This window comes from Cygnus atratus, chromosome 10 (genome assembly GCF_013377495.2).
Source record: "Cygnus atratus isolate AKBS03 ecotype Queensland, Australia chromosome 10, CAtr_DNAZoo_HiC_assembly, whole genome shotgun sequence".
NCBI lineage: Eukaryota > Metazoa > Chordata > Aves > Anseriformes > Anatidae > Cygnus > Cygnus atratus.
The window spans coordinates 60,804-182,699 of NC_066371.1; the positions used below are offsets into that span (position 1 = coordinate 60,804).

The 121,896-nt window shown below is 41.0% G+C and overlaps 1 protein-coding gene across 6 annotated transcripts; it reads left to right on the forward strand.

Moving 5' to 3' along the window:
- Positions 1 to 19,998: 19,998 nt before the first annotated feature.
- On the forward strand, positions 19,999 to 120,483 carry FGD5 (FYVE, RhoGEF and PH domain containing 5). 6 transcript variants are annotated; one of them, XM_050712673.1, is made up of 22 exons: positions 20,005 to 20,193; positions 28,694 to 31,610; positions 56,047 to 56,176; positions 65,827 to 65,885; positions 65,994 to 66,024; positions 79,001 to 79,143; positions 80,523 to 80,679; positions 83,255 to 83,342; positions 86,219 to 86,269; positions 87,804 to 87,862; positions 95,762 to 95,833; positions 97,499 to 97,567; positions 103,846 to 103,929; positions 105,519 to 105,598; positions 108,431 to 108,530; positions 110,197 to 110,334; positions 111,437 to 111,539; positions 112,959 to 113,086; positions 115,681 to 115,763; positions 115,871 to 115,961; positions 117,677 to 117,825; positions 118,432 to 120,483. In XM_050712673.1, the coding sequence occupies exons 1-22, from the start codon at positions 20,181 to 20,183 to the stop codon at positions 118,466 to 118,468; spliced, it is 4,782 nt and encodes a 1,593-aa protein (XP_050568630.1). In that variant the 5' UTR covers positions 20,005 to 20,180; the 3' UTR covers positions 118,469 to 120,483. The 6 variants fall into 6 exon arrangements, with proteins under 6 accessions (XP_035402517.1, XP_050568633.1, XP_050568630.1 ...); XM_035546624.2 differs by lacking the exon at positions 115,871 to 115,961 and having other exon boundaries at positions 19,999 to 20,193; positions 115,681 to 115,809; XM_050712674.1 differs by lacking the exon at positions 115,871 to 115,961 and having other exon boundaries at positions 65,830 to 65,885; positions 115,681 to 115,809.
- The last annotated feature ends 1,413 nt before the right edge of the window (positions 120,484 to 121,896 follow it).

Below are 121,896 nucleotides of genomic sequence, written 5' to 3' on the forward strand. Positions count from 1 at the left end.
ATTCATCTTCATTTAGCTTTTAGAAAATAATAAATTAAACAAAAAGTGAAACTTAATGTGTACTAGATTTACTCAGGTCTGACAAGTTAGATCAATTTTTAACTAAATCTAAGAGAAGACCTTTCTGAAAAAAAAAAAAGAAAAAAAAACCTTCAATGCTTCTTAAAGTTGCTTTTAAAAATGCTTTTTAAAAATGCTTTTTTAAATCAACCATTTCATTTGGGAAATACAAAAACATTTAATCTCAGTGTTCACCCAGCCAAATATTTCCAACTCCTCATTTTGAAGTAGTGTTTTCATTTAAAAATCTTTCCTCAAGGTGCAAGAAATAATTTTGAAATATAGATAATCACAAAAATAGAAAAAAAAAGCTAAGCATTCTATTCTAGTTAAGGCACTTTGAATGGATTTTGAGATGACGTTTTCTCAGCTGGATTTCTGTCCTCACCCTAAATGTTCAGTTTTAGTTTAGCTTGAAATAACCTAATTGAACTGGGGTTGGCTGGGTGGAGTTAGCTTTCCCTGCGGCGGCCCATACAGCATTGTGCTATTGTGCACTTGTAGCTAGACGAGCACTGGTATCACACCAATGTTTTGTCTATGGCTGAGCAGTGCTGGCACAGCATTAAAGCTCCCACCAAACCCCTTCCCAGAACCAATAGGATGGGGTGGGCAAAAGGTGGGGAGGGGACATCACCAGGACAGCAGACCTAAATCAATCAAAGGGATATTCCATACCGTATAATGTCACACTCAGCAATAAAAGGTGGGAAAGGGGAAGGAAAAAGGCGGGGGGGGGGGGCTCTTTTTATGAAGACATCTGTTCTCCCAAACAACTGCTATGCATATTGAGGCCCTGCTTCCCAGCACATGGAGGAACATTGCTTGTTGATGGGAAGTAGAGATTTTTTTTCTCTCTCTCTATGCTTCTGCACAGTCTGCTTGTATTTTTTCTCTCTTCCCTTTTTTTTAATGAAATTATCCTTATCTCAACCTGGAAGCCTTTTTTTTTTTTTTTCTTTCCAACGTACTTTCTTTTTTCCCTTTTCTTCTGAGGAAGGGGAGTGAGAGAGCAGTTGTGGTGCAGTTTAGCTGCCCAGTGAGGTAAAAACACCACACCAATCTTCCTCACATCCTCTTCCCAGGTTTTTGGACTAGACACTGAAATGAAAAATGAACGTTGGCTCAACTGGACCAACAATATCACTAAAGCTTTAAAGTCATTAATTACATGAATTTGTTTACTACAGTCAGACCAAGGTTAATATTTCACCAGAACTGGGGTGTTAAAAATGAGAAATTCAATCTTGTCCATCCATTGGAGACAGCGAAGCTGACATTTTGAAAGCAATTTACAACCTTCCACTACTGAGCTGGAAACATACAGTTGAGTTTTCAGTCTTTAGAACATTTTTATAGCTTGATTGTTAACTCTTAGAAAACCAGGTTTTATAACGAAAACAGTGACAAGCCCTGTATATTTAGTGAATACAAGTTAGTCACAATGGTCACTGGTAAAGGCATCCACCTTCTGGCATACAAGGATTCCAAGAGAAGTACTGTTTTAAACAGAGGCAACAGCAAAATTGTGTAGCTGGGCTGAACCTGGAAGAACTCCAGATGGTGAAGGGGTAGGTTGGTGAGGGACCAGTAACTGGAAGAAACTGGGCTTGTCTTCAAGTGCCTTACAGAAGACAGGGGCTAGAATAGCTCCTAGGCTAAGATGTTCAGTGTTACACACTTCTGTTTGGCTCATTCCACATGCCTGTGTAGACAAAGAAACTCCTTCCATTAAGAAGACTACAATTAGCCCTGGACATGGAAATGCAGAGCCAGCAAGGTTCACACCCTCTTTAATCACTTACTGGTGGTGGTGGTGGTGTGGTAACTATAATCCAACCCTTCCTGTATGGACAGGTTTAGTCTTTTTAGAGAAAGTATACCCGAGGTGTCTTTGTCTTTTTTCTTTTTTCTTTCTTTTCTCTTTTCTCTTTTCTCTTTTCTCTTTTCTTTTCTTTTCTTTTCTTTTCTTTTCTTTTCTTTTCTTTTCTTTTCTTTTCTTTTTTTTCTTTACTTTTTTCTTTTCTTTTTTCTTTTCTTTCTCTTCTCTTCTCTTCTCTTCTCTTCTCTTCTCTTCTCTTCTCTTCTCTTCTCTTCTCTTCTCTTCTCTTCTCTTCTCTTCTCTTCTCTTCTCTTCTCTTCTCTTCTTCCTTTCCTTTCCTTTCCTTTCCTTTCCTTTCCTTTCCTTTCCTTTCCTTTCCTTTCCTTTCCTTTCCTTTCCTTTCCTTTCCTTTCCTTTCCTTTCCTTTCCTTTCCTTTCCTTTCCTTTCCTTTCCTTTCCTTTCCTTTCCTTTCCTTTCCTTTCCTTTTCCTTTTCCTTTTCCTTTTCCTTTTCCTTTTCCTTTTCCTTTTCCTTTTCCTTTTCCTTTTCCTTTTCCTTTTCCTTTTCCTTTCCTTTCCTTTCCTATGATCTTACATGATAAAATACATGATCTTACATGATAAGATATACACATCCTCTGACTTCAGATCAACAGTAGACATGTGTGTTGGAATACTATAAGCGCTCTGACTCCAGCATATGTCTGGGTAGACAAAAGCATTTCTGATACCCAGCAGACATCAAAGCCTAGAGTGCATTTCAGGTGGTATAGATTTCTCTCATAAACTGTTATTTTTATTATGTCTGTTGACTTCAACAGACATGAGAAAAACAAACAAACAAACAAACAACAACAACAAAACAGTTTTGTTTAGATCCTGGCTTCCTTTAAGGAACAAACAGTGCTACAGAAGTCCTGCAGGAGCTGACTACATGAGTATGGCTGCTCTGCCACCCTTCCCCATTCACCAATGAATATATAGCTCACAAATTTGCTGATATATTTAGATGCCTAACAGTCCAGTCAAACATGATGAAAACCTCAAATCTGCAAAACTAGTCTGTAACCTAACAGAACACAGCCAGTGTGAGGTAGTTAGGTGGTCAGATTATACCAATATGTTAAGATACCATACGTATCAGCTATCAGCTGCAATTATTAGTCACTTGAAAAGACTTGGCCAATTAGTTGTTTAACTGAGGTCAATTACATAACGCCTAAAGTCCTGTAATTACAGGAGCATATTCCTGGGAGGTGGCTTGAAGACAAGTGTAGGGCCAACTGCCTCTAGTGTAATGCTGGTGAAACCACTGGAAACCTGCTGAGAATGAACATGTCCCAGTGCACAGAGCTGTGTTCTTGTCTGCTGCACACCAGCATCAGGCAGTCAGCCCTACAGCAGGCAGCAACAGTTTGGTCTCCTTATCTTTGCAGTGCATCCTAGTAGTGCATCCACGGCTTCATTACTGTGGTAGCAATCCTTGCAGGACTACATAGCACTGCAAAGGACAGCTTTGGTAGGCAGGCTGCTAAAATGAAAAAGCTGTGTAATACTTTCTAGGATGTGTCTTTTTGTTATTCTGCCTTTTAGGCACAGAGTCCACCCTAGGATATATCACATTGCATCCTCTTACAGGTATTCTGCTCACAGAGTGCTTACAACTGAGACAAAAGAAACACAAATAATAAAAGTATCAGCTTCTTGAAGATGTACCAGTCTATTAAGAAGTCATGTCTAGGGGCAGGAAATGCGTATTTTTCCCTGGCATGCTTATCTGATAACAACAGTGAGTTGACTGAGGATATATACTGCATCTGTACATGTGCTGATACTTTGTTCCCCAGTAGATTCTTGTCATAGGTTTTAAAATATCACAAATAATTCATTTTTGCCCACATATGGACAATATAGACGCATGCTGTATAGACTCCATTTCAACTGGTTATTTTAACACTGTTTGCTCTATACCTAAAAAAAAAAAAAAAAAAAAAAAAAAAAAAAAAGTTCTGTGCTTGATTAGCTCAGATTAACCAGGTTAGGGTCTAGATGTGTTTGGGCAGTGTGTATGATACAAGCATGTGTATGCATAAGCATACCTATCCTGGGCTGCATCAAAAGCAGTGTGGCCAGCAGGGCAAGGGAGGTGATTCTCACCCTCCACTCCACTCTTGTGAGACCCCACCTGCAGCACTGCATTCAGCTATGGGGCCCCCAGCCCCAGGACAGTGACCTGTTGGAGTGCGTCCAGAGGAGGCCACGAGGATGCTCAGGGGCTAGCTGGGGCTTTGAGCAACCCGGTCTGGTGGGAGGTATCCCTGCCTATGGCAGGAGTTGGAACTGGATGAGCTTTAAGGCCCCTTCCAAATGCAACCCATTCTATTGTTCTATGATAAACATGCACGTCTTTTTCCTTGAAATTGGTTTCTTTGCAAATCACTTTCCTAAATTGTCCTTCCTGTTATTAAAGAAAATTATTAATTGATTAATCTATACCTGGCCTACAAGAAAGAAGGAGGTGGTTGAACAATTTCAGGAGTTTACTCCTGGTGTAAGAAAGAATGGAATGTCCAAATTGTCAAGAAACTCAACTAGGCAAGGGAGTTTGCTGGCAGATCATATAAATCAGGGCACTTGCATGCAGGAGAAACCTACACTTCGAAAAACTGTAGAGACAGACATATGAGTGCTGAATCAATGATGTGAAGCGGCAGACAGTGAAAAATGCACTAAAAATGAGGAGGCTACAGTAACCTAGACAGAAATTACTAAGATTTGGGGAAGTTTTCTGTCTGGAAAGAAAAAAACAGTTAACAAAAATTCCTAGAGATAAAAACTGTTCCACAAAATCAAGTCACAATTCCCTCTTAGCATTCATAAATAGCCTAAGATCTTGTTTACAGTTGTAATTTCTATTTGATGGCGTTATCGTCAAAGAGATTAGCAACTTCTTTCAGTTCAGAGCCATTTAAATTTAGCAGCAGGAAAAAGAAGTTTGTTGAGTGTGGAATCCACCCCTGCTGCTCCAAAACAATCAGAAACAGGAAAAAGTAATCAAAAGGGAGTTTTAATGAATTATAGGGCCATTGTTTATTGGAGAGGGCTGAAAGCCTAAAGCCCAAGCCTGGAGGACCTCTGTGACCCTGCACTGCCTCTTGGTGGCAAAATATTTGCTTGAAATTACGTCAAAACAACACAATGTGTGTGTCTGAAGGCCAAGGGAGGGGGAAGTGTTGAGAAAAATAGTGGAAATTCCCTGTGTTTCTGAATGTACCGAAGGCTTTCCTTGAAAAACAAGGCGATAAACAGCAGCTGTATTTATATGCCCAAGCTACTGCCGACAGCATCTCCCTCGACAGTGTGAAGGGGAAGGCTGCATCTGCCAGACAGCCTGAGAAGGAGTTGCAGTCCCTTGCTCCACGGCAGCCTAGGGCAGGGGCTGCAGAGCTGAGGGGCAGTGCCTGGGGCAAGGGACACGGGCAGAGTCAGCTGCCAGGGCCTCGGCCAGCCCCATGGCAACCGCAGCTGGCAGCCCCAGGCAAGGAGCCGCCAACACTGTCTGATGTGCCCGTCAAAGTGAAAGCTTCACAGGGGGGTGAGGAAGCTCTTCTGACAGGCTGAAAACAGGAAATTTGCTCTTCCAAGGAAATAATTACACAGCAGTGCTGGGTTTTTGATTAAGGAGACTTCTGTTGCTTTCCCAGAACTCTGAGGTAAATAGGTACAACATTAACTCATAATTTCCCTGTGGTGCTCACCAGCAGTTACTTGATCAGAAACATGTGTCGGAAGGTAGTCTGCTGCACCTGCCGGGTCAGGGAAAGAGAGTGTTCATCTCTGTGTACCACTGGTGACTTTTTTGCTGGAGAAATCTCTGCCAAAATGCTCATGACTTGAATGTAAGGCTGCTCTAGGGAATGGGTCTAGACCCCACCAGCCTGTCCAAAAGCATCTCAACAGGAGGAAGTCAACAGGTATTAAGAATAAGAAGAAAGCAGAATGTTTCTCAGGGAAAATGGGCACACTGAAATCAACAGCAGATTGAATGGCTCAGAGAGCAGAGCCAGCAGTGACAGAAGTACAACAGGTGGGCTTAAGCCAACTGACCTGCTCAGCCACACTCTGCATGACCTGGAGAATTTGTCCGCCTGTCAAAGTTATATCCCCAATGTGCCTCCCAGATCCTTGGGAAAGGTACAGTAAATGTGATGGTCATGAGCTGAATGACCTGTCCAGGCATTCATCCCCTATCTTTCAGAAATTGCACTCAATCAGTCAGATGCACCATGCACAGCTTTACAGCACCCAAACAGCTGGGAAGGGACATGTCCTGCACACTGTGGAACTACATAGGAAGCAACTCACAACAGCATCCACATTAACAGTCTCTATGCATTTTTTTTTTTCAATACCCAGCTAAAAAGCAAGCTTTCACCTTGCGTATTACACCTGGGCCAGCGTGTCGCTGACAACACTTACATTTTGTTATTACTGCTATTACTGTTATTAACTAATAACACATCAGCACAATATATCACATAAACGACCAACTGAAGGAGATGGAACTTCATGCCGTTCATTAAGACTGGAAGGATAAGTGCCAGCAGCCCCAAAAATAACAGGGAATGCTATTTGTCACAATACTTCAGTTCTAAGATGCATTAAAACCACTGTTGCTTTGTATTTCAGTTTCACTAGACAGACTGTCAAGCCAGACCAAGTATTTTTATTTCACCAAGACCTACTACACTAAGAACAGGTTTGCTAAGGCCCTAGATTTTATTTCACTTTTACCTTTTTAAAAATTCCAAATACCCATGTTTTATCTGAACAAGATCACTTATCTAGGCATATGGCTTTTTGGTCAAATTCAAAACAATAGCTCTGTCCAAATTCATATAATTTGCTATTCATTCTTATTACTCCACCAAGAAGTCAAAATATTTTAATTAGATAGAATGTGTAGATTTAGGTTGCGAATAAAAATTGTAAAGCGGAAAACACCCATAAAGAGACTTACAAAGTGGCTACTAAAATTCAGATTCTTCAGATTTTTGCAAGCCCAGCTAAATATTTTTGACCCATTAACATCCACAGCACCTACAGCTGCCGCTAGAGCTGCAGACAGCATTTCTGCAGGCCAAGTTCAAATGAGCTCAGGCTGGACTCCACAGAATTAAAGAACAGATTAGAATATTCTAAAGCATTCAGGCCCACTGACTGCATCTGAAAAATTCACACACACTCAACTAAAACATGTTTGTACAGTTACATACATGTAAAGTGATTTTATAGAACAAGCACAGTACTGTCATTCTGACCTGAGGTCTTGCACCGCTATAATTAGCAACTGTAAACACAGTTCCATTTGGTTTATCTATATCATATATATTAAGAAAAGCCCACCTTGATGTCATGTATTTGTCTAAATAAGACCCAAGATGTTTGTTACAAGTTACGCTGTTAGAAGTGTAATCCACAAAAAATGCAATATACATAAGCTAATACTATCCAGTTCCTCTGCTTTCACTAAGCTGGTAACTTCAGAGCCTGAATTCTTCTGAATTTAGAATTAGATTATGGATTTGCACAGACAAACCAATACTTATAAGAACATCATAGAACCATAGCATGGTTTGGGTTGGAAGGGACCCTAAAGCTCATCCAGTTCCAACTCCTGCCATAGGCAGGGACACCTTCCACCAGATCGGGTTGCTCAAAGCCCCAGTCAGCCTGGCCTTGGACACCCCTCCAGGGATGGGGCATCCAGGGACAGGCCATTCAGGCCGCTCCTCAGGGCAGCCTGTCCTAGTGCCTCACCACTCTCTGAGTAAAGAATTTCTTCCTAATATCTAATCTAAATCTCCCCTCTCTTAGTTTAAAACCATTGTTGTAACAAAACCCTAATTACAACTTTTCTTCATCTTTTTGTACTTATTCTCCAAAGCCAGAAGGTCTCACAAACACTCATTCAGATGTCAATCTGGAAAATACTTGCATGTTTAAAACATTATTTACAAATGAAATGCAGGTCATCAGCTTGACTGTTGGAGCAGAAGTGTGTGTATATATATATATATATATTTTAATTTTTTTTTTAAGCTGGCAGAAAAAGTATCAGTGGTTTCCTTTCTTAATGAAGGAAAATGTATTTTACCTTGTCTTACGTCTGTAAACAAAAGCAGATCTAGGAAAAAAAAAAAAAAGAACTATGGTAAAAGGCACAACTACCCCCTCCTTCCTCACTGCTCACTCTCTCTTGTGATTGTGTAAAGCAAGGAAGTTAAAGGCTGGTAGAGACTGAAAAACATGTTTTTCTTTGAAAGTTCATCCACAAGAATATTTATCAGCTGCTGGCAAAACACACAAAAAATAATATCTTTTTAAAAAGCCATAAACAAGTGGGTCACTTTTTCACTGAAAAACAGAGGGTGTTTGAAGTCTCTGCTGTGAAAAACGTTTTTTATTTGATTTTTTTTTTTTTTCCCCTGCTCACTGGAAGTCACTCAGGTCTTGTGCTACTCAGATCTTTAGTACTATACAGTGTATTTTTGTCTCGTGGTCAGACAGTTTTCCTTCCTCATGGATGAATGTCATCAAAGCTATCCATGGAGAGCAGAATCTAAAAACCCACTTGTTTATCTGGTTTCTGTAAATAACTGGCTAGTAGAATGGTCAGACAAAGATGGGTACATGGGCAGAGACAGGCTGTGTCCACGCCATTCAGAGTAGTCAGAGCAATATTGCTGGAGGGCTCCTGGCAGACTGCCCTCCACAAAGTTCCTGGTTTGGAGGATGAAGGAGCTACTTCTCTGTAGCCAATATTTTAATGTGTATTCTCTGTAGCCACTATTCTCTGTAGACTACATCAGGTCCATAGTCCAGCCAAAGCCAAAACCCAAACCTTTCTCTGGTTTAATGCAAGACCTCTCACTTGTTTTCTGAGTCCTTCTATAACAGTGCTCAAAAGGCTCTTCCAAAAATGGATTAAAAATCTTCTCTCACAAACCAGTGCCCAAAGAAGAGAACAAGTTAGAACAAAGTCGTTAGTTTTTCTTTGCCCAGTTCATTTCCTAAGTGTTCAGTATGCTGAAATCACAGCACTTCACAAGACTTTGAAGAGTGCTTCATTATGGTAGGAAGGACATTTAGAAAATATGGAGTGATGAAAAATGTCCCAGAACTAGCCTGACTTAAACCGTAATGGCTTCAGTAAAGAGGTGTGCAGAGCACTGCAAGAAGCAAAGAGGCCACTCTATCTGTGTTGTAATGATCTAGAAGTAATGGGCTAAAACCACACTGACACACAACTGGTTCCATCACTATTGCTTAAACTAAGGCATATAAAAGATGTTGTCAGAGTGATTGTGAAAATGGTCTGGTTCAGACATAGCAAAAGGTGCCCTGAAGTGATAGAAACACAGGTAAAATATTGTCTAGCTTCCTGAAAAAAAAAAAAAGAAAAAAAAAGTGCAAATATCCTAACTTCAGGAATGCAGAGTACTTTTAACCACATTGAAAATATATGAGCTAGTGGGTGCTCCATAGCTCTGAAAAAACAGCCAAGTAAAAGAGAAAAAAAACAAACTATAAAACGGTTCAGGGCAGGAATATTTGGGAATACAGTGGAGACTCCTGATTAAAGCACTGTGAAGAGATAGAGACGATGAAGCTGTCTCCATTATTAGAATCAATTACATTAATGGATATGAGAACAGGGTGCAGGTAAAGACCAACTGCTTCATAGGCATATCAATAATGAGGTGTTAGTGTTTCATATCTCTCCTTATAAATCAAAACACTTAAGCAAATTAAAGGCTTCTTATAATGTCACTTGAATAAATTGTGTCCCTCTTTTTCTCTGCTTGGATCAAAAGTGGGGTCTCCGATCTCTGACCCAGCTTTAGAGGTATCATAAGTACTACCATCCACCATATACATTTATCGTGTCTTGTCACTTGAGTCCTCCATATTAAAATTCCTTCAGCTGGACTTTTATCCTCTTCTTTTGATAGCGTGTCACTGAAGACATGGATCTGGGACTGGCATATAGAAGAAAATAAATTATGGGAGAAGTTGCAGTGTGTCAAACTGTGTTGTTTATCAAACAACAAGGAATTCAGAATGTTTTTATATTTAACAGCTCAGCCCAGGTGCAAAGAAAAGTTCTAAATCAAACTTCATATTACCTCTGACTTGAAAGGCAACTGTGATACAAATTTATGAGAAGCCAAGTTTCATTAATTCCAGGGCTCAATGCTTCTGACAAAAAAGTACTACCAGAAGTGAGAAAGAAGATGTTTTTACTCTACTTTGACAAAACTGGTGTACCTCCACTTCCATGTTTTGTGTATTTTTCCTTCAGTGATGCTAAAAATGTTCACAATATATGACTGGGGGCTCATTCATTCAGCAGTAGCATTTATATGGTAATTGTGCCTACAGAACAACAAAGAAGTGCTCCTAAGAAGCAAACTGCTCAGATACTTTGCACAGAGAAGTCCTTGTGAAGTCTGGACCAGATGTTGAAATTAGGAATGATAAAGGAAATATGATTTTGCCTGCTGTGTTTGCTCTTCCCATCTGCTGCCTTTGGTAAAACCTCTGGGTCCCACCCAGGAGCTGAATTGACCCAAGATGCATTATGTGTCACCAGTCCCCTGTGGACATCCCAGGCTAATCTTGGGCAGCCTCTTCTAATTCACCCTTTGGTTCACTGTGCAAGATACCACCTACATGGAACACTTGTAAACTAAACCACAGACAAAAGTGTGTGACCAGTCAAAAACAATTTAGGTAAACCTTCGACAGATGACTGAGCACAGGGGGATGACTGAACTGAGTCCTTGGTGATCCTTCCAAGCCTTATATGTTCGTGATCCTATTATTACTGAGAACAGCTCCTGAACTGCAATGAGATCATATGGGATATTTTCATCCTTGAATAGCTGAAATGCTTTAGATATGCTTGCTTATAGGCAAAGCCATGCCAGGCAGAAGGGAGAGATTTGGGTGCTAATGATCCAGACAAAGAATATATCTGAGTGCATTGGCTTCAAAAGGCTTTCATGCATCCTGTGTTGCTTACCCAGCAAACTGTGCCCAGTGTTGGTGGGGCTTCCCACATACATGCCAATGGCCAAGAGCAAGCTGAAAAAGTTAATTGTCTGGTTCAATGATAAGTGAGTTAGCATTGCAGGAATGCCTCACACCCTTCCTCACATGTGCTTCCACTTGAAGCACTTTGACTGCAGCCAGGCCAAGCAATAACACCCTGGGAGCTGGGAGCTACTTGGCCTGCTCTAGACATGGACGCATACCAAAAAAAAAAAAAAGTCTTGGCTGCCTACAAGAGAGACTGAAGATGGAGAGCAATGCTCAGGATAAGACCAAAATGAAATTTTTGGCATTACAGAACTTCTTCATGTCAGTTTCGGCTCCCAGCAGAGCTGCCTCCAGGTGGTAGATATATCACAAGCAGTCCTGTAATTTGGGCCACTGTGAAAAATTATTCCATAATCTGATCACATAACTTTACATTACCTTTCCTTGTGCAGTACCTCATAACCTCAACTTTTAAGAGCTAGGTTTAGGCTTTCTCCCCTAAGAACAAGTCACAGAAACAGTGTTGAACTGGAAACACTTTAATAGCTGTCTTGTGTCTAACTAGTTCTCCTTACATTTATAACTTGTATTTGGCTTAAAACATACTTCACTGTATCTGGTGAGGGCACTGAAGGTGAGCTTGTCTGTTTATGACCCAGGTCAGTCAATATAGCAAAACAAATTGGTTGTCTCAGCAAACTTTTCTTCTCCCCTTAAAATAAAAATAACTTCTAGTTAAAGGATACACTTGCTTCTGTGTGTATGAAAATCAGAGGAAATTTCATGAGAAACCCTTCTGCTGTAAGGCTTCTCTACCCACTAGTGGCAAGGGCATTCAGGCAGCCTGGATTACAGCATACATAACCCGGTACATAACAGCTTCCCCTGTGGTCAGTAACACAGCATATCACTGTAGGTACAAACATATATGAAATAATTAGGGTAAGTTTTGAAGGCAGCCATTCTAGTATCAACAGCATAGCTTGCTGGAAGGAAATTGGATAGTCTGAGGAATCCTCCCCTGTAGCACTCTGCTTTCAGTATTTGGTGAGAAAGGACCTGAATGCAAAGGAAGGGATAACTTTTGGATGTTGAATGTTTTGAATGTTTGAATGCTTTTGAATCAATACTACTGTTGTTTGTTTGGTTTGTTTGTTTGTTTGTTTGTTTGTTTTTCTTAAGCCTGAGCATTGGAAAAACTACTTGAATATCCAAATGGCTCAGTTTTATGGGTAGAGCAGATTGGGACAACTCTGTTGCATTGCATTTGCTGTGAAAAGGTGGGCAGGCAGAATTTGTGTTCAAAACCAAAAAATAGGAACAAAGACTTCTCACTGTTTACCATTCTCATCTATTGCACTTGCTTTTATTCTGTGAACTACGCTTTAACTCCCTATCAGATACAGCTGACCTGTGTGCTCTTTTGTAAGAACCCACCAAATCTGAACTTTAACGCAAATTTGTGACTGTCTGTACAAATACAGAATTGCAGAAGTTAACACTCATTTCAGCTAGGCTCAACTGTCTCTGCTAGCAATGGTCCTTCCCTGATGTAAAATCACAAATATAAGTATAGGTGTAGTTTTCTCGCTGCATTCAAACTACAAATGATTTTCTGAAAGCTCAACTTCGGACTTCTCTAAGTCTGATCATAATAGGGAAAATACTCAATGAGCAAAGCACAAGATGACAATACTTTTTAGCCATAAAATGCTCATGGGATACAAGAATTTGTCACTTTAAAAAATGGACTGCATAATGTTAAGATACATCCTGCAAAACACCTGAGAGGGTGACAATGTTGTAAGATTCAGTTGCCTCTCCAATAAGATGGAGAGAGCGTATTGTAAAATTGTTCCAGGAGCTGCCAACACAGGATCAATATTTAGTCATGAAGATGAAAAGCGTTTACAAATGCTTCTGATGGAAAGGATTATCATCTGCTAATTAACCTCCAGACCATTTAACAAGGCAGCAGTGTGGGTGCAGAGGTGGTGGGAGCAGTGGTGAACAGAGAGGCAGATTCCAGCCTTTGGGGTAGGATTATGGCTTGAATTACAGCCTCCCGCTGTATCTGTTATGGCACCCTGGTGGTTAATATGAGCCCTCTTTGTCCAGGAGTTGCTGTGGAGACGGTTCCTGTACCGCAGGAAGCAGGGAGAAGAGAAGTTTCCTGTTTTGAAGAAGGTTTAAGAATGATTTTCCTCCAATCAGGCAGCAGATGCCTGGGCAGGAAATGGAGAACGCAGCTGCCAGCCCGCTCTGGGTCAGTGGCTGCGCTAATCAATGCAGGCTGGGTTTCATAGCCAAAAAGGCCCCAGCGATAAGTGGGTTGCAGAGGTAAGGGAGTGACTGGAGGTAGAAGGGGCCTAGAGGGAGACTGACCCTGGAGTGAGACCAAAACAAACCCAAATACTAAGAGGAAATGGGCGTTTGGCTTCCTCCCTATATGTACCTTTCACATGGCACATTGCACCCAGAATATGGCCCTGATAAAAATGAGGCATGTCATTAATTGTTGTGGTTCAAAACAATGCTCTGAAGTAGCAACAATCATTGTTGCTGTAGCTTTTTCTCTTGGTGATTCACTGCTGAGGGAGACTTGCATATGTTGGGGGTGTCAAACGCATGGTCCCATCAAACACAGGAAACCAGTTATAATTTATCCATCATCTTGATATTTATTTATTTTTTTTTTCCTTTTTCAGATGAAATTTAGTGTGTGTGTTTGCTGACCTCCAGGAGTGAAATTCAACTCTGGTCCCAATGAAGCTAGAACTCCTGTTGACATTGTTTGTGCCAAGACAGTCTTTTTGATTCAGTGCCCAATTTTCTTTCATTGACACCAGTTTTACACCCGCATGTTTGACCCTCAGTGGCATTGCTCCTGATTTAACCTTCAGGTTTACTTCGACTGATGCCTGAAGCAGCCATCTGCAAACCTTCCTCTCCCAGTCCATGGTTTGGTTCTCTGCGAAGTTATTTCCTCCAGTGGTTTATGTAACAGCATTTGAGAGGAGGTGAAAGGCTGGAGGAAAACAAGGCCGACTGCAGTAGGTAAATCCACACAAGTGTATTTTTAGCTTCTGTTCTGCTTGTTGTCTGCAGAGCTCATGAGCTCTACTGACACAGAATCATAGAATATCCCAAGTTGGAAGGGACCCATAAGGATCATCAAGTCCAACTCCTGGCACCACACAGGTCTGCCCAAAATTTTAGACCATGTGACTAAGTGCACAGTCCAATTGCTTCTTAAATTCAGACAGGCTTGGTGCAGTGACTACTTCACTGGGGAGCCTGTTCCAGTGCGCGACCACCCTCTCAGTGAAGAACCTCTTCCTGATGTCCAGCCTAAACTTCCCCTGCCTCAGCTTAACACCGTTCCCGCGGGTCTTATCACTGGTGATAACGGAGAATAGGTCACCTTCCTCTCCACTCCCCCTTGCGAGGAAGTTGTAGACTGCGATGAGGTCCCCCCTCAGCCTCCTCTTCTCCAGGCTGAACAGGCCCAGTGACCTCAGCTGCATATTGCAAATACGGGCACTGCATGCTTTTGGAGTGCAAAATAATCATGTCCCACTGAGTAAGGATAAATGTGTTTCTGGACATGTCAAGACATGAGTTGCTCAAGCTAAGTTAAGTCAAAGAAAGCTTTGCTTGGGTAAGACATGAATCAAAACTGAGCAAGGATTTGAGAACTAGGCATCTGGGCAGTTGAGAAGGAAAGAAAATCTCCATGACATCGAGGAATGGATGGACCCAGCTGTGGCATTTTGTAAGCTCTCAGATTTTGTACCATTGCCTACAAATATTCCTTTTTTTACCAAAATACTAAGCAACAGAAATTTTAGAAACTTAGTATATAACAGGAACCTTGATGACACCATGAACCTTAGTGGAAGCACATAAACCTTCCTGAGAGGACTGGTGTTCTTGCTAGGGGCAAAGAAAAAGAAAGAAAGAAAGAAAGAAAGAAAGAAAGAAAGAAAGAAAGAAAGAAAGAGAGAAAGAAAGAAAGAAAAGAAAAGAAAAGAAAAGAAAGAGAAAGAAAGAAAGAAAGAAAGAAAGAAAGAAAGAAAGAAAGAAAGAAAGAAAAAAGAAAGAAAGAAAGAAAGAAAAAGAAAAGAAAGAAAGAAAGAGAAAGGAAGGAAGGAAGGAAGGAAGGAAGGAAGGAAGGAAGAAAAAAACAGTGAAAGAATCAGATGCTCATTTGCTTACGCTAGAGTCAAAGACATATTTAGATAATTTCACGGCTTTATTCCTCTCTCTCATTCCTGGGAGACTTCTCTATCCACAGTCCTTCCATCCTCCCCTAAAGTGTTATGGGGTCTGTGTACATCAACCATTCTTCAAAATATATTATCTCCAGCAGTTTGTCATGAGCTCTCTTACTCAGATAATGGACAGCATGTTTTCAATGCTATTCATAAATAACTGGATATTGTTATCCCCTTTTTCTTTTTGCAAAAATATGTACTGCAAAGAGATATGCTACAAAACCAAGTAGCAATCTGCCTAGATGCAGGAAAGAATATTCCTCAACTTCTACCTATAACTCTCCCATTCTTCTCTTCCTCTTCCTGCCTTTGTGCTTGCCTTCATTTGCCTTCTCTTGCTTTTGTTTAGGATTTAAATTCTTCAGGACCAAGACTGTGACACATCTGACAGGCTCTTGGTTTGGTGTACAGCACACCCTACTATTCTGGTTCTAAGCCTCCTGGTGTCAGTCAGGCTTTTGAGCAGAGAGGAGAAAGAAACCAAGGGAGTGGAGGAAACATTACACGCTAGTCTCTGCAGAGCATACAAAATACCGCAGCCATGGGAATTTGTCATCAGGCAGCAATGACATCACTCTGCAACAGCCCCCTAGTGCTATTCCATTCCAAAGATAAATATCCAATAAGTCTTTACTTACCAGTATTTACCTTGGGTGGCTATTAAAATATTCAGCTCATCACAGCTGCCACATTTTACATTTCATTTTATGCAAGGAATGCATCTGGTTATTGGCCTGTATTTACTATTCCATCTTGCTTTAGTGAGTGATCTCACTTTATGTAACACACAGCACCATTTTTCCCTTGAGTAACTGCTCACGTACATATATTTTTTATATTGTATATATAATGTATATTGTATATATTGTGCTTACGTACAATAATGCTAAAGCAGACCTGACCAGCATTAATCCATGCCCATATAAGAGACTTTCCCCCATATAGTAAGCTTTTCAGGTAGTCTAGACACACAAAAACAAACACAAGCAATTAACTGTCCTATATATTCTGTCCTTTGAATCTACACACTTGGGCTTTGCCAGACCACCAACAGTAATGAGTGCTGTTGGACTGATTCTCCCTGTCCCATGGTTTCCCAGGTGGTGTACTACCTGATAGAATGCACCAGGAAATATCAAAATAACATGAAAGCGTGATTTCTTGGGCAACTAATAACAGATTAATGTAAAGATTTATAAGGTAATGTCAGTTTCTGAAATTGTTCCTAGGAGGAAGTAACAGGTTAAGTTCTGTGTGATTTGGGGGTCAACCTCCAGTGAAAGATGATGAAAAATGTTCTGAAATACAGCTTATGATGAAGCAGACCTCATCTTGAAGAAAATCTCTACGTAGAGAGGCAGAAAAATAACAATTAGGATGCATAAGTAGTGCAGTCTGATAGAAAGAGTCTCTAGACCTTCATTAAAATGGCAAGTAGAGTGCTAGCTTATGTTTCAATGATAAAAAATAAGATTCCAACACGCTAGACAACTCTAATCTACCAGGGCATGTAGGTATCTAGAGTAGACCTGCTTTAAATGGATTATCCACTTGTGCAGATTTAAGCACATACTTAAATAACCTACTGGATAGGGACCTACAAGCCTAGAAAGAGTTTAAAAATTCATCAAACTTTAAATGGATAGTTTGATTATATTTTGAAGGAAATCCTTTGCTAAAAGTCATCTTAGGAAAAAATAGTTGGAATTATTCAAAAAACATATTTCATTATCATTTCAGTAACTGAGTAATGAAAATAGACGTGTCAATTTCACTTCTAGTCAATTAAGCCATGGATTCTCCCTGAGGAAGAGGATTCCTCTGTGCTGGACTCTACCTGCTGCAAGGAGCATTTTCCATGGTGTGGCCTCCAGTCCTTCAGTACTATTCCTTGCTTGCAAAACACAAGCAAAAATATATGTGCTTGCAAAAGTTGTGCTTCCTCCTCTGGTTGCAGAAGTTAAATCTGACCATTCAGCATCTTCTGAATATATTCACATTTGTTCACCTTCCAATTGTAATACAGATCATTTCCCATTATTTTTGAAGAGGGATAGAGGATAAAGTGACAAATTTCAAGCAGATCTTTTATGGCTATGACTTGCATTTAGATATAGAAATACTAAAGCTTTTCATTCTGTTAGTACAAAAAATTACACCCTGGATTGTCTTTTAGACTGACAATGAAGAGAATATAAGCCTTTTGCTTAGTAAATATACTTTAGATTTTTTAAAGGTAATGATCACTACCTTTGTTTCTTTTTCCCTATTGCACCCAAATTGTAGCTTAACTGCCCATCAATAGTCCTTAGGACTGCACATTACTCAGAACTGCTGAAGGATACATTCCTCGATGTACAGTGCAGTATCTTAGCAGTGTATATGTTGCATTTTTAACCAACACAAACCAATTCAAAGTACAAACCAATCAGATCTGATTGAGAGAGAGGAGTCAGTGACTCCTGGAGGTACCCAGGAACCCTGCCCTTTGTGGCAGAAGGCAGACTTGAGAACAGACAGCCAGCAACTCGTGAGAAGTGCTTGGCCCTTTCAAGATCTGGGTCATGGAACTAAGGACAGGTAATATGTGCCCTCAGCCAGGCTCCGAGCTACTGACATAACACCAGAAGTGGGAGTTGTCTCGTTGTCATGAAGTCTAGGGTTCAGCTCCTTTCACAGAAAACATGAGAGAGAGAAAATTAATTCTTTGCTCCAACAAGTTGTCTGCAGATTGGGGGTTTTGATCTAAACCTATGAAACATCATTGTTCTTTGCCCTATAGCAGACCAAAAAGGATTTGGAGTGAAGTATAGATTAGAAATAACACAGCAACTATAAGACCACCTGGTTTATCTGCAGATATATATATATTTTTTTTCAAATGTTTTGTTTTGCTACCAACATTTTCCATTATGTATCTAGCTCTAGGTATGAGAAAACTTTGCTACTTAGACTATGTTTTTTCAGGTTCTTAGGAAAATCCCCCAATTCTACAGCTCTCATTCTTAGTTCTATGAAAACATGTTTCTTTCCTTCCTAATGCCCCCTCCTGCAGTGCATTATTTTTCAGATGTATAACAGAAAAGCTATTCTCCTGGGAAATAGACAATTTTTCCAAATCATCTGTACTGTGCTTGTTTTTTTTGTTTGTTTGTTTGTTTTCTACTTGTCGTTTCTTTTCCATTGTTTCATATAAAGTTTTTCTCATACATCGCAACACCATAAATCTGTGCTCCTGAAGCTGCTTCACCGTATGCAATTGTCATTCATTACTTGTGTTGACTGGCACAGGCATCAAGGCTGCATGCAGGTGGGAGGAATCAATGAGGAACCAGTACATGAAGACAGCAGAAATCCATATGACTACTAGTGTTAAGTGGGCCAGGGAAACCCACTTCATTCCATGCAGCTGGGCACATGCCAGGCATGCTGTGCCACAAGGATGTAAAGACCCCGGCCTTTCTATCTCCTCATCTAACTCAGAGAAGTAATGAAAGAGTTTCTACTGTGAATTTATGCATCTCCAGTACCATACAGGATTTCAAATGCTTAGAGGTGTAGCGATACAACCATGATCTCCTATAGATCAAAACCAGTCATCCCCAAATACCAGCCTCAGCGGGAGAGACTCAAGCCCACCAGAACTTTGGCTATACTATAGAGCACCTGCCAGCAGGATGATTAGTTAGTTTTTAGGTACTTGCCAAAGCAAAGCTAACAGCACCTAAAACCAAGTTGCTCTGGGTGGTGTCAGCAACGGTCCTGATTTATATGGGATGCAGGATGCCTAGGCATGACCTGACAGCTTCATGCACGCACCAGCCTGGACTCTCCAGGCACTGCAGCACGCTGCTGCCCAGCTGCTGGCCTGAGGGGTTCTGGGGTGGCCCCAAGCGTCCGTCCTGCCCGGAGGGAACGGCCTTTCCCTCGCCTTCCCTTGGGGCAGCTCAGCCCTACAGGGGTTCCTCTGCCGGGGTAGGGGTTTTGCAAAGCTTTGCTTTATTGTGCCAGCAATGCCACCTTCGTTGGGAAAGGAAGAAGGGCTGTATCACGCCTCTAGTCCGAGGAAGGGGGCGATCCAACCTTGTCTGGGGGCTAGCGCCGCTGCTAGCCCGACAACAGGGAAAAACGCCCAGACACAGGATGCCCGCGTTAACGTCAGCGAGCCGAGAGCTGTTTTACAGGAGAGGGGAAAAAGACGGCAGCCTGGTGCTGCCTGCAGCCGCTCCGAGCTAGCACGGTTCGTGCGCCAAGGCCCGTCCGTGGCTCCACCGCTCCCAGGCACCGCTGCGGCGGCTCCAGCGGCAGGTGCTGGGGGCGGCTGCGTGCGCCGCGGCCCCGGTCCGGTCCCGGGAACGGAGAGAGGGATGGGGGCGAAGGGGAGGAAGGGCTAATGGGAGAAAGCAGCTGGAGACGGGGGAAAGAGCGAGGAGGGAGGGAAGGCGGGCGAAGAGACGGAGGGAAGGGAGGGGGAAGGAGAAGGAAGGGGTTGGAGGGGCAAGGGGGGGTGCGAAGAGGCGCGGAGGGGACGGAAAGGGAGGTGGGGAACACGAGGCAGGAGGAAGACGGGCAGGGCGAGGGCAACCGCCGCGCCGTTAAAGTGCCGCGCCCTCAGGCACCCGCGGGCGTCCCGTGCCCCACCGCTGGGGCCGGGGGGTGGTCCCCGCCCCGCCCGGGCCCGCCCCGCGCGCAGCCGGCCGTACGGGGCCCCGCCGCCCCCGCCCCCGCCGGGCCGCGCGCGGGGCAGGGCGGAGGCGCGGCGCTGACCGCCACGAGCCGGCTCCGCTGCCGCCCGCCCCGCCGGCTCCGTGCCCGTGGCCCCAGAGGGGCTCCAGCGCCGGCGCGTCCGCCAGGGGCGAAGGCGGCGGCCCACGGGACCATGCTGTGAGCAGGCGGCAAGCGAAGTTGCGGTGGAAGATGAACAACGCCGGTAAGTGCGCGGCTCTGCGGGCACGGCTCTCCGCAGCCGGGCATCTTTTCCCCGGTGCTGACAGCCGCCGGGCGGTCGCCCTCCCTCCGGTACCGGCATCCTTCCTCCTGCGGCTGGGCGCCGCTCCCCGCCGCCGGCACCCCTCGGCCCGGCAGCCGGCGCCCAGGGCCGGTCCTGCCCGGCCCCCGCCTCGGGTGCTGTCCGGTTCCCGCGGGCTTCGGAGGGGCCCCTCGGCCGGGCCGGCGGCCAGCCGCGGGCTCCGGGAAGACCCAGGCTGGCAAACCGGGAGGGCCGCGTGTGTTGCGGGACGTGGCTCTGCCTCGGACATGCTCGCGCCTTCACAAAGCCGCTGGGAAATTTGTTGTGACTTCCTTTGGGAAGTCTGGAGTTTTGGGGTAGTGTTTTTTTGCAATGGACAAGAAGTTCTGCAAGCCCAAACCTTTCCTTCTCTCTTCTGTTAATTTCCCAGAAATTTTCCCTGGTGGAAACCGGGGAGGTGAGAGAGACTGGATGAGAAGGGAAGAGCTACTAAAGAGAAGGCATTCAACAGTTAGACATTAAAATAAGTGACTGAAAATTTGGGGCAAACTTCAAATTCTCCACCGACTTTCTGATTTTAGGGATGAGGCCTGTGTGTAAAAACTGTGACTAGACAGGAAATAATTACTACTGACTCCTGAGTTAATTAGAAAAATCTAATGCTGCACAGAGGTAGAGAGGAAAAGAAACAGCCCCTTGGTGTCAGCCCTGAAATTTTCCTCCACAATTGCTTCTTGCAGAGAGTGAATGTCACCCGGCACCTCACTCGCATGGATATGTCCTGAAGCCTAGAGATCTAACGGCTAGATGGCTGGCCCTGCCATTGTCATATGTTGGGAAACTGTGAATCACTGTTTGCCCAAGCACAGGAAGACTGTATTGGAAAGGATCACTTAGGTCCAACCCAGCCCCCTGCTGTTGTATCAGGTTGTCATACCACTCCTCTGAGCTTATAGCTGTCCTTGGAGTGGGGAATAGGACACTCTCCTACCCAAAAGTGGTGACATTTCCATGCTGTGTCCTTCTTCTTTTCGGACTGGACTCTGGCCCTCCCAGGAGACAAACTCATTTGAAGGTTAAGCAAGCCAGCCAAAAATTGCTTTAGTTGTGTTGCTCCAACCTCTTTTTCTTCATCTTTCTGTTATTTAAAAATGAGCAGCTCTAATTTGGCGTGATCTTGGTGGATGCGCAGTGTAAGAAATGTCAGATTATTCAGCTCTAAACTCTGAAATTTTGTTAGTAGTTTTCTTTGTTCAGGAGCATGGGGCTGAATGGGACTACCTTCATTACTGAAAGCAGTAACCTATTGTTACAAATCACAAAGTCATATTACTCCTTTTATCAATTCATCAGGTTATACAAAACATTTTAGGCAGCTCTCCTGCTACTTCTCTCAGGAAGCTGAGAACTGCTTACTCTTGTCACTACTCCTAGTTTCCAAACCAGTTTCATGGCCATTTATTCTTGGGATTACATTGTCCTTTTGCTTAAAAATAGTTCTTTTCCTCCTCTGGTGTTTACCTCCAGGTTGTATTTATAGAGAGTGTTCATATCCCTTCTCAGCCTTTGTTTTGTGCATTCACACAATGCAAGGAATGTCTCTCCCATCAGTGCAAAGCAGAACTTCCTATTGAATCTGAAGGAGAGGGGTGTTTATTAACTGGCACAGCTCAGGGACCCGCATCAGTGGTCTTTGTATTACAGTAACACATAGCACCAGTAAGCAGTCATACGTGCAGACACATAAGGCAGCTTTGATCCCACAGAAGTTAAAATAAGGGTGGACAGAAAACAGGAAGGGAGATATGGATTATCCTCAGAGATGCAGAACTGATATGAAAAGAAAAATGAAGCAATCCAGCAGGGTCACAGGAAATCTGTGGTAAGTGACAAGAGAGAGCCCTATCTCCCAGCCTCACGCACAGGACCTGCCAGGCTCTCCGTACGTGTTTGTTTGCTGGGTGCTGAAATGATGCTGCCCAAAGGATGAAGGTACAGATGTTAGAATCCAAATTGTTCATAGGCATAAGCAGATTAGAAATTCTTTCAGCTGCTACTGAAATTGGTAGAGGAAAAGCTGCCATATGTACCTGTAAAAAAAAAAAAAAAAAAAAAATCTAATCCCTGTCTTCTTTGGCTCCCAGGAAGCAATATATGAAACAGCAGGTGAATATAAGCTGTCTGCTGCTGTGTGAGCTTCCTATGGTGAAGTCACAGACAAATTGGAAACATCACAAACATTTAAAGTTATATTGAAAAGAAATATATGCTAGTAACTTAGAACCAAGATTATTTGTTATCATACATATGGGGTTTTTCACAGACAGCTTCCATGGCCATACCAAGACATGTATGTACAGCCTGTTTAGAGACAGTGAAAATGCTGGAGAATTTGTGAAGGATCAAGATATTTGGTGTTGAAACTTATCCTTTTCTCATTATACTGTCTTTATATTTTTCCATTTCCCCAGCGGTGCTTCTCTGTGGGATATTATGCTGTTATATTATATTTCCGGATGGCTGCAATGAAGTTAGATAGTAAGACAAATTTGTAAACTGTCGATCAGACATCCCAGAGTCATAATGCATTGAGGATGAATTCCAATAATTGTACAGTACAGCATTTTATTTCTGCAGGGTGGGATGTGCTCTGACAGCCCAGATGATAATATTTCAATTAAGATTTGTAAGGAGACAAAATTCCCTTGGGATAGTTACTACTGTCTATGGGTCTGTCTCCACACTAGTGAAACCTTCATGCTGTGTGGACTTGCAGAAGGCTTTTGATCAGTTGCTTGAAGGATATACATTGTTAAGAGAACACAGATTCTTTGCAAAAATACCAGAATTATGGAGAAGCTGAAATCCCATTTTCGTAAATGACTGAGGCATTTAGGAGCCCTTGCTGGCTTTGAATAAGACCTAAGACCTGAAGTGCCTGAAGTCCCAACTCTCAAAAGACTCTTAAGTAGCTAGTTCCTGTTAAAGTCAAAGTGGAAGGTGGTGCCTAAATCTGGACTCAGGTCCCATTTGAAAAGAAGACTTGCAGTCCTGTACCATTAGAAAATCCAAGCCTAAACACCTTTTCCATTTCAAGTGACTCCCCTGCAACTGTTTGCATTTCTTAGGTAACTGCTGTTATTTTAAAGCTATTATTTTTCTCTGACTGTGTGAAATAAGTGATGAATTCACATGCTATAAACCGGAGATTTTTGCAGTGAATAGTACAAAAATTATGACATCTCAGTTATTTACAGTATATCCTGGGGTCCTACCAGTGACAGCACTAGTGTTTTATGAGTTGAGCCCCCTCAAAGGGATTACACTTTCGTTGTAAATCATGCTACCTCATCTATTTTATCTCCAATGTATTGAGGCAGGTTACACAGCTTATGCTGAGTACTTACCTCAATTCAGAATGACATTAAAATGGCTTATCTGCATAAGCAGCTTAAACACACCCTCACTGGCTGATTTGGACAGCTGGCAGAATTGTAATTACAGCTTGGAACATATAGCTTCTTATACTGCAAATGAAATAAATGAGTTTTAGGAGTCACTTTTCTTGTCTCACTTTACATTTCTGGCAGAATTACTGCAGTGGTTGGTGTCCATGTCCTGCCCAGGTCCAAAGCCAGCTCTTCATCCACAAAGAAGAGCTGTCTGTTTCATTTACCATGAAACTCCATGTGTTATTTTGATAGGAAGTTTTGTCTACCATTGAATCGTAGAACTTCTCTAAGGAGTAGGGACCATGGTGAAAGCATAAAACCTTGTGTTAGACAAACTGAAATAGACACAGGTAGAGAATTTCTTCTCTGTCCTGCTTTGTAAGAACTTGGTGTTGTTTTGGTAGCTGATGTATGGAAACTTCTGCATGTGACTGTACGGAGCAGCTGCACTGTTTCCATTAGCTCCTGGATTTGTGCAGCACTTGGTGCATGTGGCTTTTGTTCGTAGTATGAGCTCTTAGACAGCACAGTTATTCTCTGATGTGAGAGAGAGTGGGAATATGATGGCTGCTGGTATAGGCAAGGTTTTTTGTTGTTTCATGTTGTTGTCTGGTTGATAAGATAGAAGAAATTCTACCATGAAATAACTTGTATCCTTTTGGGTCCAAACCATTTTTGTGTCTATAATAGTGTTTGGGCAAGTGACATTCTGTGATTCTGTGACATGTAAATGAATTCCTGTATTTACTACTACTCTTAGGGTTGCATGTTCTTATTTCCTCAAAAGTGGGACTTCACTTGCTTGAAGTGGGGAATCTGATCCTCATCTTTGGAAGAAGTTACAGATTTGAATCGAGGCGACTGTATAGATGCAAAAACATACATTAATGTCTGTGTATTATTTTAGCAGTGCACTGATTTTAGAGAGAAGCATTTATATAACAGGAATACACTCTCGGTTAATTAGGCTGAAGACTGGCTAACGGGCAGTAGAGAATCTGTTTAGCAGTTATCTCTGTATCTTTATCCAATGGTAGCATGTATAATGCAGGGATAAGGAATAGGTTGATACTGTTCAATATTTTCATGGTTGGAAAGCAAATAGAAAAGTATCAGATGACAAAGTTCACTTTATGATGCAAAAATTGGTGACATTGTAATTAACAGCGTAGGCAGGGCAGTTATAGAAACAGATCAGGATCATTAAGTTGGATCCAGTCAAACTAATTACACTTAATGTATATTATAAAGCTATCAGTTAGAGACAACAAACAGGGGAAAACATAGCCTTGGGAACAATTGAGAAGTCATAATTTACAAGCGAGTCAACCTGATATATTAACAAGCTAATAAAGAATAGTGAGAACCAGGTCTAAGAAAGTACAGAGCTGTGTAGATAGCATCATCAGTACCCGCTCTGGAACTCCTCTTACAGGTCTGCACTATATATCTTATAGGGGCTCCTGGAAAATTGGAAAAGTTCAGGAAAAAAAAAAATCTAAAAGAAAAGACTTCAGGAAAGGAGAAATTGTCCAACTGCAAAGATTTAATGAGTTCATCTGATCAATTTACCAAAAACCAGGATTGTACAGAGATGTGGCTGTAGGGAAGTATATGTGTTCTCCAGAGAAATACTGAAGAATAAGAGTCTTTAACCTAGCAGAAAAAACAATAATAAATGCTGGGGATAGAAGCCAGACAGTGCTGACTGGAAATAAAGGCTTTGTTTCAAAAATCTGCAATTCATTATGGAAATAAGATAAGGAATATACTAAGGTATATACCCACCTCTTACTCTCTTCAGACCAAAGCTTTCTAGAAGACAAGTTTTGCCTTTATTCTGATATAACTGAGTGAAATTACACAGCTTCTGATTAGAGCTGAATAATAATTTCTGATGCCATTTCCCAGACATTTTCCCTCTACCTCCTGTTCCTCATCCACTTGATGTGGATTTGAAGCCTTTGTTCCTGGGCAGGAACATTGAGAATCAGGACTTGGGTGCGTTGGTTCCCACTGAAATTCTAGGTTTGGTGTGGTCTCATCCCACTATTGCAGTGTGGTCTTTCTATCTGCACGGTCACTTCCATTTAAAAGCATTTCTGCCCTCTTTTCTTTATGTCTCTCTCATTTTAACTTGTATCTGAATTGAATTAATGACAAAGGAATGAGGAAACCACAGGCCACACCAAGTTTGTTGGTCAGAAAAAGCTACTTTAAGCATCATAAGAGATGCTTGAACTTGGCTATGGCACCAAAGATAGAACTAGTATCTACACTGTGGAGCTAACTCATTTCTTGGGCCACTGTCAAAAGACCATGGGCCTGGGACAAGTCTACAGAAGTCCTTGTAAATGTGAAACCTCAGTATTTAATTAAGTATTCACCCCAAACCAGTTGTTTGATGGGGTAGAGATGTTGGTAGTTATGGTCCCTTATTAGCCTTAATTAAATTCTAGGCTAATTCCTAAATTAAATCTGGAGAACATCTGAAAATGGGTAGTTGTAGTGTTTCAGGCAATACCCCACTTTTCAAAGAAATGTGAACAGTGAGGGCTATGTGGGTTGACTGGTATTGCAGGAGAGCTGCTAGGCTTACTGTCCACCACTTAGAAACTTAGATGTGGAGAGACAAGGGTGGAGAGCAGAGTAGTTCTGTGTGGGCCATGGCAGGAACAAAACCATGCTGAAATGCAGGTTTGCCTGAAGGAAGGTGGGTAAGGAAAGGAAGCCGTCCTTGTCAGTACAAGGAAGCGTCGAACAATAAGGGGAGGAGCAGGCTAAAGAAATTCCTATTCCCCATGAGTTTCCTTTTAAGCACAAGGTGGGTGTGTCTCCCTCCAACATAAAATGCATCCTAAAATAAACATGAGCCATTATTTGTGAACATACACGTTTCTTATGGTGCAGTGTTGTTTTTTATCCATTTAGAAGTTACAGCCAGATTCTTTTAAATGGTTCAGACACCAAAGGAAGCAGAAATTGGAGCAGTGAAGTTGTTGTGATAAAAGGCAAGTGGTGGTCCATTGTGCTTGACAGATTTGCTCTCTTTTCAGTAATTGTTAGGATTTATTTTAAACACTTGTGTATGCACACAGCACCAAAAGGGGAAAATTGTTAAAGGAGCCTGATGGAAGGTAAGATCAACACACTGAGTAGGTAGAAAAAAAAAAGTATGGAAGAAATTCGAAGTGGCCAATAGTTGGCCCAGGTGGGAAAGAGTAGGACACCACGATGCCTATTGTCAACATACTTTGACCAGGGCCAGTTATCATAAATTCTCTTCTCCAGCAATGTCACTGAAGGCAGCAGGAGGAGAAATTCAAGATTACTTAATTCTTGCTACAGAAAATTTACCACTGAAGGGAAATCGGGTCACTGTTTTTAAGCTATATCTTTCTTTTTTTTTTTTTTTGTGGATGCCTGCATGGCTATTTTGTGTAGAGAAAATGAGTTAATTTAATTATTTTATATCAAGTTTGTTTATAAGCCAAAGCTTAGAAGATCCAGGCGTTCTGCATGCTCCAGTCTTTTTCTCGCTGCTCGTTGTTTCAGTACAGACAGTCTCTGACAAGAGCAAGGATAAGAATACGCAGACTGCTCCAGCCTTGTCACGTCCCAGGAATGAAGCAGGACATAGTATATTTGTGTCCTACTCCTAGAGTGACATTCCTAGGAAAAGCCAGGCAATGCAGAAGGTGTTATAACGCCTCCAAAGCCATGTTTCTCTCTTGGAGTTAGTCCTAAAAATGCCTTACTATGACGTTAAGGGGTCCATTGCTGATTTCTGGTGGGAAAGATCTATAGACTCAGTTGCAGCTAGTAAAATCTCATGCTACTATCCCTTTACTGCCAAAAAGTTAGGGTAGGATGTTCAGTTGTTGCAGTAACTGACTTAAAAATGCCAAGAGCAAATCTGTCTGTGGAGCCAGGCTTACGAGATACTCAAGCCACTCCTATTCCCTCCCTGTTTGTAATTGGTAACAGTTTTCAGCACTCTGCAGATTTGAACTACTGAAGATTTGGTGCTGGCTGCAAGAGCAGTTAATGGTACTTAAGTGTTTGGCACATCACAGTTCTGAAGTGATCTGGAGGGCAAGGTTAGCTACCCATTCTGTGATTTCAATAATTAGGGAGATGCCCTGCAGCTCAAAGAGCAGTGGATACTGTGAAACAAGAGTAGTCACTACAGTACTGGAGGCTGGTGAATATGCAGTTATCTATCCCTCCTTCTCCACAAGTAGCTTCAAACCTATTCCCTCTTCTGAACATGAATGATTTTATTCAAAGCCAGTAAGGGCACGTACCTCCTACAATGTGCTATTTCTGCAGGTCAAATCAAATTGTGACATTTCCTAGTGACTTCCAGCTTTGAGTAGCAGGGACACAAAATAAAGCAAGGAGCTAAAAATGTCGAGATTACAGGATCATGGGTCATCTGTTTCATTCTTTATCCTACATCATAATCTCCAGGTTGACTATTGCTGTAGAAGCAAAGGAGGAACAGCAGGATATTCTCTGCCTGCTGAGGGCCTGCAGAGCACAAGGGCTCTTTAGGGAGAGCCTGCATCACTGAAGGGATCTTGTGCTACAGAGGATGTTTTCTGAAAGTCCCTACAGAGCTACTGGTATAATCACAACCTGGAATCAGAAAAAATGTCTGGGCTGTTCCCAGAAGTTAATTTATATTTTGAGGTTATTCCTTTTCAGGTTAAAACTATGGTGACATTCATTTCTAGAATCTGAGGTGACTGATAAGCACACAGATCACAGATGTTCACTTCCAAGCTGAATAAGGTGTTGAAGATGAAGATGGAAATAACATATATGCAGCTAGCTCCCTTTATCTGCAAAGCAACCTTGCAGATAAAGCAACAGTGCTACATGGAAGCTGGACTCCTTCTGCATTAGAAGTCACTGGTATAAGATAAAGTGTAGTGTAGAATATATTCTGGTGTATTTAATAAGAAATCAAGATGACTAACATGTCTTCTCTCTCTTCTCTCTAGAAATCACAAAGCCACCACTAGCACCGAAACCAAAAATTATCGGTCATCTTTCTCCAGTAACTGTCTCCAAATTTTCTCCTTCGCTGCCAAGGGCTGACATTCTTCATAACCCAAACTCTATGTCTAGAGGTCCCAAACCACCTATTGCTCCCAAGCCAAAACTCTCTGCTGACACTGAGGGCAAATCCAGTGTTTATACCAACAATAACTTAAATAAATGCTCAAATGGTAAATTGATCTTTCTTGATGGAGAGCTGTATGAAGGAAATCAATGCCATGCCCATTGCCCGGAACCTGAAGCAGATAATGAATACATTGTAGTTCCTGAAGCTCAGTTGACCAGGAAAGACTGCAATGACTTGCAACACGAGCTTGATCAGAGCTTAGATTCCTCTGCAGAGAATGAAGTTTTGGAAACTCCAGAAGAGGCAGAGAAGGAAGAGGATAACGTTGCTAATGATGAGGACACAAGCAATCAGGAAGTTGAGCACCATAACTCTTTGGATAGTGCTGAACCAATAGAACCAGACTCTGAAGCCTCAACTGTAGACTGTAGCCAGTCTGAAGCACTTTGTGAGGAGACCTTGGATGCCCCTGATGAGAATTATTGTTCTTCCAAGAATGTAGATGAAGATGTTGTAGGTGATTGCAGTGAAACCAAAAACAAGGAGGAAACTTCTAGCAGTCTTGAACTGGTTGAAGACTATAGTGAGATTGACAGTGATAACATTTTGAATAGAGGTAAGGACCTAATGGGTGATATCTGTGAAGATATCATTCCAACACCACTTCCCACAGATGAATCAATCCCAGGTTGTGAAAAGGCAGGGGAGGATGAGGAGGAACTGCCTGAGATTTTAGAAAATGGAGATGGATGTCCAGCACATGATGGTGATCACAGTGTGTATGCACAGCTTGATTTGAATATGGAGGAGGAATTAAAAAATGATGACAGTGCAAGTCTTGACATGCTGCCCAATGAGACCAGTGAGGAAACAGCTCTTGGCTTAGAACTGCTTGAAGGTGAACCCAGTGCTGAGAATGGTTTGGGAGATTCTACCCATCAAGCAGCAGCTGAAGAGGAGAAAGCAGACACAGATGAGTACAATAATACAAACACAGAAAATGCCAGTGATGGCTGCCAGATCACTAAGAGAAGAGATGAGGAGACATCAGAGGTAGCCTGTGAAGCAAGCCAAGACTCTGTGAAAGAGGAGGAAGAAGCTGTGAATGCAGAAAATGTGGATGACGGCTGTCAAATTGCTCCTTTTGAGAATTACTGTGGTGAGGAAGTACCCACAGAACATTCAGATGAGAATCCCCAAACAGAAGGGACCTCTCTGAATGGAAATGGTCAGATTTCTGATACTCTACCTAGTGGTCCAGGGATGGAACCAGAGCTGGAAGATGTGCCTGTTGAAGAGCATAGTGAAAGGGTTGTCGAAACCTCTAAGTCAGATGAGCTGCAACTTGAAGACAATGAAGTGGAAGCAAAAAGCCTCAGCAAAAGTGTCCCAAGTCCAACTCAACAAGTCCCATGTGAGGAAGAGTTAGAAGTCTGTAAGCATGGTAGAATGAATGTAAAACATGGGACCAAAAATGTCTTGCATGAAAATCTAGCACTCCCTGAAGTAGTCATTGTGCCTGAAGAATCAGAGGAAAGAGCAACTAGTAGTGATTCCCTAGATGACCCATATGTGCTTCCCGCAGAAAATGAAATCACTCGTGATGGGCAGACTGATTCAGGAGCTGATCACAGTAAGAGGGATGAATTAGGTATGGATGGTGAAAACAACTTGCTGACCATTGATCGTAAAAGCATTGTCACTAGAACACGGTCACTCTCTGGGAAAATGCCAGGCTACGTGCCAGAAACAGTTCCAGAAGAAACTGGACCTGAAACTGATTTACTGCCTACCTGCAATGGCTCTGGGACTGAAGATGTAAGCAATAATTTATTTTCAGTGGAAGGAAAAACAATGGAAGCCAACAGGGCATTACCAACCAAGTCAAGACGTTTTATTTTATATCCTCGGTCTTATTCTGTTGAAGGGAGAGAAATACCTGTCTCCATTTACAAAGAAAGTGATGGCTATGTACTTGATGATGGTAGAATAAAAAGGACAGAAGACAACTTGTCTTTGCCTTGTGTTAATGGTTCCTCAGGTAGTTTTTCCCAGGGAAATCTTTCATCAGGTGTATCTACTCCATCCTCAGTTGTTGATATACCACCTCCTTTTGAACTTGCCTACATCACCAAAAAGCCAATCACTAAAAGTTCCCCTTCACTTTTGATAGAGAATGAGTCACCTGATAAGTATTCCAAGAAAAAGAAGTCTTCCTTTAAGAGGTTCCTCACTCTAAAATTCAAGAAGAAGACGGAAAATAAAGTCCATGTAGATGTTAATGTTTCCTCTTCGAGGTCCTCATCAGAATCCAGCTATCATGGGCCTCTGAGGCTGCTGGAGCTGGACAGGAGAAGCCTAAGTAGCTCACCTCAACTAAAATCACATGTGGGGAAGCTCCGTGCATCTGAGTCTCCCTCAGCTGTTCTTTTCTATAAGGATGGTAAGAGAAAAGGAACACCCAAGTCCTTCAGCAGGAGTGTGTCAAGGGTGGAGTCCTTTGAGGACCGGTCCAGACCTCCTTTCATGCCACTCCCGTTAACAAAACCTAGATCCATTTCTTTTCCCAATGCTGACACTTCTGACTATGAGAACATTCCAGCTATGAGCTCTGATTATGAAAATATACAAATTCCTCCTCGAAGATCCACAAGAGCAGGAACTTTTACTGAGTTTTTTGAAGATCCCAGCAGGGCATTATCTGCTGCTAATGAGAATGACGGCTATGTGGATATGAGCAGCTTCACTGGCTTTGAGAACAAGCAGCAAACCACAGACCAGGAAACAGAAAGGTATTGTAATATGTTATTATGTAAGACCTGCTAGCCTTGGCCAGAAAGGCAAGGCCTCCCTTGCTAGGTACCGTAGGCAGATCTTCCATGTTGCTTGGCTTATGTCCCTCTCAGGAAATGCTCACAAAGCAAAACTAGAAGAATATATATTAAGCCTTTATCAGTGAAGAAAAAAAAAAAGACAACAAGTTAACTCTTAACTTTGTAAATGCGTGCCAGCAACAGTGGTGGATCTGGATCCTATGGTTTGCAAATACAAGCCAAAAGATCTTTCACTCAGACAGTGGTGAGGCACTGGAACAGGTTGCCCAGAGAGGTGTTGGATGCCCCATCCCTGGAGGTGTGTTCAAGACCAGGTTAGATGAGGCCCTGAGCAACCTGGTCTAGTGGGTGTTATTTATATACGTGTAATTCAACTTTCAAACTACAGCAGTTAAGTATAGACCATAAAATCCCAAACCATGAGCTAATCAGACTAAACAATTAATTTTAAAAGTTGCTTTAAAGCCTGTCGTTAAGGATCTTTGACAGAGTTGCTGATTTCTGAATGAATTAAATAGCTCTGTCTGAAATCATACGCATTGCTAGGATTAATAATAATCTTTCATCCCCTTTCCATTAGGTTATTTGCAAATACAAAAATGTTTCAGAGATATTCCTTTTGATAGTTACATAGGAGCAATGCACTCAAGATGTTTGAATTAATATTCCATTATTACATTCCTATTGTCAGATTATAGCATATAATCAGTGGAGTGCAGAGATACAAATAAGAAGGGTATTTTTAATTAAGATCATGGTAACAGGTAGAAAACAAGGTGCAAAACAAATGAAAAGGAATATTTTTAATGCAGTCACATTTTGTTAGGGCTATGTGAAAATATAAAAGTCTTCAAAGGTATTTCAGACTTGGGGAATGAAAAACTGTTTTTAACACCTCTGAGTCTTGCACACTCATTCTAATACAGCACTTTGTCTATTTGAGAGAGGCAAGAGTTGGTGGTGGGGCAGCATGAGGAAAGACATTTCATCAGTGTTTAAGATGTGGATCAAACGTGCCTGAAGCTGAGGGTTTTGGGATGCAGGCCTGCGACTTAGCTCTTTGGAGATATGGTCTACCTGCGGTGTTGGGATCCCCATTGGTGCTGACACTGGGACGTACATGGTGGAGTACAGTGCAACTTCACAACACACAGCCACATCCCCATGGTAGAGCTTAGCAGAAGTTGCCCTGGCAGGGCCTGACAGCCCATTAGTCACGTTCCTTTCAGCGGTTTGCATTGCACCCAGCACACTGACGTTTGCTCTTGGAAGAGCTGGCCAGTTCTTTGTTTCCATGAAACACCGCCCATTTTGGGTAGTTCTCGAAGAACCAAGTTAAAAATATTAGAAGTACGTAAATTGCTGTGACTTGAGTCCATTTATGAACTTCCTGTGGAAGCCTGTTGTTTCAAGGGGAGAGCCAATCCAAACTGGTTCAGGAAGTCTCAAGGTCAAGGCGTGAACATAGTTTTTCAGGCTGCTGCTTGTTGTGCATGCACTTTTTGCTGTCAGGGAAGAAATGAAGGCTAGGTTCTCCTGAACGAGCCCTTTATCAAGATAACTGGGGTGGAGGGGAAGAGCAGCAGGCAGACAGCAATATACTTATATTGCTGCTGAGAGAGCTATGATTTGATGTATTTGTCAGGATGTTTTGGACAAAGACATGACTGAAAAGCTTTGCTGAAAAGTAAATGGATAGCACATCCAAAAGCATAATGTACTTGGAGACAGTGTATGGTCTAATCTTTTAAGAGCAAACCAAATTGTACAAAGCATGTACATGAACCCATTTACACAATCATACGTGATGTGTAGGTATGCATGTTTTATTTCTTGTAAAAGCAGTTCTCCATAGAATCTCTCTCAATGGAGTTAGGCTTTCTAATACAAATAGCTATCAAGCACAGCTCTACCACAGCCACACAGGGATAACATTGACTTTGAACTCCAGTCTTCTCATATCCTGAGGCTTATTTCAACTGTTTGAGAGTACAAGTGTGTTGGACTAAACCCATGTAATACATGAGGCTTGAGCCCATTAACTTCTCTTTGGTGCATTCACCTGTGGAATGCTGGTGTTTAGCATCTACTCGTACCTTATGGTATTGTGACATTTTTTGGATGAATGGTGCAGTACAAGTCTTTTATTACATTTTAGAGAACAGAATGTGAGAATGCTGTAAAAGATTGTAATTATCCAAGAACCTTCACTGGTGTGTGTGACAGGGGAAAAGAAATGCAGGGGGCTCACAGAAAATGTCAGATGAGAAGATTCACTGTTTAATTTTCTTGTTTAAAAGGAAAAATCATGTGGAGTAGATTTAAACCAATAATTTCTAATTAGAACCAATCAAATTTATAGAAAAAGTCCAATAATGGCACTGCTGGAAATATATCTTAACTTACAGTTACCATTGCCAGGATAGAATGGGGAATATTGTCCTCTGAAGAGCAGTTACTGTGTATCCCCAAAATTTAGCAATCTGGTGTAAACAAACTGATTCAGGTGTATGACAATATAGAACATCATTAGCCTTCTGTACAGTGTAGAAATAATGGGACATAAGTCAAATTGGACAAAATGCCTATCTGCTGAGACTTGGACTCTCAAGTGAATTCTTGTGGGGGCAGTGCAGAGATCCCAATGCTCTGTGCAATTATACCCAGGCTCATGGTAATTCCTAATAACTCTAGAATTGAAGGCTCATGCCTGTAAGCTACCCCCAAGGCTCTGACCTTGTTTTTCACTGCTTTTCAATAGGCAGCCATCTGATGCCTCTCAGCTTTTATACAATAAGGAAAGCTGATCACTCTTCCATATCCTATTCCTCTGCAAACATACTTTTATTCCCAAAGAAATGTACTTCCTCAAGAAGAAGCTGGAGAAAAAGTTGTCTTTAGTAGAAAGCCAGGATAACAATGTGGCTTGTGTGAGACCTTTTCTTTAATTTGGCCAGTTTGAAGGACACAGGTGCTTTGGGACTGATACATCAGTGCTAGGTTCTAAAGCGCTAGCATTGGAGATGATGCTTCATGAGCTAGCAGCTACATTGAATACTTTGTAAGCAATGCTCTTTGTACGTAGTCATAGTAAGTCTGGGCTTGTGCCAAGCATGGGTGCAAGATGATACAAGGACTGTGTCAGTGCAGACTGTTTCTAAAATGTATGCTAAAATCAGATTATAGCTACACAGCAGTAGAACCATTGCCTATAGCTGATGGGCCATAGAGAAAGCAAATCACCCTCCTCTAAAAGTAGAAAAATCCAGTGGGTGAGCAGTCACTTACCCCTCCAGCGGCTATTTAGCTGCCCCACCACTGGATTCATTAACCTGTGTTCTATCAAGTTATGCCACTTAAGTTGTTATATTTTCTCTGCTCCCTGCAGGTCATCAGTTACTGATTTGCTCCAAAACTGCATCCAGGGACAGTTTGCATGACCCTTCTGAAACAGACATACAAAAACACACTAACAAAAGCTTAGCTATTGTTAGAACTATTGCGGAACATGATTTCTATGCCTTAAAATGATCAGGATAACATACTATTCAAAGTTACATATCTTTTTAAGATTAAGGTGAAATTAAAACCATTAGAGTAAGTTTTTCCCAACGTAGCACATATTTTTAACCAGTAAAATCAAGATGTTATATCTCTTTTTCTCTCTGGTCCTTCAAATGAGAAGCATGGTTTATATAAGATAAAATCACCCACTCTTAGAGAGGCACAGTGTGGTATCTAAGCACAGCATATGAAGGATAAGGTGCAAGTGTGTAGATAATTATGTAATAGAAGCTTCAGTATAAAAGGTCCACACCCCAAAATAGCAAAAACCAAGGAAGGACAATCAATGTTTTCATACTTAAAACAGCATGAGAAATATACAGGAATATTTTGTCAGGAATCTTTTATGTCATCTTTCATATACAGGAATCTTTTGTCATAATAGTGAATTAATGCTATTTATATTAACCTCAGAGAAATTCACAGTGCTGTAATCTACATAAAAGACCAGTAAGTTTCCAAATAGAAAGAATGACAGTGATACTGCTATGTTTGTCGAAGTGGCATCGTGTCAGAGATGCTCAGATACTTTAGTGAGCGACAGATAGGCACTCAGACGAAGGCATGCTTATTTGTGGACAAGCACTCCTGAGGTTAATAAAGGTATTTGATATGATTTGAGGAATAATTATTGAAAGAATCAGCTCTTTATCAAAAGCTGATGTGTAATTCATCTCCACTCTCTAACATGTTTAAAAATGAAGTAAGTACTTGCTGAACTCAGGCTCAGTAAGGGTGACTGTTAACCCACAAGGCTCTCTTATTGCTCAGAGCTGGGAGGCACATCTTAAAAGTCTGATGCATACAAGGGCAGAAGCAAATGCTCAGGATTGTTCTTTTGTTAAGTCCAGCTGAGTGAGCCAAATTATGCCTTCATGAAACTGCATCGATTAAAGCAAGGGATGTTGAGGATGCCACCTCTTAATTTCTTTTAAATTTGTTGAATAAATGATTTTCTTCATCAGTTTATCCTCCCCACTTTATTCTCTTTTTCATTTAATTGGTGAAGACATTTGAAACAATTTCATTTAACTTCTAAAATAGGTCAAATGATAGCCGCACCACAGAGTTAATCTCCAAGCATGATATGACTGAAGCCTGTAAGCATCTGCCTTCAAATGCCTGTAATAGATCATAGTCTTTTTATGCTTTCCTTGTTGCTGAAAAGTTCTGGAGATCAGTATTTTGGAAGGTTGTAGTTTGTATGCTCAGTCTGTCATGCATGAAAATGTAGCTGTACTTGTGGTTCATAAAACAACTTCCCTCCCTTCTCCTATTAGAAAGGAAACCACAACTCCATCTGAAATAGTGGTCTGTTTTACTGCTACCTCAAATTAAACTCACTTAAACTACCTCTCTTAAATTCATTCTAAGAGAATTAGAGTTGAAAGGGTTTCTGTAAAGGATCTTAGAAGAGTTACCAAGACGGTAACTGTAGCTGCACATCAGTTCTACTCTTTTCACTGAAAAACCAGCATATGGGCAAAGACCCTGGAAGGCTCCAAAGGCACTGCAAACATCCCTGAAGCGTTCAAGTTTGGAGATGGGACGAAGTCCCATAAAAATGGGATAATGGCTTCTGATGGAACAGAGGAAATATGGATCAAGGACTGGGTCTAGAGACAAGGGAGAGAGACATTTTCATTTGTGATCTGGTGAATATGATCGAAAATAAAATCCCAGTAGCTTTCATCCATTGTTGCACTTCACAGCATAAACCTTAAAGTTGATTGCAGAACAGGGGCTCCCAGTGCTATACCCTGACTTCAGGCTGTGCACAACCTATTGAAATTCTTGATAATAGCTACAGCCAGCTCTGACATGAGTCATGTCTTTATTTCTGTTTACCTTAGAATTGTCTGAATTGCCACAGGGAATTAGAAGTTGATAGCAGTTAATACAGGATTTCCAGCTGCTCAGAGACAGGGAGCAGTCTGCAGGAGATAACCCCTTGGTGCTCAGATCCGGGCACGAGGCATGCTTTACCTTGTATTGTTGGGCAATAGAGGGGTGGAGAATTGTCTTTCAAAGACAGCAAGGATAGAGATGGCTCTTAAATGCTTTTTGATGGTTGATCATTTCAAGCAAGCAACTTTGAAAAGTGTCTCTGGACAGTGTTGGTAATGTTATACTGCTAACGAAGGAGAGGTTTTAATACATGTCCAGCTTTAGATGTCAAGTTGATGGTGGCAGCATGGTCTCTCTTCCGTTTCCTCACATCCATGGAGCTGTTTGTCCTGGTTCGTGTTGGGGATACAGGTGTGGGGGGACAGTACAGGTAGCCAGGAAAGCAGCATGCTCCCCCAGCACAGCTTTGCATTGCACATCACCATTCTGCACACACAGCAGATGTGTCCCAGCACAGCATCAGCGTGCTGGTTACAGCCACAGCTTTGTTAGGAGAAGTCACTGTGCCGTAAGTGTCTTGGGAAATGATCCCAAGCCTCAGTAGATGGTTTTGTTAGCAGCTGGATTTCATTCTGTTGGCAACTTTTCTCATCAAATTACAGCGCAGAGAAGGAAGAATATGTACACATGTGATCTTCTTCATGTCCTGAGGGATTATAAACTCAGGTAGTCCTATTTGTGCTTTCTGTTTTTGTTATATAGGCCAAGAATCTATTTCCAGTGGGGTTCCGTGGGAAAGGGAGTGAGCCTGCTGTGGCACAGCATATTTGCCCTGGATTATGTTTACAGGTCATAGAAAGTCATATTGGTGTGTTTTAAGCATTCCTAGCACCACACAGAAAAAGCATGTACAGTGCAGACAGGTTGATGAGACTGGAGACAGCCGAAATGTAGCGTTGTCTGAAATAGTCAGATCCTTTACTGTCAATTTGTGTTTTGTGCATGCCTTTCTCCTCTCCTGCCCCCACCCTGAGCCTTCCTGAGATTTACTGAATGAGAGATTGCACATTACAATTCTGCAGCCTTTCCAGAATCCACTGGTCAATAATATAGGCTCAATCTCCTGTAGCATTAAAAATGCAATAGTACTCTGTTGTTGTTACAAATCTAATCTAATAGTTTATGGTTTACTGTGCCATTTAACAAAGTTATTTACGATGTACAGTGCATTTTTTATTATCCTTCAAGAATTCTGCTTTTTCAGACCCAAGGGGGTTTAACATAAAAGCTACCTTAAGACTGGCTGTTCAGTGACATACAACAATTAATTTCATCTTAATGGACCAATTAGAGCTAATGGATGGGAGAACACATTTAAGAAGCATTGTCTGTTTTGCCAAGACACCTATTAAAGAGCTTTTAAAAGGACCCTTTCGCTTGAGTAGTTTACTGAATTAATTAGATGGTATCCGTCAAAGGCCTAGAGCAAGCAAACTGAGACCTATCATCCTTGAACACCGTCTGTTGCTCTGTCAGACTCATGCTACAACAATTTTATCTTTGGCTTATCAGTATCACAGGCATGTCCTCAAACTTGTCCTTTTTTGCAAAGGAAGTACAGCTAGGTACTAATGTACAGAAGCAAGTGACAGTTTCTTGGATCTGTGTTCAGCAGTCTCCAGCCAGCCATTTTCAACTATCTCAAATTAAATACCTATTCAGTCTGTTGACAGTTTGTCCTTGTGTCTTGAATAGTTAGTAAATTGGGCTCTAAAACTCTGATAATATCACATTGCATCTTCCTGCTAGGGTCTCTACGCATGTGGACCTACTCTGATGTCTCTGATCAAAGTTTTTCAGTGAGGCTTGTAAATCCTGTTATGTTTTGGGTACCAGTCTGTACATTTAGATCTGGCTAAAAGAGCATAGAAAGCTTTCCTCCTTAGCATACATGTCTTCAGAAGTAATAGACTGCATGCAGTAAAATATATACTTGAAGTCACATCTTCTGGTCCTTAAATAGAAAAGGAATACGAGAGCTAGAAGTGAGCATCTAAAAATCTTCCCTTTAAACTTTCTGCTTCATGTTTTCAGGCTTAAAAAAATCAGACAATGGCAGTGATGTGAAAACACGTCATAGTGAATACACTCAGGGTAAAAAGCCACAGTGAGAGTGACATATGGATTTTGAAAAGTCCGCAGAGATGACAAAAAAGTATTTTAAATTGTGCTGGACAAGCAACTTATCTTGCCTTTCAATTGAAGTTCTAAGAAAAATCATTGCTTCAGTATCCCCAAGAGAAATAGAAGAATATATGTGGCTAACTGAAAAGACCAAGAAAAACATTTTGTATAAAATAAAGGAATTCTGTTTGGTTCCCAACATTTTTTTCTGATTGTTTCACTTGCTAAGTAAAAAAAAATATATATATACAGAGACTGAAGTAAATTCTGAACTAAAGCATATTTTTGAATTGCAAAATTAAGATGGTTTTGATTTTCCAGAACTATTCGGGAACCAGGATTAATTAATAGAGTAATCCCAACTAAATGTCACAAGTCTACAATTTATTAATAATGCTAGGTCTTTTTTTTTTTTTTTTTCCAACTGAAAAAGCATCATCCAAACAAAATTGTAGCTGGCTCTAATTTTAACCTGGGGACTGATACTGATGTCTTAGGAGACAGAGCAGAGCCACTGAGCATTTTGAGTCTGCCCTACATGTTAGTAGTTAATCTCTGTTTCTTTCCTTCTGAAAATATTCTGCTCTAATGACTGGATGAATCTCTGAAACAAACAAACCAGTTCACTCAATGTTTCCCCCAGATATCAGGAAAGAAATGCCAGATACAAGGTCTTGGTTAGTTTAGAATTCCAGGAGCACTATGTGTTTTCCTGGTAAGGCTGCAGAGTAGGTGAGTCTCAAGTCCAATATGCACTTTCTAGTCCAAAGGAAATCCCTGCTGGAAGGACAACTATGAAGATAAGAGTTTCTTAGTAGTATCGGTTCCTTCTGTATGTTCTCTGATCTCTCTGAAGACTGACAGGAAAAGCCACAAAGCATTCCTGCCTTTATGCCAGGGAGATATTTATGCACCCAGCTTGCAGGAGCTCAGGAACATTAAAACCCAAGAGACTGGGTGCTGCTCTGTCCAGGACTGGCCTGTGTGAGGGGCAGAGCAGCATCCCATACAGTCTCCTCAGACTGTCTGAGGTCACTGAACCTTGCAGCACCAGCACTAAGAAGCCCTGTTACAATGGTATAGGAAAGATGACTGCATTGTTCAGTGTTTTCTCAGTCCATAAGCAAATGACAGGACAAGTGTATGCTGGACAAGCAACAGACAGCTCAGTTTTGAGCTCATGTTTTGAGGGATCTGCTATAAAAACCTCTCCAACTCTCTCATGGTCGCAAAATGATGTTGGGGATCTTAGCATGAGGCTAAGGCAGATTTAGCACTATCACTGCTTCAGACAGTCTCTGTGGGGGAGGCTTAGGCCAGGGCTGGCGATCTACAACAGCCCCCAAGAGTGAAGGACATTTTGGTCAATAATGAGGGCGGTTGTATGATCTGTACAAATTCCTTCATGACTCTAGCAACACAAACAGCTGGAATAATGCTTACAGCAATAAGAGAGGAGTTTGTTTAAGTCTCACTCCAGTCAAAAATACTTTGTTCAGTTTTTGTTTGTTTGTTTAAATAGGGAATATTACTACTGTCATTTTGATAGGTTTTCTTGTGATCCCAACTTCACTGCATTTTCCCCCTGGTTTGTTTCCCAGACCTGGCTGCATGATGCTGATAAAGCAACTGACCCTGCTAGCACAGAGAAATGACAATTTCCCTTCCATCTTGGACTCCTCCAGGGCACTGTGGTGTTCATTATACTGAAGTTGCTGTGGGAATTCTCCATGGAAAGCATGGGATAAAAAACTGGCAATAAAATGAAAACAGAACATAAAGATTCTGGTTCCAACTTTTAGTGACTAGGTTACACTGCCAAAAATAAACAAAGACAGAATAATCAGGAACATACCACTGTCTCTGATCTAAGATATGTGTCATGTCACCACACTGTTTCTTTTCATGAAATATATTATCTAACTGGATCCAGAAATCATCCTCAGAAAAACACTGGTAAATGTGTCGTAGTCGGAAAAGTAACTACCTAAGTGGAATCTGGATGAGAAAACAATACTGTGCCAGATGCTCATTTTCAGCACATGGGTATTCTTTGTTGACTTCTGCCTCTGAGGATATGAACATCTATTTATCATTTGACTGCCCTGATAGTTCAGGCTAGCACCTGAAAATAGAACAAGCTGGCACATATTCCACAAGGAGAAAATTCACGAAAGTGTTCTATGTGAACAACATATCTGTTCCGACATAAAATTAAGGAAGTTTTAAGTTTACTTCTATATATTGTAATCTAAGATTTAGAAAACTCAGTCGGTACGTATGTCTGGTTTTCATCCCATATCACCTTGGATCAGTCCAAGTGATCCCAGTCAGGAATGGGAATCTGAGTTTCTCACAACCAACAGGTTTTTGGTCTCAAGGTGACCAAACCCAGGCACAGTTCTGCTTCATTTCTAAAACATATGAAATAATTTATCTTCAGTTTTCTGAGGCGCAAAAATAAATTTCTAAGCTTCAGAAGTTCCAGCAAGGAAAAACAGTTGGCTTCTGGTAAAGTCCTCTGCAAACTGAACTAAGAGCTCAGATTCTGCAATAATCAAAGTTTACCATTCTACATATAACAAATAAAATATGTGATGGGCCAGGGACTTCCGAGAGTAGGGTCATGATAGGAAGTTGGAAAGATTTGCTGGAAATTCTCAGGGCATCTCCAACTTTAAAATGCTGATTCTCATTTGAGTCATAACTGAACAGATTGTTTACAGCAGAGACCACTATATCTGCTGCAAAACCTCATGCTACATCATGTGGTAAAGGGCAAACAAGATATTTTCATGGTGGTTAGAGTTACTACCTCTTGACCTTTTTTTTTTTTTTTGCCAGTGGCTTCAACACCACAGTTTGTAAATTAGCACCTATCGGCAAAGAGGTTGTTGAGTATTTCAGCTCAACATGACTCATGGCATGCTAGCCATGTAGCGAACCACCTGGTAGTGTCTGAAGCACTCAGGTTATCGCATCTCTTATTCTGATAATATACATTCATTCCCAGATGAGGGAAAGAACTAACAGCCAGGGTTTGAAGCAGCAGGCAGAGGAAAGATGCAGAAAATCACAACACAAGCTGGTGGCAAGGCATACCTGGATATTTTCAGGGCTGTAGAAGGTAGGCCATTTCACTGCATTTTCCATGCTTCACACGCATACTGTCTATCCCTGCACTGTTCTCCTTTTTGATTAACTGTATAATATGTTGGTCTTCCTGCCCATGGTATCTTCTGAAATACACTGCAGAGATAAGCAGGATAGTACATAATGTACATCCAGGACGCACGTGTGTGTACACCCCATCACCCCATGGCCTTTTGCAGACCACATTAAAGTTCAGAATGTGGTGCTAAAACAAGCTGATCTATTTCAAAACTGCCTCTCCCCATCCTCCTCCCTGACCTTGGCCATGCCCTCCTCTTCCTCATTGGTCTAGGGGCTTGTCTGACCCAATTCAAATAAATAAACCAGCAAAACCTATTTGCTTTTCTGGTGCTGATCTAGTTTTAGGTTCAGGATGCAGGCCGTGCTCACTAGCTTTATTGGTCAAATGGTAACAAAAGCACAGCCAGACTCTCCATATATTATACATATGCTGTCAGATCTCTGCAATAGGCACATACAGAGAGAAAGGGTTTTTTTGCTCCCTGGAAAGTGAAACAATAAATGGGGAGCAAATCCTAACTCTGCCTTCACGCAGAACACTTTATTACAGAGATAGGATCAAGGTTAAGCCACAGAAAATCCCTTGATGAGTGCCAGCTCTTGTCTTTCATATTCGTGCTTCAAGTTGTCATAACTGGACCGTGGCTTCTGGCCACATCATTGCACAAGGTGCCTGGGCTGACAGTTCTGATGCTGTTTATATTACTGGCTGCTTCTGCTCACCCCCAGAGCAGAAGGCTGTGCTGTATGTTCCATGATGGTCTGTTTGCTGATCTCTCTGCTAAATCAGCAGTGTCAATGAATGTGCCACTTGAAGAATGATGGCAAGAATCGGTGATAATTTAGCCTGCATGGGAGGTGTGAGGGTTATTTGAACTGGGTAGAGGGAGAGAGGAACACTGAAGCTCTCTTGAGGAATTATTAGACTGTATTTAAAGTGCTTCAGAGGCTTGTTTCTCTTTCCTGTAATGTCCTTATTGCATGGAGCACTGTTTCCTAGCAAAGCTCATTCCTCATCTGTTCTTGTTCGTTTACAGTTTATACATTGTATATTTTCATCTTTCAAACCTCTTACTCCTAGGTCAGGAAGTCTGCCACAAATTCTATGTCTGACTATGCATTTAGACTTACTCATTGCTTTAATACATGCAGCATGCAGCAGATGAAAGTTCTAGTCCCATTTTGAGATTCCCTGATATCTATGCATTAAAATTTCACCCTTTGGGACTATTTTATGTCAGTATTCCAGTTTAGAGATGAACAATAAAGATACAGGAGTGCTAAACATCTGATTTCATGCAACAAGGTGTTGTTTATCTTTGGCATATTTATAATCTACCTGCAATTTGAGTGCTGTGAAAAATTCTTCTTCAACTTTCCATTAAAATCTGAAATCAAACAAGCATCCAGATCAATATAAGAAGGACATAAAACTATTAGAAAGTATCCAAAGAGGCCTACAAAGCTGGTGAAGGGTCTAGAGGGGAAGACGTATGAGAAGTGGCTGAGGTCCCTTGGTTGTTTGTTCAGTGTGGAAAAGAAGAGGCTGAGAGGAGGCCTCATGGCAGCCTGCAGCTCCCTCACCAGGGGAGCGGAGGGGCAGGCGCTGAGCTCTTCTCTGGGGACAATGACAGGACCTGAGGGAACAGCATGGAGCTGGGACAGGGGAGGGTCAGGCTGCGTGTTAGAAAAAGGTTCTTCACCGAGTGGATGGTTGGGCACTGAATGGGCTCCCCAGGGATGTGGCCATGACACTGAGCCTGCTGGAATTCAAGGAGCATTTGGACAATGTTCTCAGACATATGGTCTGATTTTTGCATGGTCCTGTGCAGAGCCAGGAGTTGGACTTGGTGATCCTTGTGGGTTCCTTCCAACTCAAGAGATTCTCTGATTCAATGATCAAAGTAGGTTGTATTTTTTTTACTTTCTCATGTTGATCTAGGAACTGTGATGGACTTAGTTGTTTTGAGGCAAATGTAGAATGCTGATCTCAGGGTTTGAATTTGAAAGGAATATTGGTCAATAGGTTTCCAATATTTTGTCTTTAAAATATTAAATGTCACTTTGGGGCCCCACCCAAATCAAAAGTATTGGGTTCAAAATTAGCACTTGAAATTTGTCCTATAAATCCATGTCATGATGGCTTTTTTTACCATAAAAATTACTTTGGAGATCCACTAAAATGATTTGGAATCTTAATATCATTAATTGAGCCTCAAAAATTCTGACAGGGTCCAACCAAATTCTTATTTTGACTTATTGAAAGCAGAAGTCATTCCCATATACGTGTCTGCAGTCCTACATGTGAGCTACTGGTTGGTTGTTTTTTCTTCTGCGTAGTCAGTAGCCTCGGGTGCATTTTGACACCTTGTCAGCATCCACTACCTCTCCATTAACTCCACTCTAACCTCAGTGCCATTCTCAACCTGAGGTACATGTCAAATGAAGGGTTTATGCTGAGTTACTGCAAGGTTAACTCTTTGATCACAGCACAGAAATATGTATAACACTGTGAAAGTCCCTTGCCAGCTGCTACTGAAGGCACCCACACTGCACACTTGGGCACTCTTATACTGCCAGCTCTGAAAGAGTGATGTTGCTACTGCATTGAAAGCAACACCTTGAAATTGCACATGACAAGTGTCATCTCTACTTTGGAAGTGGCAATTATAAATCACAGGTATCCTGCTGCTTCTAATAATACTTCTGAAATTCTATAGTCTGTTCTTATTCTCCCCTGTACATAACCAACTCTTCTACTTCATGCATGAATGAAATTGAAGTCAATAATGCTGTAACAATGCTTAGAGATAATTCTCTTATTTTGCCTCATTACCTTATGAGGTGTTTGTAATTTCACTTATAAGCAAGGCAGTACTTTCAAGAGATTCATATATTGTCTGCATCTGGTAGCAGATTCAGACATGAAGAACTAGTGGTGTGTCACTAACAGCAGCTACTTTTCTTCATTTAAGAATAAAATCTGCTTTTTTAAAAGGGAGGAAAGGAAGACTGAAAACTGCCTTGACCTTCTTCGGAAGTATCATTTTCTCTGTTATCTAAGAAGTTTTAGGAACACTAATTTTAAGTCCTTTCCTGACACAGCTCCAAACAGTTAAAAAAAATCCAAGAATGTTTTCCACCACAAAACCAAGCCCTCTGTCTTCTGCCAGTTCTGCAGGCTCTTGGAATTGGGTTCCAAGAATTCAGATTTCTGTTAATAAGCAGATCATTAAAAATTCTGTCTGCAGCGAATGTTTGATTCAAGTTCAGTTCTGTGTTTGCATTCTACCAACACTGTTTCCAAAATGACATCCTCTTTTGAGTTTTCATGTCTATTTTTGCTTAAGAATTATGCCAAGCTGGATCTTCTGTAAGGGTTAGGATGAGTTGGATCCATTTCATGTTGTAATAATCACATTTGCCTAATTGAAATCTAATCAATCTTGGTGACTAGATTCCAGAATCAGAAGTGTATTCTAAGCAGTATTCTGAGTTTCATGACCGCATGTGTAAAAGTACAGAGCAGCTGCTGTATTGTACAAACCTAGGCACCAAAGAACAAACAGGACGTGTAAAGATACTCTGGTTCTATGTAACTCAGTGTAGTCAATAGCCTCCTTGTGCAACCACCACACAGATCAGATCTGGACCCAGATTCTTACCTATTTAAAATTTTAAAACTCTGTTATGCTTGTAAGACAGCAGAATTTTATGTCGGACTTAATAGTCCACAAACACCAAGCGTCTCCAGGAAAGTCCACCATGTGGTACAAGGATGTCTTTGTTCTGCCCAGCACCATTTGTAAAACTACCACAAAATGATTTATGTAGAACTTTTTCTGAAGTGTCTATCTGCACTTTTTAATAAATTGCAATTCCTTGGGCCAAAAGGACTGCCTAAATTGTTGGTGTTTATCTCCAATGTGTGTCTTTGTGCAGAAATCATACCAGCTGCCTGCCTGCCAGCAATTAGGGGTATATAACTCAAGAACACAGCCTCCAACTCATGAACGTGCTGCCTCCTCCTTCCCCCCCCGCCCCCCCAAAGTCAGGGTGAATTCCTGCTAAATTTTACACCAGTATATACAATGTCAGTGTCACTAAGGTAAGTCATTTATACAGGAGAATAGAGCAAAAGTGCTGAGCAGTTTCACTATCAGAGGCCATCTGTACTGTCACTTAGAGGGTGCTCAGCAGATCCCTTGAAACCTGTCCTGATAATCCGTGGACATTTTCCTTGTAATCTTCTGTGCAGAGAGGAATGATGCAGATGTATGACCTGCACTGTCCGAGAAGGAAGATTTCACAGCAAAAAATAGAGACCATTGTTGCTGCCAAGCACTCAGGGCTTCACTCCACCCGTCTCAATTCAGGTTTCCAAGCATTGCAAGGGTTCAGCCTAGCAAAAGGTGACCAGAGATGGGGAACAACATGGGTGCTGGGGGACAACATGGCTGGGATTTAACAAGGGAAAAAAGAAAAAAAAAAGAAAAAAGGAAAAGAATAAGAAGATCTGCACTGATACCTTGAGGAAAATTTCTGCTGGTGCTGTAGGACAGAAAAGTTTTGTGTTTCTGTGAAACTAATGATTTAGTAAAAGTAAAAGCACTGTGGTGGTGGACACACAATATAAATAATGTGCTCAGATGAATCTATAAAAGGCAGAGCTGCCTTTAATAACCTATTATGTATTATCAGCCGCCCCATTGTACCTTCTGGCATGGTGGGGCGCTGGGTGCGGTGCAGCTGAGCGTCAGCCCTCTCCAGTTCATTGCCAGGTCATCTCTGGGGAGGAAGTGTTCCCTGTTTACAGGAAATGCAGGACAAGGGCTGGAGGACCAAGCTGAGCGCAAGCTGAGGTTGCTGCAGCTTGCTGCCTCTCTGGTGAGGCTGGGAGCAGGGAGGGGGTGTGCCACTTGTCTGAGGCCCAAGGACGCGGTGTTTTGTTTTCATGCATGTCCAGCTTTTACTGTTGCTTTGTTTTTCCTAGTGGTTTAAAGCCCCAGGATCAGGGAGGGTAACTGCTGGCAGACACTTGGGCACCCCAGGGTACCTGAGACTGGTCATGCGGGTTTGTGCGGGCAGCCTAATGTGCACCATCCATCCTTGTCCATCTCAGCACACCTGGGCCATGATTAGTGAAACCTCACTGTCAGGCCTTCTCTTATCCCTCCTCCACTTGTACTGCCACAGGGTGCACCAGGATGTTCCCTGAGATGGAGCCCAAACCCGTGTGCTCCTTTGTAGCCTGCCCTCCCTTACTGAACCAGAGCTGCACCAGTCAGAGTGCCTCTGGGAGCAGTTGCTGAAGGTGGGAGGGTTTGGTCCCTGCAGTTTTTCAGAGCAAAGTGAAAGCCTGACACACTTGACCAGCAATCCACTTCCCCTCTTCCATGCCAATGCAAGAAAGCAAAATTCAAATGGTGAAGCTTACGCCATGAGGAGGAACTCCTTTCTGAGTTTGGCAACCAAACAGCTTATGCCTTAGAGTATGAAATGTGATTATCCGTGTGCTACCTTGCCTTGTTAGGGTATGTATGGTACTAGTAGACAACATTTTTTCCTGCCCTTTTCAGACTTCAGCTGCGATATTTGTCTTGTTGTGCTATAACACGGAACTGATTGGTTCAACACATCCTGTGCTAATAGGCATTTCCTTTTATTGGCTTTAAATGCATTTGACTTTAATTTCCTTCAGTAATGAGCCTTCCTTTTGCAGAGGGTATTCAAAAAATAATCATCTATAAATAGGGCAAAACCAAGGAAATAAATTACCAATTTTAATAAAACAGGGTCGTTCAGCACCCCATTGACTCTCCCAATTACCATCAATCCATTTGGTTTATTATCGCTTTAATTTTATACAGAGAGGATGTCACTGTCTGAGAGAGAGTTTGAACTAGTAACTCTTGGGCACATGACTTGAAATAAAGCCAGGGATACTATATGTAGAAAAAAGTTGAATTCAGTCCCTTTGGTCCAATAATAAAAGGCCTGTTTTTTATTTTTTGCCACTGAATGGAGGAGATTTTATGTATATGGGCTTTGCATAAGCCAACTGTGTCCAGGTGAGATTCTGGCCTCCCTGTTGCATGCTGAACATTCTATTCAGTTATGAGCTATGAGACCTGTGGCAGAGGAGTAGGAAAGCGCACAGGCTACAGTTGTGAAGGTTATAGCAGCAATTTACAAGTCATTTGTAAACTGTGCATATCTGATTTTGAGGTGATGTTAAGCTCATCACCACTCAGCTGGCTTCAGGAAGGTTTTACTTGTAGGGGACTTACCTCAGTGAGAGAGAATGACTGTATCTTCCTAGGTAGTTCCATCAAGGATGCTTCAAGTCGGCTGCTTTGCTGTCTCTGGGCAAATAATTGCCAACACAACCAGTCACCAATACACCCAGAAAAAATACTTATAATTCACATTCGTTTCAGAGCTTTGGTAGATCTAGGCCTAACTGAATGCAATACAGCTGCCTTTCCTTAAAGAATTGGTGACCCTTAAATCCAGAACCCTAACAAATGGATGAAACATCCTAGGGAAAAAATATAAATAAATAAAAATCCTCTACAGAAGGCAGAGCAGAAGTCAGCATTTACCCCCAGAAAACCAGAGAGTTCACTTACTTCCTACTCTTACTGTAGGGAAACAGTGGATATGGTCAGAGATGTGTTGATAATTACTGGTAAAACCAGTTTATAATAGCAGTTGTTTTACTGGAGGAATGGGACCGAGGATGTGGTTTCCAGCCTCTTCTAATGTTTTGCTTTTTCTTGTGGTGACATTTTGGACTAAATACTGCTTTGATCTTTACTTACTTGCAGGCACCTCTGAAACTATGAGAAATGTGCAGGAAATAAATCAGTGGGTTTGGCCCCTTAAGTATGTTGGAGGTAATTAAGTTTCATCATCCAATTTACAGTTTGCAACAGATGTAAAGAAAAGAAATAAGTGCGATTTGAACCCTGCACAAAAATTCTCACTTCTTTGGAGAGATGCAAAATTGATCTAGCCTGGCCAACAGATTTGTAGCACACTTAATGCTGTCAGAGCTGGTTCAGTTACAATGTAGAAATACCTTGTAAATATGTTCCAACAGAAATGATCATACTGCACAGGCATTTGAAAGGACGTTGCCAGCCAGGACAGCCTAACCAGATGCCTTGCAGATGCCTGAAGAGCCACTTGTTGGAAGGGGTGCATACTTGACAAGTATCATAAAGCATAACTGAGAGCTGAGTTTGTAATTCAGAGCACTAACACTTGCTGATGAGGTACATAACTGTGGTCTCTACTGCAGCTGTACCTGTTCACACTTAACTCCTCTCCAGCTCTTCCAGTTGTGCTTGCCCAGTCTAGGTGGGAATCAGTATACAATCTGGTCTGTATCCAAGGCTGCAATGACCTAATCCCAGATTCAGAGGTAGTTTTCCACAGTCCTTCCTGTCTGTTATTTTTTTCCATCGTTCCTAAATCCATTTAATAGTGAAAGACAAGGAACTGCTTAGGTTTTCTTATCAGGACCCGCTGAGCCTCTCCTCCCCTAGAAGCCAAAGTGCATTTCCTCTGAAGCTCAGCCTCGCTTCATATTTTGCGACTGACAATGAATTCTTAGCCTTAACCAGACTTCCTATTAATGACACTGACATTTGCAGAAGACACTTGATCATGAATACGTTATACTGGAGATATCTCATGCAGTCTGCCCAGCTCCAGCTGACAAGCATCTCATGATCAACTCTGTCTCCATGCTTTCCGAACAGAGTCACAACCCTTGCTGCTCACTCTTCAAAGAAGGAGGGAAGACAATGTCAGGGAAATGACAGGAGACAGAAGAAAAACAAAAAATATATCCTTTATGTGGAAGCAATAAAACCAAAATCAAATGCCTGTAAAAAATCTATGCTCATCTGGAGGCAGACAGGTTACATGTGAGCTTAAGTCTTGCTACCTTAAAAGCATGTTTAGATGCATGGTGTAATTAAACGGTGGGTGAGACACAGGAACTATGTAAGTGTTAGTTTTCAGGGACCTGCAGTCAACTGTTTGCTCACTGAGGCTTTCCCCCAGGCTCCTGCCACACAGGCATGACATAGTTCTGTCTGCATTTTTACTGGAATGGCAGGAGCAACCATCTCTCATGTTCTAGAATCTGAAGTGATATGCCATGGGCATCTTCACGTGGTGATCAGTTCTGTCTTCAGGAGCAAGGACTACTAGGAGAACACAAGCACGTAGATTTATAAAATGGATGAAAAGATGTGAATTAACTGGAATAAAAAACACGGTAGGTGCCCAGGAGCTCTATGATAATACAGAACTCAGAAGTGAAAACACGAGTGCTGCTGGAGTGTCTGTAGGAGGGTGGGATGGGAAGGGAGGCACAAACACGCTTTTGCACATCCCAAGGGCAAAGGAGATCCGTAACATTTTTGGGAAGTATCTTTAAGCACTAGCCAGTGCCACTGCACTGCAGGCCTCCTGTAAGTGAAGCCCATGCAACAGTTAGGCAATATTGCAAGTTTTACTCCTGTATAAGTCTTTAATAGCGCCATTCATAATGATTACCAGACTAATACAATGAGGCATTCTTCCCAAATTATAATGTGTTCTTACACTAACATAATGTAGTCATTTATCTTCTGAGGGAGAAAGAAACTTAATTCCGTGTCTGCTGGGACAAACAATTACAAATTGCAGAAAAGCTGAGAGAGTAAGGAGAGAGACTGGCTAAACTGTTAATAAGCCTCCTGAGCTGTTCCTGTGTCTGCCTTGCTGTTGCTTTCACTTGTGCTGAGCTAGCTCTGAGCTGGGAGCCATGACACAGCATGGTCTTTTGCTGCTGCTAGCTCATCCTCTTTGAAGGATTTGTTATGAGGGAAATTACGGAGTTACTAAAACCCATCTGCAAGGTAAGCAAAACAAAAGCATCATGCTATTTTGTACTCCCTCCTCTGTACTGGGGAAGTGTTTTCCCACAACCATCTATTTCTGCCATAAATATTATTTCTAAGTAATCTTTTTAAGATCCAAATATCTTATTATCCCAGCAATCTGACAATTTTAGACATAAGAATAGTGTAAAAAAATATTAAAAATTTGGCAGCTTCATTGGAACTTATTGAATATCTTCCATTAATAAGCAGAAAATCTTTTGAATTAAGGTACTGCAGAATTGTAGCCAGAAACATTTGCATTCCAAAACCTGGTTTTTGGTTCAAAAGCATTAAAAACCCAATTCTTCCATTTTGATTTTTTAGCTAACATGAATGTTTTTCCTGAATGCTTTTAGTCTATTTTTTCATCAGCAGACATTTTAACATCAAAAAAATATACCAAGAATATAGAAGAAAGAAGACAGTGCAGTGCATCCATCTTTTACAGGTGGGACCAGATGAACAGTAGGATCCAACAGAGACAGCTCTAACCAGCAGGTCTGAGCAATTTGTCCTTGTACTACCTGTGGACTCAGGGAGATCATTTATCTTACTCACTGTAAAGTTTTTGATTTTCATAGCCCTGGAAAGCAACATGAATAATAGATTATCCCTTCAATCACATTTCTTCTCTTTTTTGTACCCACAATGGGAGAGGAGTGCATCTAAATACCTGAAATGTTAGATCAACAAAGAATTAATCCGTAATTATAACAAGGACTTAGATCCAGGACTGGTTATGCTTAGTAGTTATGTTTAGTAGTGCAAACAGTTTGCATGTATTACTGGTGAATTACTAAGAAAGAGCATCTAGATAGCCATATGTGAAAGACACAGGATTTTCAAAGATCCTGAATAGTACTTTGCCTTACAGTACATTGCATTCCAGTGTACAGTATTTTCTTTGATTCATGGTTTCATGCACCAAAGAGGCCTACAAGGCGGTAGGAAGCATCTAGAAAAAAATAACACATTTTATAGGCAACTTTCCTTAGTTCTTTATCCTGATACAAGATGAAGTTAATTTTGTCTACCCTTGCCACAGCTAATGAGGCAAAGCAACTTTTAAAGAGGCCCTAGGGGTAGGTCTTGACTCTTCTGTCGCATATATATTTTCTTCCATGGTCACATTCCTATGTCAGTGGAATAAGACCTGGCAGATGCACACACAAGCATGGAGAATCTCAGCATCAAGCATGCTGTGCCCGGAATGGTTTCTGTAGGAGCTGAAGCACAGATAAGTTCTTTAGTCACCTGTGGCTGCCATTATGGGTTCTAGGGCCCCTGTGCAGAATGTGCCTACTGCTTGAGGACGAAGGAGTAAACACAGCAGCATGCAAAAGCTGTGTGTTCATCTGAGGTGGGAGAAGGAACTGCAAAGCAGGAGTAACATGCTGTTTGTTCATGCCAGGGAATAAATGAGGCCTTTCAGTTACCTGTGCACTGATATTACACAAAAGACTCAGGCAGTTATTAGATCTGTCATCACTTACCACAGCTGACACCCTGAACCACACTTCTGTATGTGAAAATGTGCCCTGAGAAGCTGGTGTTCTTACCTCCATGCAGGGGCAGACCATGCATTTATTCACTAAGACATACAGAATCACAGAATCATAGAATATCCTGAGTTGGAAGGGACCCGTAAGGATCATCAAGTCCAACTCCTGGCACCACACAGGTCTACCCAAAAATTCAGACCATGTGGCTAAGTGCACGGTCCAAACACTTCTTAAACTCCAAGAGGCTTGGTACAGTGACTGCTTCCCTGGAGAGCCTGTTCCAGTGTGCGACAACCCAATATATGCAATTTCGAACTGCCAGGCCAGTATTGCTCACCATTTCTTTGCTCTACTGACATCTTGTTTTCCTCAACTCTTGGAGTGAGCAATATGAGAGATTTCAAGTTGCATGGGGATTTCCCTTGGCAGACAGATACAACACCTTCTTTCATCAGAAAAATTCCACTAGCATCAAGGCATGGAGTGTAGTCTAAGGTTGGCTAAGGATAGGACAAAGCAAACAGGTCAAAAGAGCAATTGAGATGGAGTTTAGATGAATTGTAAGTTGAAAGTGGAACAGAAGAAAGAGCTTGAGCTGGCCTGAAGTAAAACCCAATGAATCAGAGGTGCTGCCTCTTTCTCTCTCTCTCCCTGTCTGACCTCTGTGAGTTTAATAATATCAATTTATTAGTGAGGGAAAAGGTTACAGGATGAAAATCAGAACTATTCCAAATGCTGGACTGAGCTTGAGGATAGACCCAGATATGGGTACCAGCTGGGAGTAGGAGATCCAATAGAGAAATGCCCCTTAAAACAAAACAATTTTATCTAAACATACCTGGAACAACTCATGTGTCCCCACTTTCACCCCAGCACTAGTTTTAGTATGAGCAACTCTCCATCAGGAGGTTTTATTTTATCATTACTGAGCAATGAGGCAGGTTGTCTTTAGAGTCATATGCATGTCAGGGTCTGGAAGCATGACAAGCCTCCTCTTTGGGTCCAATAATAAAGCAATTAGCATCAACAAAAGTGTGGATGTCAGGGGTGGAGCTGATCCACAGAGGCCCCTTTGTTGTTGTAGCTAGGCAGGGTTTCGGAAGTGCTGTGATGCCGCCCACACTGAAAAACTGCAGACACTAATAATAAACAAGAGAAGACAATGGTGAGGAACAGTGCAGCTGCTCAGTTCTTCATCCCACTGTGGAAAATGCATGGGGCAGCTTGTGGGAGCTACTTGCCTCTGCACATGAAGGAAAGGCGAGCAGCCACACCTGCATGGCAGACACAGACCACTCTTTGCAGCTTGGAAGTGAATGCAGAAATGGAGTTTCCTTTCTGAAAGGAAATGTGAGTCTGGTCAGCGGCCTCAGGAGTCTCTTTCTTCATTGCCCTCCCACTTATAAGAACCCATAATTGCCCAGCTGCCTGTCACTCTAGCATTGGCTTTGAGGCTTTGGATTTGCTCACAGCTGGGATCCCCCCCCTGGAAGGCCAAAGAAAAATAAATAAAGAAATGAAGCAGAGCTGCAAAAGCATATTAATAAGATTTCAGAGGCAATGAAGACTAAAGAAATCATAAACACTAAATAAGGCATGCTGGTGTTCAGACCAGTTTGGTTGGACAAGCCGTCATAGAATATCCTGAGTTGGAAGGGACTCACAAGGATCGTCAAGTCCAACTACTAGCTCCACGTGCGACCACCCAAAAATCAGATCCTATGTCTGAGATCGTTGTCCAAACGCTCCTTGAACTCCAGCAGGCTCAGTGCCGTGACCACATCCCTGGGGAGCCTGTTCAGTGCCCGACCACCTTCTTGGTGAAAAACCTTTTACTAACACCCAGCCTGACCCTTCCGTGAAACTCCCCAGCATTCTACTGTAATACACACAAATGTCAGGTGTTGTCTAAAGACAACAGGCTTGCCCTATTGGCTGAACACTGGAACCGACTCCTGGAAATTTGTAAAATACTTAAGGCCACTGTGGTGAATAAGCTGCATATAAGCTCCCACAGTGATGCTAGGGTCAAAACCACCAATCTGATCCATGAATATAAAAGCAGAGTAAAGTCAGGTGGGGAATAGGTTGATGTTATCACTGTTATATTTGGCAGTCCTATTACCAGTGCTGTAAAATCAAGTCTTGTGCTGAAGCACCAACAACTGCACCAAAACTGGCTGGTAGTAAAAACTGGTACTAAAATGGTTAGTAAAATTGGATAATGCTAATGGATTATTAGATAAAGTTCAGAGATTTTAGAATGATTAAATGATAGGAGGCATAGTATGACACTGATACATTCACCTATTTCATTTAAAAGACCAAGCAAGAGGATAACCTCAACATAACCTGTGAGCATCTGCATGGTAACCATATTTGGAAGACTGCAATCCAGGAGACAGAGGTTTAACCAAATCCACTGTCTGCAATTTGTCACTAGGCATATCGAGATCAGCAATAAAAGACACCTTTCAAACACAAAGGGCAGGCACTATCTGGAGAACCTACCTTTAGTCATGCTTTGTGAAGGATTTGAAATAACTGGCAATTTAAATCTAAATATATATGTGTGTGTTTGTGTTGTTATATTTTCCTGAAAGAAAAATAATGCTTGGGACTTTCAATCGCATTGCTTTTTCTGGATTTTCTGGATTCCCTTGAAACAACTCAAGGATGATGAGATCTGAGTTACCTTGTGCTGTAATTCCAATGGTATTATAATTACACTTTTCTTATCCTTTTAATGTTTTCACGGAAAACTTAACAATGTTTAATTTCCATTTCTACTAAGCACTGAAATATTAGTATGATTTTATTACATCCATTTTGAGGGATGTCTCAGGAAGAACAAACAAGTTCTAGTTGCAACTATGTATGCACCCAGTCAAACTTTTTGTTCCAAACTGAGCCAGAAAACTGATCCTATAGGGAAGCTTGAATGAGTTCACTTAATTTCCCACTGCTCCATTCAGATTCTTCTACTTGTCTAAATGGTTGCTGTTTAACTTGGCAACAAAACACAAAGCTTGAGAAATCTTGCTTCCAAGCCTAGAGGGTCTGCAGGGACACGCGGTCCCCTGAGTGTTTAGAGCTGTGCAATGTGTGGATTTGCTGTGTCTGAGCAACAGCAGGTGTCTGGGAATACTGCCGATGAGCTGGTCTGTTCTTTCTCTACAGTGCCTACACTGAGCCTTACAAGGTGTGCCCGGTCTCTGTGATACCCGTGGAGGTCATCACATCAGATGAGGAACAAAAGAGTTCAGAAGACGAGGAAAGCAGCCAGGGTGATCCCAGCCTCATCAACAAGGTAAAAGAGCTGCACTAGCAACAATTTACCCCTGTAGCATGTGGCAGAGCCAAGGAACTGCTGTTCTAAGATGGATGGTGGAGGCAATATAGCCAATAGGAAAGGCTTGACATGAATGTAATGAAAAACTTCTCACTCATGAGAAGGATCTGGATGCAGTCTTGAGAATTTTAAAGCTACACTGAATAAAACAATGACAAACACGCTATTGGAACAGATTGTGGTTTGAGCTCTTTGTTGACTTGAAACAAATGAAATGGTCACAAGCAATCTAATCTTTTTTTTCCTCTGATATGTATGATTTTTTTTGGCTGCTTGTTTTCACACTGTTTTGGAAAGGGAAAAGCCCTTAGAGTTGTGACAATTCCTGTTAAATGAAAAATATTTTCCCTTCTAGTTCTACTAGTTAGCTAGCAAACCATGAGCATTTACAGAGCATACACTAGTGTGTTACCTAAGCCCATCATGTTTCTCAGCATTTAGTTGTGATGCCTGTGGAGAATTGACAAGAAAATTGTGCCTCAAGTCCAAATGGGAAATGCGTATAATCGCCAAGCACTTGGAAGGAAATTTAAGGCTGCTAAAAACAATTTTATTGACATTTTTCTAGGTTTTTACTGAAGATATTAGGAAATTGCATTTTTATTTCCCTTACTGCATTTCATGCCTTTTTATTTTTTGTTGTGCTGGGGTAACCACACTTTTTAGCTGTCACAGCAGAAGGCAGCACTTACAGAGCAAGCATGTGCTTTAGAGTCTGTCTGGAGGTATCCCTTTAGCTCTTAGGGCTAATACAAACCAAATCTCTACACATGCCTGATAGAAAACATCAGCACAGGACTGTTTGTTTGATCAGACTTGGTTTCCCAGGCTGATTGTCAGCAAGGATCACGGCACGCAGAAGACCTGGCTTCTACAAGCTCCTAGGGAGCTGTCTTAGAACAGCCACATCTGAATACTGGCTGTTATTTCCAAGCTGGCTGATGAATTAGAGCATGTGGCTATTTAGCCTGATAAGAAACAGGCCAGAAGGGTACACATAACCTTTTTTGCCAGGTTTAATTCTAGCTGTAGGAGGATTAGCCCTCCTGCAGTCACTGGGCTCTAGCTACAGACTGTAAAAGGAGGTTGGAGCAGCAGCAATTTCATTCTAGGCTAAGCCCTTTGTTTAATATGCCAAGTCAGGGGCCTGTGCTTGTATGCAGGTCCAAGAAAAGATCTGGAATTGACACAGGGAGACCTTTGAGCTTCTTTGTTCTTGTAGCCTCACGAGGGCCAAAGACACTGCAGGCTTCACTTTGGACAGACTAAGGGGGTCCTGGGAACCATTCTGTCAAACCCTGCATGTCCCAGCTGTCCCCAGGACCCAGGCTCTTAACAGGAGACACCTGATCTGGGCAGCCAGAGTTCTAACATCAGAACTCTCCACCATCTAACAGCTTCAGTGCTGCTACTGCAGGCTGTGTGAAGCAATAACTGAAAGATGCCCGTGAAAGGGCCAATTTGATAGGGAAAACAGTCAGTGCAGGGTCCTGAAATGAAGAATGCAATATATTTAACTGTACTCTTTCTCCCATGCTAGTAGCAGAACAGTAACGGTATGGGAATCTTCCAATGTCCCCCACAGCCCTCATTGAAGATTCTCTGTCAGAAATAAGGGCTTCCAGTTCACTGTAATTAAGAGTAAATGGGATAAATTCCATCCGTTCACAGCTCTTGCCTCAGAAAGCGCTGGTATCTTTACAAGTTACAGACAGAGGACTGTGTTTTCTACCCTACTGCTCCTACCTCCTTTTGTTGTCTTTGCACGCAAATCTTTTGGGTGCCAAGGGAACATTAGCTGCCCTGTCAAAGCCTGACTCGGCAATGACAAAGGGCAAAGAAGTTGTCCAGCTCCCCAGTGAAGTGATGTATCACTTGGAGCAAAATCCTCAGGACAACACAGAGTGGCTGTAAAACATGAAAGAGTTCAGAAGCACTGTCACTTGGGAAGAACTGGCAAAAACATGTTGGTCTAGATGCCAAAAATAGTACCATGGATTTGGAAATGAGTTAATTCTGTTAAAACAACTGTTTTGGGCTGGCCTACTAGGAGCTGAATTTGGATTTAGAAAAAAACCCATATGCACACACAAAAAAGAACCCTCTGGGGTTTGTTGGTTTGATTTCTGGTTTTCCCCTCCTTAGGGAAACTTAGTTTAAATAAAGACCTGAAACAACCCAGATGATAAAATCTCCTACCCGTGTCCAGATGTATGATTTGCATTTGCATTGAGCTAGATTCTACTTATTGCCTTTCACTTCATCTGTATGAAAATGAAAGCATAGTGTTTCATTTTTTTTCTCACTTGCTTTCTCCTAGCCTTCTTGGCAGAGAATTGCAAGATATCGAGTTTGCAGCAGATTTTTTTCCTGTAATGTTTCTTTCTAAGGCTCATTTTTTAAAGTAAAAATAATTTTAAAAATCAGCTTTGTACACACTTTTCCTGGAATTGTTTCAACAGCTGGGCTTCTTTGAATCCCTGCCCTCCTGGGGACCAGACTCACATGAGTGTGGAAAAATTTTTAGGGCCTGCTGGAACCCCTGTTCTGTAAACAATTTGAATCATAGCCAATAGTATATGTTGAGGTACTTTTGACATTATCAACTTTATTTTAAAAAGCAAAGAGGGGCTTTCATCTCTATTATGTTACAAGAAATTTCACTACTAAAAAGCCTTTTTGGAATGAGGCAGGTATAAAAATGTAGAACAGGAGGTGGGGTTCCAGATTTTGCCTTTATTCCACTAGGTGTACCACAGACCCTGTGAAGCGGAGCATTTGTCATCAGAAATCACGTGGTAGTTTTGATTCTTCTATGTAAGACTGACAGTGAAAATTCACTCTTTCTGGTTAAATGAGCACGTTATTTCCTTCTCTCTTCATTCTACTGGCTCTACAACCTAGAGAACTCCCAGGCAGGGAATGCTCTAAGTATTCTTAACCTTTATGATTCTATATGGCTGTATTATAAAAAGTGATGCCCTTCACTTACATTACAGATGGAGCTTCACACTTTTTTTCCTCCTGCTAAGCTAATTTGCAAGAGCTCCTGGGCCATTCCTCATTCATTTGTCTTTTATATATGCTCATTTAATTAAATTCCTTACAATTTATCAGAAGGTGACACATGACTGTTCTGTATTGGGCTCTCAAGGTTATATGATGGCATTTGAGGTGCACACAGAGAAAAAAAAATGGAATTAAGGATTCCAGTTAAGAACAAACCACTTATATCAAATAAAATAATGACCTTCCCTACATCTCCCGCCTCTGAACCTTCTCTCACTAGACAAATGCTCAAAGTCCAGGTTGTAGAACCCCAGATTTTTCATGTTACCATTGAGCTGGATTCAAGCTTTTTTTTTTTTTTTTTTTCTGCTAAAAACCAGATGAATCCTGATCTTAACTGTTCAGATTTGACTAGAGAGCAAATCCAAACTGAGCTTGGAAAGGGGCTGCCAGTTTAAGAATTATTTTCTTGAGTGTCTTGTAGAAGAGCCATGTTCCTGTAGCAACACCAGAACATGTTGCCTTGGACTCAGCTTCAAGAGCTATTTCCATCACGCTGTTTGACCCAGACTGTCACATGTATGCTAAGGGGTGTGGATTGAACAAAGTGATGGGCTTAAAAATGACCCCAGTAGTGAATGGAAGGCATTTAGACTGAGATCAACAATTTCCACCACTGTGATAAGAGTCTAAGTATTTCTTTACAGGGTTCCTTTGGAAGGAGAAGGCAATGGCTGGGTAAACAGAGAATGCTAGGAATACTGTAGCAGCATAAGCTATTTTAAGAACTCTGTTGTATTTAGGGATGACGTAGAGCAAACCCTACGTTAAAACACTAGGGAATGGAACAATTACAAATGTTCTCTTAAACCTGTCTATAAACAGAGCAGGGAGTTTGACCTGAAGAACTGAAGGGATCCTCAGAAGAATAATAAGAAAAGAATGTGATTAATCTGTGTGAATACCTTTAAAAATTATAGTCTATCAAGTACTCAGGAAATAAATTAATACAAATCCTAAGACAAGTAATAAAGCCATAGCTGGAGCATAAAAGACAGTTCTCTCACCTAGAATACAGATATGTCTGCCAGTTAACTCTATGGGAAATCGAAAAGTAAACCAATATGTATGCAAATACTGTCTAGTTTCACCCTAAAACCAGCAATATGTTACAAGGAACTGTACACAGCCAGGATATGAGAGATGTGATCTTCTCTTACCCTGCTGGCAAAATGGGAAAATCTCTAGTGAGGTAGATAACACATAACCAGAATAAAATGACATGAAAGAAAATGAATTCATACCAGACATGGCTGGATTTTATGGCAATGAAAACTCAAAGCATTTTGGCTAGTCATTTAAGACTTAGTTTTTTCATACTGAATCCCAGCGAGACCAGAGGGGTGCTCGTTACAATTACATGGTGCTGTGCTGGGGGTGGCACGAAGGAGAACTCCATACAGAAATGATCCTTAGCACTGTGCTTGTGAAAGGGCAGCCCTAGAGGTAGGCTCCACGCTACTCCCAGGTACTGAAACAAAAGGCAGTGTCCAAAAAGGGGGGCCGCAACCCAGCATGGCACGTGGAGGGCATCTGTGCCACACACAATGAGGGAACACTGAGCTCAGCCACAAAGGTCTCACAGCAAGCAGGGCAGCTACTGTCTAGTGGCAGCTGTATGCACAACTGCCTTTGCTGCTCCTTATGCATTTCCTCTGGGTGGGCTTGGTTTCCAGGCTCCATTAATCATTCTGTTTTGCAAACCTTTAACCTTCACGTACACAGCCCAAACATATGCTGGAGTTGGGAGTGACAGATTTGTGTGCCTTGAGGAAGCACCTAATTCAGACGCCTTTCAGGGGACAACTCTTGATTTATATCATTACACAGTTTCCCCAGGGGAGCTGCAATCTAGCTCTTCAAGGAAGGGGCCTGGGAGGCAAAAGATGTGGACTGCATTTCCTCTCACTGATTCACAGACCCAGCTTGAAAAAGCCACTTGTTCTCGTAGTGCCTCAGTTTACTGTTGGCACCACTGTGACATCATTGTGAACTACTAGATAGTTCATAATAATTACAAAAGGGGCATTATGAAGTCACTCAGCTCAGAGGCTGAAGCTTGCAAACTGCTCTAAGCCTCTGATAGCAACAGTAGCACTGTTGTGCTGGATACCATCCAGCACAACGCTACAACACACCTACCCTGAGGGGTCTGCAAAATAAGACACACAGATGGGAAAATGGACAAAGGGATGTAGTTTGTCCATGTCAGCATGATAAGGCAGCAGTAAACATGGAAATGGAGCTGCTGATTTGGTGTCTTAGCTAGTTACCCTGCTTTTCAAATGCAAAGGGTTTCTTCCTGAGTACTCAAATGGCTTGTGCAGTACTAATGCTTCAGCTCTAGTGAACAGTTCTTTGATTTGCCTGTGCTGCACTTAAGCCATATAACCCTGTTTTAGCCCCATGGAGGCAGATTTTCCCTCAGCCCCACGATATTTAAGCTGGATCAGAATGCCAATCTGGTTCTCATCATGGTTCTGCAAACAGCTAGGCCAGCTCAACTGTGTGTGGGCACTGGGCTCAGAGAGCAGTGATTGGCACAGGCACTGCAGTACCATCTCATCAAAGCATGGCTGTTGAGGGTCCAGGTCAAATGCCTTGGCATTGCCCAGAGCAAAGCCAGAGTGTATAAATGACTCTGTGGGGAGACATCATCCCTACAGTAATGGGATGCCTACGACACAGAGAAGGGAAGGTGATGTGCCACATCAGTAGGCTCTGCATGGGCAATCAGCCATCATTCACAGGCATACTGTTCACTGCTTGCCCCTTCTCAACCCAAACGTTTTTTTCTGTCAGGAGGCACAAAAGGGACATGAAACCTAAAGTTGTTCAGTTCAAACTGCCTAAGACTAATAATTAACTTCAGCTGTGCTCACATGTGTGCTATGTTAAGACCTAAAAGCTTTTAGGTTTTTATGCTATTGTTCTAAGGAAAAGATTTCTGATGGCATGCTTCATTATACATTGGGATACTCTGGCTTTTGGAGGAGAAACTCTGATCAAGTCACAAGATACCTCTAGTACCCCACTAGATAACTCTAGTTTTCCATCAGTAAACTTGATAACCTTTTGGAGGGCTGTTGGGCTTAGTTCAGTACCCTTTGGAGAGATAATTGCACAGTACCACCTTTGTCTAGCAAGTTACACTGATCAGCTGAGCTGTAGCAGCTGTACAAGCTCCTAACTTGGTTTAAGTGCTTTTGTATTTGCAACCTTCCTAGCACCAGCCTGTTTTTCAGAGTAGAGAGAATGGGGAGGATGAGGTGATGAAGCTATGAGACAAGAAGACTCAATGTGGCAGATTGCCAGGGTTTCCAGATGGCCTTCTGGCCTCTCTCTGCTAAGTAGAGGCTCTCAGCAGGGCCTGGAGCACAGCCTCTCAAGTGGGAACTGGAAAGGTCCCACACCGCGGGGAGAAAAGATTACCAAAAAGGTGGCAGTGTGGCTGTGTTATAATAATCACTTGGATTTTGTTTTAGAAACCTTATGGTTGAGGGATCTGCACCCCCTCTATTCCCTGTTCCCAGAAGTCTGTCTCTGGACACTGTCGTCAATCTCAGAGTTCATTTCCTGGTTAAACAAACAGCAATTAACTAACACAAGACAGGCAACGCCTAGAGACACTGTCTCCAACTTGCCCTAGACAGGTCATGTGACACTGGGGTCCCCGTGTTTTGTCTCTTGGCTAAGACATATTAATCACAAGAGGAATTACGGAGTTCAACAATGTGTGTATGCAAATGGAGAGACAGCCTGGATTGCTGGGGAAATGGACTCCGTGTCTTGGCAGTGTGGAGCCAGGCTTATCCACAGAGGATGCGCTGGGCAGCCAGCATCAGTCTAGGTGACCCAGACAGACACTCTCCCTTCATTTGCTGTGCTCTACCTGTGTAGAGGAAGTGAGAGAGGAGAGAAAACTCAGTGCTTCTGGTGTGTTCCTCCAGCAGTGGGGACAACCAGGAGGGGCACACTGTGATCTTTGAGAGGTGTTCACGAACTGGAGCCAGGGGGGAAGTGGGCAATGAAATATTTGCTGACAGTGTAGCCTTAAGCAGAAAAGTGAAACTATGGAAAAAACAGATGTTCCTAATGCATTTTATTAAAATGTAGTGTAGTTCTCCAAAAAAAGTGATTCAAAGAATGTTCTTTGGCCCTTATCAGGCAGAAGGAACAAAGCACTAGGGGATATATACTTAGACTCCTGGTGCTAAAGGAGAGATGCGTCAGTCATCTGAGATTAATGAGCTGTTCATTCTCTATTTCCTTTGTCTCTTGCAATCTTCAGCTGTCTCCCAGTAAAAGTACATGGCAGTAAGCTAAAGATGCAAAAAGAAGCTTACAGACTGGCAGAGGTGGGCAGGGACCTCTGGGTCCCTGTGGTCCCCCCCTCCCCTACCATGGCTACCCCAAGCAAGGTGCCCAGGCCCACACCCAGGCGGCTACTTCAGACCCCCAAGGAGGAGACCCCGCAGCCTCTGGGCAGCCCGTGCCAGGGCTCTGGCACCCAGCCAGCCCAGCGGTGCCTCTTGGTGCTCAAGTGGAGCCTCTGGTGCTCCAGGCTGTGCCCACTGCCCCTTGTCCTGGCGCCGGGCACCACTGAAAAGAACCTGGCTGTGGTTACTGTGGCACTGTGTTCATTTTCTGTATATGAAGCATCATTCGTCTAACCCATCATCATCAGGGTTTGGAGACCTTTTCCTTCATATTCACCTTGATCAGATCATAATCATCCTTGGGGTCCATCACCTCCAGAGTGTAAGCCCATGGAGCAGGAAGCCAGGGGTCCTTAGTCTCCTTATAGAAACAGAAGCATTTTCTTTGCCCCTGTGTGCAGTCAATAATAACATTTATTTGCAGCATACTTTGACTGGCCCTTGGTTCCTCTGGAATAGGCAGTACTGAATTCACTTGTTGGTGTTGAGTGTCATTTAATTCCTTGCTTTTGTAAAGAATACCTCAAGTTATTAAAAGTAGAAGAATCTTAAAAATATAACTTCTGTTTCATCACATATGCCTCTGTTAATTTATGGATGTTTGGCAGTGAAGTTGCTTTGATTATGTTTCATTTGACCTTGCAAGTGAGGTTTTTATGCTCCAAGTGTCCACATGGCCGAACTTAAGCTTCCAGCATTTCAGAAGATGATTAATTCTTCCCCACGTTGTTTTCAGCTTACTGCAGGCAAAATGAACAAGCAACTTTGGGAGGGGAAGAGAATGGAATGGGACATCAAACAACTTAGACACTGCATTTTCACTTGTGCCAGGACACCTGCATCCCAAGGGAGTGCTGATAGGGAAAAGGGACAGAGAGGAGAAAGTCTGTATTTACCTTCCACTGGCTTAGACATTTTTTACTGCTTAAATTTGTTGTTACAATGTGAGTACTTAACTGTTTATTGATCTGTCAAGCCTGATTTGAGATGTCAACATTTATACTTTTACAAGGGGTCTCAATTAAGCTTCGTGTTTGTTTCCTGACACTTAGCAGCCCCCTCATGCAGAATTGGTGGAGAAGGTGTAAACACCAACTTCCCACCTGTTGCACCAAGGGACTGCATCACATCTCAGCAAGTCCCAGTCTCTCCTGAGTAGGCTTTCAGAAGCAGGATCTGTAAGCAATGGGTTTCCAGAACAGCTGGTCTGGCACACAATGTCACTAACTCTTTCTGCTGAACACATTTCCCCCGAGCCCACTTTAGATCAATGAAGGCTGCTTTTCTTTACTACTGCTAGACTGTTCTAGTTCCCTACTTCGCCACTGCTACGTAAGTCCAACTTTCCATAGTAGATTCCTGTCAGTAAATATTTCCACACTTTGTTCATTTCTTATCATGAGTGAGTCATGACATAGGACCAAAATACCCTTATTAGCCACTTGCACCTTACAGCTATACACTTTGCTTCTTTCACAGATTTCTATGTCTAATGAGGTGTCTGCCAGTTCTGTAGATGTCACTGAGATTTCAAACAATGTTGTCTGCAGGAGTAATGAACTGTTTGCTTTCTGGAGACGCTTATGACCATTTAATTTAGACATTTTGTTTAGTAAGTGATAAAGTCATTTGCCTTGTTTGCTTCCACAGGTCTCACAGCAGTCAGAATACTTAGGAATATGAGCATTTTGATAACAAATTCCCATTTCCATTTGATTGAGAGTAGTAAACGTGTTAAGAGCCTTTACAGCCATGAAGCTAGCTTACTCAAAGCTAAACATTTTCTGCATCTCTGACAAATTTTGGACTTGTAAAAATCAACAGAAATTTTCTCTTTTTCTTCCATAAGAACACAGTTTTTTAAACCTTAGCAGCTATTATGTTGTACTATACCATTAGTACTTGAATTACACAAATATGTCCTGGAGTCCTTTCCTGTCATGGAAAGGACTCCAGGAAGCCAAACACTGAACAGCAAAGAATAAAAACCTGGTCCCTATCTTTTCTGAAGGAATATGTCAGTTCAAAGTGCTCTCTAATACTGTTTTCCTTCTTGGTGTGAGACATCTCTTAATTGTTTCTGGGTTTTGCTGTTGACAGAAGGAAGGCCAGTCCAGTGCTTACCTCATTGCCCAGGAGCTGATGTCTTCAGAAAAAGTGTGAGTTTATTGTTACAACCTGTCTGTTGCTCTCCTAAAACTGAACCCGTGCAATCTACCCTTATTTATTCAGCAATGGCAATGAATAAAGTTTGTTTCTTTCCCCAGATATGTGGAGATGCTCCAGCAGTCATGTATGGTAAGTAAATCATTTTAATCACTGAAATCTAATTGCCGCCTTAGCTGCAATTTAGGAGACATAAAAGCATTGAAGGGACAGAAGTGAATTTGAGGAAGAATGGCTTACTGTGGAGCAATGCTTTTTGAAGCATTGTAAAGGAATATGTTCGCCACTGATGTGCTCTTGCTGTGGATTCCAAAGTCTAGCATTTCTCATTCATGTGGAAAAGCATTGGCCGACAGCACTTACTGGGGCTCTGAGACTGGTGTAATATGCCGAGTAAGCCTAGTTCTGAGAAGGAGATGGTGATAAACGGGTAAACCGTAGAAATTTTTAATTTAGAAACATTTATGGATGCAAGTGCTTGCTGTTCCCCTCCAGCTGGATGGACTCCAAGCTATTGGTAATCCCTAATAAAAAGAATCCTCATAAAAATTACGGCACATAGGTTAGTTAAGGAAAAGTCTGCTTGAATGCTAATTTTATCTGCTGCAGCACTCCGATGTTGGCTCAAAGATATGAGGGAATAAAACCAAAGAGTTTTCTTGGCTTGCCCCAAAAATTTGACTACTCTCTGCTCTCCTGTTGGGGAACTCATCCACTTTCTAAGCAGAAATGTTTATTACAGAAAATAATAAGCATTACCCAGAGCCTGGCCTGTCAGTCCTGGAATTACAGTTATAAAGCATGAGGGAAATAGTCTCTGCTTTTATGATACTTAATTATTAGGTTTGGATTAGCTGGTTAACGTTTCAGGGAAAAGATACTGGTAACAGCTGTGTTATAATGAGAAAGTTCTTCTATTTCAGCTGATCATCATGTTTATTTGGAAGCACTTGTTTGGGTTTTATAGATGTTACAGTCTTGTATATATAGTCCAGAATGCTGCACTGAATCCTCTTTTGCTGGGATTTTGTTGCCATGCCTGCCAATCCCACTCCAATAGAGGGATCTTACCAGTGTTCTGCATAATTTCCTTGGGTATGAAAGTTAGAGAACCAGAAGAGGAGTTAAAATTTTCAAATTAAAATTTTAGATGGGCCTAAAATAAACATTGAATGAATGCAGTGGTTTGCAGAGCCACTCAGGGGTTGTGAAATGTCAGTTTCCCTGTCCCAGTTCCCATCATCTCAAGTTAGAAAGTTCAAAAAGATCACTATCTTTTTCAGAATGAGATTTTGGGTGCACTGTTTTGGTTAATGATTTTTTTCTGCAGTGGAAAAGTATCCTTCCTCCCTCATCACCAAATGCATACATTTCTTTAGAAGCTACTGGAGGCTTTTTCCAGCAGAGTCACCAAGAAAGATAAGATTTGATTGTTTCTATGAGTTGGCTTTTTCAGTTGTGAGGATATATGAATGGCACCTTGGTTAGAGACTGAGGTAGAAGAGACAAACGTTTTCACACTCCACAGTTTAGAATAGATCAAAAATCTTTATAGGAATGGGATCAGGGTTTAATTTCTGTGTTTTTATCAGGTGCCTATATCCCTAGCATACCCCATCTCTGCTGCTGTCGGCTGGTGTACCTGCTGTAGTGGCATTCACAAATAACTTGCAGGTTTCTTTCTTGCAATCACAATCAGTCTAGAAGGCCACAGTCACAGCAACATTATCTTTCCCAGCCCACCAACTGTTGGATCTTCATGTTCCCCTGTTGCCCAATGTCATATTCAGGGCATCTTGAGAAACCACTACCAATTCTACAACAAGTAAGTCCCTCAGACTACAGAGATGATATTGCCTACCTGAGGCTTCCCAATACTATCATAGTGGTTACAATGAACTAATTACTCCTTTCTGCATATTTGAATAGCATTAGGAATAATCACATCAGTAGAAAATACCTCTTCACTGTGCACTCACTGTTGACACAGGTCCCACTGACAGAGGTTACTAGCAGCCACCAGTGACCACACAGTCAACAAACTGCACTCAAGCTGCAAAACACCATTCATGGCCAGCTAAGACCAAAAGCTTCCGTGTCAGCACCTCTCAGCACAGGCAGACATTTCTCTCTGTTCCTCACCACCACCTTTCTCAAAAAAACAGTTTCTAAGTGCTCATCTTGAAGTCTCGAGACGCATTTTCTTAAATAAACCCATATGCTGGTGAGAAAGGCAAGGAACTAAACCACACCCTAGCTGCTTTCAGAAAGGAAAAAAGGCTTTTCTTAAGCCTGCAACGGGAGCAGAGGAGCTATTCGTTCAGCATAACAGGAATCTGGTCATTCAGCAGAGACTTTAATAAATTGATTGATTGCCAAAATGATGACATTTCCATACATCTACTCTGCTATTGAACTGAAAGAGTGGAAACATCGTGTTAGCTCACAAAGTTGGTATCAGTGTGGTAGTAGTGATAATAACCTAAAGGGTTAGCTGTTATTTGCCCTGCTTAAATGCAATGCAGTTCTTTGGAGCTGGGAGTTAAGAACTCATTCTGGACTGAGCAGATGGGACTGGCTGGGCCTTGCAGTCCAAAGCAGTCCCTGATCTCTTGTTACTCAAGATTTAGTTTTCTGAAGTTGATTAGCCTTTGCATTTATTCCATAATTATTTAATCCTCAAATTTTGATGTTCATGTCTCCTATTTTTTACCCCAGTAATGTAGTCTGCACTTGTCTTCATTTTAGTGCTTGCTGCTGAACAAAAATGTTGCAGGTTGCTTTCTGATGTTTCACGCATCACCTTGGAGGACCAGGAATCTGGTTTATTTGCTTCCATTCAGCCAGTCTGTTTCCAGTTACTTTACTAAATATATACAAAGCAAAGTTAGTGTGACTTAGAATGCCTCAGGATCCCACTCTGCATGGGATTAAGCATTTGCTTGATAGTGTATCATGTTCATGTTCATTTTGTCTTTTGCCTTTGTACAGAACGTCTTTTTTTTTTTTTTTTGTGCATAGAACCCCTTAAAGTCATTATTACTTCCCTCCAAAGCATTTAGCAAATTAAGGTACCCAAAAGGGCAGCACTGCACTGAAAGAACATCTGCCCCAAATACCTCAGTGTTCAAATTCCTGAATCCTGATTTGCATTTTTGTCGTAACAATGGTACACAATTCTTCCAAACATCAAGACTCGGATTTATGCTTCCTTGGCATTTGGAGATAGTCTGGAATAAAAATGTGAATAAATATAACGTGCTGGTTCCCCAGTCTTTGCAGCAGTATGGGATCTAGTCCTGCACTGGGAATTGCAAGACTCCTGACTGCAAAGTAACTCTCAGGAAATAAAAAAGAACAAAATCATCTTAGTTCCCAAGTCATTAACTTAAAAGGACCTAAATGCAGATTATCATGAAGTCAGACTCACTGGTTAATCTCTACTTTCAGAATTCTTGTGGGTAGCACATTCTCAAGAACAAAAAATAAACATTATCTGATTCAGGAGCCACTATTACATTAGACAAAACAGAACTCCATCTTTCTAAGTATTTACACTCCCAGTGAATGATTCGCTGAGGCTTTTTTACTGCTGTAAATTTCTTGGATGACATTCAAAGTTCTGCTGGACCAATCAAGTCATTATTTTCCAAATGAAACGCTTTAGTGAATGGACTGGGCTGAATAAATGGAGGGATAGTTGGCTGTTAAGCCCTCTGAAGCTATTATAAAAGCCTGAGATACAGTGCCACAAAATAATGGCCTACCCTCACTTACAGTAGGCTGATTTTTTTCTCATTCATTTATTTATTGTGGCCTTCAGCAGCAGTGGGAAAATAACCATGTATCTTCCAGAGAGCTCCTGCAGTGGAACGTTGAGCCAAAATAGCTTTCAGATCATCAGTATATCTCTTAAAAGAAGAGGGAAATCATACTACCTCACTTGGCATAAGGACAATTCCCTGGTAACAAGCCCCATTGATACGGTATTTGCAATGCACATTTTACAGCTTGCCAGTTCTGACGCTGATTTACAGAGGATGAATGTGTGCATTTGTCTGCATGTGAGTGTGTGCTGAAGTCAGGGTTCCTGACCTAGATTGTACCCTGCAGGGGCAGGATAAGAGACTAATTGTGTCTGCTGTGGTAGTCTGTGTTTTCTGCTGTTCATCTGGCATTGTTTGTGCTGGGCTCAGTAATGAGAAGTTTGGGAAGATCAACTGTTCAGTGCAGATCAAGGGTCACTCATTCTGCTACAGGAGATGTGCCACTTTTTAATTCAGGGCTGCCACTTTTGCTTTCATAATTAGGAGAGCAGCTGCTGCCTGTAATGATGATACATCCATGAGGCAAACTTCGCATCTCGTGCCTGTGTTCAGCTCTACTACGGATACCCTTTTCTCTCCCTTGGAACTTTTCATCCTCCCCTCAAGTGTAATGCCTAGACATCTAAAAGAGACTTGGAGCCTCTGATACATAGTATCTGTTGAATCCACCTTCATTTTAGAAGTGTGAGTGACTGTAAAAGTCTGCACAATTTTATGTGATCAATGTAGACTTCAATTATATAAAGTCTGGGCTGCAGAAGGATTGTCTGTTGTCCTCCCTGGCTCATTCACAAAGGGTCAAAAATACTCACTTGCTAATATTACCAATGCATTAAAACATCTGCTTGACTTGGGAAGCATTTGCGATTCTAGATATGAAAAGTGATTTCTGGATGCATGCATGTGCCATTATTGTTTGAAAAGTATAGAAGTCCAGATGTTAGGTGGAAGTCGTGGTGTGGGTATGGTAAATATGCTGCATGCAGTCATGATTTCTGCGGTTAAAGTGTCACTATCTCCACCTGGCAACTGAGGCAGAAAAATGGTTATGGTTTTCCACTAACAAATCTGCTCTATTCACTCCCTTTTTGCATTTTTTCTCAGCTTTGTTCCTTATATGGAAACTCACAGATCTCCCCAGCCAGGATTCTCCCTAAAAACTGTGAAAATATCATAGGTGAATTTATTCACTCATCAGTCTTTTTCAGTTCTTTAACAGAGTTGAGTTAGAAGCAAGAAAGCTGATACAACCATGATAGTATTAGAGGTCAGACCTTTGGCTGGTATAAATTTATAGTTTTTCTCTGACAGATGACTGCAAGAATAGCGGATTATTAGCTTCTTCAGAGTGCTGTAAGATTCTCCATCCGAATTAAGATTTCTTTCCCTCATTATCAACATCGTGAAGATAATTTGGAATCTGGGAAGCAGTTAAATTCTTTTCTGGTCTATGCATTATTGCAGGTGGAAGCTTCTTTGTAACAGAGCCCTGCTGTAGGGAATAACTTTTCATGGGTGAAAGAGAGAGAAAAGGGTGTCTACAAACAGGGCATATATATGAATGCTGCCAAGAGTGTGGGACACAGTTCATGGTGGTTCATTGATGGGTATAACAGGTAGGCACATGGTGCTCTGACTACAGTGAGACCATGCGACAGGGAACAAACAGGTAGAGACTTTGCTTCAGCACCCAAGACCTTGAACATACTACTGCAGGCATTCAGACCTTTTCTAGCCCAGTTACAGAGTCTAGCAATGTGACCCTTCTAGTTTCAATGAACACTTTTTGGTCACAGAAACGTTCTTCCTTTCAAGTACTTCTCTTGAACTGTTAAGCATGGCTTTGCTCTACAGTCATCACCGCACACTATAAATTCATAATTTCTGTCTGGCTCAAGCGCAGACCTGATGTTAGGAGCACAGTGCTGAGAGCCTATGAAAAGGAACCTCCAGTCCTGCCGGGAGATGCTGTCTCACCTTCTGCTCTCTGATGCTGTCTCACCTTCTATTACATTACAATGGTGTTGTACACCTTTCTGTTTTTCTGCCAATGTAAACAATATACAGGAACTAGGATTTCCATTATGATTGGATTAGCAATTTATACACTGCTGCTTCTGTAGACAAACAGATAAGAACAGAAAACAAGGAGATCTAGCAACTGATCAGCATTTCTTGACCAATTTTAACAGAAAAAAAAAGCAAACATAATCTGGATCCAGACTGAATTACTGTATTGTTAGAATATTGTCAGGTAGAAGTTAAAGAAGACAAGTCACCCATCAGAGCAAATTAAGATAATTTACACATACATCCAGGCAGTTTTTTTCTCCTGGGTAAACTACTTGCCTAAAGCAGTAATATATCTGACAAAAGATTAGTTTTGGTTCCTTTGACTATAGTCCTCTGAGGTTAAATATTCTCAGGTTGATAAAAGCTAACTGGGAGCAGGGCTGAAATGCAGAAAGGACTGCAATATGTATCTATCTTGTAAAATGACTTTTGATATGCATACAGAATTGCTACAGTTGATTTGAGCTAAGCACCTAAATAGCAAAGTGAAGTGGCTTTTCCAAAACTATCTTATACTAAATGTGTCCTCTTAACTTTGGCACTGCCAGCATCTCTAAAGTGCCTCATATCCCTTCACCCTACAGTGAGCCTCACCACCTCACAGAGGGTACCACGTTCTACTCCAAGAGCCAGACATGTGCCAGTTAGGCAACACTCCACCTAAACCATAAGACCTTGTTGAAACAAAACCTGCATTCCTCCCTTTCTGATGCCTTTATAACAGGCTCTAGGATATAGCCACCATTTCCAGAAGAGAACAGAAATTCTCCAGAGGCATTCTTGGTGAAAAAAAAATGTAACTTGTGTTAGTGACGTGCACAAAGAAAAGGGGAGAGAGAAAAATATTTTTGGCTGTGGGTTTTGGTCCTCTTTGTTTCACTAAATTATTTGTAGAGTTTATTTATGGGATGTTAGGGAATTAATTGGTCATTGGATGGCTATAAAGGATTTATTTATGGGTACTCAAAATATAAAGAAATGTTTTGTGTTTCAAAAACGCATCTTCATAGTACAGCTGCTAACCTTCTGTGTCACCTAGCCAGCCTGGATAATGCTTTCACACGCATGCTTGAACACTGGTGCAGGAACAGGCGTAAGACAGGAGTAAGCTGTGTAGGCTCACATACCCCTGGGTGAGATTGAGCTCTATGGCCACCATGTCACAGCCTCAAACTGGATGGCTTCAGTTCATGTGTGTCTTCTAAACAATTTTTGACTCAACAGAGAATTATATGAAGTTTGTGTTTAGTACCTTCTGTGTTCAAATGTGGCGAATGGGTGACAGACTTGGAGACCTTCAGGTGCCATGACTGATTAGAGTTAGTGGGACCGGAAAAGCACTTTGCATTTGATTAATGGCTTCCCAGGCACTCAGCATTTTCAACAGTGACATAATTTTTTTTTTGATGTTTATAGTGCTTACTGCTCTGCACCTCCTTTTTTTATTAATCATTAGAAGGCTAGCTATCCAGTCATCTGCCATTAAATAATTTGTCTGAGAATTCATTATGATCAAAGAAGCCAGCAATTAGTGACTAATTAAATCCACTGAGATGCTATGGGAAAGGAGTGTTGCACCGCTATGATGGAAAATGGATAGACACAGAGCTGTTCAGTTATTTTGGAATAAATGACGTTTCTATAACAAAATAGGTTACTTAAGCACATCGCTATTCACTTCCCCAGGCATCCCCAGTCTGGATTAATTATAATGACTGAGGACTTTGAAAAATTGCAGATTCCTTTCAGTTAGGGAAAGTATCCAGAAGATGGTTTGACTGGCTTAGATGGCTGGAAAGTACCTAGAGTATACAGTTGCTGGAATACATAGTTAGATAGCCTCCCTCACACACCAGAAAAAATGAAAGCTAGAATAGCACAATGTTGAGATTATTTGTTGTACTGGCACAAGACACATGGAAATTAGACCCAGGTAATTAGGAAACATAGTAATACTCTTTCAGATTTTTTTGTGATGTCGTTTCATCCAGGATATAGTTAGTCAGAAAGAAAAATATCATCATGATGTTTTTTTTTACCTAGTTCTAGTGGTTTTTCAGAAAACAAATGCTTCATCTGTCATAGTTGCTGAAAAACTGCAGCTCATGTGCAACTTTTCTTTTGGCTGGTATCTATTAGATATTCCAGTTCATAGTGAGTCGGTGTGTGCCTTGCAGTTGACAGCATTACAACAGAAAAGCCAGGAATGCTGTGAGGAGACTAAAAACTTGTCAGGAGCTGGTTCCTATAGGTGAGGAGAGAGGAAGCTTGCAGTAATCTGCTCAGACGCCCTCGGGCTCCTTACGGAACTTTTCAGCAGGACCACAGTTATACCAGCCAGATTTCCAGCATGCTGAAATCAATACAGCTACCTTGATTTAATCAAACTGAAGTGAACCATCTAGTGTAAAATATGGATCCCCGGTGAAACATACTCAGAGCTTCTGAGCTGTTCATACCTGGACATTACCAGGTTTCATGGAAATTGTTTCTTTCAGACTCCTCTCTAATTACAGCATGTACGTCTAAACTTTTTAATTGACAGAAGTCAGATTTGTAAGAAATGCTGTGGGAAATCCAAGTACAGCCCAGGGAAACTCATAAGATTGTCTCTAAAATTTCAAGGAACAGAATTTGACTTTTTGGCAATAGGTTTCATGATCACTCGATCCTGACAGAGGATACTCAACCTATCCCATCCTGGTTCAGGGCCAGATAGAAGGAGCTTGGCGTCTTTCAATGTGCTGTGTGACCTTGGAGGTTTCATTTTATCAAGCCCTGCTTCCTTTCACAGCACATTTGGCCACACCACATACAGTGGGGTAAGAGGCCAGGAAATGGTCTCTGAGTGGAAAAATCTAGCTGCCATTTCTAGTAACTCAACCGGTAGAATCACCTTCTCAGCGATTTTTATGCAGCTGCTTTTTTTTTTTTTTTTCTGATGAATTGGCTTCTATGGACAGAGAATGTTTTTAACATATCTTTGGAAAACATTGGTTTCAATAATAACTCACTGTTTACAGAGTAGTGTGTGAAAAAAAAGTCATTAACAGCAGAAATCTGGCCAGACTGGTTGGACACTGAAGCTTTTCTTCACAATAGATTTTGGACTGAGGCAGAGTTCAGCTGCAAACCTGCTGGAAGAACAACTCCTAGAACAACAACTAGCTGACCTTTAAGGTCCCTTCCAACCCAAACTGCTCTATGATTCCTGATGTGATGGCTTTAGCATGAGCAGGATGCCAACCAGGGCTCTAACACTAGCTCTGCTGTGAGTAGATACTTGGGTTTTATATGTGGTTAGGATCTACCTGACCCTTCATGAGATCACCAAAAGCATCTTTTGTGGCTTTTTCCTTTTTTTTTTTGTTTTCAGGTTGCATTGTTAGCATATTCATAACAGATGGTATATATAGTATATTCCATCATAAATCAAAATTGGTTGTTTTCTTATGAATGCTATATTCTGCTAAGTCTTGTGATCTGGACTACAGACCAGATTACACTAGACCATAACATACCAATATGCTCCCTCCTGACTTCAAAGTCAGTCAATCTAAGTCTTATTCAGCCACTAAGTCCCTGTTCAAGTATTTTTAATGCTGAACTTAAAAAAAAAAAGAGAATTGACAGATTTCTCCCCTATGGCTATTAGAACATTTGTCTGTTTGAACACAATAGTACAGCAGTTCTCAAGTGATCATGTTAAAAAACAACCACCAAAACCTTCTCCAAATAAATCATCTTTTCAAACTGTGGCCACAGAATAATCATTCATTACAAAAGCCTGACATTAGCTGATACAAGCTTGATCCACATTTGTCACCGTGCGTCAAAAAACACAGAAAAAAAAAAACACAACACAGATATATGGAAGTGATGTTAGAGTCTGTATCTTCCTAGGGCCTCATGGGCTATGTTCTGAACTTGTGTGTCTGAGTATTTGATTCAAATCCTTTAGCCTTGGCAGATTTCTGTCATCCCCAGAAAAGCAATCTGCCAGCACTACATTCACTGCACAGAAATTTAGCACAAGTTGGAGCTGGCAAACAATCTAGTCAGTGCTAATCATAGAACGTAGCTATGGCCAGAAACCTTTAGTTGTTTCAGGTGGTTCAGGGGGTTTTGGATGAAACACGTACTGACAGATGCTTTTAATGCTTTGCTGTTAGTGCTGCTGTGATCTGATGGAGGTAGAGCCTTGTGCATAAAGTGTGCAGTTGTACTGCCTCTTCTGGCTGAAGAAATTATTTAGACCCCTCCTGCTACTTTACTCAGAGATGCTTTTGTCTGGACAGTATCTTTTGGGATGATGAGCAGCTGAGATGTGGCTGCAGCTTGCATAGTTACTCTAATGATCTAAGGCAACAAAGTCACAGAAACCGTCAACACCATCAGGCTGACAGGATCAGTGGAAAGATACTAACCTGGCTTCCCCACTTAGCCCCAAGGCTGACAAAATTTAAGGTACTTACTGGAAAAAGCCAGCATGTGTAGAGTGGTTAGCAATAAGAGAGAATGCTGCAGTCCCCTAACCTTTCCTTCACAAACAAAAAGGAAAGGAAGGTCAGATAAGGACAGATAGTATTTTTATAAGGCAGGAAGCTTTGCAACCTCCTAGTCTGCAGCTGCTGTGCCAAAACGAGTCATCAGGAGCTTTCAAATCTCACAGTTAATGTGGCCTCTCTACTGAGCTGGTGTTTTGATTATTTACTTGTTTTTTCACTCTTACTCCTTTTTTCCTCATCTTGTTCAATAAAAACTCTACACACTTCATGACTTATTGGGATGCAGAAAAAAATTGGAAAAGGCACTCACAGAACAAGTTTCTGGGCCTTTCTATATGACTGCTAGTTTCTGCTCTTATCACAAACTGGGAGGCACGTAGGTTTCTAATTGTTCACTTATTTTCATAGAGAAACTGAGATTCAGATATTTTGCCCATGAAGACCTGACTAGCAGAAATGCAAAATCCAACTGTAAGCCCAGCTGACCTGCCCAGCACACCGGCCTGACTCAAGTCATCTATTTGCAAGGAATACAGAGAAGAATTAAACCTGTAACAGTGCTGCAGAATCATCCCCAGAAAAATACAGGATACTATGCTAATGCTATTCACGTAGTTTCACTCTGTAGCAATACTGACAAATCAGGTGCTGAAATTACAGCCACTTAATTTTGCCGAATGAAGGCTGCTGCTTTTGAACACCAGATAGTGCTATGAAGATAAACTATGTGGTTGCAGTGGTCTAGCTTGTGGCAAAGGCAGCCAGAATCTGCCTTTGTTAGCAACAGTTAGCAATACCTCTACACAGTGCTGGCATTTCTGCCTTGCTGTGTTGTGCATTGCCTTAGATCCTACTGCCATGGTTTGCATTGCAGACTTCAGCAAAATCAGGCAGCTCTAAATGCCTCAGTTCCTCTTGCCACTGCCTGTAAAGAGGGAATGCATCTGGCAGCAGGAGGCAGAGGAAACAGCAGTGGCTGGTAGGAACCTGGAAAGAATCAGGGCATCAGAGTGGCTAAAGTCTCTTGAGGTATAGCCAGGTGCCAGCCAGAGCACCTTCACAAGTTTGCAGCTGAGAAGATGGATTGTGTAGGAATCTGGCTTTGACCTGGAAACATTTCAGCATCCAGAGCTCTGGATTAAGGAGACATTAAGCAATGTTTTGGACACACACAAAAAATTGCTGTGTGCACTTGGAATGATTTTCTAATCCCTGTGAATCGAATACAAATTATCCCTGCAGTTTCAGATGGATGCCGTATTCCTCATCTCTAGGTCTAAGCTGGGTAAACATTTCACTATGCAGTCTTAAAAAAGTGTGCTACTGTATACCATACTAGAGTAGAGTAGAGTAGAGTAGAGTAGAGTAGAGTGGAGTAGAATAGAATAGAATAGAGTAGAATTCAGTGGGAAGAGACCTACAAATATCATTTACCTACAAAGTCCAACTGCCTGTGTACTTCAAGGCTAACTAAATGTTAAAGCATATTAATGAGGGCATTGTCCAAATGCCTATTTAACACTGACAGGCATGGGACATCAACTGCCTTGCTAGGAAGTCTGTTCCAGTGTTAGACCACTCTCACGGTAAAGAAATTTTTCCTCACGTCCAGTCTAAACCTCCCCCAGTGCATCTCTGTGCCATTCCCCATGTGTCCTGTCATCAATGACCAGTGTCTGCCTCTGTGCTTCCCCTCCTCAGGGAGTTGCAGAGAGCAAGGAGGTCGCCTCTTGGCCTTCTCCAGACAGCCCAAGCATCCTCAACCTCTCCTCACAGGACATGCTTTCCTGCACTTTTGCCAGCGTTGTTGCCCTCCTCTGGATGCTTTCAAGGACCTTAACATCCTTTTTAGATTGTGCAGCCCACAACTGCACGGAATATTCAAGGTGAGGCCGCACCAATGCTAAATATAGCGGGAGAATCGCCTCTTTTGACCAGCTGACTAAGCTGTGTTTAATGCACCTCAAAATGCAGTTTGCACTTTTGGCTGCCAGGGCACACTGCTGGCTCACATTGAGCCTGCTGTCAGCCAGCAGTCCCAGAGCCCTTTCCAGAGGTGGATACATTTTAATATTGAGGAAATTACTCCCGTGCACACAGGATCAAAGGCACGTCTAGAATGAGGAAAAAAGGTCTCAGTTTCATATGGAAAATTATTTGTTTCATAGCTTAAACTTACTGCTTCTTCCTCTCTTTAAATTTGGATTTGGCGACAAGTGCAGCAATTTTCAACACAAGACATGTAGAAGGTTTTTATATATAGATATATATATATATATATATATATATCATGGACCTATAAGGTGATGACATTCTCATCCTTCATTTTTTAAAATTATGTTTCTGGTTAAGAAACACTAGAAAATGAGATCAACTACACCCAGAAAAGCAGGGGAAAAAAACGAAGGTAAATAAAAAGATAACAAACTCATTGTATACATAAGGTCTGATGGCTTGGTCAGGTGAAATGTTAAATTTTGTGTTCATAGCATTGTGGAATCAGATGAAAATGTGTATGAACCAATGGATGCAATAAAATATATGGCATTATCTCCTTGCTCTACTGAGACAATCTATAACTATGGATAGTGTAACTTAGAATTCCTAGAAAGTGGAGTTTAGGGTTCAAGAAATTGTAATAATAATTTCAGAGAAGAAATTTTATGTCTGTCTGCCTAATTTCTGTGTTGCTATTCACAGGATTTATATGAAGGTATCATGAAAGTGCTTGGAGAAGATGAACAGGAAGAGGTTGAACTCAAGCAGGGCTTAAGTGAACTCTCTGAGATTTACGAATTACACCAAGAGATCCTGGGAGAGCTGGAAGAAAGAGTTCTTAAATGGTAAGTAAGGAATGGCACAGCTTGACAGCCTTAACATAACCTCTGTGACACAGTGTTCCCTTGACCCGCCCCCAGCAACAAGGCTGGGATACCAGCAGGGGTGAAAGGAGAAGAAGCTGAACTACTTTGGCAGATTTTTCATACAGAAAAGAAGTAAACATACAGATTGTTAGGCTGAGAAAGCAAATACTGAAACACTTCCACAGTGCACAGCCCACAGCTCTGAAATGGCCTCGTTGTAACAACAGTCTGTTGCATATACATTATCCTCTCTTTCCTTTGCCTTGCATGTTTAGTCAAGCTAGTTCACACTCATCACCGAGTGGCTTCACACACATAGCCTGTAGGTCACAGACTCATGCTGTGGAAGGCAAGAACAGCTTCAGACATCAGAGCTGACTCTAAAGAAGATTCTTCACTTACAGAACTCTACATAGCAACTGCATAGCTCTCAGATAAGGAGCACCCCTCACTCCAACCCCAAAGCAAGGCTTCCAAGCCAAGCAGACCCTACCAGCCTGCAGAGGTACTCCACCTATGCCAAACACCCTCACAGGGTGAATTTCCATTTGCCATATCGCTTTAAGGAGGCTGTAGTGAGGTGCGGGTTGGTCTATTCTCCCACATGCCCAGTGATAGGACGAGGGGGAATAGGCTAAAGTTGTGCCAGGGAAGATTTAGGTTGGGTATTAGAAAAAACTTCTTTACTGAAAGGGTTGTTCGGCACTGGAATGGGCTGCCCAGGGAAGTGGTTGTCACCATCCCTAGAGGTATTTAAAAGATGTTTGGATGTAGAGCTTAGTGATATAGTTTAGTGGAGGTCTTGTTAGTGTTAGGTCATAGGTTGAATTAGGTGATCTTGGAGGTCTCTTCCAACCTAAATGATTCTGTGATTCTGTGATATGCTTCATAAATAATTCGGCACTGTGCTACTGGGTGCTGAGGCAGCCAATGGTGGGGCGGTGCTGAGCAGGGGGCAATGAGGAAGAAGTGAAGATACGATGTTACAACTGAAGACATGATGCTGTCCTCCACAACCAGTGCTCAAAGCCCTGCAGCAGCTGAAAGGTCTGTTCGGAGAAGCAGAAGCTGTGTCCAGAAAGAAGACAGCCTGCCTGCTACAGACACATATGGCTGCCATGGCACTAGCACAGCTGAAGGATTGACACCTCAAGGTGCCCGTTCTACAGCAGCCCATTTTGTTGTCCAGTGTGTTTGGGAAGTATTTCCTGTTTCCTGCCATTTAACCTAGGCTTTAGCTGCACAATGTGCCTAGCCACTGTGGGTCTGATGAATAGAACTGCTGCAATGAGAAAGAAGCAGAGCTTTTCTTCTTTAATTTTTTGTTTGCTTTTTTTTTTTTCTTTCTCTGGCCCTAGGGAGGAACACCAGAAAGTTGCTGATGTTTTTCTCTCCAGAAAATCAAGGCTGAATCACCACACAGCTTACATTATACAGTTTGATAGGAATTTGGCTTTGCTAGATGAAACTTGCCATAAATATTCCCAACTGGCTACCATCATTCAGGAGTTTGAGGTAAGGCCCTTTTGGTTTTTTACCTGCAATGATGTATAGCTGCACCACAGGACTTATTCAAGGCATTTTTTCTGCAATTCCACCAGTGTTCCCAGAGGGTAGAATGGGAGAATAGCTCTCCTCACACATCCTGCTGATAGAACTGAAGTAAGATGTTCACATGTGCATGATGTGCTTCTGTGTCTGCATCTGTTCCCCACGCTCCCATGTGATACAGAATGTATGTTTGTGAGTCCACAGATCCGTGAATATATTTTGTTGAAATATATGCAGATAGTGGAATAGTTTCTCATTCATATATCTAACATCTCAGTCCCTCTGAGGATGAGATAAGTTAATAACTGTTATTGTTACTGTGTCTTCTTATCTATTCTTCTTTCACTGCATTTTCCATCTTTTCTTTTGTACTGGGTCTGGCCAGGATGAATGTTAGGGTTAGGCTGCATGAGTGCTTATCTGCTGGCTGGGGTCAACCCACAACATCTTTAGAATTGCATTTCTCTGCATTTTTAAATGCCTGTTACTGCTTCCTCTGCTTACAGAGGGTCTTGTGACAGGCAACCAATTGAACTGCAGAGGAAGACACCACCTCCACTAACCAAATACAGGGTTCTTTTCCTCCAGACGCCCCTGAATGGTCTGTAACCTTTGGGCCTGTATCACTAAGCAAGAAACATATTTTCCAGTTGCGGTAACTTAACTCATCCCTGTTGAGTGACTGAAAAACACCATCAAAATGCAACTGACAGAAACTGAAGCCACAATTCTTGATAGCATTTTAAGGTATTGGCAATGTGGCTGGTTCACACCATTTCAGAAGTGTAAAGCCATAAGTGGATGGAAAGTTCAGCTGGGCTGTACTAATACTGTTGAGCTAAAATGGTCAAAGACATGCTGCTTTAATGTTTATCCAGAATCCATGTTTCTTATTATCTTTATCTGGTACAAGAAATAACAATGATTACTTGGGTGTAAGAGGGCATGTGGGATAAATTAGTGATTGGACCTTAAGGGTTATTTAGAATACCAGCTCTAAGGAGTACGGATTGTGTTTTTCTCTGCAGCACATGTGAAACATTAAGGATAACAATTGATTTCAAAAGACATTTGGAAGTCAGCACTTACAAACAGATACCTTGTAGTCATTGCATTTATTTCCTGTTAGCACGTGAGGGTAGCTCTGATGGCTCACACTGCTGTGAACATGAACTTGTCAAACACAGGTTTTCTACTGATGATCAGTATTGCTAGCATCCCTCCAGGTCACGTCTGTGGACTTCTGTCATAAATATCAACCCTAAAAACTGTCTCTTATATCTAAGAAAGCAGTTGGAGCTTCACCTAGGATGAGATCAGCAGGACTTTAATCTAGAATAAGTGAGCTCTGTTACTTCTTGACCTTTTGCATTCACACACACACACACACAAATTTGGGGTAGGTGTCTATCAGACCTTTCCTATTGCATTTTTAAAAACATGGCCACTATTAGTTTCCTAGTCTAACAACAAAGAATTTAGGTCCTCATCTTGTTTCTGTTACCTTTGAATTGAGTATGGGGGCTGGGAATACTCAGCACAACCCTGAATGCACATTTAGTAAGAGCAGTCTGTCAGTTAGAGGAGTAATACAGTAACATGAAATGTCTTTTCTACCTGAGAAAATACTGTCTCTTCCCAGACTTCCTTTAAACAGTTAAGATTCCTATTCCCCCTTTTGTCCTGTCTCCCTTCACAAGTGGCAAACACTGCAGAAATTTTGGTTGATGAACATTGAAATCCTGTGAGACTTGACTGTTTTTCAGACTCAGACCTCATAAAGAACCAGCTGGGTTTTGTGCCATTCCGCTCAGGTCCTGGCAAGCTTCTGCTTCTTGGTGCCTCTGGAGATGGAGGCTTTTGAGGACTGAGTTTTGTGGGTTGCTGTTGGTTTTGCAGCAGTGTTGCAATGCTTAACAGATACACAGCAAGTTTCCTATTTTAACTAAGACCTTATGAGGCCATATGCAATGGGCTGAATCTAAAGGGAAAAGGTAAAGAGAAGAATGCTACTTCTCCATGTGTGTATTAAATCAGATCACAAGCTCCCTCTGTTTTGTTGTAAACACTCTCCAGACACTCAGTTCCAACTCCATCGCAGAAAGGTGCTTTGCTGTATGCTGCTCAATTCCATGTCTTGAAATAAGATACTAAAAATTTGCAAACAAAACAAACTTTCATCAAAAAAACAACAAAGATGACAAGCTTCACTGAGATCTGATACTTCTGGCTCTTTATATGCCACCCTAAAATCTTTATCCAACCTTTACTTTCTAAATGGTGTTCACTTTCTTCCCTTTTCCCTCTGAGTCCAAACTATTTGCAAATGATGCCATAGAAAATAAATTGTTAGAAGTACTTCTTTAGAGTTACAAATACCCCTTAGCAACTTGGTAAATTGGGAACGGTTCAATAGAATATGTGCATTTGACTGTTAGCAAAATATCAAGGGGACACACGAGGTGGAGGAGATGACACTTTGCTGCTGAGCTCACACATCCATGATCTTTGTGTTTCCTCTCCTTTCCCTTGAGGACAGAAGAGCTCTGGTGGAAGCCCACAGAGTGTGAAACACCAGCTTTTGAAAGTGGTGCAGCGTGTCTTCCAATATCGTGTGCTGCTCACAGGTCAGTAAAACTAAATCATTCTCAAAGGTATTCAGTGGAAACCCTCCCATGTTGGCCTGTGCTACACATTGATGCCATGACTCTAAATTAGGTCTGGAGCTGCATGGGATTTCCTGGGAACTTCAATCTGCTTAATACAAGATTCAGAGAGCCTGGCACTTCTTCAGCACAGCCATACTAAAAGGTCACTAAAAAGTGTGAAGTCAGGTGCTTTTAACCATTCCTTCCTGGCTTTTCCCTTCCATGAGTTAGGAGAGGCAGAACTCAGGAACCTTGCTGCCAGCAGACAGGTTTGATTTTATGTATGTCAAGAGCAATTTTCAGAGGCAATTATCAGAGGTAGTAGGGCACAGTAGTCCCCAGCAAGGGGAGGCAGTCTGCACTGTATCCTATATGACAGTGGCAGGCACCATGTCCTCTTCCTCCATCAACAAAGCAGTTGTACCCAGTACTGCACCCTGAGCACCGTGTACAGTACACCTAAGGCAGCCCAATTTCTCCATGGTCTAGGAGGCAGAGATCCAGATTTACACTGACAGTACATTTACAGATCTTACATTTACAGTAAAACCTTCCCTTTATATTCCCTTTACATATACATTTCTCCTACCCAGAGTCTCTCCAAGGTGGGTGGTTCTGTTCTCCCCAGTGGCTTATTCTGTGCAAGCCATTGCAAATATAGCGAGGCCAAGGCTGTGAAGAGAGGAGCCTTTCTGGAGCAGGATGTGGGCCCTAAAAAAATTGTGAAGTTCAGGTTTGTTACTAATGAACTGGTTATGGAAGGAAATGGTGAAATGTAGCCAATGAATCTCAGTGTTGTCATGTAATTTTGTCAGATTGAAACCCAAAAAGGAGGGATCCATAGACATAAAGATGGTGAAATGTTTTAGGAGTATGTATATGTGTGGGTGGAGAGGGATGCAAGATGAGTTATGTGTGGGACAGTAAAAAGGAAGCTATAAATCCTGCCCATACTCAACAGCTGGTGAAATGCATGGCATATTAGAAGAGACTCCTATAAACACAGCAGAACAAAGGGACCATATGAATTTTTATTCACAGCACAGATTAGCAGCAGTTTCATCTTGCTCTAGACACTTTGATCAAGGATGCAACTCATTTTTCACAGCTGTTCTTTTCTTTTTTAGTAGCAGCAATACAAATGAACACCGGATGCCAATAGTAGGACTTTTTCTCTGTCTGACTTGCTTCCCTCTCTGGGTGTGTCTACATTAAGGGCAACTTTCCAGATGAGTGGGGTGCAGAAATTAGTTGTCTCACATAATACTTACAGTGTTTTTAGTGCATGCACACAAACAATGCCTCTGAGGAAATGGGCTTGTCACATCCCTGTCAGAAATACCCCCACCATACTCCATTTTCTCTGTCCATTTCTGTGGTCCATGGGGCAAATTGCAAACATGAAGCACGGTATTTTGTGAGAGAGCTGGAAGAGTCTGAGTGAAGCTCCAGTGGCTGGACATTCCCTCCATGCTTGAAGCAACTTGAGCTTTTCCTTAGTGCCCAGGTACTGGCACGAACTGGAAAAATGAAAGCTTTTGTGCGCTCTGGGATAAGGTGTGCTGGTTCAAAATGTTCCAGAAAATAACTACTACAGTTCTTCATCTCATGAAACCAAGCCCTTCTTTGGCTGCTAGGACAGGGTGAGTCTGGAAGAGTGCAGTCCTTCAAATTCTCTGTGTTAAAAAAAAAAAAAAAGCAGGTGTTTTTGTGCGTTCATAACTGGCTGTTTCTACCAGATAAAGAAGGGTATTTTATCAGGATATTGGTTGCCAGTTACTGTACTACAGCCAAAAGGAGTTGCCCACTCAATTAAATGTCTGTAACCAAGGACAGAGCTTGCAGCTGTAAAAAACAACACTAAATATTGCTTGATAGCACTGCAAAACCTCTTCCTGTCTGCCTGAGTGCAGGCAGACACTTTACTGAATGCATGAGAGAGCCAAGCAGATTTGGGGGCTGCAGGGAGAGAACAGGACCAGAAAGAGGAACGCATACGGATAGGACATTCAAGGGAATGGATATCCATGAGCATCACAATTCCCAGCCCATGGGCCTGTTTCTTGGATGCAGAATTTAGGAGCTTGGATTAATCAGAGAGATAAGAAAAAAGTATTTCATGATTAGGCTTTAAAAATGGTGTTGCTCATATACTACAGCCATTAAAGGAATAAAAACCCAGACAAAAACATACAGATGATTTATCATAGAATCATAGAATCATTAAAGTTGGAAAAGATCTCCAATATAATCTGGTCCAACCATCTCCCTACCATCAATATCACCCACTAAACCATGTCCCTAAAGTCAAATAGTCCAAATAAAGCTGACAGGTTAAAGGTCTGTAGATGATGCAAAAATAATTCCTGTAAATGCAAGTCCTATTTTTTAGAATGTGATGGAGTTCAGAAGTAATCATTGAACTCTGCATGTACAGAACCACTCTCTTTCTTGTGTCTACAGAATTCAAGTAATAAATTTTATATTAATATAGAAAATAGGTCATTATAGCCAACACCATTCATTCAGATGGGAAACTAGAATTCCTGAGAAGAACAATTATTTGTCAAATGGTGCTACTCAGCAATTCTTTTGGCAGGGAAACCAGGAAATATTATTGTCACTCTGTTTGTTGGTTTATACCTGCCAAATTATGTGGTGAGTCCAAGTCTGAATCAATGCTCTTGCACGGATTCTCAAAATAGAATGCTGTCGAAGGTGTTTCACTTTGGAAAGAAGCAATATAAACTTAATTATTTGGGACATTAGGATTTTATGTTTTAGCTAATCCAACAACAGATTATATGGATCTGAATTCTAATTATTGGATGTCTGTATTTGATTATTTTCTACAGATTACTTGAATAATCTTTGCCCTGATTCTACAGAGTATGAAGCCACACAAGGTAAAATGAAATGGGTAGAACAAAAATTCTGCTTCACTAACTCTGCTTCTAAAGAGGTGCAGGATCTGTATTGCAAATATATAGAGCAGGTTTATTTTCAAGATTTTGTATTTATAGGTTAGAAGTAAGGTCTACAAGAACTTACTACTAATGTAGATGAATTATGTAGGTCAAGAATGCTATCTTTTTTTCTCAGTGAAATATGTGGGCTTCCAATAGTTTTGACATGATGAACTTACAGAAGAAATGATTTTGTATATAAGCATGGTGCTGACGTTGTACTTCAGCCCCAGTCACCTGGAAAATCCTAGTCCTCTTTGGCTCCATCCATGCTTGGCCTGGTCATTGTAAAGCCAGTTGAGATTGGTCCACCCACTTGTTTGTATATCATTATCCTGGGTATGCCTGATGTTCTCTCAGAACTTTGAAGACACACAGGTTTGAAACATGTATCTGTGTTCTGTGTTCCTTAAGTCTAAGTAAACTTGAAAGACATTACATAAAAATCTGTTCTGCTCAATCAAGAACAAATCCAGATGTTCAGTTCCTAACACCATCTTTCCCACTACATCAGATGGATAAAGCAGAAGTGTCTTACTCCCACTGAAGTCAAAGGGAGGTTTAGCCTGGGCTTGACTGGGAATAACTTCCAGGATGAAATAAGAATAGCATTGTACTAATGAAACCAGTGCACCTCCTTGTCATAGTGAATGTGAATACAAAGCAACTCACAGCAAGAAGGTCTAAGATTGACTAAAGGTCATTCTGTTCTGGCCAAGAGTAGTATCTTGTGCAAAATTTTGGACCCTTGTCACTGACAATGATTATAGCTATAGCAGTAATTTAAACAGAGTCAGGGCAGACATTCAAGCCCTGTAGCCACATTTGCCTATCTTGTTTGTCCTTAGCACACACTTGTCACATTTCTGGCCAGCAACGGCTAGCATGCTCCCAGATTAGGCTTGGAAATGGATAGGATGCCCTGTTCCACAGGAGAAAATGAGATCTGAGATAAGGACCTGAACTATGTTATGCCATTGCTATCAGTGCCAGCAAACATGTCCAGGCCCGGGCTTTTTGCCAGTGGAGAATCCAGATGTTAACTTACGTCACACATGTCAGTCAGAAAGGGATGGCCTGTCCTCTCCCTTGGTAGTAAGGGGAAACAAGCCACCTTGACTGCCATGCTTTTAGATGGTTGAAGCAGGATTACATGAATCTCTCTCTACCACAAGCTTCAAATGTCAAAAATCTGCAACTAGAAAACATTACAAAAAGATTTTGTGCTTAAAAGGAACCTCACGAGCTCTCTTGGTCAACACAAGCATGATGCAGAGCTTTGCACAACAGGATGACTCTTCCGGGTCCTAAATTTGCTGGGCAGTTGCATCCTGGTGGTGCCAAAATATTTAAGAAGCTGCTGCTGCTGGGGGGTTGTTTTTTTATTAAAGATGTCCTTGTAAACAGAAAGGATTGGGGTTATTTTCCTCCTCTCTTACATTATTTGTGGTCTTTGCTTTGCTTCACCCCTCAGCTGCCTTATTCATTGTTTCTGAAATCACGGACCGAGCCAACGAGAGCATGCTCCAAGGGGTGAGTCCTATCATGATGCACTCTCTCCTAATCAATAGTGTTTTTTCTGGACATCTGATGAAATGTATCTGTATCTGTTAAATTCTGAAACCTCCTCCAGGGTGAATCTCAAAAATTTATATAGGTCTGGGTTAGAGCACTGCAAATATGGAGCAGGTCTATGCCCTTTAGTGCAGCTGTACAAGATGTAAGTCACAGTAGCTAGCAGCACAAAGTTTTTCTTCCTCTTAGGATTTCCGAAATGGCATATGGTGCAATGAAGTGAGAGACGGGAATTTTCATGGTTCTATTACTAGTCTGGGATGGTTTTAGATATGAAATGCTGAAGACATCAAAAATGTGCTGTCAAAGATACATTCTGAGCTCATTTATGTAAGTTTTCTACCATTCTGGAATCCCGTTTTACTTCAGAAGAATTGGTCTGGGCTTATAGTCTTGCAAATGTTCAAACAGTCAAATAGACTGTCGACGACTTTCATAGGTTACAGCTCATATCTAAATTTAGATATAGATATCTAAATAAGTTATATAGTTCACCAAAGAAATGAACAGTTCCAATAAGGTCACTGTGACTTACTAATGCCTCTCGCATGATATTAGAGTCCTAATTTACAGGCAAAGATAGTCTGCACATAGCTAGTCTTATGACTATTTGTTTCCAAGGATCTAGGTCTGATTTTTAGGTAAGGTGACAAGAGTTTTGCTATTGACATTAGTAAGAAGCAGTGTTAGGAGGCATAGAGGCAGCAGAGAGATTGTCAGACACAGGATGCAGAAGAATCCAGAGGAATCTAACTTGGTGGACATCCAGATGATATCATAACTAAAGGCAGTGTCTTTCATTTTGTTATACTAGCCACCCACACCTGCAGCTAAATTCTCTCCTGAGGTTAATGTTTGCAGAACTTCAATTTCAGTTGCACAGACCTAGCATCCAGCTGAAGTAGTTAGTGAAAAGTACCTACAGCGTTCATAGTCTGTGAAATGTTGAGCGACAGTCATAGTAGAGCCCGAAATTTCAAAACTACCATCTTCAAGCACTTCTTTTCAAGGCATTTAGATTGATTGCCAAGCAGCACATGTAGTTGCTCTGGAAGATGTCAACCATTATGTGGTTTGTGTTCAACAGCATGCATGTTAGAGAACAAAGCACCTAATTCCAGGCGTCCTGCATTTCACCCAATAATGAGCGGTTACACTGAAGCATTTCTTTCTCAAAAGGTGACTCTCTTAAGTATTTTGTCATTGCATTGAGTCACAGCAATTCTAAGTGATGGGGAATGCATCATATCTTTTGGGAAGCTGTCCACATTTTATTACTCACTTGAACATTTCTGACTTTAACATCCTGCACTGGGATTTTGTTGTGCCTTTGCTAAATTAGAGGTCTCTGGCTTTGCAAACACCCTTCCTATGGTTAATTACAGTTGGCAGTCAAGTCACTTCATTATTTCATTTACTGAGCAGAGAGAGGGTAGTTAATAATCACTCAGACACCAAAACACAAAATCCAAGGGACAAAGAGGAAAAACACCTAAGCATTAATGTGAACAAGGGGAAGAAATGCAATGAAATATCAACCCACCTTAGTAAGAATTTGTTTTCAGGTAGGATTTTAAAGTTGAAAGAATGAATGCACAGGAACTGATAGGGAAAGACATATGCTGGGGGGCCACCATGGCCACATACCAGCACTTCTGGCTCAGCATGCTTCCTTTAATGCCTTTGCCTTCTGTATGGGGAATGGAGGCACTGGGTGAGGCAGTGAATTCAGACTGCGTGACATAGGTAAAAATGTAGTAGGTCAACTCGATGAAGGATGTTCTTTGCAGCAGCTCAGGAGGTAAAAATGAAAGAGTCTCAAAATCCAGGGTGCCCTTCAACTTTTAAAACTGAAGCTTTCATGCTCTGTTCAGAGAAGTAGAAGCATCTGCTTGCAGCAGATGAACCCAAGAGCCAAGAATGTCAACTTCTGCTCACATCTGAACATCCCTGCTGTGCAGGTTTAAAATCCGTGTCTCTGATATGTGTGCCAAGGTCATAAATGCTGCCCATGTGTTCACAGGCTGTTTTAGAGCACCGAGTTCAGTGATGATCTCCTCATGGCCAGAGGCAGGAAAAAAAATATCTTGTAATGTTTGTATCGGAAAGGGATAAGTTGTAGTTAAAACTATTTATTATTTCCTGAATAGGGAAACCTGTCTTCATGAATCTGCCTCTTTCCCCTTCTGATAGCTAGAAATTGAGATCAAGGTTCTGAACCTGCTTCTCCTGAAGTCTTTGGCAAAATTACCACAGATCAACATGAAGCCCAACTAGTAGATTTCTTTTCAGATCTACATTATCACTCAATGCAAACTTCAAAAAAGCTTGGACCTACTGATTAGATTTAAGTCCATTAAGTCCATTTCCACTTTTCTGTTTCAGGCTTCACCCCACACTGTCCTGCTGCATGTAGCTCAGAACACATTTCCCCTTCACACAGTAATGTCAGCCCAATTGCTGTGTTAATGTGGTTCCATGACAATCTAAAACCTTCCAAGCCTTCCTTTTAAAGACAGCACTTCTTTTACTTCTCCTGATTGCTACGGAAAAGTTCCAAATGTGAGCCGTGTGTAAACAAAGCAGCACATTCTGCTTCAGCAAGCAGGCAGCATGAACACCTTTGATAAGTGTAAACTCTTAGCTACTCTTGATCTCTTTGGTTATTTACTCTCAAGTTTATTTAAAGACACTTTAGCTCTCAGTACAAACTATTTTGGCATCAGCCATTTTGGTAGGTAGGATGGGGACAAAAGTTGGCAGAGAAATTTTTGCAGATGAAAAGGTAGTTGCATTACAGCCAAACAAAATGGTGAAGAAGGAAAGGAGAGAGAAAGAAGCATAGCAGAAAAGCAAGATGCATGGAAATGATGTTTTATACAGACTGTTTCCAAGATGTTCAACAATAATCAATAGTTAATTACTATATAAACACTACACTGTTACCAAGTCAAAGGAACACATGTAGATTACAGGGAGGATGTGGTCTAACAAGCTTAAATATTAACATAAAAAGAAACGTAATCTGGCCACTTTACAGATTGACTCTGAAACCATGCACTTACTGAGCAAAGGTTTCAACGGATTTGATTTTCTGTCTCCTCAGGGAAAGAATTTACAATTGTACTTTCCATTAATAAATAAATAATTATTTGTACCAATATAACAAATAGTTCATCATAAAACTGAGATCTCAGGACAAGTTTCCACAGTAATCTCAGAGCTTTAAGGGATACCCATGTTAGAGGCTGAGAAATGCAAGAACTCAGTTCCTATCAGTTCCACATCTTTTTCTGACACCTCAGCTTCTTTAAATTTTATTCAAATACATGGAAGATTTGTATGAATATTTTTTTCTGAAGTTACATGTTTACATAAGTGGACAAAATCAGATATCCATTGCATATTGCACTGAAGTCAATGGAGTTATATTACTGGTGAAAATAGTCATGAAAGTTTGAATTCTGTTTTTGATGTACCATGGTCTTTGATTTAAACCAAATATCCCAATTTTGGATTTTACCTAAATTCTGTTCCTTACTTCTGTTCTAGGCACCTCACAAGCCATGCAGGAAGGAAATTCGGTAGTAAGCAAAAGTTGTCAAAGGGACAAATAGAGATTCCCTGATGTCTATGGCTAAGGAACATACAGCTTCATTTGAAGTGGTAGTGGTTAGCTTGTAGCTCTTCCATATTTTGAGGGAAAGACTTACATTTGCTGTGTTGCATTACTGTGCAATGATTTTATGCTTTCATTTGAAGAACATCACCATATCCTCTGAGTTTTACAGATGCAATAGACTGTATAATAATTGCTATTAATAATGACTGTGTTGGAAAAAAATCATCACACATTCCACATTGATTTTTACACTTCATTTTTATCATATCATCAGAGCACATGTGCTCTTTTTGAAGCTATGGCCTGGAAGAGATGAAATAAAATTTCTTTTCCCATCTGTGTGAATGCTGTGGGTTTTGTGAAGAGGCCTGTTCATGAGAATCATAATTCAGTATTCTGTTAAATCAGAGATTGTCCTCCTGAATTAATATCCCATACATAAAATCCATAACCAGCAATTCTGTTCTTTCTCTCAGATTTTCAAAAATGCAAAGAATTTAAAAAGCGACTCTAATTACAGAGCAAACTGAACAATGTCAGTCAATATAGAACATTAATAACTTGCCATATACCCAGCTGATGTTCTAGGTAATAATTCAGATTTGACATGTACATGGAAAGAGGAAGATTTCTGCTGCCATTTATTAACTCATCAAACTACAGTCCAAAAATCTGACAGGAACACTGAACTATTATCTATGTTTTCTGCAGAATATCGAAGATTCATTATTAGCTTTTTTGTTTTATAATAACACTACAGCAATTTTTCCCCTTGGAAGTATTAAACCAGGATTTTCAGATACCTTGTTATATTAGCTACCTCCATAGCATTTTTATCAAGTAGAAAAATATTATTTGCAATTTATAGATGTATAAACAGAGGCATGAGGCATAAGACATATCATCACCACATAGTACTAAGTATATCTGTAACTCTAGGAGACATTCACTACTTGAACTAAACAGGGTTTGCATTAATCTCTGAAATTCTAGAACCTGTTAGAGGCCCTGAGATGCTGAGAGCTGTAAATCATTGTTGCTATTAACAGCTGGTGAATTTCTTGGGGATGCAGCGCCCCTTCATAGACACAATGAAAATATGTACCTTGCCACATGGAAGTTGCAGTCCACTGCTAAGCTGTTTAGAGAAGGATTTCAGTCACCCCACATCTTCAGTACTAAGTGGGTGGAGCTTTGTCTTCATTTTTGAATCATCGCTTGTGAAGGGTATTTGAAAGGAGGCTGATAAGAGTTTTGAGCAAAGTGAAGAAAACTATATAAAGAGTTTTTTAGGGAACCATAAGAAAACTATGTCCTCCTCAGCTTCCTACATTTCCGGATAAATCACAGTCCTTCAGATGTGATGGTCATTTGACTTCCTACAGGAAATGAGTTTGATAAATCTCTGTCCATTTCCTGGTGAACATGTGTCTATATTGCAAAAGCCATCATTATTACAGGCACCTCTACCAGAAGTCCTAAGAGAAGCTGCGGTGTGTTTGATCTGCAGCAACTGAGTTCTCCCCTCACTCTTATAGAAACCCCAATGAGTAGTACTAACACTTGCCAGGAGTGTGCTCACAAGAAGGCACTGCTTTTTCTGGATATGAAGTGGGGTTGAGTGTGCCCTCAGCAAGTTTGCTGACAACACCAACCTGTGAGGGAAGGGATGCCACCTAGAGGACCCTGGACAGGCTTGAGAGGTTGGCCTGTATGAACTTAATGAGATTCAAACAAGGCCACGTGCAAGGTCCTGCATCTGGGTTGGGGTAATCCCAAGCACAAATACATACTGGGTGGAGAATGGATTGAAAGCAGCCCTGAGGAGAAGGACCTGGGGGTGTTGGTGGATGAGAAGCTCAGCATGAGGCAGCAATGTGCACTTGTAGCCCAGAAAGCCAACCATACCCTGGGCTGCATCAAAAGCAGCATGGCCAGCAGGGCAAGGGAGGGGATTCTGTCCCTCTGCTCTTGTGACACCCACCAGGAGCACTGCGTTCAGCTCTGGGGCCCCCAGCACAAGAAGAACATGGAGCTATTAAAACGAATCCAGAGGAGGACCACAAAGATGATCAAGATGCTGGAGCACCTCTCCTGTGAAGACAGGCTGAGGAAGTTGGGATTGTTCAACCTGGAGAAGAGAAGGCTACAGGGAGACCTTACAGTGAGCGGCCTTGCAGTGCCTAAAGAGAGCTGCAGGAAAGCTGGGGATGAACTCTTTGTCAGGGAATGTGGTGATAGGACAAGGGGCAACAGCTTTAAACTAAGAGAGAGTAGACTTAGATTAGATATTAGGAAGAAATTCTTTAATCAGAGTTTCTGAGGCACTGGCATAGGCTGCCCAGAGGAGCTGTGGATGCCCCATCCCTGGAAGTGTCCAAGGGAAGGCTGCCTGGGGCTTTGAGCAACCTGGTGTGGTAGGAGGTGTCTCTGCCCATGGAAGGGGGTTTGGAATTAGATGATCTTTAAGGTCCTTTCCAACCCAAACCATTCTATGAAGAATGGGGCTCCATTATGGCAGTTGTCAATTTGACAAGTTTTGCAAGGGCTAAAATACCCTTTAGTTATGGGAAAGTCCTTTGCAATCTTCTTTTGCAAATGTCAGCTGTCCTATGATCCCTGGTGTTTCCTGTGCTCTGTTAATTTATATATTGTTTCCATTTTGCTAGCCTATATTATTTTTGAAGTGACCTGAAATATTCCATTTGTTAGTTTCTGCATTGCAAAAGAGATACTTGATGGCTGAAAGTGTTGAAAGTGTGTCAACTGCCAGTTATATTGCATGGTCACAATGCAGCCCTGAGCTACTCAAGGCTTGTAGGTGTTTCGATGTGTTTGGTATGTGGTTTCTGAACCTAATATCATATTTAACAAGTGTAATATTTCTTCAGAGCAGTAACATACACGGGCATTTCAGGCTTATCTCAAAAAGCAAGCTGAGATAGCTACATTAATTGATAAATGAAATCCAGCATATATTAGCCTTGACAGACCATCATGCTGATATGGACATGCTCCTTCTGTTATCTGTGATAGCTTTCTTAATTAGCTGATTCTATAGACACCACTGATTTGTATCAATCAGGCAGATATATCCTTGATTACATTGTTCAATCTATAGAGGCTAACTAAGCCCAGGGATAGCTTAAGGACAGTCAATGGAGCACAGGTAAACAAACTATTATCTGCCATAGCAGAAAACAGTTGTCAAGGGCTTCCAGGTAATGAAGGTATATCAAATGTGGTCCTTAGTCTGTAGTTTTTCTGTGTATGTAACTGAGGATTTAGGACACAATGGCTAACTCAGACAAGAGAGACATAACTTTTAGACATATTCTAGTGATTGCTGCAGTGCAGCCCATTCTACTCTCTGGACTAGATAAAACCACAGCCGAATCCTATGTACAAGCATGGGTTTTAGCAGCATTAACTACTAAGTGGAAGGAGATTTGAAAAGACTACCAATATTTCATAGATACAGACCCCTCTTCTATCCAATACCATCTTTTTATGAGAGCAGAAGCTTAGTTAGATTAAATTTATTTACCGTCTTTATAGATAAATTCATGCCACATGCCAGTGCCCACTGTCTGTGCTCTCAAGTCAAGTAGGCAATTGAGTTAGTAGCATCAGAGTTTGATAACGGGCTTCCTGATCTTTGCAAAGCATCAAAAAAGAGATGCAACTGTATTGCCTGCTTACTAGTTAAGCTTCCAGATTCCCTAGTGCAAAGTCACTAATCCGTTAGCACAGAATATAAACCTCCAGATAATCCTAGCAATGATCTTCTTGTATCAAATCATGCTTTGGATTATCTATGTCATGCCACTAATGAACAAGCCTTTGGAGCAGATATTATACTTTGTCTCTGTTTCCAGTTTACTGGTTGCAAGAGAAAGAAAGTCAGCAAAGAGACCAATGTATAAATACTGCATGGAGTAAGCAGGCTCTTTTGAAAGTGAGCTGAGGTACAGAGGAAGTGTTAAAGAAGTATCAAAGGTGACAGGAGTGTAGAAGGCCACAGCAGATGTGAATGCAGGTGATGAGGTTTCATAAAGCTTATGAGGCTGGAAGAAGACTTTCTGCACCTAGATTCCATGAGCTCAATTCTCTCTGAAACCCAGTTCTGTAATATCACTTTAATGTATTTGAGAAATAAAATGGTGAGGAGGGTTTGCCTGCTTTTCTAAAAGCAATCACCATGTGGTCTCCTAAATGTTGTTTCTCTCTCTTAGGAAAACCTGCAGAAGCTGGTACACATTGAGTACAGTGTGAGGGGGCAGAGGGGCCTCCTCCAGCCAGGAAGGGTGAGTACTGCAGGCAGACCTATGCTGATAAGGACATTGTTTCCGGCCAGCTTTATCTCTGCCTCTGTGGATGGCCAGATTTCAGATGTCTACAGGTGTTGTTTACTGACCCGCTGTGATAAGAGTTGTAGCACTGGTTTATGTAAAAAGCCATCACTCTGGTAGTGTTCAGGAGCACTGCATGCTGAGAGCCTTGCACTTGCAAAGACAGGCATAAGCTGTTTTTACACAGAGCGGCCATTTGATTTTTCACTCCAGCTGTCCTCAGTCACCCCATGTCGCGTGTTTTGGAGGAGCTGCTGTTTTCCTTCTTACATATTCTTGTTGAAAGGTTTGAAATACGAGCAGAAATTGCTTACAACCTGGAAAGGCTCAAATTTTTTTGGGTAGGTTAGATCCCTAAATCAGGGGAAATTACCTATTTTCAATTTTCTATTCTTACCATTTTGCAGTGGTGCTTTTCATAGAATCACAGAATCATTAAGGTTGGAAAAGACCTCCATGATCATCTGGTCCAACCATCCCCCTACCACCAATGTCACCCACTAAACCATGTCTCTAAGCACCGGGTCCAGCCTTGAACACCCCCAGGGACGGTGACTCCACCACCTCCCTGGGCAACCTGTTCCAATGCCTGACTGCTCTTTCTGAGAAGAAATCTCCTAATTCCCAGCCTAAACTTGCAACTTTTAATGCAAGACATCACGTCTAAGCAACACACGAACAGAAAGTGGGAAAGTATATAGCTGTGTCTTGCCATTCACACCAAATACAAATTTATCCTCCTTTCTTTCCAACCTTTCCAGTTTTCTCAGGCCCAGCCTGCCACTACACTTGAAAAGATTTATTTCTAGAGTTCTGCAACCCTAAATTCCCCTTCAGCCCACTACTGTCCTTAACAAAGCTCATGAAGAAATTTTCAAGGCATGCATACTCCTAGTATGTGAATCCTCATCAACCAAACATTGCAGTGATCCTCTTATTTTTTCTCCAACATCAGTATCCTCACTTGTCCTTGTCAAGTAGAGAATTAATAAATTCTGCAAACCTCAGTGCAGTTCTAGAGTAGAAAATTACACCAGATCCTGCTCTCCATTAGAAAAGAGTAGATGTCTGTAAGCCCACTGCTGCTTTAATTATTTTAGACCTTTTCAAATGTTATTGAAATTAAGTTTGAGTATGCTGTTTTAGCTGGTTACATGTACAGTCCTGTTTACACACATAGTAACAATATGGACAGACGAGGTATTATGCTTGCAAATACACACAGGTTTAGTGTAGGCATAGTATGTATGTGAAAAGGTTTCAGCATTTCTTTTTGGTTCGTCTATTTTTCATAATCAGAGGATGAGTTCTTTTCTGAAGCCCATTAAATGTTACTTTTGAAATCTGTGACAGTCTCCTTGCAGTCCATGGTGCAGATGCAGTGGGCTGAGTACTGCCTGGTGTCTGACACATGGGTTTCCGAGCCATTCAGTACTGATACAAATGCAAGCCATAAAGTCAGGCTAGAAGCAGATGTTGAGGTATCCATCCGTTACTATGCTGATGAAAGCAGTTAAGAGTGTCTCCTTCTACATGAGGAATGTTCTCTTTTCTCAGTAAGTTTCAGAATGCAGTCTCAGGATTACAAGGTTTTTTTGTGTTTTTTTTTTTTCCTTTTAGGTCTTTGTGAAAGAGGGAACACTGATGAAAGTCTCTGGGAAAAACAAGCACCCTCGGCATTTGTTCTTGGTAGGATTTCTTCCGTATTTTTACTATCTCTTTCATATCTTCTCCTGTGCTTACACATCTGTAAACCAGGGAAGAAATTTCAGGGCTGCGAGTCATTTAATTCTAAGCAGTGATGTGGTAAGTGGGTTTCTGTTGCTAACAGGACACAGAAGACTGTAGCCTCTTTCACACATGTACTCGTATGCCCTGCATATAAGAATAAGTGCTGTGCAGCCCTCCATTTGTACCACAGCTCCATTCAGCCTTGACTAGGCCATAATTCTGCAAAGGAGAGTGCAGGTTTCCAAGTTGCTTGGGAGGAATACTTTCAACAATTAAGCCTCATACTTAAAAATCTACCTCTAAGGCCTTAGGAGATCTTATCAGAACCAATAGAGAACACTACTGGTAAAGTTTAGGAAAGCTGTCTTTGGGTGAGTTTTGTATCCTCGAAGCTCTAGGACTGGGTTTTAGCTCCTGATATCCATGTCTTTTTCAATTACCTGATAATTGTGTGCACCACCTAGGTATAGTCCCTCTGAACACACATCTCCAGTTCTCTGTTGATTGAAGCAGCAGTTTTCAATGAGGGTTTGCAAAATTCTTCTAAGATAGTTAAGAAAAATTAACCAGTTATCAGTTACTGGAAAATTTTAAGTATTCACAAATCAAAAGAGATGAAAACCCACCATTTTGGAGATCTGCTGTTAACACCCATGTTTTCTGTTTTACTTTATACACTACATTGGGCTGTATACACTACATTGAGACTCCATGCTCCTGAGCATTGTTCTCAACTTTGCAGGTAGCTTATTGTATAACCACAGTTATTTTTATGCTTTTATCTGTATGAAGGGGAAAATAATATTTGCCTGTCATAGGATTTTGTGATGCTTACCTGTTAACGTTTGAAAAATTCTTTAGAATTTTAGAGATTTTAGAATCTCCTCCCTAGAAAAGCACCATAAAGTACTGAGCCTTACTGCTGGAATTAACATCAAAGTACTTGTTTGCAGACTTCCTTTTAAAATAAGGGGGTTACATGTCTGGAATACATACTTGCTGTGGCCTCTGTAAGTGCTGACAGCGTTTCACCCTGGGATCATTGTGAGAAGGAGAGATGGTTTATTATAGAAGGCATACATTTTGCCATTAATTCTTCTTATTTTTTCCTCTTATTAACATTTTCTACTTGTACATGAGCAGGATGGTGAAAATGCAGGAAACAGAACCAGTGTGGAATGTGGTAATTCCTGCATTAACATCTGAATGGGTTTGCATTATCTCCTAACACTGTGAAGTCTCTGTTATGCCACCACCACTCAAGTGTTTAATGGACTATTCAGTCTATGAATACATTAAGATAACTACTGCACAACTCTACCAACATACTCCATCTTTGCATGTAGCACCTTTGCTACAGCAGTCTTAAGGCCCCCACCATCCATCACTGCTGACACCTTTTTGTAACAGCTAAGATCTGCATGAACATACCCTTCCCTTTGCCAGTACATCTAGCCTAACCCATGTGCTGTCTTGATTCAGATGTCCAAGGGAAAGAAAAACACACACAAACCTCCAAGACTAGAATAACCCTCTAAATATTGTCTCTTAAAACCTACATTTGTTTAAATCCTTCATATTCTAAGGACCGTATCTAAATCCTTTGAAGACCTGGTAAAATACGGGTAGGATAAGAATTTACCCTGAAGTATTTATCAAAAAACTTTCACACTGTTTTTCTGTTGTTGTTGTTTTTTAATTATATATATATAGTTTTATGATGCTTCAGTTGCCACTCCAAAAGATTATCAGATGTGCATAAGTACAGGTGTGGTTTGGTTTAGATCTGGATGAAATAAGTGTTTACCTTAGCTATCCAAAACATTTTTACATTAACAACGTTTTCTGAAGTTCTTTGTAATGAACTTTGTCTATAGCTGAGTCAAGCCCAAGACCAGGAGAAAATTTCAGCAGAAGAGTATACATTGAAGGATAAGTCTGAGAATTTAGCCCCTAAACATCTCAGGAGATGAGCCCATCCAACTAAAGTTGTAGTTAGAATGTACCATAAAAATTGGGTGTGTGCCAAACTCTTCTTTGGCCTTTGCATTCAGGTTGTGCATTGGTGGTATGCAAACTTCTGCTCTGAATATATGAGTTGTATATCTGTGCACAGGTCCTATATGCATGGGTGTGTAGCACATGCGTTTAGGGGCTTTTGAGGTGTACACCGTGTGTATCACAAGTTTACTTGAGCTGACTGTTTTGTGCAGGCTGATGATATTGTTGAATGTGGTGTTTCCTGGCAGGATGTTTGGTGAGCTTTGCTGGGCGCCTGTTTCCTGAGTCCAGTCTCTGTTTACAAGGATGTTGAGGCCTCTTTGCAGTGCAGTATGGGGCTGCTGATGCTGGCAGGCCCCTGACTGCCCCCCAGCCACAGAACTTTGCAACTCAGACACTGTCTCTTATCTCACCCTTCCAAGAATTCCTCTACAAAGACAGCTTGTGCTGCAAGTGGGGTGTGGGAAGCTGCTATCAAATGGGAGATTGTCTAATGCGCTAGCCAGCAGGGCTGGAGCATAGGGGAGGTTTCTGAGTCAGAGCCTGGAAAATGCAGCCCCACCACACGTTCAGGCTGCTCCACTGACACTCAGAGGATGTTTAACACTTGAATTAAGCAGCACAGGGTTCACAATGAACTATCATTTAAAATATTCAGAAAAAAACAAACATGGTAGGAGCTTTTAGACACAAAGTGCACTACATACAGGTACCAGCCATTCAGCATGGCATAGGCTTGTTTGGATCATTAAATTTGAACACCATAAATTAGACAATTTGGTCTGACATCTAATTCTACTGGGTTCCCATTACAACAGAGGTAATTATAAAAAGAAGGAGAAAAAAAAAAAAGCATTAAGAGAAAAAAGAAAAGAGCATAAATATCCCTTTTGTGTTATGTTTTGAGGACTGTGTGTGCGTGTGGTAGTGCAGAAAAGGAGTATTTGCTCCTGTAGCAATATGTATACAGTTTGGGAATCCCAGCTGTTCCAAAACTTTTCTGGCAAAGACAAAGTGTGTAAAACCCAAGAACTTCTGGGAACTGCTTGGGGGTTGTGGCTGTCAAGCTCTTTCGCCACAGATTCCTGAGGGGCTGCAAGATCGGATTGTATCACATTCCTCACAGGGAACAGTGTGCAGCATGAAGCAGGAGGATGCGTGAGCCCCAGGTACTCAAGCTAGTTCTGTGTATACCATTCATATAGCCACCACTCAGGTCTCCAGTGTAGACGTGGCAAAGGAGACAGCAGCGAGTGCAAACCCTATCTTCATGAAAATCTGCGTGCTTTGCCTAGCAAGCTTTGAAATATTTGTCATAATTTCATTGTGACAAGCTGTGGCTGGTGAGATTGCAATTAGAATCACAGCCTACCCGTGCAAAATATACTGTGCAAAAAAGCAGAAGGAGGTAAAAAGCCTCTGCTGGGCAATTATAAAACAAAGTCATCACTAATGTTTAATAAAATCTTGGGATATTGATTTGAGCTGCCATGACAATGGTAGGCACCAAGATTTCTTTCTTAATCAACAGTAATGAAAGGATGAGCTGCTTTGTAAAGAAACACATAACTTTTTAAATAAACAAGTTAAGTGGGGTTTTCTGTCCAAGAAACCCAGTAGCACATTACACCAGAATCCTAAAGATCTCTCTTAGGATTTCACTTTCTTGGGCTTAGTGCTCATAATTAGTTACCTTTTCTTGTGGTTTGAAACAAGCCTAAAGTACTGGCACCTACAACTGCTTTACAGTGAGGTTTACATTTGCTCAGGTTTTCCTAGCTTAGCCTCGTAGATGCTCAGTGTTCAGCAGGTTGCGATGAATTTTCTGTTTATGGATAGCTGTAATTAAACTAGGAATCATCACGTGGTCAGTACTGTGCAGGCGTCACTGAGCTGGTTGGACTAATGTTAGCAGGGAAGGTAAATTATGGAGCAGTAAGCAAATGGCACAAAAATACAGTGACAAGCCATTTGTCACCCTGTTCTAAGGAAATTCTATTGTTTTGTTGCAAAGGAGTAAATACTCCACTTTAGACTAGACAGAGACTAGAGTCTGAGATGCCTTTTCTGACTTGATAGTATGTTTTAATACCCTCAGTTTAAAAGTGTTATATTAAAAGAGCTTTAAATTTTACATCAATTATAACTTACTAGAAGGCCACAGAGAACTGAACCCTAGAGTGGCCAATGGCCAGTGGCTTGGGAGTCTTTTTGCTAAAAATAATGGAGAACCAAATCTTTCTTTTTTTTTTTCTCCACTAAGCAATGTATAATAGATGAAAATCAAATAGTTTATTTAATCTTAGGGATGCCTATATAACCCTTTCACTTATCATCCTTTACTTTTAACTTACTTACATAAAATCCTAAATAAAAACACCATTTGAATCAAAAAATAAAACTTCCTTTTCAAAATGTTAGAATGAAATATTTCATAATTTTCCACAACAATATTAGTTGATCTTACTCATTAAAATCAATTCAATTTTAAAAAGAGTAAAATTTGAGGTAAGATGTTTTAGAGAAAGTCACTCCAGTGTATTTTGCCCCACATTAGTGGCAATGTGCATTTTAAAGATGTGCAGCTAATGCACGGAAACTTGATTTGCTGCTTAATGAACTGGTACCCATGAGTTAGCTCATGACCCCTAACAAAGGCAGCAATTTTGCTGTTAACTTCAAGGTGATAAAGATATATCCCATGTCATTTTTCTTTAACTACTATTACTGCTCTGTAAGAAAGCTGAATTATGACCTACTAAGAAAACATCCATAAGGCTCTACTTCCATTTTTTTTTCAGACAAGCAAGTGAATGAAAACCTCACAACAACAGTTTTAGGCAGTCGGGCAGTGATAGCAAGACCCCGACAATTCCAGTCATAAAGGATATGTTATTTTATTGCCAAATTTAAAAAATGACATGTATTCGACATAAATGGGTCATGTTCACAACCTGGTTGGACAGGCTGCCAACACAAGACAAGGGGGAATCCTGTGTTCAGTTTTCAATGATTCTTTAGTTTTCTTCCTTCTTCTTAGCCTCTCCCTTTATTATAGTTTTCCTTCCAAAATGCAATATTATTAGCATCCAATTGGCTACCTTAAAATGTCCTTGCCACAGAGGAATCCAAGTGAAGCTGGTTTCTGTTTACTTTTTAACTTCTCTTCAGAATTTCTGCATTTAAGACACGTTGTCTCTGGCATCACACAGTATTACCTGTGCCTTGCGACTTATGCATATTGGTATTGATGTGAGAGAAAGAAAACAACAGAACATGATCTGCTCATTCAAGTAAACCAGAGAATGCAAGCGTGCAAGCGTTACCTTAGCAATGTTGAGGCCCACTGACACAGCTTTTCCTTCTGGTAGTATGGGAAGGAGAGGCCAGCAAAGACCTGCCAGGTCCAGTTCCACTGTTTCATTTATTTGTTTGCTGGCACAGAGGCAAAAGGCTGCAATAATGTCTATTAAGATAGGCAAACAGCAGAGAAGATCTGATCCTATTCTGTATGAAGCTGTCTAATAAACATGCCAAGAACTGTGAGAACTAGGGAGAAATTTGGGGTGTTGAGTTACAGATGTTTTTTTCCTCATAAAATTAAAAAAAATGTTTCTAATTTTGCCATCCCATGGTCTCTGCTGTGGCCCATGGACCCAGCAATGTTGTTGTGTGTCTGGGAGAATTCTGCTAGCAGAGAAGTCTGGTTACTTCTCTCAAATATCCAAACCGTTCCTCCCTGAATCATTCTTCCAGACCTTGACAACTCTCCTACCTCCACTTCCTTTTTGCCCTGAAAACAGAAGTCCATGAAACCCAGCCCTACCCACCACAGCTTCGCTGTCGGGGGGACAGAGTCAGAGCAGCAGCATCCTGGGCAGTTAGTTGGTATTGCCAGGTAATAAATGGAGAGCCTGTCTTCCCAACTTGAACACAGCACTGCCCTTAAAACAAGCATCTGTTTCACCCAAGCTGAATAAGAAGGGGGCTGAATATCTACTTGCTTAGCCATTAGCAGCTTCAAAAATGGGAAGGAATCAAAGTCCTGGATCCAGACTCCCCAGAGCTCTCTGTAAATGCAGGTCTTGACCTAAGCTGTGCAGCTTGGGCTTGTCTGTAGCAACAATCCTGACAGTTCATCAAGTTACCGCTTGTTCTGGGTATCCCCCCAGGAGTAATAGTCAGGCCTGCAAACCGTATTGCAAATTATTGATTTTGTCTTTCTCTTCATGTAGATGAATGATGTTCTGCTGTACACATATCCCCAGAAGGATGGCAAATACCGACTGAAAAACACATTGGCTGTGTCAGGCATGAAGGTAATGCCTTATCTGTATTATAGGCTAGAATCAAAGTTGTACAGTGAGCAGTTAGTGCTTTGCTGGTTTATGTCTCATTTCCAGTTCATGGCAAGGGGAGAGAAGGAATGGACCTGCTATCAGGGGATTCCATTCATTGCCTCTTCCAGGAGATAGAAGGAAAAATAATATAAACATAACATTATCTATAAGGTTGTGGTTTAGTATGACAGCCTTACTCAGGCTTGTAATGAATAATGCAAGCCAAAATCAGATTTACTATCTGATCGTGAAACTGGAGACAGAAAAGATTTATTATCCTATTTTGTCCATTCCCCTCCTCATGTCTCCAGACAATGCAGTTGTTCCCTACAACACATTAACTAGGACTTAGGCTACCAGATTTTAAACCCATGCCACTTAGAATTTACATAAGCTTTCATTTGCCTGGTTTTTATGTGACCTTTGACAGTCTTCATCAAAAATGTTACTGGATTCTAAAACTTCATGGGGAAATGGTGTATTGGGTGCTATTACATGCAATGATACGGAGATAATCTCTTGTTCAGTAAATTCCTTAACTGCAGATTGCAGAAACTGGATACAATTGTCCTGTTCTTACGGTCTTTCCCTAGGCATCAGATGGTACTGGTACCTGTGCAACAGGAGATTTTGGGCTGGAATGGTTTTTGGCTCTGACCTAGCTGGCCATTACATACCACCCACCAGGAACCTTCCTAACTGTTCTATGGCCAATATGCCAAGTTGTATTTTTATGAAAGAAGACTTCAAGTGGCAAGCCAGGAGCTTGGTGCTCTAGGAAACAAGCAAGACGTGAATTACTAATAATGAATTTCAGCAGAATGATACAAGGTGTATTAGGGTTTTATGAAAAGGTGGAAAGCTAATCACCCTAAAGACCTCATAGTCTAAAATTAACTATGAGTTCCCATCTGACATAGGAATTGCCAAAAAGTACCACCACTAAGTAGAAAGGAATTGCAGAACAGGTACTTGTTAGTACATTTGAAACACTGAGTCATTAGCATAATAGTTCCAATACCATGAAGCTATGTTTCTCTTAAGTGCCTGTTGCTGTTAGTAGATGACTAATACACTACATGGCAGGAATTTTATCTGAGCTGTAGCTTTTAAGTATTTTTTGTTCTTAAAGAGCCTGGCTCCAGGCAGGCATTCACTGATCTAAAGCACTTCTCTGTATATGATCTACCTGTCAGGAAGAGAATTATTTCCATTCATTCCAGAAACAGCCAAGGCTTCTTCCCAAAATACTCTGACACTTGTCAGACTAAATATCTCCTAAGACTGTCATATTAAAATTCTACCCTGACTGATATTTTATCCTTACCTTTCAAGTTGGATTAAATGATTTTATTTTTCCCTTTTGCACCACCACCATATTGAAATAGAAAGCATTCCCAATTAAACCAGGAACAGAATAGGCAGAAAACCCTACCAGCCCATTTCTTTGCACTGAAGTATGAAACAGATGGCTGGGAAATCAAAGATCCCTTTGCATTGAGAATTGTACAGTGTACTGGTTATAGACAGTTTAACTCCACCTTTATGTTCATGGCATTTGTTTCTAGGTCAGCCGCCCTGTGACAGAAAAAGCCCAAAACGTCCTGAAGATTGAATATGATGAATATTGCCTGACGCTGTCAGCAAGGTACTGTCCCCAGACTGCCATGGCAAAAGGTGTTACATTCTAGTTGTATCTCTGGGTTAATCTAACCAAAATTTAAGCCTTAATTAGTCTCTCATTCTCTTCTAACTGGTTTCAGTCTGTGCTGTTGTGACAGACAATGGCTGAGCGCTTAATTACACAATGAAGATATAAATGCAAAGCTCATAAACTGTAGCTAATTCAACTCGTATATTGAGTAATGATTAGAACTTAGCTTTTGAAAACATTTTAAAGAGAGAGGAAAGAGAAGAAAATCTTACTAAGAAGCCTGGGGATTTTCCATTGACCTCTCACGCTCTTTCCTTGTAACACCATGAGCATGTTATCCTTCCCTTTCACAATTACACTTTTTAGCTCATAAAACTAGTGTTGCAAAATTGCTGGAGAACATTGTAAATAGGTAATACCATGCAATAGACATAAAAGCACTTAATAATGCCTAAATGACAAAGACGAAATTAAACTTTATTGGCAATCGCATGGGTCTTTCTAATAAAAGGAATTTCACTAATGAGTTTGTGTAGTGCTAGTACTGATTGCAACTGGAAGCCAGGATCTCTATCCTGGGATTAAAAACTAATGGTAGAAAGAGATTGTAGGTTGGTTTCTGGTTACAAGATTGCAGTGTACTGTGTTTTTTCATGCTTCTAGTCCAAAATTATCCTGCAAATATACTCAGAGCTGGATTGATTTTCAGGTGTAGTTTACTATAAAAGACATACAATCCTAGCAATGGTATTAAAATTAATTCTTCCAAATAAAAAGGTCTTCAAAACTTTAAGTACCAATTTTCTCACCATCAGTCTCCAACTACAGCATGGCTGGAAACACAGCAGACTTCCCTAAACTACACAGTTTAATAGGTAGACAGGGAGACACTTTCTTACTCAGAATCAGAATTTGGAACTTTTATATTTCCAGGAAGATCTGCCATCTGTGGACAGTGCTTAGATATTTGTCAAAGTCTTTGTCTGTTTCCTTTTACAACCAGCACATGAGAAAATATCTGAGATTTTCTTAGATCTGCACACTCATCACAACCTTCAAAATATACACACGGTACTTCTGAATCACCTGCTGACAGTTAAAAAAGCAAGTGTATGGTACGTCTCTGTTGCAGAGGGGAAGTAACTGCTGTATGCCCCTTTTATCCAGACCAACTGAAGCTGGCATCCCCAGGAAGCAGCATGGGATGCTCTGCTTAGGTGGTCCTTTGCCTTTTGTGTTCATATATATGAAGTCTGTGCTTAGTCAAAACAAATACCAGAAGGCTTCAAGCATCCTTAAAAACTGTGTCTTTTATTGTTCAAACTGAGGTGTTGCAGGCCTGCACTGAAGGCCAGTTGTTGATTATCAAAAAACCTCAGTGCTTTTAAATTTGCATGAGACAAGGTGAATGTGCATTGAGAAAATACAGCATTGCCAGGAGCTAAAGGCAAAAAAGTTGGCATGCCTATATGAGAAGGTGGTGCTGTAAAGTCTTCACATCTTGCACTAAAAATGGCTGGCTCACCCAAAAAGCCATGTTCTGGGCTTGCAGTGAGCTGGTGATAGATCTGGGCACAGAGCTTTTATAGCGAAGGCTGATACTGCTGTTACACCTTTATTTACATGTCAAAAATACTCCTTTTGGACACAGGGGTAACCATCTGGTGCCCTTATAAAACAACAGAGCACTGGGAGAATGCAGTCAGTGTATCACCCTGTGAGACTAATTCAGAGCAACAGTGGGTAGCACTGTGACAAAATCCCATCCCATTCAGTTTCTCTTATGAGTAAACAGAATGACTGCTGGTGTTTTTGACAGATGAGGGCTTATGTTCAGGGTGCAGAGAAATGCCAAGTCAGGGATCATTGATTAACTCTGGCACTTCGTCTTTTCCGCCTCCCCCCCCCCCCCTTTTTTTTTTAAGACCACAAAAGACAAATTGGACAAATTGTCCTTAGATGTCTTGTTTGGTGGCCTTCCTGAGCATAGTGTATGGAAATCACAGATGAACAGCAGCTGGCAGTGACGCCAGTGCTTAGTTTTAAAAGGAACTCTAGTGGATAGCTTTAATGTGAGTAGCTAGTATGACTCAGGGAGGGGAGAACAACACATTGAGCTGCATCCTCTCCTTTGACTGATGCTGAAAACAACTAGAGCTGTTCACAATTTCAGACGGACATTATGCACACAGTTTGAAGTCACAACATGAAAGCCAGCTAACATATGCAGGACCAGCTACTGGTCCTACAAGAAAAAATGCATCTGGGAAGTAACAGGCATTAAGAGCCCTGCTGCTTTTCTGGGGCGGCTGGACTGGCAAGGAAGCACGAAGTGCTCCGTGTTTTGTCTAGTGCAAAGGGGGCATCTAGGGGCCAGTTCAGAGAACTACTAGCCTCCACGCATAATTGCAACTAGAGGAAATGCTGTAGAGATGAGCACAAACACGCTTATTCTGAGCAACCCATGCCAACACTACATGCCTTAGAGTGCCTAATAGCTAGGGCAGACATGGCAGAAGAAACATTTTATAGTCTAATGTGATCTAGGATTGAGCAGCTTGTAGAAAAGTCAGAAACTACTTTGAAAAACATTTCTGAGCACTTATTTCCTGCTTGGTCACAGTCATAACCATTGATCTACACTAATCACCCAGCTGAATAAATACAACAGTCAGTTTTGTTCCTGGTTGAAAACAACTGGTTCAATGCATGAGTGGGTAAAATCAAACATTCATAAAGTGAAGATTTTCTTCTCAGATCCAGATCCGCTTGTTTTGGTTCCTGATGTGCATGGCATTGACTGCTTTGCTGTATTTCATTCCACAGCTCTTGCTTGGAAAGGGATGACTGGTACAGCTGCATCAGCAGGCACATCCCTGATGACTACAAAGCTCACAATACTTCCACCTTCCACAGCAACGTGGAGGTAAGAGGAAGCCAAATCTTTCAGTGCTTGAAGGGGAAGTGGGAGGGCAGTGGGGACACACACAGGGAGAGGGAGTGGGAAGGAGGAGAGGGAGGAGGGTTATAAAATGCAGAGTTCCTAGGGCAGGACATTCTTACTGTTTTCATTTAAATTGGTATGTCAAGCCTAAATAACAAACCTCATACCACAGTTCATGGTTTGAGAGGCCACCTGAAATGTTAATCACACTCTGTATTCTGTGGTCTTTGCTTAAATATGAGTTCTCATGGAGGAAGACTAGCAAAATTTGGTCCTAAACAGTAACTATCAAAAAATAGGTACAAACTCTGTAGACGTAAGAAAACAAAACTACCCATTAGTTATACTAATGTTATACAAACAATAAAGCCACTGCCAATGCAAACCTCAACAGCAATATTCTAATTGAACCTGCACAATTGATGTATATTGTTGCTTTCTCATTTATTTCAATTGTACTACTCTCAGTTATGAAGGCAAAGAATGTGCTTGACAAAAGTAAAAGTGCTTTTTTAGATTAAGCAGAACCCTATGATTTTACTAAATAAAGAAAACTAAAAAAAAAAAAAAGAGGGGCACTTAGTTTTTGAAGATTTCCAGAAGAAAAAATCCAAAAACAAAACAGAATTTTCTTGCTGCCCTGAAGTTAATCTGCTTTCAAATTTTTAACAATAAAAATTAGAAATTCTATTGAATAGCAACTTAAATCAAAGCCTTTTTCAACACATGAAAAAATAATTTCTTTTGCAGCTCTACTTCTGATGTAAATCTTAATGTGCACAAGAAGAAATTTGGAGGAATTACATCCTATTTACTTGCAGGAGTCTATTTTCCTCATAGCAAACCTTCCTAGCAAACAGTCCTTCAAGGGCACAAGAATGTGCACTACCTGTGCCAAACACTACACTGTTGTGAACTGAAAGTGTGGTACCCCAGATATTTCTGTGCTGAACCAGAAGTAACGCCCGCATCTCAGCGGTGGCTTATTAAATTAGGTTCAGTTTCACATCGACCGTGGCTCCATGGGCTTGGAGAACATGCATAGGCGCTTGCACAACTGCAGCCTGGTGCATTCCAATGTAATATGAATAGTGAATTCATTTTCTAAAGCTGCTTACATATATTTGGATTGTGTGGGGATAAATTCCTCTTTGTGCACATCACAGTTTGCTTTGGAAAAGAAACAAGTTTTTACCGTTTTCTGTCCTTTCTCTTCCCCAGTGATAAAACTGCTCCAAGGTATAATGAAATAATGAGCTCAGCCCCTTTTCAGCTGAAAACTATGGAGCTTTTTAGGGATACTATTTCAAAAACTGCTAATAAAAAGATGGCTTTAACTCATGTTCTTACCGACAATTTGCATATACAATGAATAAAATCTTTGTCTGATGTGGAAGATTGTCAGTGCCTGACCAGTAAGAACAGATCTACATTGATTCTTACCTGTTGTGACTCTGGCTTTCACAGCACCATGTACTGATTGGCCATAGACTTTCAGTGCTGAAGCACCTCCATCTCAACGTGCATCGAGAATTAGAAAAAATGGGGATTGTAGCAGGTGGACTGCAATGAAAAAACTGTGTGAGGGAAGTCACTTTGTACTTTGGAAGTGTGGATGCTTCTTAATTCATTCTTGTTGGATTTTAAGCTAAGGGAGAAGCTTGGAATAACCTTGGGTGAGAGGCCTCCTACTTTGGTACCTGTGTCCCACGTCATGATGTGCATGAACTGTGGCTGTGACTTTACCCTCACTTTGAGGCGACATCATTGCCATGCCTGTGGGAAGGTAAGAGATGTACAGCTCCTCAGGGAGGCTGTATTCACACTTCTAAGACACTGGCTGCCACTGGTGTAATTTCTACAAACTTGTAGCAACATTAAGACCAGAATTTGGCTTCCCAAACTGTTAGTGCTCTGTTAGATTAGGTGATTAGGTTTCTAATGACTAGTAGGAACAACAGCAACCTTCCCTTGAGAGGCAAATTAATTCCCAAAGGCTGGTAGTTGAAGGCTTACATGGTAATTGTTGCTGAGTCCAGCTGTTGTATCTGATCTGCAGCTAGAACTAGAGACAATGAAGGAATACACTAAAAATACAGATTAAAGATATGGACCAGAGCAGTTCAAAATCCATGTCCTGTCCCTAATAACAGCTACTAAAACTATCTTCCAAAAAAAGTGATGAAATTCAGTGACAGGGAATGGTTTGGTCAGTAACCAAAGGGAAAGCTTTCTCTATGCACCACTGATGAGCTGCTGCCGTTTGCCCTAAAGCCACGAGGATCTATAGGCTTCCCAGTGTTCTTGTTCCTTTATCACTCCTTTCTCTGACTCCAGAGATTTGTTTATACATACAAATTTACAGTCCTGTTTTGAACCAAGGTTCTCTTTTAGTCTCAGTGTTTTTTTGTTTTGTTTTGTGTTTTTTTTTTTAATTATTATTTTTAATTTTTAATTTCTGCTAGTGTGAAAAAACATTTTTTTCCCAAATTCACAGAGAAAAATCAGTCAGTACATAGACAGGGATAGTGGGAACATACAAGCTTGCTTCAGAAAATAATGTTACTAACAAAACTATGAAAACAGGAGTAATATTAAAGTGGCTTTTCTGTGCTTTAATAGGGGGAAAGGTGTAAGTTCCTGTAGAGATAAGCATAGCAATGGTGTGCAGCTAAATTCTGTGATCAGTTCTGCTTGGCTTACAACAGTGTAAATCTACAGCAATCACAGTTCAATCAGTAGACTTACCAGGATTGACACTGATGTAGCAGAGTCATATCTGCTCCACTATTCATCTTCCTCTCCCAAACAACTCAAAGGATTTCTTCTGTATGTGCATATGTACCAATTAAAATTATATTTACATGTATCTCTCCTTTCTGGAACAGATTGTATGTCGGAATTGTTCAAGAAACAAGTACCCTCTGAAGTACCTCAAAGATCAAGCAGCCAAAGTCTGCGACAGCTGCTATATGGAACTGAAGAAAAGAGGTAAGATTCCTTCATTCTTGGCAAAACTGACAAATCTGGTGCCTGTTTATATAACAGGGAGGGTTTTAGGACCTGCCTACTATGTTAAGTTTTGTGACAGGATTTCTCATTTCAAGCATGAGGCATGTGTATTGACGTCCCGAGAGTGGCAGGCTGTATGGCAGCTAAAACTTTATTAGAAAGCCAGACTGTCCTCTGAGGGTTTCTCTGGCCTTTTGATAAGCCAGAATTGCGGCAAGAAGTGTGAGATGCAAACATTATAGCTGATAGCTATTCCTTGTCATTTCTACTGAATTACCCATTATAGGAAAACAGTGGCTTTACTATTCCTCATTCTGTCCTCACCCTTGTTGTAGCTTGTACAACAAGAAATGCCTAAGCAAAGTACAGAGCCTCTAAGAGCTTTTCTACATGGGAAGTTAATCTTGGAATAGATGAAAGCACAAATTCAAAGCAGAAGAGCTATGGCTTAACTAGAACTCTGTATGTTATTGTCCCACTGTGAGTCCCTGTTCCATTTTAAATACACATCCAAATCAAAGATAAATTGGGGTGGGGGGGTTTTATATATATATATATATATATATATATATATATATATAATACAAATATTAAAAAAATGTATATATGAACAGAGAATGAACATGAAATAATGTTCTCCCACAATTATTCACGTAGACGATCCCTAAAAGTAGGCACGTTCCAGTGTCACAGCTAAAATAACAGGGACAGGTGAATTTAGTTTTCCATTCTGATTAAAGAACTTAACACTAGCCAAGCAAACACATGAACTGATGCTGTCACAACAGCCAAAGCATTCCCAAGCCATTGTGTGCCCAAGAATTGATAACTCAGATTTGTGCTAAAACAATGCTGAGCTTTACCAAAACTTCCTGATAATGTGTGTTGCCAGAAGAGAATCATGAAGGTGTGAACTCAGACAACAAGGGGTGATGAAGACTGACAAGCAGACAGAAAAACTGTCTCCCTTGCAGAACTCAAAGCGTTCTTAATACAGAGTTCTCAAAGAGTTTTATACAGAAAGAATGTCCCATTAGTGAATCCATCCTGCAGAGATGTTGCAGAACAGAGAGTGAGATGGAAAAGCCATTTGGTTAATTTTGATTTTAACTTAGAAGAAAACAAGCTGTGTTTAGTGCTTTGTCAACTTTCTTGCAGGCTGCTTTCAAGAAGCTGTAGGTTATTACCATTACCCTAGGGTGCTATGAAACCCAGCAAGCTAGCCAGACTTAAAGGGGTAATTCAAAAGAAAAGCTGAAATAAAAAACAGCTATGGAGGAGGCATTGCATTTTCCATAGCTGGTTTGCATTAGTGTATCATGTGTCTCTTACGCCTATTATGATATGTACCGATTCACCTATTTCCTCCTTCCCTTCTGAATTTTCCTAATCTTGCAGAGCGGCCACTAAGTGTGAGCTTCCCTCCAACTTCATCCAGGTGTTCAAGCAGTGCCTTCTCTGTCTTCCACAATATCCATTACTCATCTTTTAAGAAACAGAAGAAGATTCCTTCAGCTCTTATGGAGGTAGGACCAAGCTGCCTGAGAAAGGCAAGGAACTGCACAGAACTGTGTGCTATTTCATCAGCTATGTTTATAATTTATTCTGTGTGCAGTGGGCTCAGCCCATGCCCTGGTCTACTTGCATCATGCAATTATCTTTTCTATTTTTCACACTAGTATTTCAAACACAAAGTACTCTGAGCTCTGAAGATACCACAGAAGCTTCTTCAGCCCACTAAGAAACCCGAATTAGAGCAGCTTACTTTAATTACTTCATCAACCTGTAATGTCTTCAGAAAAAACTAAGACCACCTCACAGTAGTAGCTAATAAAAGAAGGCAGGTCGTAGGCCTTCACAAGTATCAACAGAGCATGATTTGCTGTCAGTCAGTCACTTTTTATGACAAGACACTTACTTCTGAAATTTTACTTCGATTTCAAAAAATAAAATACCACTTAGGGAATCGACTCTACTCTTTGGCAAGTAATTCAGGAGTGCACATTTAATCAGTCATTTTCCCCCCAGCTCAAACCAAAGTATTTCAAATAAAATTGATAAAATCTTGATCCCACCAATGTAAACAAGCAAAATCCCCACCTGTTTCAAAGGGACCACAGTTTCTCCAGCTATATTAATTTTCTTTCCAGGAACAAGGTGTCAATCATGTTGATGCAGTCTAGGTAGCAAAGTTGCCTATTGAACCTGAACACAGTAAGGTACTCACATTTCACTGAAATCAGCAAGTATTAATCATAGCTTCTTCAGAAACTCAGGAAGAAAAAGAGAGCTCATGAACTCTGGAAGAAAGCAAAGAGAACTCAGGAGGATTACAGAGGTGTCAAGTTGCACAAGGAGAAAATTAGAAGGGCCAAAGCCCAACTGGAACTTAATTCGGCTAGTGCAGAAGAAGACAAAATAGACTTTTTTAAAAAGAATCTCCATCCTTTATTGGAAGTGATGGAAAACACTGTGACAAAAGATGAAGTAAGGCTGAGGTATTTAATGCCTTTTTTGCCTCAGTCTTTATTAGTAAGGCTATTTGTTCTCAGGGTACCCAGCCCCTCTGAGTTGGAAGATGGTGACAGGGTGTGAGATGAAGCCCCTGTAATTAAATGGGAAACTGTAAGTGACCTATTACATCCTTTGAATGTTCGTAAGTCTATGGGGCTGGATGGGATTCATACAAGGGTACTGAAGGAGAGGGTGGAAGTGCTCAACAAGCCACTTTGATGAGAAGATTTTAGTAACGATCTTAAATGCAGGGCACAGGTCTCCTTGTCAGCCCTGAAATTTCAAGTTGTAGCACACAACAAGGAAGAGAAGGCTACAGGGAACTGCATATTGGTTTGTGTCCAACGTGGGACTGTTACAAATGGCAGAAAGGCTTTAAAATAATAAAATAAAATCAATGCTTTATGATTTATGTATAGACTCTTAACACAGAGGTGGTGTTTCCAGCTGGGATCTAAAATGACATGTGCCCTAAAGAAGTCGTATCCCTACTCCAGCAGCATGCTGACTGTTCCCTGAGGCAAAAGAGACACAGATGCACTTCCCCAGACATTCTGTTGAGATTATATTAAAGATAATAAGGTGAAAACATCTTGCTGAACTCATTGTTATGTCAAGACATGGGAAATTCTTGAGGTTTATTTGTACTGAGGTGAAACTAAACCAAAAATACAAGCATGTAACACAAACACAAAAACTGGATACTGCAAAGAACTGAGGCCAAAATTCAGCTGTTATGACAATAGTATTGTCTTTCTATCCACAAGGAGGCAGCACATGTTTATTAAGGTGAACTGTCTCATGGTAGCATTGATGCATAACTTTTTTCTAATCTGTTTTACCCAGGTCTTGGAATATTTTTATTCTACTGCAATACACTGTTATGATACTGCTCAGTCTTCTATTCTGGCAGTGTTAGAAAGGCTGGTTTAGAACCTCTGGCCTTTGTTTGTAATTTGGTATAATTGCAGTTAACTACTGCAATTAATGATGCATACTGCATTATGTGCAGGTGTGCATGTGCATAGTTCCATTTACTCAAAATGTGGATCCTTAAGATCGTTAATGGCTTAGATCTCAAAATACTTCTGTGTAACTTTCCTCAGAAATATTACACCACAAATGAAATTGTCACTATCAATTTATTGACATAAATGAATATAAAACTATTGCAAAGTCCTAAATATACCCACATCTTAGAGGTGTTCAGCCAAAGGACTGTCTTTCCGTATTGGAAGCATGTACTTTCAGTTTACCACCTCACCCCCCTCAGCTGCCTCCTCTCCTCCTCCCCCCCAGAAAATAAGCTGGGAAAAAGGACAAGTACACCTTCTCAGAACACAACTGTAAACTTGCTGACCTTAGTAACAATTTGGTTGCATATTTTCCATGTGTTACTGAGAACTAAATTTAACCAAACATCTTCTAACAGTAAAAAAAAGAACAGTAATATCACACTTATGCTTTTGATTTCTCCATATTTTTAGTGATCTACTTATGGTTTCATGGACATAGCCCTAGTTGTCTAGTATGAGATGAACATGCGTAATCAGGAGGGGAAAAGCCTCTGCTGTCACAAATCCTGCTTTCTCCTACTCTCCTCCAGGTGGCAGCCTCGGGAGAGGGAGCTACCATCAGTGGTTACCTCAGTAGATGTAAGAGAGGCAAAAGACACTGGAAGAAACGCTGGTTTGTTATCAAAGGCAAAGTCCTCTATACTTACACAGCAAATGAGGTACTGTGCAATCTGACTTAAAATAGTTTCTTAACTGACTTTCCTCTTTTGCTCTCTGCAGTCACCTCTCCGCAGAACCTCTGAGAGCTGGTTCTAACAGACTGAGTTCCTGGGCAGCTATCCTTATCAGAGGGACTCAGCCACAAACCTGGGTGGACCTCAGTAACTCTCTTAACAAATTGCCCTTCATTATTTGACTTTTTGCTGGTGCTGCTATATACTGTCAACCTTAGTCTAGGTATTTACACACAAATAACTTCAAGGTAACTGCCAGATTTTTTTATAGATGGCACTGTAATCCATTTCTGGTGGTGAGGAGAATCTTGTACTTTTGCAAGTATAAATATGACGTGTATATATATATCCTACTAGTATCAACAGGGAAAGACAGGAGACAATCTGGAGAGGTGAGACTACTGCTTTCTGTATTGGCTTGTAAGCTCCTCCTTGTAGCCAAGGAGATTGGGTCTCAAGTAAAGCATTTTTATGTACTTTTTCTCTTCCTAGTCCCTTTTCATATTTTAATTTCTTCTCCTTTGTGAATAGCTGCAGTCCAGTAAACTTGAAGTAAATGCAATACAACAGGTGGTTATGACTGACAGATTTCATAAGCAGAAGCATAAAAATTAATTTTGCTAGACAAAGGACACAATGCAAGAATTGTAGTAACAGCAATATTTGATATTTTAAGCCCTCAGAACACTTTGCAAATGTCAATTATTTAAATTTTCTTCACCAGTGTGAGGCATGAAGCATCATAATGCCCTTTAAACAGATGAGATTGAGGCACAAAAGAGTTCATTTGGCCATCATCAGAAACTAACTTATTGATTGCTTCAGCAGTGCTGCTGTATAGTTAGTAACCTCTTATTTTTTCTGCCTGCTTCCTTTACATTTAGACCATGTAATTTTGAAGTAGACTTTTTTCCAAGGCCCTGCAGCCTCTTACGACTTTTGCTGAACTCGGCAATTCAGACTATTACCATCAAATTCTGTATCCAAGACACTATTTACTTCTTTGACTTTTGAAGTGATCTGGTTCAGTGATAGGGAAAGAGCAGTGGATGACTAACTAAACTTTATGTTCCCAGTTTGCAATTCAGTTTCTAAGAGCAGAAGCAAAGGCAACATACACACACTGAAAACATTATACACTTAGAGAAAAGATTACCCAGATATAGTGGCCAAAACTGCAGCTTTCAGTGACAGGTAAATGGCAGTATGAATAATGCTTATTGTTTCTTTAACTTATAAAAAGCCGTGTTTGGCAAGCAAAATTCATGGCTGTTTCTTGGGGGTAAATTAACACTGAACTGCATTACCAATTCAGAAATTTTGAAGCCTCGTTGTTGAGTGCGAGCATGCTATTTGACATAGTGCATGTTTCTAAAAAAAAAGTTGCTAGTTGCTATGAAAGTTGCTATGAAAGGAAATGACAAGGTACCAATCAGACTACTATTTGCATTCAGCAAACAAAAGTGGTTCAAAGTAACACAACTGAGACTGAGCTGTCTCTCAAACTTTCAGAAGTGTTGCTGCACGTCCCATACTGTCAGCAACCTTGCAGTTTACCTTGTGGACCATTATGTCGAAGGTAGCCGTGAAAGTTACAGGCAATTTGACCTTGTGGATGACCATGAATAACTGGACTTTTAGAGGTGTTGTTGGAATTCAGGACTAAGACTAGGTGAACATGTGCAAGTATGCACCGGCACTGTTCCTGTTTAAGAGCCACCAGTCCAGCATAAGACTGATACTACTGCTTTTGCAGCCCAGAGAGAGGTTGTATCATGACTGGTCTTCAGAAAAAAGCCCACAAGCTGTTACAAGCCTTCTAATTTTTGGTTCACTTCTCGTTTGTTTTCAGGACAAAGTTGCCACAGAAAGTTTGCCTTTGTTGGGTTTTACTGTTGCCCCAGAAAAGGAGGAAGGAAGCATGGATACAGTTTTCCATCTCTACCACAAGCAGACTCTGTTTTATAGCTTCCGAGCAGAGGATAACAATTCAGCACAGAGGTATGGGGATAGACTTCCACGCTTGGAAGTGTGCAGGTGTAAAAGCTTCAGTAGGGTCTTCCTCTCCTTCACTTCAGATCTCCTACCATAATGGAGTAAACAAATGGCTTTCAGTGTTCACTAAGCCCAATTGCATGCGAGAGATGTGGGTGATTACAAATCTGTTGTGTTTTTGCTCCCTTGAATAGTTAGAAAGGAGGCTGAGTCTCAAGAATCATACCTAGAAGTCTGTCAAATGTGATTTTTGTACAGGAGCTTCCCTGATTTGTGTGTTCTATTTATCCATCTCTTAGTTTGCTCATCAACAAATAATTGTTCAGATTTCACAATTTATTGCTACTGCTTCCACCTAGTAAAATAATCATGAAATTCAAAGTAAAAATGCCAGCACCTCAGGACACACAGGGAAGGAAATTGGTGTTTATGGGAGGTTTTGTTGCTTTTAAACATACTTCAGTGGTTTCATATTTCCTGTTCTAATCACAAAACCATAGTTCCTCACTAGAGCTAGGATGAGAAATACAGTCCTCTTCAGGCTTTATGTTCTTCTATTTCCAAAAGAAACCTAATTTTATATGTACCACTTTTTCCTTCTGCCCTTTTTAGGTGGATTGAAGCCATGGAAGAAGCATCCATTTTATAGCAGCAATCACCCAATGGACTTGGAATAAATTCTCAGATTTCTATACATTCCGAACAATCTTTCATATGTCTCACAAAACTGAACAGTGTATTTCAGGCAAACTGGTTACATACACTGGAGATATGAACTGTTTCCAGATTGCTCTCTTTACTTCCTTCCTCTTACCTCCACTTTTTTTTTTTTTTTCCAAAAGGAAACTTTAAAATAGGGAATATTTATGATGATCTTTATGTCTGTGCAAGTTCAACCTGTGTTATAAGCTTCTTCTATGATCTCACAGTAAGCTAAGTTTAACATCAAGACAAAAAAAGATATGGAAATACTGACTACAGTAAGCAACAGGGTCAATTTTACTTACTGTAGAGCACTAACATATTTCATTCGGTTGGTTTTGGTGTCTACCATGAAATGAGAACCAATGTAGTAAATGACAAATGCTCATTTAAAGCACTTTATTATTTTTATTCAACTACAGCTTCATTCTTTCATGTTTCCAAGGAGTTTGGTGGACCAGTTCATTACTCATCCATTAACAAGTGCCAGCATGAAATCATGCCCTGCATATGCTAAATTGTTTCCACAGAAAACGAATAAACAAAAACATTCACCTGGTCTACCAATGCTGCACTAGATATGATCCAGGATAATTACTTACTATCCCTTTATAATTTTACACAAACCACTGTATAATTTATTTCAAAGGGGCTAATTTCATACCACTATAGTACTTTGAAATGCACTATAGTAGCTCTACAAATCTAGACACTGAATAGTATAAAGTCTCCCTAAATATTGCATCAGACTCAAACCCAAAGGATATTTTTAATTTATTAAAAACCTACAGACTGTTTTTATTTAACACTAGCCTACCTAGTAGTGTTAAGATTTTTATCATCTATTTAAATAGTCTAGCTTTTTTTTTCAATCCTCCTGATGTTTCTGCTGTTCTTATGAAAAATGTCATTAAAAGTTTAATCCATATAACCAGCGCACCATTTGAAACATGCTGGTGGGGTGAAATGCACTTGTCTGTACCTGCTCTGTTAAGAGTGCTTTGAAACTCCTGTAGCTAAATGTATCTTACTCCACCTCCAGGGCTGGAATCTCAGCAGCCAAGTGTCAGTATGACTTCAGAGATGTGCTGCTTTATACCAGATGAAGACGTAGAACTCTGGAGTTTTTTGTTTTTTTTTTTTTTAAAATAAGGTTGAGAAGTGATGTTATAATCATTGCAATAAAATGGCTTTGTGTCCTATATTTGTCATAATACTTGACTGAGGAGTAGAATGGCATTTATGATTAAAATATATCTTTGTATAAAAATACCATGCTCAAGAATTTACTTACATTACAATACATTGTGGGAAGGGGAGACTTTACTACTTCCATTTTTGCCTTTCTTCAATAAGTTTCATGGATACCTGAATTTTTGATATTTCCATATTTTTAAAGGGCTATAATATGTATCCAAATGATAAAGATAGTTCAATTTTTCACCTGGAAAAACAAGCTTAAAAAAAACAAATACAAGTCTACCACTAAATAAAAATATAGCTGTATTGTTTTTATTTTTTTTAATACATCTGAGTCCGATAGTTTCATAAAGCACAGGTTATCATATGCAAACAGAAAACAAGTATGAGAAAAGTAAAACTTTTGTATTCTTTCATTAATGGATGAACACCAATGTTAACTCTTTGTTTCATGTTAAAACTATGGCCTTGCTACCAATAGACTGTTTTTTTCCCCCTTAAAAACTTTTTGCACTGAGAGAAAAATAAGAGAATGTTGAACACAGAGAAAGATTTCTAACAAAAATTTCTTTTCTCAAACAAAACAAAACTGCACTACAGAACAGTATTATGAAGATTTAGGTGCTGACATCTTCTGACTGTATGAAGCTTTCAGTGATAAGCAGGAAATGAATACATGAAAGTATTTTGTTGTAAAAAGTAACATACAGTGCTATTAAACATGTTTTAAGTAATGTGGGAAAATAAAAGGTCAAAATATAACTGCAGTTCTACAGGCTTTTCCTTTACATGATTTTCACTTCTTTAATTCCATCTTTGCACTTCCAGTTATTGTTAGCACACACGAATTAACTGATTCTCTCACAAACTAAGGAAGAATATAAAGTCAGGAGACAGCGGTTGAGGCCTTCTGGTGGAAACAGGATTTAGACCTAATTGCTATGCTCAAGTGTTTTGGTCAACACTACATGTAACCACTACAGAGCCACCCCACCTGTCAACACTGCTTCAGTCACAGATATAAATGCTCTCAGCAGAGGAAGAAAAAAAAAACACCCTCAATTTCAGTCCTACTTGATCTAATTTGAGCAAAGCTAGGCACAAAAGACAGGAATTATCTTCAGAGATAAAACTTTCTAAAAAGTGATTACTGGATTAACATGTTAAATTGAGATATCTAGATGGTTTACTGTATGCTGTTCACTTATAAGAAGCTCAGTAAATTTTCTTCCTAACTCTTAGCTGTTATTGTTCTCTCTGTCAAAAAAATATTTTGTTGCACACCTTCATAAATGATTAAAAAAAAATCAGTAATAAGGCACAATGTACTAGCTAATCATTTGATAATTCAGATGCAAACTGACTTTATTTGTTGTTTCAGTGTTTTTTATTTTGCCACCTGTTGAAAAGCATTAAAATGATTAGCAGTTATCTGCAACTAATACTTAGATTTATCTTACAGTACATTCCTTTTTTAAAATCTGTTTTTTAAACAGTTATTATAATCATTTTCCCAAATCAAAGTGTAAATCATGCAGCAGAGTTGAAGCGTTCCAGCATGACAAGATCCCATGCCATTGTAACCAAGCTCTGCTAGGTCTGGAGAGCCCTGGGGCTACTACCCTTCCTGAGTTCATTCTGAATTACATTTAGGGTGGAAGAACAACACGCAGCTATGAATACCAACCAGGCTTTTCTTGTTTGCGTGCTGCTTTGATACAAAAGCAACAAAGACCTCTGGCTGTAACCACTTTCAGTAACATGAAAGTAAAAGCAGTGCCAATGTTCATCCAGGGGAAAAGGTATTCCCTTGCTACTGTGCGAACCTCCTACATGCAAGACTTAAAACTGACTTCACACATTACTTGGGAACATATCAAATAAACCTCAGTGTATTAAAAACAGTGTCATCCGGATTGAAGGATCTTATTAAGACATCAATTTTGATCAAGTTTTAACAAGAAAATCACTAGACTCCAGGGCAGAATTACAGTCTCTTTCAGAGAGGCGCAGTAAAATAAAAAATAGATTAAAATAAATAGATTTTTCCTAAAAATGCTGTTTCACAAATATTCTGAAGATCTTCCTTTTCCATTGAACAAAACAAACACCAGGAAACCTATAAAGTTACCATGAAACAACAACAACATTGCCATTCTTTGCCATGCTTTCTTT

Excerpts from the sequence above, each read along its gene's own strand:
- FGD5 (XM_050712673.1), top strand. Across the intron at positions 65,886-65,993 it reads CTGATGTCTTCAGAAAAAGT|ATATGTGGAGATGCTCCAGC; the intron begins GTGAGTTTATTG and ends TTCTTTCCCCAG. Across the intron at positions 103,930-105,518 it reads TGGCTGTGTCAGGCATGAAG|GTCAGCCGCCCTGTGACAGA; the intron begins GTAATGCCTTAT and ends ATTTGTTTCTAG.